The sequence below is a fragment of the Acinonyx jubatus genome, chromosome D3 (genome assembly GCF_027475565.1).
Source record: "Acinonyx jubatus isolate Ajub_Pintada_27869175 chromosome D3, VMU_Ajub_asm_v1.0, whole genome shotgun sequence".
Taxonomy (NCBI): domain Eukaryota; kingdom Metazoa; phylum Chordata; class Mammalia; order Carnivora; family Felidae; genus Acinonyx; species Acinonyx jubatus.
This window is the reverse complement of record NC_069392.1, coordinates 40,055,667-40,199,845: the sequence shown is the minus strand read 5'-3', so window position 1 is coordinate 40,199,845 and position 144,179 is coordinate 40,055,667. Positions and strand designations below refer to the sequence as shown.

The 144,179-nt window shown below is 36.9% G+C and overlaps 2 protein-coding genes across 5 annotated transcripts; one reads left to right on the top strand and one right to left on the bottom strand.

Moving 5' to 3' along the window:
• Positions 1–30,062: 30,062 nt before the first annotated feature.
• On the bottom strand, positions 30,063–82,101 carry METTL4 (methyltransferase 4, N6-adenosine). 3 transcript variants are annotated; one of them, XM_027068603.2, is made up of 9 exons: positions 81,998–82,101; positions 79,823–80,573; positions 77,981–78,043; positions 59,220–59,589; positions 56,719–56,788; positions 40,996–41,170; positions 38,129–38,235; positions 37,644–37,735; positions 30,063–32,097 (listed from the first exon to the last, which is right to left on the bottom strand). In XM_027068603.2, exons 2-9 carry the CDS (start codon positions 80,351–80,353, stop codon positions 31,952–31,954), a joined length of 1,554 nt encoding a protein of 517 aa, XP_026924404.2. In that variant the 5' UTR covers positions 80,354–80,573; positions 81,998–82,101; the 3' UTR covers positions 30,063–31,951. The 3 variants fall into 3 exon arrangements, with proteins under 3 accessions (XP_026924404.2, XP_014939754.3, XP_053062124.1); XM_015084268.3 differs by lacking the exon at positions 81,998–82,101 and adding an exon at positions 81,719–81,990; XM_053206149.1 differs by lacking the exon at positions 81,998–82,101 and adding an exon at positions 81,534–81,658.
• On the top strand, positions 82,101–143,576 carry NDC80 (NDC80 kinetochore complex component). 2 transcript variants are annotated; one of them, XM_015084267.3, is made up of 17 exons: positions 82,101–82,256; positions 83,779–83,888; positions 85,054–85,131; positions 87,468–87,591; positions 87,670–87,842; positions 88,532–88,634; positions 98,083–98,172; positions 100,988–101,081; positions 102,300–102,406; positions 103,151–103,295; positions 106,146–106,351; positions 111,764–111,916; positions 113,699–113,788; positions 127,276–127,368; positions 128,609–128,739; positions 131,002–131,104; positions 143,146–143,575. In XM_015084267.3, the coding sequence occupies exons 2-17, from the start codon at positions 83,788–83,790 to the stop codon at positions 143,281–143,283; spliced, it is 1,929 nt and encodes a 642-aa protein (XP_014939753.1). In that variant the 5' UTR covers positions 82,101–82,256; positions 83,779–83,787; the 3' UTR covers positions 143,284–143,575. The 2 variants fall into 2 exon arrangements, with proteins under 2 accessions (XP_014939753.1, XP_053062123.1); XM_053206148.1 differs by lacking the exon at positions 88,532–88,634 and having other exon boundaries at positions 87,670–87,846; positions 143,146–143,576.
• The last annotated feature ends 603 nt before the right edge of the window (positions 143,577–144,179 follow it).

The following is a 144,179-nucleotide window of genomic DNA, read 5'->3' as shown; positions in this document are numbered from 1 at the left end:
CACCTGGGTGGCTCAGTTGGTTAAGCGTCCGACTTAGGCTCAGGTCATGATCTCACAGTTCGTGAGTTCGAGCCCGCATCAGGTTCTGTGGTGACAGCCTGGAGCCTGCTTCAGATTCTGTGTCTCCCTCTCTCTCTGCCCCTCCTCCACTCATGCTCTCTCTTTCTCTCTCTCTCTCAAAAATAAATAAATATTTAAAAAAATTTTTTTAAAGTCTGGTGCTGGATGATTAGTGAATAAATATACTAAAGTCAGTACTCCAGACAAAGGCAGAACTAAAAGCAGTGCTCAGGATGATGAGCCATGTGATATTTCTAATCGACATACAGGCAAGGCAAGTTAGTCAATAACCCCAACTAGAAGGGTGTAAGGGTTGGCATAAGCCCCAAGGAGGTACAACATGAAAAGAGGAACACAAGTTTTGAAGTGGACAAAATGGATGCTGATCTCCCCTCACCTCTATCCAGATCTGTGGTTTGGAATACCAAGGAGGAGCACAATGACTTGGCCAGGATGCTAAGGGGGTGGGGACTTTAGAGGAAAGCCAGGTCTATAGTGCAGATTTCTTTCTTTTTGGCCCTTCAGTATCCGAATCTTAGGACAGAGGCAGTGCCCTGGCCCCTGCAAAGAGGGCACTCCCATGTAGCCTAGGTTCAGCTAACTCCATGTCCCGTGTTCCACCTTAAGGCAGTCATGTAAGGCATGTAAACGTGCAGCCAACTTGAGAAATTCCTCATGGCACAGGCAGCAGCTTTAATGACAAGCAGGATATGAGGCATATTGTAAACATTAAATACTCCAACATATGATATCCCCCAAGCAACAACAGGGTAGGAAAAGACTCCCAATACTCACTTTATCTTTAAAGGCACCATTTTCTGTCATGTCAATGTATTCTTTGGTCTGCTCTAATCTGGCAATTTGGGCAGCATAACAGAGGTAGGGGGGTTGTCGACCAGGGAGAAATAGACAGGTATGTCAATTTGAAAAACAGCAGCTGGTAATAATTATAAACATAAAACATCTTGGTATTATTTTAACTCTAAAATATTAATTTCCACATATACCACATGTATTTTATTATTGAACTAGAGAACATGGGTGGCTGATAGTCCATGGTAGCATGATGTAGACTGGAGCCAGTGGCAGCCCCCTAAACAAATTGACCCAATACTGCACTTGGGCTGTGATTCCAGCAGCAGCTGCCCCAGCTTCCCTTGGTTCTTGCCCATTTTCTGAGTCTGGTTCTCAAGCCTTCCAAGTACTGGGCATCTTTGCAATAAATTCCTTTTCTATTTAAGTTAGCCAAGGGTGGTTTCTGTCATTTGCAACCAAGAATTCTTCACAGCTACAAGGGACAAAGGTTTTTATAGGCAAAATGAAGGGTGTCATATGCTAGAATCCCCGGCTCTGTTAAGACCCCTAAATTGTAGTATTAGAAGTTTCAGAGTTTCTAAACATAAAAGCAAAAGTTCAAAGGAGAAAAGTGATGTGACAAACAAAAATTAAAGTGTTTCTATATCAAAATATACCATAACTAAAATTAAAAGGCAAACCAGAAGAGTATTTAAGAAAATGGCAAGGTATCCTAAGGGCTTTCCAAAATTAGTAATATATCCTATCTCTGGTCCAGACTGTGTGTTGGTTCTTTGGATCCTCACGAGAAAGAAATTATATAAAAGATAAAACTTGTCAAAAGATTTCACTCTCTTTTTCTTATTAAATGCAGGGCCCAGTAGAACTACCGGTACAACTCCTACTTCTGCCTGAAGGTGAGAGTCTACAACCAAGTAAACCATTCCTGGGTTTGAGAGATGAAACTCACTTGGCAATGAGTGTTTTGGTGACAGAAGGATGGTCCTTGAACTTAACAGAGTTAAGCCTCCATGGGTGTAACAACAGTCTTATCAAGGCAGGGCAGAGAGTAGATGCAGGGTCGGAAGAGAGTATTGTTCCCATCACATTGTTTCTCACTCAAGCAGGAAGTTATGATTCGAACTACATTGCTAGTTATAATTTTCCTTTACCTTACATGGGCTACCTAGGGAAACATGTAAGGCAAACAACCATGATTGCTAAATGAAAGGGTTTCTAGCAGGTAAGTAGACCTTCCATGTTTTCTTGTATTGATTACATAGCCCATGTCTGGGAAAGGCACTGTTAAAAAAACAACACAAAACAATTCAACTGAGTAAATCTGAAGATCTAATTGGCTTTATCAACAGTTCATGAATAGGTAATATCTCACCTACCAAACAGAAGGGAGCTCTGAGGAGTTGTACAAAATGGAAGGCTTTTATAAGCAGAAGGAAGGTGGGACATGGAAGGTAAATGAGTAGATTATGCTGATCAGGAAACTCCAGGCTGATTGATTTAAAAATCTGCTCCTGGGACAGGCTGATACTGCCTTTAGGTTAGGTATTAAGTCTTGGTGGGGCTTGGCAAAGTGACTCCATTTGGGGCCTATTGTTTCTTTATAACAGCACAAAGACTGGTTGCCTCACTTACACAAAGCAGCTCATGGTCACAGTCCAGGCATCCCATGTGCTTCCCATAAAAGGAAAAGATAACTTCCTAAGTGTCAAGTCTCATGGAGTAGACTGTCCCAACGTTCTCCCTATCTATATAAAATCACTTTTTTCTCAGCATCTTGGACTCAGCTTCAGCCCCACAGCAGTAAACTTACATATGACTGATTATGCAGATTAATGAATTGAACTCCAATGAGCTCCGTTTGTAATTGTGAAACCCTTTGCAATTATGAGCAGCCCTGTTAGTCTGGAGAATTCCAACATACAGGAGGTCCAAAAGGCACAGTGGAAAAAACTGACAGAGGGCAGTGTGGGGGATGGTTTGAAAGGAAGAGGTTGCAGCACGGAGCCAGGCTAGAATAGCCATATTGGAAAGGACAAGCCTGAATGGGCTGACATTTCAGGGATAGGGAAGATGATACAGCTAGAGGCAAAGTGAGGTTAGCTAGGCATAGTTCTGACTGGAATGCATCACAGGTTACTGTGCTGAGACAGAGTAAAGAATTGAGTGTTGTCTTGTTACTGCAGGACAGGCAGAAATCTCTACAGAGAACTGACCTGCTCTGGGCTCTGAACTGAACACTGGCTGGGAAAAAAAAAAAAAAAAGTTTTATGCCTTAGCAAATTACAGGCACCAGGGCACTGAGTTGTCAGATGAGGGTGAGGCCCATGTCAGAATGGAAGTAACCAAAATTTTGGCAACCTTTTAAAGAAGCAAAGCAAAATGACAGTAAGGAGATCTCCTCTGTCCTCATACTCAAACTCACAGGATTCCTGTTTGACTTTTACCTTAACACGTAACTTTCCAATCAGTATGCTTCCATTCTACACTCTGTAAATTCTAAGCCCAGGAGGCCAATAACGGTGTCTGTCTTGTTCCACACCACATCCCTAGCACGTAGCACGGTGCCTGATAAATAGGTGTATCATAAATATTTGTTGAATTAATGAATGCATTAGATTTTTGACCCAAGTGCCACATAATACTCTATCATCATATCTCCCACTTTATCACAATACACTGAAAAATTTAAGAGGAAACTTCTAAAATATTCTTATGTCATTTTTCAGGCCCTTTTTCTTGGGTAGGTACAAAACTATTATGTCATAGATTACGAACTTAGAGCAAACTCTAACAATTGAAATAATAAGTAAGATACTAAGGATATAATGAAAGTAAAAATAACGTATACCAACACATGAAATCTTCGACATTTCACTGAGGTGGGGATAAGCTTTTGATATTCATTCCATCCCTATGCACACTACATTTCTATCAGGTGAGTGCACACGTTGCTATATTTGGACAGAGGGGTGGTGATTGGGAGGCAGTGGTATATGACTATCAGAACAAGAGCAGCTGTATAACTTTTATTTATTTTTTTTAACTTTTTTTATTTTTTTAAAGTAGGCTTCACACACAGCACAGAGCCCAAGCAGGGCTTGACCACTTAACCAACTAAGCCACCCAAGCACCCACAGCTGTATGACTTTAAGCAGAAATGTCTTGACATTCATAGAATAAAGTTTTCTAAAATATTAATTTCCACAGATATTTCAGCAATAAACTGTGGAACACTGGAAAAAAATTACATAAAAAAACATGAGTGGCGACATACGAAATTCAGAAACATCCTAAGTACATTTTGCTTAATAACAATCTTACCTGTATATGTCTTTTAGTAAATGCTTGTTACTACCTCAGAGAAATGTGGCACAGATTTGTAGCCCTTAAAGATTTCAAAAAATAATTAATTCTAAATGAAAAAAAAAAGACTAATATTCCCCAGGTATTACAAGTTTTACCACTTTAGCAACTTTAAATTTTTCAGGGTGTGCCTGGGTGGCTCAGTCAGTTAAGTGTCCAACTTTAGCTCAGGTCAGGATCTTATATCTCATGGGTTCAAGCCCCGCATTGGGCTCTGAGCTGACAGCTCAGAGGTTACAGCCTGCTTCAGATTCTGTGTCTCCCTCTCTCTCTCTGCCCCTCCCCACTCGCACTCCATCTCTCTCTCTCACTCTCTCTTAAAAATAAATAAACATTAAAAAATAATAATTAAAAAATTATAAATTATTTGGAAACTATGCATTTACAGTTGAGCTAATATTACAGAACAGTGTGGAGTTATTCAAATCATTAACTTTCTCCAGTCATAAATATGGAAGAAAACTATTTTGCTTAGAAAAGATTTTTCCCCCATGAAGAAAATATGAGTATCTACTCTCAGTAATCTGCCCACCTATACCTGTCTTAGAATCTTTCTGCTCCACTGAATGGTTTTTTTTTTTTCTTTCAAGAAAGCCATGAATGTTATTGCAAAATTACATCTTCCTCAATATTTGTGTAGCTTTAAATCTTTGGTTAATCCTCTCCTTCTGGAAAACTCTCTCTTCCATTTGAGATAAGACAGTAAACAATCACTTAACTTCCCTGGGCCACATAAGTAAAAGAGAAATAATATCTACGCTACACAGTTATTGTGAGGAAAAATTAGACACTGTCTGTAGCAATCCTTTGTAAACTGAAAAGTTTTGTAGACCTATTAGTGTCTCTCAATATTTGGCAACTAAAATTCTGGCTCATTCCATCAAAGATCTGTCATCCCTACAAACATCTTCAACTTTAATGCAAATAATCCAATCAAATTCCAAAAAAATCTATGTTTAATATATTAAACACCTATTCAATGAGTTTTCCCATATTAATTGTGCTAGGAACTAAAGTTCCAAAAAAGGAATAGTCAAGGAGGAAGGAGAAAATCATATGGGCTCAGCTGTCCCAATGTATTTAAGAGAAGAGAACAACCTTGAGCCTTGTTGTATACAAGCATAATCAAAATGCTTGACTTTTTTTAACTGAAGGTTTTTTTTTCTCCCTTTATGTTTGTTCACTTGCTAAATTTTAAGAATGCCTAGAGAGGAAACCTAAATTTTATTTAATTAAAAGCTTTCAGAGCATTGAAGTTGCTATAGAACACTGTGCTCTCAGAGACAATAAACCATCCTTCCCATCAGTATGTTTAAAATCATAGTGCAATTAATATCAAACACATTTCTTAGTCTTAACACATGGAAAGGCTGACAATCTCTCAAGTCCTGATTCCTTTATTAACTGCCTAACTTCATCAGAAATCATTAACAGCATGTTTCTGGTCCTAAGCCCTAAGGCCTCTCTTATTTGGGTGAGCTTGGACAGATCATGTATAAATACAAAAACTAGTTTGTCAGCCAAGGCTATAGTCAGACTCTCCACGTTTCCTCTATGCCCTACTCTAGTGCCTGCTAGCACTAGACTTCCCAAGAGTGAAAGTGAAACTTAGTGGAAGTAGCCCTAAGCCCTTTTTATCAGTTATTCTGGAGAGAAGAGAGAACACTAGAAAGGAAGGGAAAAGGAAGACACCCAAAATACATTACCACTTCCAAAAAAATATCATGTGAAAAAAGTACATTTACCCTCTTTGTACCTCCGTCAAACTTTCCCCATTATGCCACATTCAACGTCACACTCCAGCTGTATACACCTGAGGACTTTACTCCAGATCTGAGTTGCTTTTCCCTAGCAGGGAGAGAGGGGCAAGCATGAGTTCCTTGAGCCCACATCGAGACCACAATCAGCCACTATAATACCAATTTAACCACTTCAATCATGTTTTCTTTTATGAAACTCAGTCCTTAATTTACCAAAATGATAAATCCATTCACAAAGGAGGAAATTTAAAAGGTTATTTTTTAAAATTTGCATGCAATTGCTATTTGGACCCACCCCTATCTGCTATATCTATTAAGCTCTTGTTTTTAGTTTCATTTTTGGTGAGCTAAGAGAACAGAGACCTCTCCCTATTGAATGCCCTGAGTACCTCTCAAACTCAACTTTAATAAGGTGAGTTGGGTCAAAATACATATAAAGACTGGCTTTTGAAGAATTATTACTTCTGAGATGATATCAATGAAAAGAAAACTTTATTCCACCTTATAGAAACCATACTTTATCAGAGCTAGAAGGAACTCTGGACTCCATCCACTCCAAAGCTTTGCACATTGGGCTCTCTACCATAGTAAAGAAGCTTGGGAGTTACTGAAAGATAAAGGGATGGCTTAATGAATAGGACTTTGCTGCCCAAAACCATCCCACCCCTTTCACCTCTGTCTTATCTGAGGTTTCTGCTCAGTTTGTTTGGCTGTTCCTAAGAAAAAAAATCCCGATGTTAAATATAAATTCAAAAACCAAATGACTCCTTGTTTTCCAGGCAAGGAAAGGTCCAGAGAGATAATATACCCAAACTGCTAAATTATGGCATAGCCAGATGAGGATGCAAGCCTTCCCACTCCACAATATACACTGCCTCCTCTCCAAAAACATCCTAACAGGGTCAATTACACAGGGACAGAGAGAACCTGTGCAAACTTAACATGTTTTTTTCTAACTCAAATTACTTTTTTTTTTGCAATTGGAATAAGAAATCAAATTGAAAGTCTAACAAATTAGCCACTAGACTACATGACTTAAGTTTTAATTAATTAAAATGAAACAAGATGAAACATTCAGTTACTCAGTCACACTAGCCATATTTCAAGCATTCAAGAGCTATTGTGACTATATTCAATAGCTACAGTGACTACTGTTTGACATCACAGATACAGAACAGTTACATCACTACAAAAAGTACTATTGGAAAGTGATGGTATAGACAGTATCCCAGCACTGTCTAAACAAAACAGCATTTGATTCACATGTCACAATGCCACCAACAGATACTAATCACCTCAATTCAGCATTATAGTCCCTTTCAAAGAAGAATAGGGCAAGATACACATTTTACTCCCCACTTTCTTCTATTTAGTTGAAAGCACAAATATGTCACACAGAAACTTTGGAATTTTTCCTGTCACACTTTTTAATACAGCTAAATCATGTTCAAGGAGAAGTACAGAAAAAAAGTATTTTTCAACTGTAACTGTTAATATTTTCCTTCACATAATCTTATGTGAAGCAAATACAAATGGAAATAGCATTGCCAAGATTTTTTTAATAGGGTTAGGTGGGGAATCTAGGAACTCTATATTGATACTTTAAGTTCATTATTACATTCTCTACAAGAATCAATCCAAGTAAAGTTGATCCAATTTTTCATAATTTAAAAGGAAATTCCTACAGTAAGATACATTTGAAGATTACATACTTTTATGATGATACTCTAAAGGACCATAAAGCATGTGAGAAAATAGTATTATCATTAAAAAGATTTCAATTTGATGTTGAACCTGGCCCCAAGGTGAGTCAAATTGCTTCAGAAATTCTTTGGCAATGTAGTAAAAGATAAATTAGCTTTTTAGAGTCAAAAGCATTTCAAAATGGAATTCAATGAAAAAGAACTACTCTAAGATAAAAATTATATTAGAGACAGAAAGAAAGGAACCTGGAAAATTTTACAGCAAGCCCTCGTTTCCTGGCATTAATCAGTTTTACATAAAGGTGAATTTAAGTTTAGTGCCTTTACTACTCTTGCCAGAACTCTTAACAAAAATCAGACACTTACCAGTCTAACAAAACAAGGAAATAACTATAATTTAACACTTTCTTAAAAACACAGTCAGATTTATGATCTGGTATTACCATATGGAAATGCCCATTTTAGGTAATCCCCTTATTAAAGTGTGTAGGGCAGGGGCACCTAAGTGGCTCAATTGGTTAAGCATCAGACTCTTGGTTTCAGCTTAGGTCATGATCTCATGGTTTCATGACTTTGAGCCCCTCGTTGGGCTCTGCTCTGACAGTGCAGAGCCTGCTTGAGCTTCCCTCTCTCTCCCTCTCTCTCTCTCTCTCTCTCTCTCTGCCCCTACCCTGCTCACACTGTCTCTGTCTCTCTCAAAATAAATAAATAAACATAAAAATAAAATTTAAAGTGTGTAGGGCATATTTCTATACACTGATTATAAAATCCTTTTATTTACACTATTTCGTTGTTTTATTCATTCAGCAAGCATTTATAATGTACATATTATGTGTGAGGCACTACAGCTAAGTGTTAGAATATAAAGACATAGCTGTTACAGTTCTTGCTCTCAAGGAGTTATAATTTGGAGAGAGAAATTTGCAAATAAACGGTAACAATAAAAACAAAGCAGTGAGCAATTATTATGTATCAACTCACACTATCTTAAGTGCTATGATAAAAGTATATAAAGGATATACAAGAGAGGGTTCCTAATCCAGACCACAGAGAGACTGGCCTTTAGGAAAAGGGAAGAGGCGAGAGAACTTGGCAGGTTCAAGGGCAAAGGAAAGGTCTTGGAAAGAGACAAGCAGATGCTTATCACTTGGAAAGGACAGGTACCCAGAGTAAGGCTAACAGTCATGGAAGGTATATTGTGATTGTCTGGAGTCCAGTTGCTTTTGTTTGGGACAAACTACAACCCTGGATGGTGTCAAAGGCTTTGTGAAGCTTCAAACTGGCAGCCTGGTCTTTGGGCTTGGAGTCTAGCCCGCAACCAAGGCCCTAAGTGGAAAGGCAGTCTAAGGACAACAGCAGTTGGCCAATCAGCAGTTTATTATAAATGCTCTAGACCCACAGGTGCTAAACCTCAGGTATGGCTGGAGCTTTCTTGACAGTGGAAGCCAGCCCTCTGTTCTGTAGCAGGCAACAGCTAGGCTGAGATTCATTCCCCAGGTAGGTCCCAAGTATGGTCTTCAGGCGCGGTCAATCTGTTTCTTCTAGCTGTAGATGGCTTGCACTAGTTCTTAACTGTTGTATTTTCAGGAATTTTGCAAGTTGTTAGGGTGGCCAACTATCCTCATTGACCTAGAACTGTCTCAGTTTTACTCCTATGTCCAGAGAAACTCCTCAGTCTCAGGTACAGCTGGCTGCCATCAGACTGGTAACCTAAAATCAGTCATGGTGGGAATACATCTGCAATGAAAACTGGCAAACACAATAAATCAGTCCCAGGCTTTCCCCTCTCCTCATCCCCACAGGTGGTTTTTAAATATTTCCTAGCATGCCACTAGATTCCTCTCTCTGCTGTAAACATTTATTTATTTTTAAAAAGTATCAAAAAAGGAATTGCTGGGGTGCCTGGGTGGCTCAGTCAGTTAAGCATCCAACTTTGGCTCAGGTCATGATCTCATAGTTCATGGGTTCAAGCCCCCCATCAGGCTCCGTGCTGACAGCTCAGAGTCTGGAGATTGCTTTGGATTCTGTGTGTGTCTCTTTCTCTGCCTCTCCCCTGCTCAAGCTCTGTCTTTCTCTCTCTCTCTCTCTCTCTCTCTCTCTCTCTCTCTCTCTCTCTCTCAAAAATTAATAAACATTTAAAAATAATAAAAAAAAAGAAATTGCCAGGGTGCTTTCTGAGATCAGATTATATTGTTATATTTGCTATGTCCACTGACAATGGAAGAGCACAGCACGCTAAGACTAGAAAGGGCCTCTGTCTGCCCCAATGAGGGGTTGCTGAGCAGGCTCTCAGACCTCTCTACTCCCAGCAACAAAGGTCATCTGCTTCAGCAGGAAGACTGAAGGCTTTGACTCCACTTCCTTCCTGCTCATTCACTACTTCTACCAACTCATTACTTAGTCACCTCACTCACATGTTGAACTGTTACATCACTTATTTAACTTTATCTCTCAATTCTTTTATTTAATCTACCATGTGCCTCAGTTTCAGCTTTCCATCTAACTTTACCTTTAACTCAGTTTTATTTTTACTTTTGTCCTTATTTCATTTTCTTCACTTTTTTTATTATTGAAATGTAATTGACATACTATGTTGTATTAGCTTCAGGAGTACAACATTGATTCAACAATTCTAAACATGACTCAATGCTCAACACAATAAGTCGAGTCACCATCTGTCACCATACAACATTATTACAACTTTATTGACTATATTCCCTTTGCTGTACCTTTCATCTCTGTGACTTATTTATTTTATAACTGGAAGTACAAACTTCTAGTTGTCCTTATTTCATGTTAAAATCATTAATGTTACTGCTGGAGTTTTAACTTGTCTTATCCTAATTCTTTTCTCTTTCCCTTTGCAGTTTTTAGCCTCTTACGCATTTCTTTTATTTCCTTTCTACTATCTTAACCCTTTCCTATTTCTCTAGGATGTAGTCTTAACTTATTCCCATGTTTAAATCATCTTTCATTGACTTATCTATATAGGAAGGAATGTGAACAAGATAATCTGGAGAGCATCCACATTAGATTCCTGGAAGTGTGGAGGCTTTCTTCTCCCTGCCCACATCACCCCTCTACTCACGTCTCTCAATTCCTTCAATAGCTTTATTTCTGCTCTCAGAAACCCATTCCCTAGCCCAGTACAAGATGGTTCTGCAAAGCACCTAAGTTCATTCCCTAACGATGCTAACCACATAGTCGATGCTAACCACATAGTCGACTTGTTATAAATGTTTCCAGTCAATCCCATTTACAACTACCAAAAACCATAAAATATCTAAGAATAAACTTAACCAAAATGTGAAAGACCTGTACTCTGAAAACTGACAAAAGAAATTCAAGAGGATGAAAAGAAATGAAAAGACATTCCATGTTCATGGGTTGGAAGAACAAGTATTGTTAAAATGTCTATAATACACATCTACAGATTTAATGCAGTCACTATCAAAATACCAACAATATTTTTCACAGAACTAGAACAAACAATCCTAAATTTGTATGGAACAACAGAAGATCTCAAGGAGGCAAGGCAATCTTTAAAAAGAAAAACAAAACTGGAGGTATCACAATGCCAGATTTCAAGTCATATGACAAAGCAGTAATAATTGAGAGAGTATGGTACTGGGATAAAAACAGACAAATAGATCAATGGATTAGAATAGAAAACCCAGAAATAAACCCACAATTATATGGACAATTAAACTTTGACAAAGGAAAGAATATCCAATGGGGAAAAGACAGTCTCTTCAACAAATAGCGTTGGGGAAACTGGACAGTCACATGCAAAAGAATGAAACTAGACCACTTTCTTTCACCATACACAAAAATAAAATTAAAATGGATTAGACTTAAACGTGAGAGGTGAAACCATAAGAATCCTTGAAGAAAGCATAGGCAATAATCTCTCTGACATCAGCTATAGCAACATTTTTCTAGATATTTCTCCTTGAAACAAGAGGCACAAAGGCAAAAATAAACTACTGGAACTACATCAAAATAAAAAGCATCTGCACAGCAAAGGAAACAGTAAACAAAATTGAAAGGTGACCTACAGAATGGGATATAAGAAACAAGGGGGTAGTATCCAAAATATATAAAGAAATAATATAACTCAATACCCAAAAAAACTTGGGCAGAACATATGAACAGACATTTCTCTAAAGAAGGCATTCAAACAGCCAACAGACACATGAAGAGATGCTCAACATCATTCATCATCAGGGAAATGTAAAGAAAAACTACAGTGACACATTGTTTCACACATGTCAAAATGGGTAAAATCAAAAACACAAGAAACAAGTGTTGGTAAGGATGTGGAGAAAAAAGTGGGAATGCAAACTGATGCAGCCGTTGTGGAAAACTGTATGGAGGTTCCTTAAAAACACTATATGTAGATTCCTTAAAGAATTAAAAATAGAACTGCCCTACAATCCAGCAATCACACTACTGGGTATTTACCCAAAAAATATAAATACATTGACTCAAAGGGATACATACACCCCTATGTTTATAGCAGCATTATTTACAATGACCAAATGATGGAAACAGCCCAAGTGTCCATCAATAGATGAATGGATAAATATGTGGTATATATACAATGGAATATTATTCAGCCATAAAAAAGAATGAAATCTTGCCATTTGCAACAACATGGATGAGCTAATAAGTCAGTAAGAGAAAGACAAACATCATATGATTTCACTCATATGTGTAATTTAAGAAACAAAACAAACAAGCAAATGAAAGAAAAAAAGAGAGAGACAAACCTAGAAACAGACTCTTAACTATAAAGAACAAACAAACGGTTACCAGAGGGGAGGTAGGTGGGGAGATGGGGGAAATAAGAGATGAGGGTTAAAGAGTACACTTATCATGATGAAAAAAAAGAAAATGATTTTAAAAAAAGGAAAAAAGTGTTGCCTGTCAAGATTTCAAACTGTCACACTCATCAGTTTCCAAATAAACAATAGATCTGGAGCAAACCAAGATAATCACAGGTCGTGAGGCAAGAGAAGATCTCGATAGGAAGGGACTGCTTACTCTTTCCATCCTAATTCTTACCAAGATGTCACATTCTTCTTGGAGGAATTTTTTTTTTTTTTTTTTGAGAGAGAGAGAGAGAGAGAGAGAGAGAGAATGCATGCAAGCAGGGGAGAGGGGCAGAGGGAGAGAGAGTGCATGCAAGCAGGGAGAGACAGGCAGAAGGAGAGAGAGAGAAAGAGAGAGGGAGGGAGAGAGACAGAGAGACAGAGAGAGAGAGAGAAAATCCCAAGCAGGCTCTATGATCAGTGTGAAGCCAGACTGAGGGCTCAATCTCACAACCATGAGATCATGACCTGAGCTGAAATCAAGAGTCAGACACTTAATTGACTGAGACACCCAGGTACCCCTTGGAGGAATTTGTTTTATTTTTTATTTATTTTATTTTTATTTTTTATTTTTTTTAATTTACATCCAAATTAGTTAGCATATAGTGCAACAATGATTTCAGGAGTAGATTCCTTAGTGCCCCTTACCCATTTAGCCCATCCCCCCTCCCACAACCCCTCCATTAACCCTCAGTTTGTTCTCCATATTTATGAGCCTCTTCTGTTTTGTCCCCCTCCCTGTTTTTATATTATTTTTGTTTCCCTTCCCTTATGTTCATCTGTTCTGACTCTTAAAGTCCTCATATGAGTGAAGTCATATGATTTTTGTCTTTCTCTGACTAATTTCACTTAGCATAATACCCTCCAGTTCCATCCACATAGTTGCAAATGGCAGGATTTCATTCTTTTTGATTGCTGAGTAATACTCCATTGTGTGTGTGTGTGTGTGTGTGTGTGTGTGTGTGTATACACAATCTGTGTATATATATATATATATATATATATATATATACTGTGTATATATATATATATATATGTACTGTGTATGTATATATATATATATATATGTACTGTGTATGTATATATATATGTACTGTGTATGTATATATATATATGTATTGTGTATGTGTATATATATATATATATATACACACATTGTGTGTGCGTGTGTGTGTATATATATATATATATATATATATATATATATATATACACACACACATTTTCTTTATCCATTCATCCATAGATGGACATTTGGGCTCTTTCCATACGTTGGCTATTGTTGATAGTGCTGCTATATACATAGGGGTGCATGTGTCCCTTCGAAACAGCACACCTGTATCCCATAGATAAATGCCTAGTAGTGCAATTGCTGGGTCATGGGGTAGTTCTATTTTTAGTTTTTTGAGGAACCTCCATACTGTTTTCCAGAGAGGCTGCACCAGCTTGCATTCCCATGGAGGAATTTGTTTTAAAAACCTCTTGAGGTCAGGCTCTTCCCCAGCTCTTTTCATCTTGGAGGGATAAAAAGCAATCTGTATCAAGGGCTACTCCACAAAGAACATAATTTAAAGCAGCATTTGTGTTTTGCCCACTGGATGGTTCTTAACCTGAGGCATGGATTCCTGTGCTTAGATGCTCAGGCCCCCCAGGAGAGGTGTCTTTGGAAATGACAGAGTAGCTCCTCTCACTTTCCTGTTCAGGATTCAGTGGATGTGAGGCTCATGACTGGAGTACAGAGGCCAAGAGGCTGTATTACTTTGATATCCTATTAGATAAGGGGAAATTAAATATTGCCTTGGTACCTCCAATTTAAGGTTTCTCTTTTTCCACATATTGAGAAATTGAAGATAACCTTAAATCAGAATTACAAAATATAATCAAAAATATAAATCTGCCCTTCCTAATACCTGTTTTTCAAGACTTTCAGGTAGCTAAAATAATTCTGTGTTCTCACAATAATAAAAAATACAAAATACAACTAACAAGCATTATGAAGTATTTCCCTAGGCATTTCTCCTTCAGACCCCCCAATAACACTATAAAGTTGGTTTTTTCTACAAATGAGGTATTCTTACAGGTAGAAGTGAGATTTGTATGCCAACCTCCTAAATGCAAGATCCCATGCCACTTTCACTGTGCCGCGTGAGGGCCCACTCTCTTTGAAAAATGAAAGACTAACTTGCATCTATTTGCCATCCAGAAACCTATTCATTTTAGCTTCAGGTCAAAGCTGAGTTTCCAGGAGACAGAAGACTGGATGGCTGACGTCCTAATAGGAAGATCTCAGTCATATCACAAACCAAAAAGAAAGGGAGAGAGTTAAGACAGAAAAATCAGAGATGGATATGAGACAAAAGGGATCCTAACCAAATGTAAGCCATTTCTATAGTAGCAAACATAAATCCAGTAATAAAAAAGGATTAAGGCTCTAATTCAAGATGGTGAGACAGGAAGACTGAACTCACCTCCTCCATGGAACACACTAAATTATACCTATTAACAGAACTCCCGAAAAACTAAGGGCTAACTGAATAGCTAGTGAACTAAAGACAGAACAAGCGAGATGGAGACACAGTAACAAAGTGAACCCCCACCCTTGATGCTATCTGGGAACTGCAGTGGGGAGGAATAATACTAAAGGACTGGGAACAGATCTTTCTGTTCTTGGGCACAGAAAAAAAAAAACAACTCACATTTTAAAAGAGCAACTAGCACATAAAAGAGACAACACTAGAACTCTGCCAAGCAGTAGAGGAGCTGCCTAGTCCAGGCAGACAGATTAGAGAACAACATAGCTTATGTTCCCACCCCAGCTAAGCCTGAATGGGAGCAAAGTCCAGGCACCATTGGTGGGCAGGTCCAATTGTCTTGGTGGGCTTGCATCTCCAGTCCACAGGCCCACACCAGCCCTAGACACACTGGGACACAGAAGAAAAGTGAAGGTTTACAGGGGCCAGGGAAGTAATGCTCTCTCCCCTTGTACCTGAAGGGCCCAGACCGAAGCAGGGTCTGGCCACCATAAGGAGTGGTTCAGATGCCATAAAAGGAGGATCAGATCATCACAGATGGCTTACAACCTCAGCAAGCACAGGGTACACAGGCCCACCTCAGCCCTACCTGCACTTGGGAAGCAGTTAAAAAACCATGATTTAGGGGGCAAGGAAACTGCAGGAACACTCTCTCTTCCACCACCTTAAAATCCCAGAAAGGAAGACACTCCAGCTCACAGTGAGCTTGCAACCTCAGTGAGCCCAGGGTCCACAAGCCCACACCTGCCACTCTGTGATGTGGGGGCACAGCAGGTAAGCCATAGTTTTATGGGGTTTGGGGGCTTTTTTATTGTTTTATTTTATCTTGTTTACCTTTTTAAAATGTGTCCTGTTTTGGTTTTATTTTATTTTTTTATTTTTGGTTTTGTTCTTCTCTTTTTTATTTTTTCTTCTTTTTTTTCTTCATTCTTTTTTCTTTTTCTTTTATTATTATTTTTTCTTTATTCTCTCTGTAACAAGCCACAGTTGAAAAGAGTAACTATCCTGAAACCAATACTACACTGTATGTTAACTAACCTGAATTTTAATAAATGAAATAGTAACTAGCATATACAGTCACAGCTCCAGCCCAGCCAGAATAAGTAACCAGACACACACAATCTGCATCAGGGTCGCCACACACAAGATCATTCTTTCAATTTTAGGAGAAGTAGCCATTTCACTTAATCCATACAAATACACACAGAAAATAAAGCAAAATGGGGATACAGAGGAATATGCTTCAAAAGACAGGGGAAAAAAACCTCAGTAAAAGAATTAAATGAAACAGAGATATGCAATATGCCCAATAAAGAATTTAAAGTAATGTTTATAAATATAATCACTGGGCCAGAGAAAAGATGGAAGAACTCAGTGAGACCTTCAATAAAGAGAAAATATTAAAAGTACCAATCAGAGCTGAAGAATACAATAACTAAAATTAAAAAACACACAAGGGAATCAACAGGAGATTAGAGGATGCAGAAGAACGTATTAGTGATCCGGAAGACAGGATAATGGAAATCAAACAAGCTGAACAGCAAAAAGAGAAAAGAATTTTTTAAAATGAGGACAGAATAAGAGATCTCTTGAATATCAAATGAAAAAACATTTGCATTACAGGAATCCCAGAAGGAGAAAGAGAAAGGTCTGGAAAACTTGTTTGAAGAGATAACTGAAAACGTCCTTAACCTAACAAGGAAAATAGATATCCAAGTCCAAGAAGCCTAGAGAGTTCCAAACAAGATGAACCCAAGGAGGTCAATACCATGACACATAATAATTAAAACGCCAAAGGTTAAAGATAAACAAACAAACAAAAAGGATCCTAAAAGCAGCAAGAGAGAACAAAAAGTTACCTAGAAGGGAAAACCCTGTAAGACTGATTTTTCAGCAGAAACTTTGCAAGCCAGGAGTGGCATGATATATTCAAAGTGTTGAAAGGAAGAAACCTACAATCAAGAATGGTTATCATTCAGACTTAAAGGAGATATAGTTTCCCAGACAAAAGAAAGATAGAGGAATTTATAACCATTAAATCAACCTTACAAGAAATGTTAAATGGATTTCTTTAAGTGGTAAACAAATGGCCATAATTACACATAAGAAAATGTGAATAAAAAGATGTAAAATATGACCACATATAAATAAAATGTGGAGAAGGGAGCACAAGGGAAGAGAAGGGGTAAACAAAGAAATTTTTTTCTGTTTGTTTTTGGGGGGGGGGGGTTTAATAATGTGTTTGAACTTAAATGATCATCAAATTAATATGGACTGCTATTTACTTAGGATGCTATATATGAACCTCATGATAATCACAAACCCAAAACCTATAATAGATATACAAAAAAATAAAGAGAAAGAAAGTAAAACAAAACACTGTAGATACTCAATGATCACAAAGAAAGAAAGCAAGAGAAGAAGAAAGGAATAAAGAAGAGCTGAAAACAGAACTTTTAAATGTCAATAAGTATATACTTATCAATAATTACTTTAAGTGTAAATATCCTAAATGCTCCAATCAAAAGACAAAGAGTGACAGAATAAACTAAAACGCATCTGTATGCTGCTTATAAGAATAAAACAAAACTCATCTGTATGCTGCCTATAAGAGACTCACCTCAAACCTAAAGATGCATACAGACTGAAAGTGAAGGGATAGAAAAACATTCACCGTGCAAATGCAAGTGAAAAAAAAAAAAAAAAGCTGGGGTCACAATACTTATATCATACAAAACAGACTTTAACACAAAGACCATAACAAGAGACAAAAGCATTACATAGTGATAAAGGAGTCAATCTAACATGAGGATATAACAATTATAAATATCTATAGACCCAACACTGCAGCACCTAAATACATAAGGCAAACATTAATGGACATAAAGGAAGAAACTGATGGTGATACAATAATAGTAGGGGACTTTAACACTCCATGTGCATCAATGGATGTATCATCCAGACAGAAAATCAATAAGGAAACAACATCTTTGAATGACGCATTAAACCAGATGATCAAAACATACAGAACATTTTATCTAAAACAACAGAATAAACATTCTTTTCAAGTGCACATGGAACATTCTCCAAAACAGATCACTTGTTAGGCAAGAAAATAAGCCTCAATAAATTTAAGAAGACTGAAATCATACCATGTATTTTTCCAAAAAAGACATACATGGCCAACAGACACATGAAAAGATGCTCAACATCACTCATCATCAGAGAAATGCAAATCAAAACCACAATGAAATACACACACACACACACACACACACACACACACACACACACACACCGTTAGAAAGCTAAAATCAAGAAGACAAGAAACAAGTGTTGGCAAGATGTGGAGAAAAAGGAACCCTTGTACACTGATGGTGGGAATGTAAATTGGTACAGCCACTTTAGAAAATAGTATGGATATTCCTCAAAAAATTAAAAATAGAACTACCATATGATCCAATAATTCCTCTACTGGGTACAGTAAAACCTTGTTCTGTGAGCGTTCCACAAACAAGGAAACATAAATTTTAACTTGATAAAACAAGCAATGTCTTGCAATACAAGCAGTACGTGATGCCAAACATCACATGATCACAACTGAGGCAATGGTTCTTTCTCTTTGCGAGATTGTGGGTGATCATCTTTCATGCTCAGACGCTCAGTCGCAGGCCGTGGTGTTTGGCAGAAATCAGTGATTTTTCAGAACTTTGGAAGTTGCCCACAACTGGCACTACTGTATTTTTTGTCACTTCAAAGAACTTATGGAAAGTCCTTTGTTTTACCATACAAGAGTAAGCTTAAGAATGTTTTGCTTCATTCTAGGTCAGGCTTCCTACAGATATAGACCCTTTCTTCTGCTGCTTTATTGCCAGTTACATTAAATACAGTATATGACAAGAGTTTATTAATACTCTACTGTAGTCAACATATATTAGTGATAGTGAGTCATCCTACACAATAACCCTCCTCTCTCTGCACCAGCCATGAAGATTTTCAAAAGTGACTGAAGGTTAATTTGTTTATTTTTGTTTATATTCTGTATTTTATTATTTTGTATTATATTACAGTATTTTAATCATTTTTGTATGAATATTTTTGGGTTGTGGAACAAATCATCTGAGTTTCCATTATTTCTTATGGGGAAATTCACTTTGATATACAAGTGCTTTAGATTACAAGCATGTTTCGGGAATAAATTACACTCTCAAACCAAGGTTTTACTGCATTTACCCAGGGAAAATGAAAACACCATTAGAAAAGATATATGCACCCCCATTTATTTAATGCAGCATTTTTTGCAACAGCCAAGACATGGAAGCAACTAAGTGTGCATCAGTAGATGAATGGGTAAGGAAAATGTGATGTATATACACAATGGAATATTACACAACCAAAAAAGGATGAGATCGTGGCACTTGAGACAATTTGGATGTTATCTAGAGGGTATTATGCTAGGTAAAATAAGTCAGACTGAGAAAGACAAATAGCATATGATTCTACTCATAAATGGGATCTAAAAAAACAAAAACAATGAATAAACAAAAATCAGAATCAGAACTGTAAATACAGAGAACTGATGGTTGCCAGAGGGGAGGGTGTGGGAGGCTAGCAAAACAGGTGAAGGGGAGTAGGAGATACAGGAGGAATATGTTCTAATACACACACAAATGCGCGCACACACACACACAATACTACTACTACTGCTACTACTATTACTACTACTACTAATAATAATAATAATAAAAAGAGGGTAGGAGGAAACTTTGGGAGGTGATGGATATGTTTATGGCCTTGATAGTGATGATGGTTTCACAGATGTATACTTTATCCCCATACTCCTATGTGGTACGCATTAAAGATGCATCAGTTTTTACATGTCAATCACACTTCAGTAAAATGTTTAAAAATAAACAAATAAAAGTGTGGGTTTTGGAGTGAAACAGACTGGGGTTCAGGTCCCAGTTTTGCCACTTATTAGCAGTGTGACTTTGACTAAATCATTTGAATTCTCTGAATCTCACTTTACTCATCTGTAGAATTAGGACACCATGGATAGAATAATATGATGTCTGGGATTGTCTTTTTAATAGTCCAGGTGGGAGGAGTGGGCAGGGGTATAAAGTAATCAAAACTGGTCACAGGTTGATAATTGTTGAAGTTGAATGATGGGTATATAAAGGTTCATTATATCATTCTCTTATTTTGTGTATGTTCTAAATTTCTATATTATAAAGCTTAGAAAAATTAATTTGAAAATATGAATGCCTCACCAGAAGATATGAATGCCTCACCAGAAGACATGGGTAATCAAAAGGAACTGTTGATAATTCATGAAAGAAATACAAATGGCCTAGTATTTTTAAATGTTTTATTTTACTAATAATTTTTTAAGTTTATTTATTTATTTTGAGAGACAGAGAGAGAGAGAGGGGGAGAATCCCAAGCAGGCTCTGCACTATCAGCACAGAGCCCAATGCAGAGCTCAAATTCATGAACCACGAGATTATGACCTGAGCTGAAATCAAAACGCAGATGCTTAACTGACTGAGCCATCCAGGTGACCCTTACTAATAATTTTTAAATGCAAATTTTACAAATAAAAATAGTACCTCTTAAGTGATGCCCCAAACCAACAACAACAACAAAGTTTGTGGACTGATCATATCTGATTTCAAGATGTTTTATAAACTATAGTAACCAAGATAGTGTGGAAGTGGCATAAATAAAGGCATAGCTTAATGGAACAAAACTGGAGTGCCTGAATGGCTCAGTCGGTTCAGCATCAGACTCAATTTCAGCTCAGGTCATAACCCCAGGGTCCTGGGATCGAGCCCTAAATGGGGCTCTGCACTGAATGTGGAGCCTGCTTAAGATTCTTTCTCTCTCTCTCTGCCCACCCCCTCAAAAATGAAAATAAAAATAAAAACAAAACAAAATGAAACAAAACTAAGAATCTCACAATAGACACGTATATCTCTGTCAATTGTTTTGACAGATGCCAAGGCAATTCAGTAGCAAAAAAGAAAGATTTATCAACAATTAGTGCCATATGAACTGGTTATACATTTGGAAAAAAATAAATGTTGACATTTACCTCACACTATACATAAAAATAACTGTAAACAGATCACAAACCAAATTGTATAAAACTTCTAGAAGAAAAAATAATAGAAAATGTTAATGATCTTGGGTTTAGTTAAGATTTTTTTAAATAGGACACAAAAATCACAAACTAAAAAAAGGAAAAAAAACACAAACAGAACTTTGTCAATATTTTCTCTTTAAAAGACACTGTTATACAACTTACAAGATATAGATCAATTCCTCAAAAACCACAAATTATCAAAAAACTACCAACACGAAATAGATAATGTGAATAATCCCATAACTATTAGATGAATTTATAATTAAAAGCTCCCTAGGGGCGACTGAGTGGCTTAGTTGATTAAGTGTCCAACTTTGGCTCAGGTCATGATCTCACGGTTTGTGAGTTCAAGCTCCACATCGCACTCTGTGCCGACAGCTCAGAGCCTGGAGCCTGCTTCAGATTCCGTGTCTCCCTCTCTCTCTGCCTCTCCCCTGCTCACACTCTGTCTGTGTCTCTCTCCCAAAAATAAATAAACATTAAAAAAATATTTAAAAAGAAAATGGAAGGGAAAGGGAGGAAAGGAAAGGCAAGGGAAGGCAAGGAAAGACAAGGGAAGAAAATGGGGAGGGAGAGAGAGACAGAGAGAGAAAGAACTGTCTAGAAGAATTCACACACAAAAAAATTCTACAACTAATAAATGGTCACAGGATACAAAATCAACACACAAAAATTAATCACATTTTATTTAGTAACAAAAACATGCAGAAACTAAAATTTAAAACACAATACCATTTACAATTGTGCCAAAGAAAATGAAATGCTTAGGTGTAAATTTGACCACAGCATGTACAGTGGGGTGGCAGTGTGGTATGGGATTGAGGAAGACAGGTTAGCAGTGATAAACATAAGTAGAACTAAAAGTGAAAAAAAAAAAAAAGACATGCAAGGATCTGTATGCTGAAAATTATAAAATACTGTTTAAAAAATTCAAAGAAGACCCAAATAAACAGAGAGCTATAGCAGGGTTTTAAAGATTCAATATAGTAAATACATCTAAATTTGTATTTAGAAAAATACAAATTTTTCCTAAATTGATATATATAGATTTAATTTATCCCTATGAAAATTCCAACAATATTTTGTAACCAGCAACAGGCAGAATAATAGCACCCCAAAGATATACATGTCCTAATTCCTGGATGTAAGAGTTGTGTATCTTGACAATGGTGATAATTACACAAGTCTGCATGTGTGATGAAACTGCACAGCCCTATACACACACTGGTCCATGTAAAACTGGTGAAGTTTAAATAAGCTCTGTGGATAGTTCCAATGTCAATTTCCTGACTTTGATATTGTACAACAGTTATTCAAGATGCAAGATGTTACCATTGGGGGAAACTAGATAAAGGGTACACAGGGCCTCCCTACATATATTTCTGCAACTTCCTGTGAACCTATAATTAAAAAAAAAAAAACTTTAAAACAAACAAAAGACGTTGCTGAGAAAATTAAAAGGCAAATCTCAGACTAGGAAAAAACATCTTAAAACCTATTAAACAGAGAACTTGTATCAAGTATATATAAAGAACACTTACAACTCAATAATATAAAAACAAACAACCAAATAAAAAACAGGCAATGATTTGAACAGATTCTTCACTGGAGATATACAGATAGCAAATAAGTACATGGATAGAGGCTAAAAATCATTTGTCACTAGGAAAATACAAATTAAAGCCACAATGAGCTATTACTTCATGTAATAGCTAAAATCTAAATGACCATACCAAGCATTGACAAGGATGTAAACAGGAATTCTCATTTGCTGCTTGTAGAGAATATAAAATAATACAATCACTTTGGAATACACTATTTCTTAAAAAGTTAAACTTATACCTACCATATGACCCAGACATTCCACCCTGAGGTATATATCCAAAAGAGATGAACACATAGATCTATACCAAAATTCACATACAAATGCTCACAGAGACTTTATTTATAATTTCCCCACACTAAAAACACCATAAAGGCCTACCAAAAAAATTAATGTAGGAAAATTTTAAGAATTTTCTTAATTGACCCCCAGTAACCCAGTAGAATCCCCTCTTCTTGGACTGTGAGTGGAACCTGTGAATAGGAAATATCACTCCCATGATTATGCTATATAATAAGGGAGATTATCCAGCTGGACCAACCTAATCACATAAGTCCTGTAAAAGCAGAGCCTTTTATCTGGCTGATAGCAGCGATCAGAAGCACAAGAAGGATTTGACACACCACTGCTGGTTCTGAAAGTGGATGGGAGTGCAGCTTCCGCAAGCTGAGAGCAACCACTGCTGTGGCCCAGCAAGGAAACAAGCAACCTGTCCTACAACCACGTGGAACTGAATTCTGCCAACTATCTGAATGAAGTTGGAAGCAGATTCTTCCTGAGAGCCTCCAGATAAGAGTCCAGCTTGACCAACCCCTTGCTTTTAGCCTTGAGACCATAGGCCAAGAATCCAGTCTAGCCCACCTAGAATTCTTACCTACAGATTTTAAAAAAAAAAAAAAGATGGTTTTAAATCCCTATGTCTGTGGTAATTTTTTACACGATAATTAAAAAAAAAAAAAAAAAGTGACACACGCTCTGGTACCTAGATGTGGGATGCTGTGGTAATACCTAAAATGTGACTTTGAAACTGGGCAGGGGGCAGAGACTGGAAGAATTTGGAGGAGCATGACTGAAGTCCTGAACAAACTATGAGTAGAAATGTGGCAGTTAAAGATGATGCTGGTGAGAGCTCAGAAGAAGTAAGGAACATGTCACTGGAAAATAGGGGAGGGAAATCCTTGTTATATAAAGGCATAATATGTAGCCAAATCATATCCTGCAGTTATGTGGAAAGCAGAATTCACAAGTCATAAACTTGAATATTTAGCTAAGATGTCCAAGCAAAGTGTTGAAGGTGCTTCCTAGTTTCTTCTTGCTGCTTATAGTAAAATGCAAGAGGAGATAAACTGAGGGGAAGCGTCTTAAGGAATCAAGATGCTGATTTAGGAAATTCTTGGCCTTTCCAGGTGGCAAAATATGCTAAAAGTAAGAGAGTGCTTCTGAAATCATGGCATAAAGAAATGGCTGGGTGGGTGACTGTCCAACCCTTTGATGAAACCTTGGAAAGATTAAAAGGCCAGAGTATTCAGGCATACAAAAAATCCTTCAGAGAGATGAAGAGTATTCCTAATAGATCTTCTCAACCAACCAAGAGGACTCAAGGAAGTTTAAGAGGATTGGCCCTCAGTCATTTCAGGAAAAGGCAAAAAAAGAGAAGGGATTATCTTTTCAAAATCTGTGGATCTGGCTCTTGTCTGATGAGTGAATCCCCTTGAATTCGAAACAAGGTCCACAAAGTTTTTGAGAATTTTAGAGCAGCAGAAATTATACCAGCTTAGGCTGAAAGGGAGAGAGTATAAAATTAAAAGAAAGCTGTCAATTATACTCCAATTATACTCCAATTATACTCCAATTATACTGCCAGGAAGCAGGCTGATAAAAGTAGTCAGCTGTAAACACATGCTACCTTTCACAGAAAAGGAAGGATGACACAAAGGATGAAAACCAAAGCCAAGAGAGATGAACCATAGCTCAGAGGGTGGAGCCAAGAGCCCTAAGTGCTAGCAGCCAGGGTTATTGCCAGGCCTTACTAAACTTATATTGAATCCTAATCAAGGAAGTCTGCCTAGAGTTCACCTGGCTAGATTTTCAGACTGATTTGGATTTAAGTAAGGCCATTTTTTCCCCATATCTTCTTTTTTAACTAGAATAGCTATAACTCTAATGCTTTAACTGTCCCGCTATTGTATGTTGGTTGTGTTAGAAGCAGGTCACTTGTTTCTTGAGTTCCACAGGTCCACAAATGGAGAGGAAATTTTCCCAGAAGCTGTACTTAATGGATTATACCAGAAGCTTCTGTTCTAACCTGATTTAGATTTTTTAAATGATGAGATTTGGGGCTTTTAAGTTGATGAAATTTAGATGAGATCATGGACTTTGAGTTCATGCTATAATGAAATGATACCCTTGCAAACCTTGGGAAGGGCTGAATGTATTTTACATGTGAGACAGACATGGAATTCTGGGGGCCAGAGGCTGGGCCCATGGTAGGCAAAATTCTAAGAAAGACTCCCAAAGAGCTCCACAACTGTAAAGTCTCCTCCCCTTTGAATTTGGTTGGAAGCTGTGAATATAATGACTTTAACACTCACAAAAGGGAGATTATTCAAGTGGGTCTAATCTAAGCATAAATGCCCTTTAAAAGCAGAGAATTTTCTCTAGATGACAGCACATGGAGAAGTTAGAGTCGAAGGCTAGTTACTGAAAGTGCTATTGTGACTTTGAAGATAGAGGGAGCCATGGGCAAGGACTGAGAGTTGATCCCTAGCTGACAGCTATCAAGGAAACAGAACTGTATTGGGCTATCAACCTGAATGACCTTAAAAATGGATTTTCCCTAAAGCCTCGATAAGAGTTCAGCCCAGCCAACACCTTGTTTTTGGTGTTCTGAGATCCTAGGCAGTAACCCAGGTGAGATTGCCAGAATTCTGACCTACAAAATTGTGAACTAATAATGAGTGTTTTTTTAAGCCATTATGATTGTGTTAATTTGTTAGGGCATCTATGTACAATTCTAGAAAATGCACACAACTCCACGGTACAGAATGCAGATCAGTGATTGCCTAGGGATAAAATGTAGAGGGGTAGTTATGGTAGATGGATTATATAGGATCTTGACAAAATCTTGGGAGATAATGATAACATGTTTATTATCTTGTTTGTGATGGTGGCTTTGCAGGTACACACATAAGTCAAAGCTCATTAAACTATCCATTATAAGTATACACAATTTGTATCAATTATACCTCAATACAGCTATAGAATCATAAAAATAATCCTACAAGAGGCACCTGGGTGGCTCAGTTGGTTGAGCTTCCAACTCTTGATTTCGGCTCAGGTCATAATCTCACAGTTCAGTTCATGAGATAGAGCCCGATGTCAAGCTCTATGCTGACAGTGTGGAGCCTGCTTGGGATTCTCTCTTTCCCTCTCTCTATCCCTCCCACTCATGCTCTCTCTCTCTCAAAATAAATAAACATTTAAAATATAATCCTGCTAGACAACTCTAGAAAAGATGCCCAAATAACATTCTCATTCAAAAGGTAGAAGATCTAGAGAAACAGGTAAAAAAAGCCTCAGTTAATTTAGCCTCTAGTTCTATTAAATTGATCAAATAAACTGCATGTACTAATATCCTCTGGATTTCTGGAGAAAAAATTTTTAAAGTTTACAATCTAGAAAGAACAGAATGCTTTCTTTGCAACTTCTCTGAACTCACACATTTTAGCTGCCTACTGTCTAGTAACATCATCACAGTTACTCCTACAGTTAGAAAATAAACCAAAATTTAATCAAGACTTGTTTCCTATTCTCTGTTTCTCATATTGCTTAGTGATCTCTAAGTGATCTGCTTCTCTAAACTTGTGCATCACTTTCCACCTATTCCATCCTTTAGTCTTTGACTGTATACTGTGGTTTATTATGTTCTAATGGTTTCTTACATGAGTCTTACCTAACTCAAAGATACTTGAGGCCAAGAGTCAGTTTATTCATTCATTAATTATTGGCAGTTCTAGGTATATTCTGGTATGAGAAACATAAATAAAAATTTTTCCTACCTCCCACAATGTATTCAAGAGGATATGAATTCATCTATATGTTTGTTTGTTTGTTTTCAGTGAGCCACCTAAAGAATAAACCACTTTCTGTTTTCATGATAAATGTGAGAAAAAACCTATCTGGATAATCCATATATGTGGAAAATGGCTCTAAGGGCAAGTATAAAAGCCTCCCTTTAGAAAGAAAAAAAAAAGTGGATCATGAAATAAAAGGTGTTGCCAGGAAGACTGTAAATACAGAGAAATAAGCATATACATTGAATAACTTCTAGGTACCAGGTCCTATGTTAGATACCTTCACATATGTTACTTCACTTCATAATAATCCTACTAGGTCTAAAGATTACCCTTCTTATTCCTCAGAAAACAGGATAGCATAGTTAAATACTTATTCAGACACTCAGAAGATAAATATCAAGACTCAATATATAGATCCAGCTGATCCCACAGCCTAGTCTTTTTTTCTGACTGAGGAAAATCCATGAGCAAAAGTAGAGAGTCCTAAATTTAAATAACAACAAACAGTCCAGTTTGACTAATAATCGGGATGTATGCGGGTGATTTTGGGAGAAGAAGCTAAAAATCAAACTGGGTGCCTTATATTTTTTGTTAAAGATAGTGACCAAAAATGATTTTAATACTACAAGTAACCATTCATTTGCCTTAGCTGTCGTCCAAACTTGTCCCATGTTGTGTCACAGTTATCTGATAATCAGGCCAAAGCCTAATTGGAAAAAGTAAATGGTGAATGAAAAAAATTTTTTCCTCATGTTCTCCACCCCTAGAGATAAATTTGTTTTTATACAGTCCCAAGGATTTGGACTGCTACTGAAAAAGTCCAAGAGGTTCTCCTCAAGTTCCCAGAAGCCCCAGAAGATTTAGGTAAACTCCTAGTAATATTTAGAGGGAAAGGTTGATTGTGGAGTTATCATGGTATTCTGACTTGCTTTCAAGCTGGAGGAGACTAGTCAATAGAACCATGAATTTAATTAAAACCATCTACAGAGTTCTGGGTTGGTCCATACATCCAAACACTGACAACAGGTCACCATGGTACATATAATAATTTGCACCTGTACTTACCTTATTTAATCTCTCCTTTCTAACCACTTGAATAGCTGCCTTCAAATCCAATTCTATATTCTGCAGAAGAGTTTCCTTAAAAATGTGAGCTTAAAATGCCTAATCTGATTGAGGGATACATGACTGCATGGTAAATGTGCTAATGGCTTATGTCAACGGGTTTAACAGCTTGTCTGCATCTGAGTGATTCTGAGTGGAACTCGGGCTATTAGTTCAACCAATGTCACTAAAATCTCTAACAAAAAATACTGTGTTAAAAACTCAAGACTGGTGATATCATATATTGAGAAAGGTTTGTTTGGATCATTATATATAAACCATTCTAAATCGCTTCAGGCCACCCAACAGATCCTCTGATTATTAGCTAATGAGCCTATTATTAAGATCTCAGGTTCATTAGCAAACATGATACAACATAAAGTGCCTTAATTTAGGAATCAGAATTCAAGTCTTAGTTATCGCTTATTAGCCATGTCAGCTAGCCTCTATGAACCTGTTCCTTCATTATAACTACAACTTCATAAAACTGCTTTGAGCGTAAAGTGACATAACTGAAGTACAAGAACTCTGATAACCAGAGAGCTATGCCAACAGCACTGTGGTGCTTCCCAGAGTGTGGTAGGCCAGTGGTGCATGATAGGAGTCAAATGAGGTGAACTGGAGAGCATCTTCAGGGAAGGGAAGCCCCTTTAATGTAATTATAATCCTCCTCTGAATCACTATCAAGAAAAAACCCAAAGTCTCACTAAAGCTGAATATATAAAAATTCACTAAAGATATGTCTCTAGGGTACCAAACCTGAAAAGGTATGTCTAGGGTTTCTGATAAGAATGAGTTTGAGTCACAGAATTGGAAGAACTAGAATAGGACAAAGTAAATAGAGCCTATAACAAGGACAGAGCAAAGGGAGCAATTAAAGCCAGGCCCAGACCTAAGTCATGGACTAAACTCTCTGTCCTCTTCCAAGAAAACAACCAGCCCACAGTAATGTTCGCCTGTCGAAAATGTTGACATCCAAGAGAAAAATCCTATTCCCCACTGGTGCCTTTCAGACCATTGGAAGAAAAAGGCCTTATTTACTTGGTCTTTACCTAATCAACTAGAAAATCCCTTTGGTGGCTGTCTCAGTCAGTTCCAGGCTGAATAAACATTTATTCTTCAGGGTTCAGGAGGGTCAAAGCTCAAGATCAGGATGCCAGCATGGTCAGGTTCTTGGTGAGAGCTCTCTTCCTGGTTCTGTCCTCACCTGGTCTCTTCTTGGTGTGTGCATGCAGAGTGAGGTTCCATAAAGCCATTAATCCTATTATGAGGGCCCTACCGTGATGACCTAATCTAACTCTAATTGCTTCCCAAAGGCCACACCCCTAAGTACCATCACTTGAGGGTTAGGGTTTCAACATATGAATTTTGGAAGGGTACAAACATTCAGTTTGTTGCACAGCGGTTGCACATAAAAACCAAGTTCCTATAAAGGGTAACAGATCATCTAGCAAAGTGTAAGAGATCTATTTTGAACCAAAATTAACATGACATGAGCCTAAAGTCTCTGAATGTAGAAAAAACATCAGAAAGGCCACCAATTAACCACCTATGGAAGTCATCAAAGAACAATGCAGAGTAACTATGAAGTTCAGAGTCAGCATGGCAGTACACAATCAAGAGCTGAAGCCCAACACTAAATATGGCCTTTGTTTTAATTTGTTTTTAGTTACTTGTTTTTAGGCAGGACCACAATGGGAATGATGGATTTCAAATCTTCCTCATGTAAGAAACCAGGTACAAGCTAGGAAATCTGATCTCAAGAAAAAGATCAAGAAAATATGATGTTCAGACAGAAAAACTCTATGGAGAGTATTCAGGTGAATCTCCTGAATTTGAGTAGAGATTGTGATAGATTGTGATAGATTGTGAGAGAAAACCTTTTTGACCTGAAACTGAAAAATATGCAAGCAGTTCAAACATTTATTGATCACTTAAAATATTCCAAGTCCAGTTCTAAGTGCCTTACGTGTATCAACTCATTTAATCCTCATAACAACTGAATGAAAATATCTTATTATCTTATTAAATAAATTTGATAATAAAGTTCATTAGGTCAGTTGGCTAAACTCTGGTAATGAAGTCAAAGGTTAATCTTAGTCTGGCCTTTTTGTTCCCACATGGCATATGACTGTTCCGTTTTCCAGAATCATCCTTTGTTCAAAAAAGAGCCCAACACTTAAACAGGAATTACAAACAAGGCCCAGAGTTTGTACACCTTAGGAGCAGAGGTAAGACTAGAACCACTGTTTCTTAAAAAAACAAAAAAAACAAAAAACCAAACTTCTGTGTTTTGAATACCAGACTCAGTGAATAAAAATTCTCTTTTTCTCTCAAGTATCAGGATTTGTGATGCAAAAATAAAAGTCCAAAAACTTGGTGAGGATAAAATGTTTCCACAAACTATATAAAATCTATAAATACTACAAGAAGCTGGAAAGAGTTTCAGATGAGGTTTGGAGAGGTTTGCTTCGAATTTAATACCTTTTTCCATTTCTGTAACAAGTTAGAGTATACCTATAAATACAAAGTTAAGCCTATATTACCATATTCACACACTCAAAGAATGAACAAACTTCAAAAATAACACTTCTCTTTGGCAAAATCAGTAAATGAATTAATTTTGTCATATAATCATTTCAATCTAACATTTTACTTAGCAGATAAATATTTATAAAAAAGCTGTAAATTGTATAAATACTTTTGTCAAAATGCTAAGGGAAAGAAGCCAGACACAAAAGATTACGTGTTCTATGATTCTGTTTACATGAAATTCTAAAAAAGCAAAACTAATGGTAGAAAACAAATCATTGTTTACCAAGGGCCAGGGGTGGGAGGAAGGGAATGACTGTAATTGGACACATGAGTTTTGGAGGTGAAGAAAATGTTCTATATTATGACTATGGTGGTAGATAGACAACTGTATATATATTTTCTAAACCCATCGAACGCTATACTAAAAACTGGAGAATTTTATGTGAAATTATATCTCAATTTGAAAAAAGATTATACATAATAAATCAGCATGCCTTTCAAAGAATCATTTCAGTAAAAATATTTTACTTAGTAAAGAAATATTTGTGGAAAATCTGTAAATAATATAAATATCTTTTAAATCATAAGCACTGTTTATTTTCTGACATTTTTATAAGAAATATTTCTTAAATATTCTTCTAGAAAACAAAGCAAAACTATGAAGCACTTGAAAAGTGACCTTGAATGCAATTTAAAACCCTCTAAAATGTTTCATAAACACAACACAATGATGACTTGGTAGGTCTTTCAGTATTTTTTCCAGAATGTAACAGTATACCGAAGGTCATAAGTTTAGGTTGCACAGGGGCCAAGTAGACAACACAAGTGAGTAGCACGGAGCAAGTGTTAACTATAGTAAACTGCAAAACACAGGTCCCTTCCCAAGTGAGCTGCTACCAGTGGTTCCCACTTACTGATGCCAGGAAAGAATACAGACCACAGTGCAGCCAGAGCTTCTGATGTTTAAAGAAAAGCAGAAATCTAGACTTTATGTGAAATTCCCTCATTTTTTAGAATGGTGGTTTAAATTTTTTTTACAACACCATAGGGCCAAACAAAACATATCCATGGGCAGAATTATGACCTCTGGTCCACAGTGCATGCTTTCTGAACTTTTTCAATAACAAAGTCTTGTCATTTTTCTAACTGCTTGCCTTTTTATTTACAGTGAATCTGGAATAATGGGGAATACTAATGCAACTGAAGTAAATTCATCTCAAAATTACATAAAGACTAGTCACTTATGGTCTTTTGCAGAAAAACCAAGTCCTGTTTACATTTCTAAGCATACTGGTTGGTAAGAAAAGGAACAATCAGTTAGAATGAAGGAAGAAGGGGTGGGGAAAAACTGAAGAAAATCACAACTTTAAGACCACAGTCAGCTTCTAGACTCCAGAGCAACAAAATAATCCATGTGTTGAAATTTGAGAACTTCATTGCCCCAACTAGTCCAACCCGGCTGTAAATTTCGAGCAAACAATTCCAAACATTCCCCATCTGGCTTGACATAGTCTTTTAGAACCTCTGTCCAAAAAAGAGAAAAAAAACATAAAAATTATTATTAAGATAGGAATCAATTTCCTTTTAGCAGTTAAAAGCAAAGAACAGGGATGTTTCCTTTTAAAAAAGGGGTGGGGAGGAGGATAGCTAATTAATTTCAAGGATTTCATCACAGGCTTTACTATTTATAGTTAGAAATCATTTGAAATGAGCACTCCTGAGATTGGGGATAATACCATCAGAACTTTGAGAAGTCCTAATTTATCAGGTTTCATTTGTAGATGAGAAATAAGGATTTTAACACCCACACAGGTGACTTTTCAATTTTCCAATACTGACACATCTCTTGAGTACTAACTTAATTTTTTAATAAATGTAATCCATGCATGAAAAATAAGTGTATAGGAACAATACAAAAACAATTCACTTAAAAAACTGAGATAAAAATATAAGTGTCTGCAAGCATATATACTAGCAAAAGAGCAGTAAATGAAAAATTAGGCATCAATAAAAATATTGAGAACACATAACTAACAAATATAACAATATCCTCTTAGCTATAACTGGATATAGTACATTCCCTCATTTCCAAATTATAGACCCTTTTTACCTAAAATTTCACCATACTATTTCCACAGATAAGTATGTTTTATTTAATGTATATATGTATTAATAACTACTGAAAACTTTATTTTTGAGAAAAAAAGTACATCATATATATGGTGACTAAATACTATGATATACAGTGACAGAAAGAATATACCATAGAAGCCTTTTTTTAAAGTACATGTTCATTTGGATGACAATATTTAAATCAATTTAACCTTGATCATGTTCTGGTTAGCTATATTAACATTACAGGAACTGGGTATGAAAATAATAATTGAGGGATGAAAAGTCACCAGAAGAGTATTTTCTAAATATAGTTCTTAACTGCTATACAAGATTGAGCTTAGAAGAAATCTATCAAATTCCTTTTAGGAATGATAAGTATTCCTTAGGAGTACTTGATATAGGTAAAATTTAAAAGAAAATGTATTTAAAGTTACAGAGAGGGAGGGAGGCAAACCATAAGAGACTCTTAAATAGTGAGAACAAACTGAGAGTTGATCGGGGTGGAGGAGAGGTGAAAGTGGGTGATGGGCATTGAGGAAGGCACTTGGGATGAACACTGGGTGTTGTATGGAAACCAATTTGACAATAAATTATATTAAAAAATTTTTTAAAGAAAGAAAGAAAATATATTTAAAAACATGTTTCATAATGTTCTCCAGTTGCTCTCACAGCAAAATAACGGTTTATTTGTTTAAAAGCATTGGTATTATTCACCAAAAATCAAGGAATTTATGAAGTATTCATTGTCTATAACCCAACTGAACTCAAATTTGGGCTTTGATAGTTTTTAGGAGATGCCAACATGAGACTTCTAGTTCTTTTTTAAGTGTATAATTATAACTAAATGTTATTAAGCCTGAAAGAAAATTTCCCCAGAGTCTTAGAGGACAATAAACCTATATCACATTTCTATTTTTTCCTCATGAATTCAATGCCTTACCAACCTCAATTCACTTTTACTGTCATCTAAGGTTATAGTGAAGGAAGATTTTGTTTTTGCTTATTTGTTCAGTTTTTCAGTTTTTAGGCACAAAGATGTTAGCAACTCTATTTTAGACCCTTAATCTGGAGTCTAAACTGGAGTCAGACAGTCAAAATTGTTTACTATTCTGAGCACTCACTATAATTAGTGCTATGGAATTTAACAAAGGAAACAGTTATCCATGTTTTCTAAGAGCACACAAGCTAGCAGAAAACGATGGCCATGTACTTGGAGTTGACAAATACAGTACATAAAACCTAAACCCATTTACTACTTCCTACTTTCCCAAGGTAACACATTTCTGCATGTGTTTTTTTTTTCTGGTTGAGAAAACTAGAAAATCAAGGAGCAATGTTTTTAAAATGTTAACCACATTTCAAAACAAAGCAAAAGAAATGAGAGCAAATTAATGAAAATGTTTTCTTTTCTAATCTTAAGTATCAATTTAAAAGTAAACTTGAGATCTTAGAAGTTCTAACCACAAGGAAAAATATTTTATAACTGTGTGTGGTAATGGATGTTAACTAGACTTGTGATCAGTGACTATTTCTCAATATATACATACACGAGCCATTGTGTTGTATATCTGAAATTAATATTATATGTCAATTATATCTCTATTTTTAAAAAGTAAATTCCAATGTATAAATTTAAGTATGAATATGATATATACACATACTTAAGATAATTACATAACATTGGACATTAGTAAAACATGCTACTAACCACAGAACAGGAAATAATCCGTACATAGCCAGTCATTCCTCTTTTGCTCTAGGAGCAAAGGGGCAGGGCGGGGGGTGGGGAGGGAGAAGCAGCTCGAACACCTGTGCACAAAACCTCATCAAACTGTGTTTTACTCTTCAGACAGAAACTGTTAGTGAATAAAGTAGTAAAAGGGAGTAGAGATTCCTCTAAGTTAAAATATGAAAACCAATTTTGATTCAAATACTTTCATAATTTTCCCACCTTAAATCTTTAAATTTAATAAACATTTATAAGGTTATGTGATAAGTTATAGCTATTTATGACTTATATATGTATCTTTTAAAACATTTTTTATAGTTAGCAGTAGAAATCAATTAAAAATTTTTAAAAATCTTAGTGTTTCTAGAAATAAAAGAACATTTCATTTTACAAATTTGCACAGAACAGTTTAAGAACCTTTACATGTAAGTTCTAAGCATATATATAGGACATGTAGTATCCCAAATCCCAGAGTTATGATTTCAGAGTAAATTACAGTCAGAAATCTGAAAGTTGTTTTTTGGTGGCTTTAGTTTGTATGGCTCTGTACTTCTGTACGTGCACTTGCTAGACATAGTAACATGAATTCAAAAATACAGAATTACAAATACTTCTTGTCTACCACTACCTAACTAAAACATAAGGATTACATATATCAAGTCATGTAGATTTTCCCCCCCAAAATCTTTCTTTTCAAAATGTTCCAAATCCTAAAAATATGTTTGTGCTGCTCTCTACTGGGAATATGGCAGAACTACACTTCATACACAGGCTATAAGACTAATTTTTATTAGCATTAATAAAAGACTAATTTTTACTTACTATTTTAAAACCTTGCTTCTTAACACTAATATTTAAACATTATTTTATTCTATGTAAAAGGAATTGATGAATATTTTAACTATAATTTTGGCATGAAAGTTTAGGTCTTAGCATTTAGATTTTTAAAAGTAAAAACATAAGCCCTGGGGCGCCTGGCTGGCTCAGTAGGAGGAGCATGCAACTCTTGATCTCAGGGTCATAAGTTCGAGCCCCATTCTGGGTGTAGAGATTACTTAAATAAATAAAAACTAAAAAAAAAAAAATCCCTAAGAAAAACACTAAATTATTCTTTGATACTTAACTGATAAAATTCAAATGAAAAGAATACAAATTAGATTTCCTCCATCAAATATAACTGGTGCCAACCATTATTTTCTTCTCAAAGAACAGTACAATCTCACTTTTCATTTAAGTCACATATTTAATGCATTAAAGAGTCTACGATAGTACACGGCTTAAAGACAATTACTCATTCAGCATTTGTCTAAGTCAAAGAATGGATCATCAGGTAAACATCTGAATATTTTTCAAATTAAGCAACACTACAACACTACAAGACTCTTCTGTATAAGCAATTTAAGATAAAAGAAATTCTAAGTGTTATCAATATAAATTACCTTGGGAATTTATATTCACTTTCCTATGTATTCTAGCTCTATCCCATATTCTACAAAATAATATGATAGGTTGGGAACCTTATAGTTTTCCTGAGCAGCATCTTGAAAGTTTTCGGTTTTTTAAGTGAGGATCACAAAATCAATACAGTAGATATTCCTAAAGAAAATTTTTAATAGATAACTCATATCAAATTTGGTGTCTCTCATGAACTTACAATTCTATTTTTTTAAACTATCACTTGAAAAATTTAGCATACACTAACCTTCCACTATATGCTACAGAATTTCAAATACATTATAATCAATCCTCACAACTCTAAAAGATTAAATACCATTAGTCTCTCTTTAAATGAGGACTTTCAGGTAGAACATGTTAGAGTAACATATAGTAGCAGAGTCAGGATTCAAACTCATGTTAGTCAATCTCCAAATCCAAACCTTTCCACTATTCCTTGGTGCTTAGTTTCGCTGAATGATGAACATTACACCAACGCATTAAGACTAGTAAGAACCATAGCCTGCAGCAATTACCTTTCCGGAGGTTCAGAATAGCAACACTACCTCAACATAAAACTGAGTCTCTACCAAGTATCAAGGGGATTCTAACCATGTCTCTGACTGCTATTCTAAGCACCTGATTTCAGAACAAGCTAGGGACAGAGCCCTCATAGTAAAATAAAGCCACTAGTAGAACTACAGTCCTCAGATGCCCCATCAGTCTATCAAGGACAGTGGGGCAGTAACAACCAAGGGGAACCTAAATAAATGGTATTAAGGGGAAAAGCAGAGGTGAAATAAAATGAACCTATGCGGCGCATCAACAGTTCATAATCTTATTCAACAGTCTTTAGATGGAACCAGTCTCTGACCATCTTCTAACTGCTTTCCAACCTTCTTACCAGGCACAACCTCTAGGACCAGCCAACACCATTTTTTGTGGTTAGCTCCTTATTGCTGACCAACAATGAGCTCCCAGATTTGTCAGAATTATTCTACTGAGGTGTCAACCACCTGATCAACCTGGATCTGTGGGCCTCCTACACCTACCTCTCAGGGCTTCTATTTTGACTGTGACAATATGACTTTGGAGGGCCTGGGCACTTCTTCCACAAGTTGGCCAAGCATCTCTTGGAAGATGCAAAACCAGTGCAGCAGCTGTGCCATCTGCTAAAGCATGAAGAAACCCTCCCAGGATGAGTGAGGCAAAGCCCTCATTGCCATGGAAGTTGTCATGGCCCTGAAGAAGAACCTGAACCAGGCCCTTCTAGATATGCATGCTCTGGGCTCTGTGTACACAAATCCCCATCTCTGTAACTTCCCAGAGAGCCACTTCCACATGAGGAGGTAAAATTCATCAAGAAGTTGGGTAACCACCTAACTAACCTCCACAGGCTGGATGGCCACCAGCTGGGCTGGGCGAGGCCAAGTATCTCTTTGAAAGGCTCACCCTCAAGCACAATTAGGAGCCTCTGGAGCCCAGCAGCCTTTGAGGGACCCCTCCACACCCCCTGATGTCAGAGCTTCTGCCTGCACTTCTCCCTGCAGCCACTAGGCAGCTCTTTAACCATCATGGAGCCCCCTCTCAAGTCATGGACCAAATGAAAACAATAAAGCTTTTGCAGCAAAATAAAAACAAAAAACACTATTCATAAATTCTTCTATAAAATTTTAGAGAACTAATAAAAATAAACATCTGATTTAATTTCCAAATGTCTACACCAAATACTAAATTTATCCTTTTCTCAATTTGACAGAAGTCATAACAATTCTATTTTATAAAAACATACCAGCAAGCGGTGGCTTATGTGAGTGAAGAGTACAGGGCACACTGACAATTAACTTGTGATCTGGAATAGGAAGCACTTTTACATCTGCATTCCTAATTAAAACAAAACAACAATGTAAATTATACTTTAAAGGACAATTTTTCATATATAAGCCACAGTTGCCTTGATTTTTTTTTTACTTTTCAAATACTATCTGAATTTAAAAATAAATTCAAGAATAGAAAAAATAATCAAAATCAACAATGTAAGTATTGAGACATTAGTGATAATTTCCTTTTCTTCAATAATGGCAGTTACACACTATATAAAACAAAGGATAATATAAAATTTCATGTGCCATACCATCCATACTTTTCTGGTCTGGGCCTTTTTCAGATTTTCAAAAATGTAAAAATTTAAGGAAAATCAATGATCATTATGCCGTTAATTTTATAAAATGTATAATTGTATACATTTATACAGTTTTGAAAAATCATCTTTCCTACCTTAATGGTACAGCAGTTTTTTCTCGAACTCTCCCCAGTACAAGACCTTCATAAGGCTTTTTGTGTGGAGAATCTAATGGGAACACAAACTCTCCTGAATTGGTGATCTGATAGGAGGAGTCAAAAAAACAAAACAAAATTAAACCATACATCTGTAAATACCCAGGAAAGAATCTGGCTTTTTATCTATCACTATACAATTTCCACCAAAGAAAAAAAATTATTAAACCTCTAGGCTAGTGTTAATAAAAATATAATGTAAACCACAAATACAAACTGCATTTGTAATTTAAATTTTCTACCAGCAACATTAAAAACGTGAGAAGTTGGGGCGCCTAGGTGGCTCAATCGGTTGTGTCCGGCTTTTGATTTCAGCTCAGGTCATGATCTCATGGTTCATGAGTTCAAGCCCCACTTCAGCTCTGAACTGACAGCGCTGAGCGTGCTTGAGATTCTCTCTCCCTCCCTCTCTTTCTGCCCCTCCCTAGTGCGCACATGCACACACTCTCTCAAAATAAATAAACATTAAAAAAAAAGTTGGAAGCATGTGGTAAAAATAATTTTAATTATATATTTAGCTTAATTTCACATATCCAAAATATTATTTTAATATGTAATCAATTCAAAAAGTTACTGAGGTATATCACATTTTTTCTTTCATACTGCCTTTGAAATCCAATGTACATTTTACACTTAGCATCAATTCAATTTTGAACAGCCGTAATTCACGTGCTGAAGAGCCACATATGGTTAGTAACTATCACATTAGACAGAGCAACTATAAGGGACTAAAATATTTTAAATATCACTTTACACATAAAAATCTACTTTTCATTAAAATTTATTCCTGGAAGCCATGTCATCATTAATTCATTTATTCACTCAAATAACATTTACTGATTACTGATAATATAAATAAGTAGATTACAATAAAGTATATTCCTTCATAGAAAATAGTGTCATAAACATTGTCAGAGCGAGAATTAGTAATAAAACAACTCAGGGATTGATAAAATAGACAATACTTAGTCTAATCCCTTGGCATTATAAATCCAGAAATTCAATTTTACCATTTCACCTGGCGTTATTATACTCTCAAAGACTCACTTAAGCTAATCAAACTGAAAACACTATTTATAATAACAATATCAATTTATTAACCATTGAAATACATATTTTCACTATCAGAATATTCATATCTATTATCTATGGAACACTTTACTCAACATCAAGATACCTAAAAAGCCAAATCGGTAAAGTCCTTTTATCACCTCTAGGACCCATAAGAGATAGATCTCTTTCACATAGTTCTGTACAAATACAGACAAGTTCTTATTCTTTGGATATCTTCTATATTCCATGCAAATTACTCCTTCTGTTATAACAGTACATATAGTTACCTAATAGTGTTTCATATCACTTACTGCATTTTTGTCTTAAACTCTAGGCTTATCATATCATCTCTCAGAACTGATTACCACTACAAATAAATAATCTTAGCTTTTATGTGCTAACATTTTATTGGTTTTGATTTCAGAAGGTACCTTTTCCCTGACTTTGGCCCCAGTTTCTGACAATAAAAAACCTGTAATAATGTACAAGGTAGAATGGGTTTTATATTCCTGTCAATGTCCACATCAACCAAATCAACCAAAGCTTAGCCCAGGGTACAACATGAAAGCACAGATACAACTATTAATGTTTTTTTCCAAGTCCATTAAAATAGGTGCAAATAAACAATATACACAGCTTTTAGAAGATATACCAGAAGAGCCTTTAGTGGCTCAGTTGGTCAAGGGTCCCAACTCTTGATCTTGGCTCAGGTCATGATCTCACGGTTCGTGGGATCAAGCCCCATGTCAGGCTCTGCACTGACAGCACAGAGCCTGCTTGGGATTCTCTTTCTCCCTCTCTGCCCCTCTCCTACTCATGCTCTCTCTCTCTCTCAAAATAAATAAATAAACTTTAAAAAATAAAAGAAGATATACCAGTAGACTACAAAATACATAGGAAGAACATAAACATAGAACTCTCCTGTCTAAAATGAATATATCAGCTATATAAATATTAAACATTCAATTGACAAGTTGGCTTATCTTTTTAAAATATAGGAGTGCTTTTGCAGGATTCATCTAAGTAGACAATAATCTTTAAAAAGATGTCCAACGGACTCTGAACTGATGCCTTATTTTTCTGTATTTTTTTATTTTTATAGCAAGCGGAGATATTAAAGACCAGTCAACCAATCCAAGAGTTGGAATCATTTCTTTCAAAAATAGGCATAGCAGCACATAGGCACTGAGGACCTATGTTAAAATTCAAAGTATGTAAGGTTCTTGGTTCTTTCCACCTCTTCCATGCTGAGTTACTTGGGTATTCTCTCTCCCATCCCCAGCAACAAAAGAAAAAAGAAAAAGAAAAAAAAAAGAAGGAAAGAAGTTGCAAACGGTGACTGAAATTGTGGATGTGAAAAGAGGAAGAAAATGAAGGGTAAGACTATTTCTATGTTTAGTGCTAAACAGATTTTCCAAAGTTTTTGTTTGTTGATTTTAAACCACAGACATCAGAGCTTTTTAAAATGTCATCCTGATATCTCCCTGAGTGACTTCCTAAGGCCAGCACGTTGGGACTCTACTATAAAAAGACACAGAACAAATAAGCAAAAAGCCTCCGAGAATAAGAAAATAAAAGTATTTAGTAAAAAAAAAAAAAAAAAAAAAAGTATCAAAGTAAAAGTTTTAATTAGACCGTGTTAAAGGAGTAGAGCAGTAACATGCTAAGCATTAAAAATTACATGCTACATTTATGTGTAAGTTATGTGACTTACATGGCACGCTATATAATAACAAGTTAATTTCTGAACTTACTTTTACCCAGTGCCATTCAGCGACTACCTCAACAGACCAAGAAGGATAAAGTTCTTCCTTTACAAAACGCAGGTGCTTCTGTCTATTGGTCACCCAAGTAATAACAAGGCAGTTTGGAGCAGCCAGTTTAGGGATAAGTATCTCCTTTATTTGCAGTGGTGATAAATAACTGTACCTACAAATAAACAGAAAAAAAATATTAGCAAAATTCACTGCAAAAAGGAAGAATAAGCAGAGAAAAGACCCATATAATACTGACTCCACAAACACAGAGCTCTTATAGCAGTTTATTTATATAACTAAATATGAGGCCACAGTGACACCCAGTGGACATACTATTACATGCAAATTGGAATTAACCCATTTTCATTTTCAACAGTGAAAAATTGCCAGGCTATATTTATCATTTTTAACTGTATTACATTTCAGTAATTTCACTAATATGCTTTTCTCCCATTCAAAATTAAACAAACATTATTGCTTGTTTTTCCTAATCCTACAATATACAGGGACCCTATCACAGTGAGTCTTGAAACCACCAACCCTCAGTCTATCATCCTGCTTCTTTTTTATTCCCAATCAATTCTACTGGGCTCTCTGAAACCTTCATACTTTCATTTTTTAAATATTCTATATAGTCTTGAACCTCTGAATCATTAACAGTACAAACTTTGATTTCTCTTGCTAAAACTACTTGCTCTATAATATCCAATTTAAAGAATGTGGCCCTTTCTCTAACACTCAATACACACCAGAAAGAGAGAAGGGTCAATATTCTCCTAGCTCTCTTATTGCTGCTTCTAGGCTATACTCCTCCATCTGCATAAAATCCACTTCTCCTTGAGGGACATGCCATCTAGCTATGCTAGACTGTAATGTTCTATCAAACCCATTTCTTCCGCACTCCCCATAACCGATGAAGCCTTAAGCTCTAAGAACCTTCTCCCTTACCAACACAAATCTTGCCATTATCCTGGGCAATTTCAAGACACAATTTATATAATGTGCACACCTTGCCTAATCTTCCCGTAAACAAATACAATTACATTCATCTTAATATTCCATTCCCAGTGACCCCAACCTGGACCTTGGCATCACTCATACTTAATTCCATCTCAAACTAAACACCAATCTCTGGCAGTAAATACCTATCTCTTACCTATTCTTTAACCTTACCAAAGCATCCCATGACCCATCCCTCTACTTTTACTGAGTCTATCATTTCTTCCTGACCACATGCTCCTCTTCTCCACAGACTAGCAATCATCAATCATTTCACTGTCCTCTCATTAGCACCCTAAATTCCCATCCCCTCTTTATCCTTCACCCCACAGCTCCTTCAAACCTCCAATCTTCAAATCAACTTCCACACAATTCACTTCTACTTCTTCATATGGGGAAAATCTGATGGTGAAAAACGCAGAAGTGAAGAATTGGCTCAATTAAACCCATTCTGAGGCTCTCAAAACTACTAAAACTACCCATCAATTCTTTTATTTATTCTTGGTCAACTACAAACCCTCAACTCTTTTCAAATCTCTTGCCCAAATTCACTATTAGCAGATGAAGTTAACTCATATTATCAGTAAAAATAAAAGCCAACAGACTCCTTCAATTTCCTAACCCTCTCTTCTTATATACCTTCACTTATTTCTATACATTTCCTCTTAAATGAAATGGTATGGCTTCACCTATTTAAAGCTTATCAGTCCAGCTGTGTTCTCTTATTCCCATTTTCTACTATCTTATAATGCTAATTATTCCTCTCCTTTGTATTTCAACCTCACTAGTAGTTCCTTACCATCAGCCTCAATATTAAAGGAAGAAAAGAGGGGAAGGAGGTAGTGGAAGAGAAAAAAGACAAGAAATTCCCTCAATTCAGTCTTCTAATGTCTACATCTAACCTAAGGACTGGTATGCATTTAGTCTTTCTACTTTCTTCTATGTTATTCCTCAATGGACTATAATAGGCTTCTACTATTATACCTGTTCTAGAAAAAGTAAATGACATCCTAAAGGCCAAATGCAATCAATATTGGAATCCAACTCTCATACACAGCAACTGTATGATATAAGGAAGTGATCAATAAGTATTTTCTTAAACAAATAAGTAAAATAATTCAGATCTCCTGCACCCAAGTTTTCTGCCATCCAGACCAGTGCTCTTCAGTAGGCTAGCATTTCATATAATCAAAGTGATAATTTAAAAAAAAAAACTAAGGGGAGCCTGGTTGGCCCAGTCATTAAGCATCTGACTTTGGCTCAGATCATGATCTCACACACAGTTTGTGAGCTTGAGCCCCGCTTTGGGTGAGCCCCACTTCTCCCTCTCTCTCTCTCTCCCTCTCTGTCTCTCTCTCTCTCTCACTCTCCCTCTACCCCTCCTGGAATTCTTTCTCTCTGCCCCTTGCTCTTTCAAAAAAAAATTTTTTTAATTAATTTAAAAAATTAAAAGCTTGGGGCTCTTGGGTGGCTCAGTCAGTTGAGCATCCGACTTCGGCTCAGGTCATGGTCTCACAGTTCATGAGTTCAGGCCCCGCATCGGGCTCTGCGCTAACAAACAGCTCAGAGCCTGGAGCCTCCTTCGGATTCTGTGTGTGTGTGTGTCTCTCTCTCCCCATCCCCTGCTCATGCTCTGCTGCTATATCTCAAAAATAAATAAATGTTAAAAAAAAATTTTTTTTAATTAAAAACTAAGTTTGCCACAGTGTGAAAAACATCAAGTCAAAAATTTGAAGTCTGATGTTCCCAATAACTACAGATTCTTTGACTGTCTTAATTTTATTTAATTGGGTTTATTTGCCAGGGGTAGTGGAGAATGAAATATTCCATTTATTAGTGTTATTCTCCTAGAAGTTATTCAACAAATTCTAAAATATGCATCTTTATCACCAAGGTAGTATTCTAGGCAAAAAATGTTTGTTTAACCTGAATCTAATAATGAAAAAATAATCAGACAAATCCAAATGGTAGGAAATCTACAGAAAAGTGGCATGGGATCTTAAAAAAGAGTCAATAACCTGAAAAAAAAAAAAAAAAGCCAGGAGATGGTTGTGCAGTAAAGGAATAAAAAAAAATAAAGACCAAACATAACGTATGATCCTCGATTAGAGCTTAAATCTGAAAACCAAAAAGAAAAATATAGCCATAAATAATAGTTTGAGAAGAGATAAAAATATATATATATATTAGTATTTAATGTATATTTGATACTATTATATTTGACAATATTAAACTTTATTGGGAGTAATACTGGTATTATAGTTATGTAGGAGAATATACTTGTTTTTAGGAGACACATGCAAAAGAATTTGTGGGTGAAAGCATGATGTCTGCAACATCAGATAAAAAAGCAGACAGATGGAGAGAGAGAAAATACACACAAATGTGGTACAATATTAATAACTGATGAATCTAGAAGAAAGGTAATTTGACATTCATATACTATTCTTTCAAATTTTCTCAAAATTTGGAATTTTTTAAATCAAAAGTTAAGAGAAAGAAGCAATACAATAAACCTTACAAAAAGATCATAAAGACACACCTATAAGCTAAATGGGAGAAAAAAAACAAAAAAATGTCAAAATATGCTGTGTAAAACCATTACAAAATATTATAAAAGGAATAAGTCTATTTTTCTGATTTATAAAAGCTGCCCCCAAAAATGCAGGACTTGTTTACTTTTTTAAAGTTTACTTTTTTAAAGTTTTACTTTTCTAAAACTTCTAAAAAGGTTAAGAATAACCTAAAAAACTATCAATTTTCATTAAAGTAAAAAGCAAATGAAATTTAGACTGAATATTTTTTTTAAATGTTAACATTTATTTATTTTTGAATGAGACAGAGACAGAGTGCAAGCTGAGGAGGGGCAGAGAGAGAGGGAGACACAGAAACTGAAGCAGGCTCCAGATGTGGGACTAGACTCACAGACTGCGAGATCATGACCTGAGCCGAAGTCAGCCGCTTAACCAACTGTGCGACCCAGATGTCCCTAAACTGAATATTTTAAAAAGTAATTCTTAGAGCATCTGACTTCAGCTCAGGTCATGATCTCACAGTTTGTAGGGTCAGCCCCGTGTCGGGCTCTGTGCTGATAGCTCAGAGCCTAGAGCCTACTTTGGATTCTGTGTCTCCCTCTCTCTCTGCCCCTCTCCTGCTCGCACTCTGTCCCTCTCTGTCTCTCAAAAATGAACAAACATTAAAAAAAAAAAATTTTTAAAGTAATTCTTAGAGAAAACTGGAATACATTACCAAAGAATATCATAAAATTGGACTCTTTGATTCTTTTCAATTTAACACTTAACTCTAATAATGAGAAGCAATTGGGAACAGTCTTTTCAACAAATGATGCTGGGACAACTGGATATCCAAATGCAAAAGAATAAAATTGTGATTTTATCTGATTTCATACATAAAATTAAACTCAAAATGGGTCAAAGCCCTAAATATGAGAGCTGTAACTCTTAGAAAAAGAGGTGTACATCATTGTGACCGTGATTAAGGCAATGGTTTCTTTTTTTTTTTTTTTTTTTTTTTGAGAGAGAGAGCAGGCACAAGTGAGTGAGGGGCAGAGAAAGAAATAGAGAAGTGGGGCTCACCCAGAGCTCGTGTTTTACCCAAAGCAGGGCTCGTGCTCTCACCAAGCAGGGCACAAGCTCACCTGAAGCAGGGCTCGATGTGGGACTCAAACTTATGAACTATGAGTCAAATGCTTAACGACTGAGCCACCCAGGTGCCCTAAAGGCAATGGTTTCTTAAACACAATACCAAATGCACAAGCAACAAAGGTTAAGTTTGACTTCCACAAAATGTAAAACTTTGTGCTTTGAAAACAGTAGAAATTAAGTGAAAAGGCAACACGGCAAATAGGAGAAAATACTTACCAATCATACAAGGTAAGGGCCTAGAATCCAGCATATATAAAAAACTCTTAGAAATCAACAAAAGACAAATAACTTTAAAATGTGCAAAGGATCTGAACAGTCAATTCTCCAAAGAATATATACAGATGATCAATAAGGACATGAAAAGATGCTCAATATCATTAGTCATTAGAGAAATGCAAATCAAAACCACAAGACATCACTTTATGGCCATCAGGATGGCTATAATTTAAAACAAACATCAACAATAAAAACAGAAAATAAGGGTCACTAAGAATGTAGAGAAACTGGAACCCTCATACACTGCTGGTAGGAATGGAAAATGGAAAATGACACATACAATGTGAAAAATAGTTCAGGGGCGCCTGGGTGGCTCAGTCGGTTGAGTGCCTGACTTCGGCTCAGGTGATGATCTCACGGCTCATGAGTTCGAGCCCTGCGTTGGGCTCTGTGCTGACAACTCAGAGCTGGAGCCTGCTTCTGATTCTGTGTCTCCCTCTCTCTCTGCCCCTAACCCACTCACATTCTGTCTCTGTCTCTCTCAAAAATCAATAAACATTAAAAAAAGAAAAGAAAAGAAAAATAGTTCAGTGGTTCCTCACGAGCTAAAGGTAGAATCACCATATGATGCAGCAACTCTATTCCTAGGTAAATACCCAAGATAATTGAAAACATGTTGCCTGGAATTAGTCAACTACAATACCTGAAGGAACAGGCCTTAAGACTGCCTCTCTTCTACAACTAACTAGTTTGGGCAGTTTCTAAAACCACTCTGAAGTTCAATAATTTGTCAAAATGACTCATAGAACTTACTGAAAGCTATTATAATCATGATTACAATTTGTTATAGAAAACGATTTACTACAGTTTTTCATGTAAAGGTTATTATGCTTTATTACAGATTAAAATCAGGCAAAGGAAGAAATTCAGAGCAGAGCGGGGTTGGGGGAGTGGGGGGGGCGCTTCCAAACACAAAGCCTCCAATGGTCCTTTCCCATGAAGTCAGAATGCATTACCCTCCTGGCATCAATGTGTGATAATGCACACAGAGTATTAATAACCAGGGAAGTTCACCCCAGCTTCAGTGTCCAGAGTTTTAACTGGAGATGCATTACATACGCATGACAGAGTGACTAACTGCCCAGGTGGTTGAACTCAGTCTCCAGGTCAACTAATACCATTGGGACTCAAAGCTCCTACCTTAAATGACACCAGACTGTCTCTAGTGTAGACAGTCCCTACCCTAAAACTGTTTATGTAACCAGTCTCCCAACTTCCCCACCCCCCAACTCAAGCACACTAAAATAAAAATAATCCTATCAGGTATAATATAGATTACCTCCCAGAAGCTGAAGACAAAGGTCAAACTTCTGTTTGGGCAAGGCCAAATTCTTTAATACACGTGTTCATGGAAAAGCTTATATACAAATGCTTATAGCACCATTACAGCCAAAAGCTGGAAATCATGCAAACATCACCAACTGCTGAACCTATAATATACTAAGGTGTGTGTGTGTGTGTGTGTGTGTGTGTGTGTGTATATATATATATATATATATATATATACACACATATACATATATCTACCTCAATATATATGGATATATATGGATGTATAGATATATCCATTCAATGGAATATTGTGCAGCCATTAAAAAGAATGAAATACTGATATATGCTAAAACATGGATGAAACATGAAAACAAATATCAAATGAAGCAAGCCAGACACAAAGGCCACATGTTATATGATTTCATTTACATGTAATGTCCCAAAAGGTAGGTTCATAGAGACAGAAGGAAGATTAATGGCTGCCAGTATATGGGCAAAAAGGGGAACTGAGAAGAACAAGGATTCTTTTGGGAGTGATGGAAATATTCCAGAATAATATAAGGTAATAGTTGGACAACACTGTAAATGAATTAAACCACTAAACTGTACACTTTAAAGTGGAGAAAATGGTTAATTTTATCTCAGTTTTTAAAAACTTATATTAGCACCCTTCTCTCAAAGAGCACACAATCTAATGTTTATAATATAATAACAAAAGAAAAAAGAGATCACTCACCCTTGTAACTAAAATACAGAACAGACTGAAAGCATTAAAATTTGCTAAGAGGGTCCAACATGGCAACATAAGACTCTGAACTCACCTCCTCCCACATGCTAAATCTAGGCCTATATAGAGACAATTCCTCTGGAAGAAGACAGGGCTGATTACACAGCTTATACACAACAAATGGTAAAGGGACCAATAGGAAAAAGTAGGAGAAATATGGATAAAACAGGAACCCCACTCCTGACTAGGTGACCTAGAGGAGAGAAGGGTATTGATGAGAGGCCAGCACACTGACTCACCTGCTCTCAGGCATAGCAGTTTAAAAGGCAAATAGACTGTAAATGAAGGAAATACATTTACTCACAACCACTGGAACTCTCACTGGGGTTAAGAGGCATTTTTACATTCTACATCCACCTTCATACCATAAATAAGACCAGGGTCCAGGTACTCTACCAACTTGCTAGGGCCACCCCAGCACACTCTAGACCTCTGGCCCACACCAGCTCCAGCTATCCCTCAAAGACAGCCCCCACACAGTACACAGGTCCCTAGCCATGTCAGCCCTAGCTCCAGCCATCCTGCCAAGTCAGCCCTGACATAACACCCTCCAGAACCCAATGGGCCTATGCCAAATCCAGCCATTCCACAAAGGCAGCCCAGCATAGCACATCCACATAGGACATACCCAGCCTACACCCACTCCAGCCCCACCATTTCCACAGAGGTAGCCACAGCACATGTCCCAGGACCTCCAAGCCATGCCCACTCCAGCTCTAGCCAGCCTGCCAAAGTCATCAGGCACACTGCCTACACAGCAGGCAGTCCTACACAAGGCCACTCCTTCAATACCAAGAAAGTTAGCTCTTTTAGCTAATTCATACAAACACACACAGAAAGTCAAACAAAATGAGACAGAGAAATACATTCCAAACACCAGAAAAAAAGAAAAACCTAAAGAAAAGAAGATAAGTAATTTACCTGATAAAGAGTTCAAAGTAATGGTCATAAAGATGCTCACCAAATACAGGAGAAAAATGGAAGAACACAGTGGGAACTTCAACAAAGAGAAAGAAAATATTAAAAAAGAACCAATCAGAGCTGAGGAATAACTGAAATGAAAAATACACTAAAAAGAACCAAAAGCAAATTACATAAGAGAGAAAGATGAATCAGCAATCTGGAAGAGAGAACAGTTGAAATTATACAGTGAGAACAACAAAGAAGATTTTTTTAAGGAGGATAGTTTTAAGGGCCCTCTGGAACAACAAGCATAAAACATTCTCATTATATGGGTCCCAGAAGGAAAAGAGAGAGGAAAACTGCCAGAAAATTTGAAGAAATAATGCCTGAAAACTTTCCTAACTTGGGAAAGGAAATACATACCAAATGCAGAAAGCATAAAGAGCCCCTAATAAAATGGGCCCAAAGAGCTCCAACAAGACATATTATAAATAATAAAATAGCAAAAGTTAATGAGAGAATGTTGAAAGCAGCAATAAAAAAACCAATAGTAATAAATGAGGAAAACTACATAAGATGATCAGCTCATTTTTACTTTAGAGAGCGAAAGAGAGAGAGAGCACACACACAAGCTGGGGAGAGGGACTGAGAGAAAGAGAGAATCTCGAGCAGGCTCCATGCTCTGTACAGAGCCTGATGCAGGGCTAGATCCCATGGCCCTGGGATCACGACCTGAGCAAAAATCAAGAATCAGACACTACACTAAACCAAATGAACCACCCAGGCACCCTGATCAGCTCATTTTTCAAGCTTTGCAAGCCAGAGGGAGTACCAGGATATATTTAAAGTGCTGAAAAGGTAAAACTTACAACCAAAAATACCCAGCAAGGCTGTCATTCAGAATTGAAAGAGAGATAAAGGGTTTCCCAGACAAGCAAAAACTAAAGGAATTCATCCTAAACCAGCCTTACAAGAAATGTTAAAAGATCTTCTTCAAGCAGAAAATAAAGTACCATGACTAAAAATAGGGAAATATATGAAAGAAAAAAATCTCACTCATAAAGGCAAAAACTATAGTAAAGGCAGCAGTAGATGAACCAATTAAAAAGCTAGTATTAGGATAAAGACAAAAAAAGTAAACTTGGGCACCTGGGTGGCTCAGTCGATTAAGCATCCGATTAAGCATCTGATTTTGGCTCAGGTCATGATCTCACAGTTCGTGAGTTTGAGCCCTGCATAGGGCTCTCTGCTGTCAGTGCAAACCCTGCTTCAGATCGTCTTTCTCCCTCTCTCTCTGCCCCTCCCCAACTTGCACATGCGCATGTATGCACACATACTCTCCTTCTCTCAAAAATAAACATTTTTTAAAAACTTAAACTCAACTATAGCTACAATAAGTAGTTAAGGGATACAAAATTTAAAAAGATGTAAAATATGATGTCAAAAACAGAAACAACAGATATACAAAACATAAAGACAAAAGAACCCAAACACAACTCTAAAGAAAACCATAAAATCACAAGGGAAGAGACCAAAGGAAGGACAAAGAAACACAGAAGAACTACAAAAACAACCAAAAAACAATTAAGATGTCAGTAAGTACATACCAATCAATAATTACTTTAAATAAAATGGACTAAAATGTTCCAGTCAAAAGACACAGGGAAGCTTAATGGCTAAAAAAAATAAGATCCATCTATATGCTGCCTGGAAGAAACTCACTTCACATCTAAAGTCACATATAGACTAAAAACATAAAGTGATGGAAAAAGGTACTCCATGCAAATAAAAACAAAATGAAGGCTGAAGTACCAATACGCATATCAGACAAAATAAACTTTACAACAAAAGATAAAGAAGAGCATTACATAATGACAAAGGAGCCAATCCAAGAAAATGATACAACAGTTACAAATATTTATGAGCCCAACATAGTAGCATCTAAATACTTAAAGCAAGTATTAAAAGACCTAAAGGGGGGCGCCTGGGTGGCACAGTCGGTTAAGCGTCCGACTTCAGCCAGGTCACGATCTCGCGGTCCGTGAGTTCGAGCCCCGCGTCGGGCTCTGGGCTGATGGCTCCGAGCCTGGAGCCTGTTTCCGATTCTGTGTCTCCCTCTCTCTCTGCCCCTCCCCCGTTCATGCTCTGTCTCTCTCTGTCCCAAAAATAAATAAAAACGTTGAAAAAAAATTAAAAAAAAAAAAGACCTAAAGGAAGAAATTGACGTTAATACAATAATAATAGGGGACTTCAATACCCCACTTACATCAATGGATACATCATCCAGATAGAAAATCAATAAGGAAATATTGCCCTTAAACAACACACTACACCAGATGGATGTAATAAATATATACAGCACAATTCACCCCAAAACTGCAGAATGCACATTTTTTTTTTAATGGCACATGGAACATTCTTTAGGACAGGTCATATGGTAGGCCACAAAACAAGTCTCAATAAGTTTAAAAAGACATGGAGCATCTTTTCCAACCATAATAGTATGAAACTAGAAATCATTTATAAGACGAAAACTAAAAAAAACCCATAAACATGTGGAGACTAAAAACTGTTACTGAACAACCAATGAGTAAACAAAGAAATCAAAGAGGAAATCAAAAAATACTTTGAGACAAATGAATATAGAAACACACAGGGTGCCTGGGTGGCTTAGTTAAGTGTCCAACTCTTGATTTCAGCTCAGGTCATGATCTCAGGGTCATGGAATTGAGCCCGTCTGCTTAAGATTCTCTTTCTCTCCCTCTGCCCCCCCCCCCCACTTGCATTCTCTCTCCAAAATTAAAAAAAGAAATAGAAAAGAAAAGAAAAGAAGGGAAGGGAAGGGAAGGGAAGGGAAGGGAAGGGAAGGGAAGGGAAGGGAAGGGAAGGGAAGGGAAGGGAAGGGAAAGGAAAGGAAAGGAAAGGAAAGGAAAGGAAAGGAAAGGAAAGGAAAGGAAAGGAAAGGAAAGGAAAGGAAAGGAAAAGAAAATGGAAACACTTTTCCGTCTTTTTGCAACTTTCCAAAATTGCAGCAAAAGCAGTTCTAAGAGAGACGTTCATAGTGATACAAACCTACCTAAGGAAACAAGAAAAATCCCTGAGGTTTGGCTGTAGGGTACTTGGGTGTTTGGGAAAGAAGAATTTTTAAGTTTACAGGTCTAATAATTAGGAAACCAAATTACTATACTTATTGATAACTGAGAATTCTGTAATTTGGAGTAAACATGTACTAAAATGAAAAGGAGCTTTCAGTTGAGGCTAGGGAGAATAAAGTGTTTTCCCAAAAGAACACTGTGACAGCTGTGTGTCAGACCTCTTGAAGCTGGCATGTGGGGGCATAAATGAGGGTTCTTGCTTTCCAGAAAGGAAGGGAAGTTGTGGATAGTCTGTATGGTTGGCCTGCTGGGTAGTGACACTCAGGGTGGTCCCAGGCCACGAGCAACAGCTGACATGAGATGTAGAAAGAAGGGGCAATAAAGCAGCTTGTAGCAGAAAAAAGAAAAAGAAGAAAGAAGAAAAATCCCAAATAAACAATATAACCTAAACTAGAAAAATAAGAACAAAGCCTAAAGTTAGTAGAAAAAAGGAAATAACAATGTTTAGAGTGGAAATTAAAAAAAAAAAAAAAAAGATTATAGTGGCATAACTGAAATAGAAACTAAAAAAGAAGAAGAACAAGAACAAGAACAAGAAGAAGAAGAAGAAGAGGAGCAGGAGGAGGAGGAGGAGGAGGAGGAAGAAATCAATGAAACTAAAATCTGGTTCTTTAAAAAGTTAAAATTGAAAAACCCTAGTCAGACTCATCAAGAAAAAAGAAAGGGCTCACATGAATAAAATCAAAAATGAAAGAGAAGTTACAACTGAAACCACAGAAATACGTAGGAGACTATGTATCACAGAAGAGTACTAAAAAGAATTATGTGCCAACAAAATGGAAAACACTGAAGAAATGCATAAGTTCCTGGAAACACACAACCTTACAAGACTGAATCACAGAGAAATAGAACATCTGAATATACCAATTACAAGTAATGAAATTGGATCAGTAATTTAAAAATTCCCAGAAAACAAAAGTCCAAGACCAGATTGCTTCATATATGATATCTACTAAACATTTAAAGAGGAATTAGTAACTATTCTTCTCAAATTATTCCAAAAAATTGAAGAGGAAGAAATTCTTCTAAACTCATTTTACAAGGCCAGCAGAACCCCAATACCAGAATCAGACAAAGATACCACTAAAAAAGAAAATTACAGGCCAATATCCCCAATAAACACAGATGCAAAAATCCTCTTCGAAATATTAGTAAATCAAAATCAACATGTTAAAAGGAACATACACAATGACCCAGTGGAATTTACCAATATAATGTACCACAATATAATGGTACAATATACCAATACAATATAATGTACCACATTAACAAAATTAAAGATAAAATATGATCACCTCAATAGATGCAAAAAAAGCATTGACATATACAACATCCATTTATGATAAAAACCCTAAAAAAGTGGATACAGAAAGAACACACCAAGTATAATAAAGGCCATATGTGATAAACCCTCAGCTAAAATCATACTGAGTGGTGAAGAGCTGAAAGCATTTCCTCCAAGATTAGGAGCAAGACAAGGATACCCATTCTCACCACTTATTCAGCATAGTACTGGAAATCCTAGCCACATCAATTAGGTAAGAAAAAAAAAAAATTAAAGGCATCCAAATTGAAAAAGAATAAGTAGAACTATCACTACTTGCAGATGACATAATAATCATCTATAGAAAACCATAAGGCTCCACTGAAAAACTATTAAAACTAAAAAAATAATTCAGGAAAATCTCACAATACCAAATGAACATACAGAAATCTAACCCATTTCATTTATATACACTAATAATGAGCTATCAGAAAGAGAAGTTAAGAAAACAATCCCATTTACAATTGCACCAAAAAGAATAAAATACCTAGGAAAAAATTTAACCAAAGAAGTGAAAGACCTGTACTCTTGAAAAGTGTAAGACATAGATGGAAAAAACTGAAGACAAGACAAATAAATGGAAATATACACTGTGCTCATGGACTCGAAGAATTAGTATCGTGAGAATGTCCACACTACACAAAGCAATCTACAGATTTAACGCAACCCCTATCAAAATACCAATGGCATTTTTCACAACTAGAACAAAGAATCCTAAAATTTGTATGGAACTACAAAAGCCCTAAATAGCAAAAGTGGTCTTAAGAACAAAGCAGGAAGATCGTGCTGATTTCAAAGTATATTAAATGTACGATAATGGTACAAAGAAACACACATACATCAACAAAACAGAATAGAGAGCCCAAAAATGAGCCCATACATGTACAATCACCATTTAGCAACTACCTTAAAAATAAGTGATTTGGGCAAGACTCATCAATGGATGCTGTATTACTTTTTTATTGCTACTTTCAAAAATGTCAATTGCCAGGATGCCTGGATAGCTCACTTGGGTTAAGCATCAAACTTCAGCTCAGGTCATGGTCTCACGGTTCATGAGCTCCAGTCTCAAATCAGGCTCTGTGCTGACAGCTCAGAGCCTGGAGCCTGCTTCAGATTCTGTGTCTCCCTCTCTTTCTGTCTCTCCCCTGCTCATGCTCTGTCTCTCTCTCAAAAATAAACATAAAAAATAAAAAAATTTTTTAAATGTCAATTTCCTGAAACACCTGAGAAAAGTTCCTGAGAAAAGACTCAGGAACTTCCAAATTAAAGGATACTAAAGAGACATGACAACTGAATATAAGGCATGATCTAGGATTTTATTTTGCCAAAAATTTCCGGGATAACTGATAACCTGAATAAGGTCTATATATGAGATACTAGTGCTATATCAATAACAGTACTATATCAATGTTAATTACCTATTTTGACAATTGCATTATGATTACATGTGAGAATTTCTTTGTTTTTAGGAAATATAGAATGAAATATTTCAGAGTAACTTTTTCTCTTAAATAATTTATTTTCAAATGGCTTAGAAAAAATTATGTATAGATATCTACATACAAACACACACATAGAGGATACAAGAATACTCTGTATGATTCTTGCAACTTTAAGAGAAAAATATCCCAGCTCATAAACAAAAAACGACAAGAAAACTGGAGATAATTGTGGAGATAAAGAAATTTCACATGAAGTTGAAGTCAAGGTAATAGGAAGTGTTCAAGTCTAGACCTGAACATTCAGAGGAAATATAACTGAAGATATTCACTAGTATAAGAGAGGAAAACTTAAAGTTTTAAAAAAAAACTATTAAAAGGAAATGTCCTCGAGGCACCTGGGTGGCTCAGTCCATTAAGCAGACTCTTCAGTTTGGCTCAGGTGGTGCCTTACAGTTTGTGAGATGGAGCTCTGCACTGGGCTCTGTGCTGACAGCATGGAGCCTGCTCGGGATTCTCTCTCTTTGTCTTTCTCTCTCTCTGCTCCTCCCCCCGCTCAAAATAAATAAAAAAAAAGAAAAAGGAGAGGCGCTTGGCTGGCTCAGTCGGTTACACGTTCAACTTCGGCTCAGGTCATGATCTCGTGGTGAGTTCAAGCCCTTCATGGGGACCTGTGCTGACCACTCAGAGCTTGGAGCCTGCTTCAGATTCTGTCTCCCTCTCTCTCTGCCCCTCCCCCCATCTCTGCCCCTCCCCCTCCCTCTCTCAAAAATAAACATAAAAAAAAAAAAGGAAATGTCCTCTTAGTAATTAAACTGATTACTCTAAGAGATGACATACAAAAAAGCTGACAAAGTAAAAAAGTTAAAGATAGGGTAGACAAATTCATTCATAGCAGCTACTGAGGAAAACTATACAAGCATACCTCAGAGATACTGCAGGTTCAGTTCCAGACCACCACAACAAAGCTAATATCACTTTAAAAAAGTGAGTCAAATTAATTTTGGGTTATGCTTATACTACACTCATCAACTAAGTATGCAACAGCAGTATTTCTTAAAAAACAACATACATATTTCATTGCTAAAAAATGTAACCATCATCTGAGTTTTCAGTGAGTTAATCACTGATCACAGATCACCATAACAAATATAATGAAGAAGTCTGAGATATGGCAAAATGTGACAGAGAGACACAAAATGAGCAAATACTATTGGAAAAATGATGCCAAAGACTTGCTGAATGCAGGGTTGCCAAAAACCTTCAATTAAAAAAAAAAAAAAGGCAATAACTGCAAAGCACAACAAAGTGAAGCACAATAAAACAAGGTATGCCCATATTTTGGTACATATTTCCAAAGTTAAAAATTTGATATCAAAGAAGGCAAAAATGTTGCCATGTGGTGTTATAGAAGAAATGTCCCTGAACTGGTTCAGTCAGTAACCTCAGTCATTAATAAGTATATCACTTGTGACACTTTTATTTTACCTATACATAGTTCTAATCCAAGAGAATTACCTATTTAGGGAAATTAAAAATTTAAGTGAAAAGGGGCACTTGGGTGGCTCAGTTGGTTAAGCATCTGACTCTTGATTTTGGCTCAAGCCCTGAGTTGAGCCACCACACTGGGCCTGGAGCCTACGTAAGATTCTCTCTCTCCCTCTCCCTCTCCCTCTGTCCCTCCCAGGCTCACGTGTGCCCTCTAAATAAATACATACAAACATATGTACATAGACACATAAATATTTTTAAAAATAAACAAAATTTAAATGAAAATATTTTAGTAGTTTCAGACAAACTTTATCTCAAAATAATGCTTTTGGCATATGTAACTAGAATTTACAAAGGACAATATCTTTTAGAAACCACATCTAATAAGTAATTTATTTATTCTTACCTGTTACTCCTTTTAACTGATTTGTTCTGCCATGGTGGATCTATCACAATTACATCATATGTTTTCCTACCTGAAAACAAACACACAATGTATTTCAGAAAATACCTTCCATAGATGATCACTTTAAAAACTAAAGTGCAATGGGGTGCCTGGGTGGCTCAGTCAGTTAAGTGTCTGACTTCAGCTCAGGTCATGATCTCACATTCTGTGAGTTCGAGCCACCCCGCGTCAGGCTCTGTGCTGACAGTTTGGAGCCTGGAACGTGCTTCAGATCCTGTGTCTCCCTCTCTCTCTGCCCCTCCCCCACTCACACTCTGTGTGTGTCTCTCTCAAAAATAAACATTCAAAAATAAATAAATAAATATTAAAAGTGCATTTACTACAGATACAAATATAATGGAATGCAACAAAAGGATTTGTAGCATTTATTCAAATAGAATAACATAGAAAAATTAAATTTCCCTTATAATTTAGTACAACTAGAATTTTAACATAATTTCACCTATTGCTATTTATTCAAAGACTACCTGAAAATAACTACAGCTCACTTAGCTAGATACCAATCATCTGTAAATGCCCTATAAATCTTTGTAGCCATGTTAATATGGTCCTTTCAAATGTAGGAGGGGTTAGTTTTTTGGGGTTTTTTGGGTTTCTTGCTTTACTTTTTTTAAACTTTCTTTTGAAATAATTTATCTTAAACCTGATATGCCCACCATAATATAACTTCCCCAATTGTCTATAATTGCCTTTTTCTGGCCCAGGATCCAAACCAGGATCATACATTGCATCTAGTTGCCATGTGTCCTCAATCTCTTCCACTCTGGAAAAGTTCGTCTTTTTTTGTCATTTATTACCGACACTTTGAAGGCTACTGGCCAGTTATCTTATAGAATGTCTCCTAATTTGGGTTTGGTACTTCCTCATGATTAAATTTAGTTATTAATTTTTGGCAAGAGTATTACCAAAGTAATCAGGAAATAAGAGATGTCAAAATGTCTCATTATTGGTGATACTAACTCTAATCACTTGGTTAAAGTGCTGTCTACCAAGTTTCTCCAGTTTTCCCTTTGTAATTAATAAATATCATGTAAGGAGATATTTTCAAACCATGCAAATATCCCATGTCTCATCTTTTCACCTACCACTTTGACATCCAATTACTATGATGTTTGCCAGATAGAAACTTTCTAGTTCTATCAGTCTACCCACATTTATTAATTGGAATTTTACTGTAAGGAAGAGCTGTCCTTTTATAAACATAGCTTTTATAAACATAGCTATATTTTGGTAAATCTAGAATTTCATACATAATCAAAACAGTGCAAATTAAAATGAGGAAGTAACAGTTTTCAAACTATTAGAGTGACAAATATCAAAAAGAATGGAAAACAGCATTCAAAATAGCATAATTTCCCATTAATTTATTATCCTGTCATCTACCCTGAAGAATCTGACATGAATAACCACTCGTATGTAACACGGCTTGATAGCAATTAAAAGAAGGTTTTCCTTAATGAACTATGTCAATTAATACCTTAAAATGTTGCTATTAAATGTCCAAATAACAATAAATAGCAAATTTAAATATTTCTTTCCTACCTCATCTCTTAGATTATAATAGTAACAATTTATTAAATACATATAAGTCCCTGACATAAGCAATTGATGCATATTAATTCACTTAATCCTCAAAATGACTTTCAGAAGTAGGTTATTATCATATCCATTTTATAAACTAGGAAACCAAGGCTCTTTTTATTAGGCAAAGACTAACAGTTAAGCTTCAGAATCTAAATCCAAATTCAGCTGTGGACTTCAATCTTTAAGTTGTGTTAACATTATACAGGAAAATATTTCAAGAAATTTTAGACAATAAATGTGAACATTAGCTTAATATGTAACCTAAAAGGTTATGGTGTAAATATTCATATCTGAAGTGTTTCTAATTTGCTATAAAGAAAAGTTAAATAAAATTGTTTAGGGGTGTCTAGGTGGCTCAGTTGGTTAAGCATCTGACTTCAGCTCTGGTCATGATCTCATGGTTTGTAGGTTCAAGCCCACGTTGGTCTCTGTGCTCACAGCTCAGAGCCTGGAGCCTGCTTTGGATTCTGTGTCTCCCTCTCTCTGTGACCCTCTCCTACCCACACTCTCTCTCCAAAAAAAATTTTTTAATTTTTTTTTTTAAATTTTAAGTAAAATTGTTTGGCCAAAACCAAATGTATCCTGAATTCCAAAGTACAGAGCAGCAACTGTGTTTGCTCTCATGGGGACTAATTACTTTTTGATGCTTTGTTCATAATTCTTATTTTTTAATTTTTTTTTTTAATTTTTTAAACCCAAACTCAGCACTTTTAAAATTTTTAAACAAAAATTACACAGAGAAAATGAAGTGTTTACCCTATCCTCATAAAATGTTGACCCTCATTCAGCATTCAGACTAGCTCTTGACTTTTAATGCCACAGAAAAATTGTATTTTTCTAATAGCATAATTACTTACAGTTCAGAAGTGGATGCATGCAAGAAATGTCAGACAAAAGAAAACTGCTTTTTGGTGGCACCAGGTATTTCTGTCCCATTAACGTAATGATTTTTGTAAAGCTAGAGTTGTTTTCAACAATCCGTGAAAATAAATCCTGTTCTGTAACAGACATATCCTCTTCCGTCAATTGTAATGCCTGCAGTTCCATTTCATTCAAAAAAGGCAAATGCTTTGCCATTGCACATAATTCTGACAAATTGCAGGTATCAAGTGGTAAAGTAATGGGCTCACTACACTTGTTCCATTTTTCAGAAAGTGGATGAAGAAAGCCACTTTTGAGGCCTTCTTGGATTAACTCCGAAGAGCCATCCAAAATCAGTCCCCTGATCTGTAAGAAAAATTTGTTACAGTACATTAAAAAGTCATTAACATTAAAACAATTACCTAAATAATGAAATTCCTACTATGTTTTGAGTATTTGAACTTATGGATGAAATCAATACTTTTAAAGCTTACACTAAAATAATTTTAACATACAATGTAAAAATAAAACTATGTGAGTATACCTTTGAAGTACTGTTTCTTAAATGTGGAATGAAACAAACCTCATAAATTCACTTACAGTTAAATAACTAAATAATGCACATTAAAAAAACACATTCTTAAAAATGTATTAAAACGAAGGGTGCCTGGGTGGCTCAGTCAAGCATCCAACTCTTGATTTCAGCTCAGGTCTTGACCTCAGGGTCATGGGATTGAGCCCCAGGTTGGGCTCTGGCTGAGCATAGAGCCGATCAAAATTATCTCTATTCCTCTGCCCTTCCCTACTCACGGCACCCCCCCCAAAAGAAAAAAAAAAAAGGTATTAAGATGAATTTGAAAAAAAACAAAACAAGGGTGAATTTGATAACATGCATGTTTCCAAAAGAAAGCAGAATTTCTAATCTGTAAAGCAAACTAAGTTTAAATCACATATAATATTGTTTCTTTAGTGATCCACTTTTAAAATAAACATACCTTTTAACTCTAATATAGTACTTAAATTGTAAAGAAAAAAGCAACTGTTGGGGCACCTGGGTGGCTCAGTCGGTTCAGTGTCTGACTTCAGCTCAGGTCATGATCTCGCAGTTTCTAAGCTCAAGGCCCGCATTGAGCTCTGTGCTGACAGCTTGGAGCCTGGAGCCTGCTTTGGATTCTGTGTCTCCTTCTCTCTCTGCCCCTCCCCCCAATCACACTCTGTCTCTCTCTCTCTCAAGAAATAAACATTAAAAAAATTTTTTTAATAAAAAAAAAAAAGAAACTGTTAAATGAACATAAAAACACAGTTCTGCGAAAATATAACTACAATAATTATAAAATTGAAATCTAAGTTCCACTTCTGGACAAGATGGAGTACCAGAAATCAGATTTCACTTTTCATCTGAAATTACTTTTTACAAATGTATAAAATGTGTAATTTATTAAAAAGGCTTTCAGACCTTAGATGGATGTCAAGTAATGAAGAACAGTGGTCCCTAAAAAAAAGGAGAAACAAAATGATTTCTCCAGCTTACTACCTTGAGAGTTTCCAGGCAGCAGCACAGAGAAGGAGACCCATTCAGAGTCCATGAGTTGACTTGGGAAGATGGGGCTGGAAAGGTCTGGAAAGGTCAAAGCAGCTAGAATTTGCCAGGCAGGATACCAAAGAGGAGACTACACAGAGAGTTCTTATAAGCTGCAGAAGGGTCCACTTAAGTCTACCCAAGGCCAGGGAAAGAAATAGATGTGAAATGACCATAGGAAACAATACACAGAGCTCATAGAGAGCTGGGAACAATGCTCCCAACAGCCAGAATGGAAAATCTCCTAATTTACAAAGCAACAGGTAGACTACTCAAAAGGGTATTGCCTCAATGTTGGGGAGAAAAATAGCTCTAAAATAAAGGCTGCTCTGGTTCTAACTAAAAAAGCTTAGAGCAAGCTTCAAAACCTTTGTTTAAGAAAATCACAGGGTGCCAAGATGGCGGAACAGCCTGGAAGTTTTTTGGGGGCCTCTCATCCCTGAAATGCAGCCAGATCAACACTAAACCATACTGTACACCTAGAAAACTGATGTGAGGGTTAACACAACAATCTGAACAACCTGAACCACAGAACTCGGCAGGTACATAGCATGGAGAGGTGAACTGGGGGAGAGAGAAACAGCGGAGGGTAGGGAGCTGTTTTTGCTTGTGGAGAGAGGATAGAGACAGGGGGAGAGCACAGGAAAGCATCCACCAACCCCCAAAAGCAGCTGGAGAGAAAAGAAAGAGTACGCAAGGGACTGAAAAAAAAAGTGGGGGAAAGGAGAAAGGAGAGGGTTTAAATTCCACTAAGACTCTATAAACAGAGGGAGCACAGAGTCTGAAACTCCACAGCTCATTACCCAGAGCTGCTGTGATAGGAACAGCGAATCCCAGGAACAGAAAACAAGATCCAAGGGGTCCTCAGGCCACACAGGGAGAGGCGGTTCCCCTGCTATGAGGACATTTGGTGGAGGATGTGTGGTCACCCCATAGGCAAAGATCCCAGTGGACCTGAGAATGACCACATTGGCTGGTGCTAGAATAAGAACTTTAAGGGGGAAGCCTGGTGCCAGATGTGTGTTGTAATTTACCATAATCCCTGAAATGCTGCTGCTATACAATCACGTGAACTTTTTCTGGGGCGGGCTGGCACCCAGCCACAGTCTTTGGGAATCAGCAGCAGCAGGGTCCCACGAATGTTCCTGGGGGCAGCCGAGCACCTGGCCATTGCTCGGTGAGATGCTCCGCCAGAGGGTCAGAATGGGTCAAAGTCACAGTCCCTCAGAAGTGAGGAGTTGGGAAATACAGCCACACCTGGGAAAAACTCAGGAGGGAGGTGCCACCTGGCAGCCTAATGGCTTGGTCATGGAATGTAAAAGTGGGGAGTAGATAGAACCGGAGACAAAGGAGGGGTGCTCAATTGCCAGTCAGGGAGAGCACAGAGTTCTGATACTAGAGTCTGGGTAGCTGGGTGACACCATACTCAGCCCTCACACACATGCGCATACACACCTACATGCACCACAACAATCCACCCCAGTAAGCTAAGCAGCGACATCTAATGGAGAATGGAGCCGTTACACTAAACCCCGCCCAACTTGGCCAACCTCGTGCTACAGGAACACAAGTCTCTCCACCTGCTTAGTTACAGACTATAAAGTGCTTCATAGCTTGACTTCTAGGGGAAACTGATGTAATTTCAATTATCTTCAGCCTGTTCCCTGGTCCATCTATTCAATTTTTTTCTTTTTCTTTTCTTATTCTTGAATACAGAAACAGAAGAAGTTTATTTTTATTTTCCATTTTTATTAAAAATATTTTTTAATTTTTTATAATATTTTTCACTTTTCTGTAAATTTTTTACATTCTATTTTACTTCCATTATTTCATTTTATTATATTTTATGTATTCACTTTTTCAAATTTTCAAACATTTTATTTTTCTGTTTTTCTTTTCTTATTTTTTCCTTTTCTTTCTTTTCATATCTTTCCCTTTTTTCTCTACTATACCAAGCTCCTTTCAACAAACGGACCAAAACACACCTAGGATCTAGCATCACTTATTCAATTTTTTTGTGCTGATTTAATTTTTTAATTTTATTTTTTTTACCGTATTAATTTCTTTTCTTCCTTCAAAATGATGAAACAAAGGAATTCACCCCAAAAGAAAGAATAGAAAGAAATGACAGCCAGGGAATTAATCAACACAGTACAAGCAAGATGTGTGAACCAGAATTTAGAATCACAATAATAAGAATACTAGCTGGGGTTGAAAATAGATTAGAATCCCTTTCTGCAGAGATAAAAGAGGTAAAAAATAGTCAGAATGAAATTAAAAATGCTATAACTGAGCTGCAATCACAGATGTATGCTGTGGCGGCAAGGATGGATGAGGCAGAACAGAGAATCAGCGAGGACAAACGTACAGAGAATAATGAAGCAGGAAAAAAAGGGAGATTAAGGCAAAAGACCACAATTTAAGAATTAGAGAAACTAGTCACTCATTAAAAAAGGAACAACATCAGAATCATAGGGGTCACAGAAGAGGAAGAGAGAAATAGGGGTAGAAGGGTTATATGAGCAAATCATAGCAGAAAACTTTCCTAACCTGGGGAAAGACACAGACATCAAAATCCAGGAAGCACAGAGGACCCCCTTTAGATTCAACAAAAACTGACCATCAACAAGGTATATCATAGTCAAATTGACAAAATACTCAGGCAAGGAGGAAATCATGAGAGCAGCAAGGGAAAAAAGTCCTAAACCTACATGGGAAGACAGATGAGGTTTGCAGCAGACCTATCCACAGAAATTTGGCAGGCCAGAAAGGAGTGGCAGGATATATTCAATGTGCTGAATCAGAAAAATATGCAGCCAAGAATTCTTTACCCAGCAAGGCTGTCATTCAAAACAGAAGGAGAGATAAAAAGTTTCCCAAACAAAAATTAAAGGAGTTCCTGACCACTAAACCAGCCCTGCAAGAAATTTTAAGGGGGACTCTCTGAGGGGAGAAAAGACCAAAAAAACAAAACAAAAACAAAACAAAACAAAACAAAAGCAGCAATGACTAGAAAGGACCAGAGAACACTATCAGAAACTCCAACTCTACAGGCAACATAATGGCAATAAATTCGTATCTTTCAGTACTCACTCTAAACGCTCCCAACAAAAGACATAGGGTAATAGAATAAGATCCATCTATATGCTGTTTACAAGAGACCCACTGTAGACCTAAAGACACCTTCAGATCGAAAGTAAGGGGATGGAGAACCATCTATCATGCTAATGGTCAAAAAACGAAAGCCAGAGTAGCCATACTTATATCTGACAATCTAGACATTAAAATAAAGATTGTATCAAGAGATGCAGAAGGGCATTATATCACAATTAAGGGGTCTATCCACCAAGAAGATCTAACAATTGTAAACATTTAAGCTCCAAATGTGGTGGCACCCAAATATATAAATCAATTAATCACAAACATAAAGAAACTCATTGATAATAATACCATAATACTAGGTGATTTCAACACCCCATTCACAGCTATGGACACATAACCTAAACAGAAAATCAACAAGGAAACAATGGCTTTGAATGAAATACTAGACCAGATGGACTTAAAAGATATATTCAGAACATTCATCCTAAAGCAGCAGAATATACGTTCTTCTCCAGTGCACATGGAACATTCTCCAGAATAGATCACATACTGGGACACATATCAGCCCTAAGTAAGTACAAAAAGATGGAGATCATACCATGCATATTTTCAGACCACAATGCTATTAAACTCTAAATCAACCACAAGAAAAAATTTGGAAAGGTAACAAACATGTGGAGACTCAAGAACATCCTACTAAAGAATGAATGGGCTAACCAAGAAGTTAAAGAGGAAATTAAAAAGTACATGGAAGCTAATGAAAATTATAATACCACAGCCAAAAACCTCTGGAATGCAGCAAAGGTGGTCATAAGAAGGAAGTATACAGCAATCCAGGCCTTCCTAAAGAAGGAAGGTCTCAGATACACAACCTAACCTTACACCTTAGGGAGCTGGAAAAGAACAGCAAATAAAACCCCAAACCAGCAGAAGACAGGAAGTAATAAAGATTAAAGCAGAAATCAATGCTATCAAACTCCCCCCCCCCACAAAAAAAACAAAACAAAACAAAAACAAACAGTAGAACAGATCAATGAAACCAGAAGCTGGTTCTGTGAAAGAATTAAAATTCATAAACCCCTAGCCAGTTTGATCAAAAAGAAAAAAGATATGGCCCAAAAAAATAAAATCAAGAATGAAAGAGGAGAGATCAAAATCAACACAGAAGAAATACAAACAATAACAAGAGAATATTATGAGCACTTATATGCCAATAAAATGGGCAATCTGGAAGAAATAGACAATTCCTAGAAATATATAAACTATTAAAGCTGAAATAGGAAGAAATAGAAAATTTGAACAGACCCATAACCAGTAAAGAAATCTAATTAGTAATCAAAAATCTCCCAAAAAACAAGAGTCCAGGCCCAGATGGCTTTCCATGGGAATTCTACCCAACATTTAAAGAAGAGTTAACACCTATTCTAGCTGTTCCAAAAAACAGAAATGGAAGGAAAACTTCCAAACTCTTTCTATGAAGCCAGCATTACCTTGATTCCAAAGCCAGACAAAGACCCCACTAAAAAGGAGAACTACAGACCACTTTCCCACATGAACATGGATGCAAAAATCCTCAACAAGATACTAGCCAACCGGATACAACAATACATTAAAAGAATTATTCACCACGACCAAGTGGGATTTATACCTACGATACAGGACTGGTTCAATATCCACAAAGCCATTAATGTGGTACATTACATCAATAAAAGAAAAGAACCACACGATCATCCCAATAGATGCAGAGAAAGCATTTGACAAAATCCAGTATCCTTTGTTGATGAAAAACCCTCAAGAAAGTAGGAATAGAAGGATCAAACCTCAAGATCATAAAAGCTATATATGAAAGACCCACTGCTAATATCATCCTCAATGGGGAAAAACTGAGAGCTTAGCCCCTAAGGTCAGGAAGAACACAGGGATGTCCACTCTCACCATTGTTAATTCAACATAGAATTGGAAGTCTTAGCCTCTGCAATCAGACAACACAAAGAGATAAAAGGCATCCAAATCGGCCAGGAGGAGGTCAAACTTTCATTCTTCAAACATAACATGATGCTAAACCCAAAATATTCCATCAAAAACTGCTAGAACTGATTCATGAATACAGCAAAGTTGCAGGATATAAAATCAATGCACAGAAATCGGTTGCGTTCCTATACACCAATAATGAAGCAACAGAAGGAGAAATCAAGGAATAGATCCCATTTACAATTGCACCGAAAACCATAAAATACCTAGGAATAAATCTAACCAAAGAGGGAAAAATCTAGACACTGAAAACTATACAAAGCTTATGAAAGAAATTGAAGAAGACACAAAAAAATGGAAAAAGATTCCATGCTCCTGGATAGGAAGAACAAATATTGTTAAAATGTCAATACTACCCAAAGCAATCTACATATTCAATGCAATCCCTGTCAAAATAACACCAGCACTCCTTAAAGAGCTAGAATAAACAATCCTAAAATTTGTATGTAACCAGAAAAGACCCTGAATAGCCAAAGCAATCCTGAAAAAGAAAACCAAAGCTGGAGGCATCACAATCCCGGACTTCAAGATGTACTACAAAGCTATAATCATCAAGACAGTATGGTACTGGCACAAAAACAGACACTCAAATCAATGGAATGGAATAGAGAACCCAGAAATAGACCCACAAACATATGGCCAACTAATCTTTGACAAAGCAGGAAAGAATATCCAACAGAATAAAGACACTCTCTTCAGCAAATGGTGCTGGGAAAACTGGAGAGCAACATGCAGAAAAATGAACCTGGACCATTTTCTTACACCACACACAAAAACAAACTCAAAATGGATTAAAGACCTAAATGTAAGACAGGAAGCCATCAAAATCCTAGAGGAAAAAGCAGGCAAAAACCTCTTTGACCTTGGCCACAGCAACTTCTTACTCAACATGTCTGCAGAAGCAAGGGAAACAAAAGCAAAAATGAACTATTGGGACCTCATCAAAATAAAAAGCTTCTGCACAGCAAGGAAACAATCAACAAAACTGAAAGGCAGCCGATGGAATGGGAGAACATATTTGCAAATGACATATCAGATAAAGGGTTAGGATCCAAAATCTATAAAGAACTCATCAAACTCAACACCCAAGAAACAAATAATCCAGTGAAGAAACGGGCAAAAGACATGGATGGGCAAAAGACTTCTCCAAAGAAGACATCAAGATGGCCAACTGACACATGAAAAAAAATGCTCAACATCACTCGTCATCAGGGAAATACAAATCAAAACCACAATGAGATACCAACTCACACCTGTCAGAATGGCTAACATTAACAACTCAACTCAGGCAACAACAGATGTTAGCAAGGATGTGGAGAAAGAGGGTCTTTTTGCACAGCTGGTGGGAATGCAAACTGGTGCAGCCACTCTGGAAAACAGTATGGAGGTTCCCCCAAAAATTAAAAGTAGAACTACCCTATAACCCAGCAATTGCACTACTAGGTATCTATCCAAGGGATACACATGTGCTGTTTTGAAGGAGCACATGCACCCCAATGTTTATAGCAGCACTATCAACAATAGCCAAAGAATGGAAAGAGCCCAAATGTCCATCAATGGATGAATGGATAAAGATGATGTGGTATATATATACAATGGTGTATTACTCAGCAATCCAAAAGAATGAAATCTTGCCATTTGTAACTATGTGGATGAAACTGAGGATATTATGCTAAGTGAAATTAGTCACTCATAGAAAGATAAGTATCATATGACTTTACTCCTATGAAGAATTTAAGATACAAACCAGATGACCATATGGGAAGCGAAATGAAAACGAATATAAAAAGAAGGAGGGGGACAAGACATAAGAGACTCTTAAATATGGAGAACAAACAGAGGGTTGCTAGAGGAGTTGTGGGAGGGGGCATGGGCTAAATGGGTAATGGGCATTAAGGAATCTGCTCCTGAAATTATTGTTGCACTATATGCTAACTAACTTGGGTGTAAATTAAAAAATAAATAAATTTTTTAAAAAGAGAAAAAAAAAACAGAAAAAGGAAAATCACAAAAGGATCAGCCAGTTTCAAAGTAACTTTGTCCAAGACAAAGTTCAGGAATATTTATAGGAATATGATGGGGTGCCCAGGTGGCTCAGTCGTTAAGCGTGTGACTTCAGCTCAGGTCATGATCTCTCAGTTCAAGAGTTTGAGCCCCACACTGGGCTCTCTGCTTCAGCACAGAGCCTGCTTCAGATCCTCTGTCTCCCTCTCTCTCTACCCCTACCCTGCTCATGAGCTCTCTTTCTCTCTCTCAATAATAAACATTTTGAAATTTTTTTAAAAAATGATTATTTATAGGAAAATGAAAATATTTAGTACCCAATAAGCTATAATTGAAACATCCTACAATAAAATTTAAAATTACCAGGTATAGGGGTGCCTGGGTGGCTCAGTCAGTTTAGCATCTGACTCTTGTTTTCAGCTCAGGTTATGATCTCACAGCTTGTAAGTTGGGAGTTCCATGTCAGGCTCTGTGCTGGTAGTGGGGAGCCTGCTTGGGATTCTCTGTCTCTTTCTCTTTGCCCCTCCCCCACTCTGTCTCTCTCAAAAAACACAAATGAAAAAAAAAACTTAAAAAAATTATCAGGTATATAAAGAAGGAAAACACAACATAATGTTGGAATAATCACACATAGGAATAATACAGATGATACAAACAGTAGAAATGTATGAATAGATTTACTTGTAGCCCATTTAAAAGATTGAGAACAAGAGCAAAAAAAAGGATAATAAGGCACTTATCATAACCATATTCATATGTCCTAAAATGTAAAGCAAAAAATGAGAATGTTCAGAGACATAAAACTACTAAAAAAAAATTGAGCTTCCAGAGAAGAAAACTACAGCATACCACAGAAATATTGTGGGTTGGGTTCTAGACCACCAGAATAAAGCAAGTTATCTTTATAATAAAGGGAATTATTTGAAGGCAAGGGCTGTAAACTATATTTTGTAAACCGGACATAGTCTATTAAGTGCTCAAGAGCATTACGTCTTTAAAAATAATGTACGTATCTTAATTAAAAAACACCTTATTGCTAAAACATGCTAACTATTATCTCAACTTTCAGCAAGTCATATTCTTTTTGCAGACGAAGGGTCTGGCCTCCATATTGACGGGTGTTGACTCATAAGGGTGGTGGTTGCTAAAGGTTGAAGCAGCTATGGCAATTTCTTAAAATAAGACAACAATGAAGTTTGCCACATCAATGGATTCTTCCTTTCATGGACATCAATTTCTCTGTAGCATGAATGCTATTTGATAGCATTTTACCCACAGTAGAACTTCTTTCCAAATTGGAGTCAATCCTCTCAAACTCTGCTGCTGCTTTACCAAGTTTATGGAATATTCTGGGGTCTTTGTTGTCACTTCAACAATTCACAGCATCTTCACCAAGAGTAGCTTCCACCTGAAGGAACTACTTTCTTTGCTCATCCTTCAGAAGCACCCCTCATTCACCATAAGCAAACCCTCACCCTTTAAAGTTCTGTTATGAGATTGCAACAACTGGGTCACATCTTCAGGATCCACTTTTAGTTCTCTTGCTATTTCCATCACATCTGCAGTTACTTCCTCCACTGAAGTCTGGAACCCCTCGAAGTCATCTTTCAGAGTTGGAATCAACTTCTTCCAAACTCCCAGTAATGTTGACATTTTGACCTCTTTCCATGAATCACAAATGTTCTTAGAGACATCTAGAATAGTCAATCTTTTCCAGAAGATTTTCCATTGACTTTGTGCCCAGATCCATCAGAGGCATCACTGTCTGTGGAAGCAATAACCCTAAGAAATGTATTTCTTCAATAATAAGACTTGAAAGTCAAAATTACTCCTTGATCCATAAGCTTCCAAATGGATTTTGTGTTAGCAGGCATGAAAACAACATTCATCTGACTGTACATCTCCATCAGAGCTCTTGGGCAACAAGGTGCATTATTTATAAGCCCTATTTTGAAAGGAATCTTTTCTTCCGGTGAGTAAATCTCAAGAGTGGGTTGAAGAGATTCAGTAAGCCATGTTGTAAACAGATGTGCTGTCATCCAGACTTTGTTGCTCCACTTAGAGAGCACATGCAGAGTAAATTTAGCATAATTCTTAAGGGCCCTAGTATTTTCAGAAGGGTAAATGAGCACTGGCTTCAACTTAAAGTCACCAGCTACAGTAGTCCCTAAAAAGAGAGTCAGCCTGTCTTTTGCACTGAAAGTCCTAGATGACATCTTCTTCCAATAGAAGGCTGTTTCATCTACATTGAAAATTTGTTAGTGTAGCCACCTTCAGTAATGACCTTAGCTAGATCTTCTGGATACAGCTTCTACTTCATCACTTGCTATTTCACCATGCACTTTGATGTTACGGAGATGGCTTCTTAAACCTCATGAACCAACTTTTGCTGGCTTCAAACTTTTCTTCTACAGTTTCCTCACCTCTCGGCCTTCATAGAATTGAAGAGAGTTAGGGCCTTGCTCTGGACTAGGATTTGACTTAAGGGAATGTTGTGGCTGGTTTGATCGCCTATCCGTACAACTCAAACTTCCTCTATATCACCAATAAGGCTGAATGTATCATTCCTATGTTCATTGGGTTAACACTTTAAATTTCCTTCAAGAACTTTTGCTTTGCATTCACAACTTGGCTACCAGTTTGGTGCAAGAGGCCAACATTTCAGCATACCTCAGCTTTTGACATGCCCTCCTCACTAAACTTAATCATTTCCAGTTTTTGATTTAATGTATGAGACATGCAACTCTTTTTTTCAGTAGAGCACTTAGAGAAAATTGCAGGGCTATCAATTAACCTAATTTCAAGGCCGTTGTGTCTCAGGGAATAAGGAGACCCAAAGAGAGAGAGACAAACGGGAGCAGCTGATGGCTGGAGGAGTCAGAGTACATAATATTTATCAATTAAGTTTGCTATCTTATATGTGCACAGTTTGTGGTGCCCCAAAACAATTGCAATAGTAACATCAAAAATCACTCATCACAGATGACCATAACAAATATAACATAATAACAAAATTTGAATTACCTCAATGTGACACAAAGTGAGCAAATGCTGTTGGAAAAAAAATGGCGCTGACAGACTCGTTTGATGCAGGGATCCCACAAACTTGCAAAGTGTATAATAAAACAAAGCACAATAAACAAGGTATGCCTGTTCACTATAAAAATGAAATATACACTAGGTTGTACTCATAGCAGGCACTGAAGAAGAAAAGATTAGTGCACTTGAAAACAACACACTACACAAGTGTCTAAATGAAAAGGACAGAAAAAATATTTGAAGAGGTAATGGCCAAAAATTTCCACACTTGCTAAAGACTATTATTCACAGATTCAAGCTTAACAAACAAAGGAGGGGAAAACTGCCTAAAGGAACATCATAATCAAATTGCTAAAACTCAATAATAAAGAAAAAATGTTCAAAACAGCCAAAGACTTCTACTTTCAACCAAGATGGAGTAACAGGAACAATAACTTTCAAGATACAGAACATCAAGTAATAAAGGACAGTGAAAGAAATCATAGGTAAGGACTACTGACTGCCCCAGCTAAGACAACAAGAAGGAAGAATCTGGACAGAGGCTGGGAGAAATCCAGAGCTGAGCAGACAAAGCAGAGAATATGGGGAGATCATGACAAGATTTCACAGGACAGAGCACCAGAGAGGAAAGAGCCACCCAAAGGGAGAACTCTGTAGATGTATAGGTAGTCACCCTGGAAAAATTCCCCTAAGTACTCATGTGCTTCAGTGTGTGAGAGAACTATCCAAGGCCAAGAAAAGAACCACCCAAAGGACAGAAGAAAAAGTTCCAGTTCCCACAGAGCCAACAATATTGCCTGTTTACAATATTCAGACTGAAAAACCTCATGATTCACAGGACAAATGGGAGACAATTCACCATGAGTCTCTGTGAGAGGAGAGGCACTGACAGTTTTCGTTCCAGAATAAATCCTCAAGGTTATGTGCACAGCATGGAAGATAGATACTGCATCTCCCTCCAAGGTAGAGGGCAGATTTATTTCCTGTCCAAGTTAATAAAAAGGCTCTTTAGGCTAAACGGTTAGACAGATGTGCCTGCAACCCATTTAAAAGACTAGGGTTTCCATTCTATTGAGGATAGAAAGCAAATGGAATTCTCATGCATTGCTGGTGTGAAATGCAAAACAGTACAGTCACTGTGGAAAACAATTTGGCATTTTTTTAATAGAGCTTAATAAACATTTACCATCAATCCAACAATACTACCCCAACATGGAAACTTAAAAATTTACTAACAACTCTTTAAAAAATAATAATAAAATAATATAAATAAATAAAATAAAAATTTACTCTTAGGCAAATCTCTAGAAAACCATAATATTTAAATGAGACTTTGTATCACAGTGCTTAAAATACAACATATCACAGTATGAGATGTTTCAGTGCCCAGAGAAAAATTTGTAACGCCGAATACTCCCATAAACAAAAAAGAAGTAAAAATGTGAATTAAGAAAACTCAAAAAGTCAGGAAAAAATTAACGGAAGGATTAAATAAATACAGATTAAAGCATAAGTTAGAAAATAAAAATGATAAAGTTAAGAAACAACTAATAAATTAGGTAAGCCATTCGCTACTCTATCAAGAAAGAGACTAAACATACAATATGAATAATGAAGGTGAAATAACTATAGACACAGAGTATGCATAAATTTTAAAAACTTAATGAAACAAATAATGTTCTAAGATAACATACTTTACAAGACTGACTACAAAAGAAAATGAAATTTTTTTAATCTAAAACTTATTTCCAAAGAAGAAAAAGGTTAAATTGTCAAAGGAAGTATGTCCAGAAAAGATAACATGCTGAAATACTTGCAAAGAAGAGCTCTACCAAACTTAAAAAAAAAAAATTTTTTTAATATTTATTTATATTTGAGAGAGAGAATCAGCACAGGCAGGGAAGGGGCAGACAGAGAGGGAGACACAGAATCCAAAGCAGGTTCCAGGCTCTGAGCTGTCAGCACAGAGCCTGACGTGGGGCTTGAACCCACAAACCGTCAGATCATGAGCTGAGCCAAAGTCAGATGCTTAAACGACTGAGCCACCCAGGTGTCCCTCTACCAAACTTTAAAAAAAAGATTACACCAAGGACTTGGGGAGGGGGGAAAAAAAGAAAAATTTCCAACTTCCAATATTGATGTATACAAATATGTGTATATAATTATGCATAAACAAGAAATATATATCAGATTAATCTCACTTATCATTATCTCAAATAAAATGTTAACAAATAAAATTTAGCAGAACATTTGGAAAATAATACATCATGGTCATTTGGAATACATACTTCAAATACAAGGATGGTTGCACATGAGGAAAAAAGTCAAAGGAAAATATTAGGGGAAAAATCAGCTATTCAATCTCCACAGATGCCTAAAAAAACATTTCATAAAATTCAATAAGCATGTTTGATAATAACAATAAATAAGAAGAGATGAAAATTTCTTTAACATGCTATTTGCAGCTCAGCCCAAAAGCCAGTATTATGCTTAGTGAGGAAATCATGCCTACGGATTCAGGAACAAGACAATGATAAATACTCTATTAAATATGATTTAACATTGTATTTTATTTTCCACCCTGTAGAATTACAGAACACAAATTAACTAGAGATACAATAATTGGAAAGCTGTAAGTAAAAGTATTACTATTTTCAGGAGTTTTAAGTATTACTTAGAAAACACAAGAGATTAAAAGAAAAAAAAAACTATAGCAACTTAAGAAATTGACAAGACTTTTATAAAGAAAATCTTATAAAAAGACAACAGAAACTGAAACAAATGGGAAGACATATTCATGTTTGGGGGCAGAATCATCAATATCTTAAAGACCTCAGTAAGCCTAATTTAAAATTTTAAGTTTAACTTGATGCAATAAGAATTCCAATTGCTTCTTTTTTCTAACCAAGTTAAAATTGATCCTAAAATTGATACAGAGGGATGCCTGGGTGGCTCAGTCCGTTGAGCCTCCAACTTTGGGTCAGGTCATGATCTCGCAGTCTCGTGAGTTCAAGCCCCACATCCAGCTTTGTGCTGTCAGCTCAAAGCTTGGAGCCCGCTTTGGATTCTGTGTCTCCCTCTTTCTCTGCCCCTCCCCTGTTCACACTCTCTCCCTCTCTCTCAAAAATAAACATTAAAAAAAAAAAAGAAGGAAATGCTCTAAAATTCATATGGAAAAATAAACAAAATAGAAAAACCATGTAGAACAAAAGCAATAAGGATGGGGGGGAGGTGAACACATCAAATAGTAAAACATATTATAAAACCTGAAAAGAGACTCGAAAATAAATGAATTAAATAAAATCATAAAGTGCAGAAATAAACTCAAATACATATGTGAATTTAGTATACCTAGTTAGGTATACTAAAACTCAAAACAGCAGAGAAAAAACTCAACAGATGATGATGGCTGGACAAATGGGCAGTCATCCAGAAAAAACAAAGTTAGACCCTTAACTCTTGCTTTACACCATAATGAAATCTAAATGAATCAAAGATACAAATGTGAAATGAAATCATAAATATTCTAGAAGAAAAAATGGGGAAATTCTTTTAAATTCTTGAAGAAGAAATACCTTTTCAACTATGACTCAAAAATCCGGAACTCATAAAAGAAAAAATAATAATAAATTCAACTAAATAAAAATACAATACTTATGAGGTAAAAAAAAAATCGTAACTAAAATTAAAATGACAAACTGGTAAAAATATATTTGCAATTTATATCATAGACAAAGAACTAATTTCCCTAACATATAGAGAGAGCCTATAAATTAAGGACACAATTTTTTTAACATACAAAAGAAACAGTTCACATAAAAAAATACAAATGGTTTTTAAACGAATGTGAAAATACTTAACTACACTCCTAATAAGAGAATGCAAATTAAAATCACACTGAAATATTATTTTTTACCTATCAGATTGGAAAAGATCAAAAACAATACATCACATACTGTAATGGTAAGGATGTGGGAAAATACGCAGAATTACACATTTCTGGTTTGCTAATAAGAGGATAAAACCTCTACAGTAGCAATTTGACAGTATCTACCAAAAAGTTCAAACCTCTGACCCAGAAACTTAATTTCTTGAACTGTATCCTGCAAGATATACATGTGGAAAATGGCATGTGTATAATATACCTAAATGTTAGCAGCTAAAGACTAATTAAAGTATGAAAAAAAAATGAGACATAAAGCAGTTTGTAAAGTATGTTCAACTGAGGGGAAAAAAGCAAGGTGAAAAACTGGGTCAAGTATGCTACCATCTAAATAAAAAAGAAGGGGAATATATGTATTTATCATCTTTCACATATGAACACCACCACTCTACGAATGCACTGGGAGGAGGAAGCGGGTGACTGAAGGATGGGGATTAAAGAAAGACTTTTTACTGCATACTCTTTGTACATTCTGAAGTTTACCAAATGAATGCATTATCATCCAAAAATAAATAAATATTAAATAAATAAAATAAAATGCAAGTCTGGTCATGTCATCTGCTTTCAACAGCTTCCCACCACCCTTAATATTAAGTCTAAATGTCTTAAGCTGGGCTTGTAAAACCTTACATGATCTGCAACTTATCTCCCCAGTTTCACCTCTAACCATTCTCTCTACATTCCACAGCCCAGCCACACTGAACCTTTTACAGTTCCTTAAATAAACTTTATTCCATCTTGCTTCTGAACTTTAGCAAATCCTATTCTTCTCAAAGACTAGAATATTCTTCATCACCCTCTTCATATGACTAATGCCTACTGCAAAGACTCAAACAAAATCACTGCTTCCATAAAGCTTTTCTTGATACCCCGTCCTCAAGTCTCAGTTGGACACCCACCCTCTGTGCCCTCCTAGCATCCTAGAGTTCTATGATAGTGCTTTTTAATATATATAACAGTTTAGTTTAATTGTGTCCCTCAAGAACATAAGTTCTGGGATGGAAACATTGTATCTATCTCTACTTCTACTAAAGTCCCAGGGCTAACAATGTCTGGTATACAGTTGGCATTTAATGAATATTTATAAGTAAACTGAATTAATTTAATTAGTGAATAAATGTATAAATAAGTAAATGAATTAGACAGGAAGGAAGGGAGGGGCACAGATAGATTCAGTAAAGAAAATAATAAGACAAGCTCTACTACAGGCTTTTCCTTAATATATGTTCCTTAAAGTCATCTACATATCTTGTCTATTAACAGTCCTCGTACCAACCTTGAAAATTCTATTATAGCCAACAGATTTTAATTTCTATAAAATCGTTAATTGATAACAAAATGGCCATATATTATCTTTATTCAAATTTACTACTGAAACTAAGAGTTGTAAATTAGATTTTGTAAATATTCTGTTCTATGACTTAAGAGTTTGATTGCACTCTGTAGCACATAAATGTTTCACAATTTATAGTTATCATTAACAGTCACAAGTATTTAGCAATCCGAATGCACATGAATTTAAGAAATTCTATTCTCTAATTTCATTTAACATCTTAAAATTATTAATCTTTCTTATATCAGACCCTGGATTTTTGCATACTTCTGCAGTTTAATCTTGCAAGTAGCATTTCCAGGCAATAGAAAGAGTTCTAAAATTAACAAACTAGAGAAGACTTTTGGTATTGAAAGATTTAGCATTTGTATATTCAACTATCTTCAATACATGTAAAATCCAATGTATTAGTGGAAACCACAATGAGATACCATTCCATTCTTACTAGGATGGCTTTTATGAAAGAAAGAAAGAAAGAAAGAAAGAAAGAAAGAAAGAAAGAAAGAAAGAAAGAAAGAAAGAATGAATTACAAGTATTAGTGAGAGTGTAAAGAAACTAGAATACTTGTGCCCTGGTGATAATGTAAAAAGGGTGCAGCTGCTGTGAAAAAGTATGACAGTTCCTCAAAAAGTTAAACATAAAGTTACTATATGGTCCAGCAATTCACATTTGGGTACATACCAAAAAGAATTGAAAGGAGAGACTGAAATAGATACTTATACACCAAATATTCATAGCAGCATTATTCTCAATAGCCAAAAGGTAGAAAGAACCTAAATGTCCATCAACAAATGATTGCATAAAAGAAAATGAAGTATAGACATACAGTGAAATACTACTCAAACTTAAAAAGGAATGAAATTCTGACAAAATGGATCTTGAGGACATTATGTTAAGTGAAATAAATCAGATACAAAAGGATAAATATATGATTCCACTTATATACCTATAATAGGCAAATTCAAAATATAGAAGGTAGAACAGAGGTTACCAGGGGCTATGGGAAAAGGAAAATGAGGAGTTACTTAACCAGTGTAGACTCTATTTGGGATGATGAAAAAGTTCTGGAGATGGATGATGGTGATTAGGGCACAATATTGTGAGTGTACTTAATGCCATTGAATTATACACCTAAAAAATATAGTTAAAATGGCAAATTTTGTTATGTATATTCTCCCACAAAAAAAATTAAAAAACCATAATGTCCTATCATCATATTAATACATGCCCAAGACTGTACTTATTATCATCCCTCCTAAGCCAAATTCCAAACCCAATTTTTCCATTTCAGTCAAAGGGTTCCTTAGGGAGTTAAAGCTTAAAATACTTGCATACCCTCTGTTTCCCCTCATTTCTTTAACTACTAGATCCCTTTACTGCTATGTTCTAAAAATGTATCTTTTACATTGTTCATGCTTTCTTCTGCATCTTAATAAGTTGTTTTAGCTACGGACAACAGACTTTAAAACTTATCAAATTTCTAAACTTAACCAATATAGCATAAGTTCACTTATGTTAAACAGTAAACTAATAGAAGTATATAAAGTTTTAATAAAAACTGGTTTGAACTGTTTATTACTGCTAAAGTAACAATAGATCACTCCACTATTAAATTCTAACCTTGATCAAAATAATTAATCTTTAAGAATATCCATATTTATTTTGTACATTTATACAACTTCACATTAATCTTCCAATGTCATCAATGAATATTTTATACCTTACCTTTGTATGGTATTCCATAGCGTCCAATTCACCTTGATTGAAAACAACACATCTTTTACGCTTCTAAAGAGTAAATTACAGGGAAAAAATTATGTTGCCATCTATCACAATATTGGTAATTTGAAATATATTAGTATTTCTTTTTCATCATTTTTCCATAGCATGTATCTCAGTCTTTAAGAGGTGATAATTGACAACTAAGGTCAAAATCAGTGAAAAGGGCATGGACTAAATAAAAAATTCTATTTTTATTTATTATTATTATTATTATTATTAGCTTAATGAGTGATACAAGGTCACCTTAGCTTTATCTGCCATTAATAAGAACTAGTACCAATGATAAAATGTAGCACAGACATCCAGGTAACACAAGAAAGCTGATGCTGTATAAAGTTACAAGTGTTATCTATCAGTTAATATATATGGTATAGTTACTCCCAACTTCTTCGTTTCTGAGGAGAGGATCTATCCATGTTCCATCTTTAAAAAAAAATCCAATGTATTTTCAATAGCTCTTTATGATTGATTTGAGGGCTAGGTACAAATCAAACATACTAACACAGTTCTATCTGTAACAACTCCATAGAAAAGAACATGTAAGACAGTACAAAATAGAGCAGGAACTTCCTACTTCTTACTGCTGAAACAGCAGTGCTTGCCATAGTCGCAAATTCCCAGTAGGCTAATAATAAATGTTTGCTGGCTGAATAAATAAAAGGTCTTAAGATTAAGCTAATTGTACAATTTGCTTTGGCATATCAGAAATAAGGTAAGTTTTGTCAAGATAATTCATTAAATAAGTTTATCTATATTTTTCCATACTGAAGTGAGAAACTTATCCAACATAACAGTATACACATTAAAAGATGTCCATACTTGGTAAACTGCAAATGCTGGTTATTATTTGTCTGAATTAGTAACAGTAATGATAAATCTATATAGTATTTTACTGAAATCTCCATTCTATGGAGATTCTATGGAGATTTTCCATTCTATGCCTGACACACAGCAAATGGTCAATAAATATTTGTTGACAGAAAAAAATTATAAGAATATTAAAAGTTCTACTTTGGGAAACTAGAACAATGTAATAAATTATCTCTATTACTTTCTTTATTCTAATTCTTAACATGCTTTCTCATTTAATATATTTCTTAAGGACCTCAATTATAAGATCCATGAGGGCAGGACTTGTGTTGGTCTTGTTTCATCCCTGTATGTACAACAGCACACAGAAAGATCCAAAACAAAACAAAACAAAATGAACAAATAAAAAAGATCTCAAACATTTGTGGATGAGTAATAAATGTTATTCCTATCTTAATATAATCTGATATGGACTTTATATAATCACCTCTGAATTCTTCAGAAACATAAGAAGTATTAAAATATAATTTGATCCTGTATGGTACTCTTGAAACTTCACCAAAAGACTGCACCAGTGTATATAAATGGACAGGTCTCTAAAAACCTCCCAAAGTCCATATACTGCTTTAGAATTTTGCAGAGAAAGCAGCATGTTGTTGAAAAAAACAAATGTAAAAAATGCAATTAATACAAATGACTAAGCAGAAAGAGTTTTGTTTGTTTAGTTCGGTTGGTTTAATTTACACAGCATTCACTTTTGAGCAAACATTGCTTGCTTTTGAAATATGCAAATTTGGTCTTCTAAGAATGCCAGAACGTTAGTAAAGAGTTCAAAATTACATTGGATACACTAAAGCCTTCCTACACTTTATTGATTATTTAGACATAGTAAATTACAAGATATTTGAGATACTGGAATAACAAACTTCTTTTGTGTGTTCTGTAGAAAAATCAAAATTTATTAAAACTTTCTACCTTTCCAATAATAGAATTGAAGTTTTCTTCTTTAACACCACTCATTGGATCCTCCTTTTCATTCCTTTGTTGGCATTCTTTGTGAACAGCTGGAGTTATGTAAGGTTTGGTGACATTAAATAGCTCAGATCGAAAAACATATTTCTGTATGAAGACTTCACTATTTCCTCTGTCATTATAATCTGGCTTAGAGGCAGAGTCAAAAGCAATAAACGTAGTAGAGGTTCCAAAAGAGGTCAAACGAGGCTCGTGATACTGGTGAAGTTGATAGTTTATGTTGTTAATGAAAGAAAGATGATCTAGTAACCATCCTGGTGACAGCTGATGCACCACAGACATTTTCTTCTTTAAAAAAAAAAAAAAAAAAAACCTCTGGAAATTAAGGTCTAGATATAAAACCCAACTTTCCAGATAAGTTCTTAAATGTCCTGCATTTCCATAAAAATACACTTCATATACACAGGTAGATTTCACGTATAAGAATATAAACTTGACATTTAAACAAAAGAGAATTTGACATTCATGATACATTAAGGAAAAATGTAATGTTTTAATATAAACTTTTAATTTCAGGGTTAATTCAAAATTTTCAGCCAATTTACCAAAAGAGAATTAAAACTTGATCTTATTTCTGGAATCTCAATTGAATCCTCCCATCTTCCTGGGCCCTCCACACAACTTTCTGTTTGCTCCTTGAATCTGGCCACTAGGTCCACATCCTCCAAGTCAGGGAGTCATTCAAGATAGTGTCCTGTCAAAGCAAAGAATACTACATTACCTATGTGAATCCACCCTTTTTAACGAGATAAACCTAGAGAGGTCACAGAATTTCAAGAGGAGTTATTAGCTGATCAGCCCTTTTTTTTTTCAAAGCACATTTTCTGTAAGTCAGCCCATTCTCCAGTAATAATACTACCCTGTTTAACCAATGCTACCAACAGAGTGCAAAAAGGGTAAAATGAAAGACTGGTCTAGGCAGAGCACAATTTTAACATATCATAAGTATCAAACCCTAGCAAAATTCAAAATTGCAAGGTTATGGTTAAGGTAATTGGTTCTGAGCAGTCCTCCTCCAGCAACTAGGTTTTTCAAAACTTCCTTATCTTTTTATAAAAGATGGTAAAGTTCTCAACATTGCTTACTAAATCCAGTGTAATGGAGAACTTAAGAGAGGGACAGAATAAAATACGTATAAGGGGTTAATAGCACAGTTAGTAATACTAGTACTTAGATCCAACCTTCCAACTCCAGGTAGCAGTACGGCCATGGGCAAGTTATTTGATCTCACTGAGCCCCAAATTCATCATTTTCTAAGACATCTCAGATGGCAGTTTAGAGAATTAAATGACATAATCTACATGAAGTGCTGTGCAGTACCTGACACATCGCAATTGTTCAAATACTACTAGTAACGATAATGCTGGTGCTGGCCCTGCCTTCAGAGTCACCACTAATGTAGTATCTAGGGAGAGCCAAAAATGTAGTCGAGAAGACTGAAACTCAGAAAAGGCGACGTGCCCCAAATTTCAATTCTAGTTAACCGCACAATTGCTCCAACAATCAGGTATCCGGACTTTGGCTCAAAGGTTTCCTTCCACCCCCACCACTCTCCAGGTACTGGGCAGTACTCGTCTCTGACTTCAAACTCAGCGAAGCGGAAAGTCTTATTTTAGCAAAGTAAACTATTGTGCTTAAACTCTATTTCACCTACCTCTCTGCTTCACACCGAACCCCACCCCCCAGCCCCGTGGGTTCCTCCTAGCTTCACTCGCGGGCCACCGCTAGAGGACCATGAAACCCTAGCGAGCAAATTGCCAACCCGAACCCTAGCGGTGACCACTAGGGTTCGATCCTCGAAGCCAACTACACCCTACCTCAGCATTAACTGTCTCCTACCTCACTGCTTCCTCTGTCAGAAAATTGCACGACGCCTCCCAGACTTGCATTATGAAAACAGCACCCTTCTAAAGAGTGGTCATGAAAGACGCCACTTGCACAGCAAAGCAATTTCTCCTTTCCTACGAGCCGACGGGCGCGGCCATGTTGCTGTACGGAAAACGTGTTTCCAGGGCGAATTGGAGCGCTCTGCCCGCTACTTAGCGACGCAGAGCGCCCGCGTCTTCAGCGCTAACTTTAGGAATCCGACCAGACGTTGGAGCGGACGTTTGCACTGACCAGAGACACCAGTGTGCTGAGTGAGACGATGGGACGCGCTCAATACGCACAGTTCCAGAGACTGGGAGCGGCGCGTAAGATTTGCGTAGCCGCGCGACGTACGTGATGACGTAAGCGCCGGCGGAGATTTTAAAATTCGAACCGCGCTGGCGGGTGGAAGAAAGAATTGGTGTTTTGGCGGCTGCTGTCCTGTCCCTCAGATAGTTGCACAGGTTACAGAAATTCGGTCCCTGGGTCGTGTCACGAAACTGGAAGAAAGGTAACTTTGGGTTAATTTCGTGCAGGCAGAAGTGTTCTGAAGGGAGAAAGTGATGGCGCCAACAACTTAGATTTAGAGGTCCTGAGGGACGTTTTAGTGTCTACTGTTGTGAGAGGCCTCCGGGGCGGAGTCTGTGCGAGGCGCGTTTCCCGGAGTCTATCAATAAATTTCTACTGACAGTGATTTACCGAGGGAGAAGAGGAGGGACTAGGAGCATAGTGGTGGGGAGATGACAGGCTGGAGGAAAGGGGAAGAATTGATACGCGCAGGGAGTGGAAGGACAAGATGAACTGTTTCAGATGTTGCGTGAGATACTCCTAGTGGGCGTGTAAGGAAGTCTTAATCTTAAATTACGTTTTAAGTAGAGATTTGGAGTGCACATATAGGTGAGTGGGAAAGTTGAATGGATAGTAGAAATGTATAAAGGAGAAGAAATTGGTGGCCTATCGAAGATGGAAAGTGTAATCAGTTTGAAAAAAATGTCTTTAATGTCTGTTTATTTTTGAGAGAGAGAGGGAGCGAGCGAGCGAGTAGGGGAGGAGCAGAGAGAGAGGGAGACACAAAATCTGAAGCAGGTTCCAGGCTCCAAGCTATCAGCACAGAGCCCAATGCGGGCCTCGAACTCACAAATTGTGAGATCATGACTTACCTGAGCCCAAGTCGGTCGCTTAACGGACTGACTGAGCCACCCAGGGGCCCCGGAAAATGTAATCAGTTCAAAAGACAAATGACAGCCCAGAAAAGAGAAGGGATAACAGCAAATGTCCACTTCCCAGGAAGCCAGGCCAGGACCTGAGAAATCTTAAGTGTATAGTGTCGAATGCCACACAGAGATGAGAAAGGATCGAAAGTTTTGTCAATCATGAGTATCCTAGGAGGCAACAGTTTCAGTAGATATGCAGGAAATGAAGTGTTAATTTTCTCAGAAATGAGAATCAGTAGACCATTTTGTGGACAGATAATTAGTCTTTGTTAGAAGAGGGATTGAAGTAAGTGGGGCAGTGATTGAGTATAAATGGGAAACAGTGGGTTAAGGACAGAACAAGAGAGATGGAGGTTAGGAAAAGAGAATAGTTGTATTCTCTAAGACCAAAGAAAAGGAAACATGTTGAGGTAGTTCTTGTCAGGCCGTCTCTGACTTTTTCCCGGTGAAGTCAGTACAGCCAACAGCAGTAATGTGGTCTAGGTGAGGATTCAAGGCTTTAACTACCATAGATACCCTTGCAAAGGCAGGAATTATACCTTATTTATCAGTGTATCGTTTCAGTTGCCTTGCACACCCCCAGTGTACACGGTAGGCAGTAAGTAAATATTCGTGTGTGTTGAATAGTTTTAAATGAAGTTAGATAGATTTCCCTGCAAATGAGGGCTTCACCTACCTGAACATGAGGGCCCAGGAAACATTATCTTGAAGAAACAACGGAACTTGGCTGCCTTCTGTTTGAGGATGAAGATAACAGTTGGTGCTTAATGCACCATCTATATCTGAAAAGATTTTTTAATACTGAATTCGTGAATGCAGGTAATAAGCATGAAGCGCAGTTCAGTTTCCACCGGTGGTGCTGGCCGCCTCTCTATGCAGGATTTAAGGTCTCAGGATTTCAATAAACAAAGCCTCCATACCCCTCAAACGTAAGTACCTCACACCTTACTATCTTGGACAAAGAAATCTGTAAAGACGGTTAATACAAAAATGTACTATGAGTGATGTTCTGATGAATCTTGTTTGTTCACGGTGGTACCCAATTTGGGGTCAGTGAAGGGTAAAAACTGGCATGTATTACGTGTGTTTTATCTAATTTGTTCCTTAAATTTCCAAAGCTACACCCTTTGCCAGGCAACCTCTAAAAAAGACTGAGTTCCCTGCCAGCACTCTTTTCCTTATTTTCCTCCTTTTTTCTAGACCTGCTTATGTGAGTGGGCTCATTGCTACAACTTTGAATTTACTAAAGTATATCCAACCAGCAAAATTCTTAATCAGAGTTATTCAATGATAAGCTGGTTTAGAATAACCTACAGAACCACTTCTTCAAACTGTTTTCTCATTATTCACTGGAAAAAGGGGTGTATAGTTTACTATCATAAACTAGTTTTTCTCTGTGAGTTTCTTCTAATTAAGAGAAGACTATTTGTGAGCCACTGTAGAGCTATATCAGTCCTTCCCTAATACCAAGGTACAAGGTACTTGCTAACTGTACTTAGGCCACTTATGTTTATGTAGTATAAGCCCCTGCTACTTTTAGAAATTTGAAATATTTGTATCTTTTCCTTCTGAATCAGATAAATTTGTACTATTACACATTACATACACTGAAAGATTAAATTTATGCCTCAAATTGTATTGGAAGCCAGAAGGCTGCTATTGTCAATGTTTTGATTCTTTTGTTTAAATAATATGTGTTTTTAAGTGTAGCTGCAATCCGACAGAGTAGGCCTTAAAAGAAAAATGTTAAATGTAGCTATCATCCTCTGACTGGAGATACTTACTTTTAAGCTTTTTCCTGTTACCCATAAATGTACATACTTTAAGATAATTGAAATCAGAATGTAGATATGTTTTTTTTTCTGCTTTCTTCTTAACACTTTAGTATTCCTGCTTATACATGTTGTTAGGTTAGCCTATCCCATTTATAACAAGCTATGATTGCTACTAAAAATTTTCATGATTCTGAGTTATTTTTATAGGTAATGGGGAAAAGGTTTTAGTTCCAATGTATTTCTAAAAGTTTCTTAAACTAATATTTTTTGTATTTATTTTTTAAAGTTTTTGTTTGTTTGTTTTTCCATTTTGCTAAAGCAAAGAGAAACCAGGCTTTGGAAAGTTGAGTATAAACAAACCCACATCTGAAAGAAAAGTCTCTGTATTTGGTAAAAGGTAATGATGTTTTTTTATTAGTTCTAATGAAGGTGTTCTCAAAAAATTAGATGGCATGGTCCCTTACAAGAGAAAGTTATAAACTAGCTTTCTTCTGTTTTAAATAGTTATATGGTTATATCTGCTTTAGATAGAGCTAAGAAATATATCAGCACTTCAGACCACTGTTTCATATTATAAGTGAATAGTTGATTGAAAATCCTGTATCTAGCTTTCAAATAGTATGGAGTCATAGCATTTTAAAATTAAAAGGAACCATCATCTAGTTTGACATTTTAGTCCCCAACTTTTTTTATACTCTTAAATATTAAGGCTCTTTAGAGATGAAATGTTTGTTACCTTATGAAAAGTTTTTGCCTTGAAATCAAATTAAGGTATTTCTGGTAGTCATTCCAGTTGCTGAAAAATCGTAAGGCTTTTTTTTTTTTTTTTTTTTTTTTTTTTTTAATTTATTTTAAGAGAGAGGGAGAAAGTGTGCACCCACCGGCAGGAGGAGGAGCAGAGAGAAAGGGAGAGAGAGAGAATCCCAAGCAAGCTTATGCTGTTAGTGCAGAGCCTGAGGCATGACTCAAACTAACCAACCATGAGATCATGACCTGAGCTGAAATTAAGACGCTTAACGGACTTAGCTACCCAGGTGCCCCTTAAGGCATTTTTGTAATGGAACTTTTCTCTTGGTGGTGAACTTAAGAGATAATGATGATTATTATAAAATTTAACATTTACTGAACATTTTTATAAGCCAGATGTTGTTTTAAATGCTTTATCTATGTTAACTCTTTTAATCCTCAGAAGCACCCTATGAATAGATATTGTCATTGTATCCATTTTATAGATGAGGAACTTGAAGCACAGAGAGCTTATTTACTCAAGGTCATAGAACTAGCAACAGAGACAGAATTTGAAACCACAGACTCTGGTTCTAGACACTATGTTCTTGAGCTATAAATTGAATGATACAGTATTTGGATTGGTTGAGGATCCAAATACTGTATCATTCTCTTAAAATTTAAAAAAATATCTAAGGGTGCTGTTTTGTGTAGAATACAAGCTATGTCTGGGGTACCTGGGTGGCTCAGTCTGTTAAGCATCCAACTCTTGATCTCATCTCAGGTCTTGATCTCAGGGTCATGAGTTCAAGCCCTGTATTGGGCTTCACACTGGGCATGGAACCTACTTAAAAAAAAAAAAAGGGGGGGGCGCCTGGGTGGCACAGTCGGTTAAGCGTCCGACTTCAGCCAGGTCACCATCTCGCGGTCCGTGAGTTCGAGCCCCGCGTCAGGCTCTGGGCTGATGGCTCGGAGCCTGGAGCCTGTTTCCGATTCTGTGTCTCCCTCTCTCTCTGCCCCTCCCCCGTTCATGCTCTGTCTCTCTCTGTCCCAAAAATAAATAAAAACGTGGAGAAAAAAAAAAGAAAGAAAAAGAGCCAAGTCTATACACATATTCCTTTTATGGTAAAAAAAAAAAAAAATTAAAGATTAAGTAATAGCAGTATGTAGAAAAGTGGTTTTCAAATTAGCAAATTGTCAGGAGAAAAATAGCTAATTAATCCAGGCCCAAGCTAAAGAACTTTTAGAGCCTTGGCAGGAGAGAACTTGCAAGCAACAAGCAAATTTGGAGGGAGAAATAAAGCTCTGATGAACGGAGTTCAGGTGTTAGAGCAATGTTCATTGCAACTTAGTTTTGTGGCACTTGTTCAATAAGAAAAATTATTATTCTCAGGATACTTAATAAACTACAGTTGTTAGCTAAATTGGGCCCCAAAGTCAGGCAAAAGGAACCATTATAAAGATATAAACAAAGTTTTGTTTGGGGGGGAAAGGGCTTAAAATGGAGCATATACGTTGTATCCATTAATAACTAAAAAGTAGAACCCTGTATATTTATGGTAAATAAAAATCAGATAAATAATATTGCATGACACAAAATATTCATGAAAAAAAAGCATGCACAACCTATTTTAACATCTCAAAAGCAATTTTCCCACAAGAAATGATGGCAAATGAAGGGGTTGAGAGTGAAGAAGCGATGATGAAAAGCTAAAGAGGATGGTGAAAGGATTTAGATTATTGAATAGACTTGGAGAATGGTTGATACAGAAGATCTAGTAGACTCAAAGTTTAGATGATAGTATAAGTGTTAATAATGCAAAGCACCACAAGTGCATTTTTCTTTCCACCTCACTTTATACTTCTCATTGTTTGCTCTTTTTCTTTCCTTTGAATAAGAGAAAAGAATTGAACTTTAATGTTTGATGCTATTAAAATATAAAATCACCTTGAAATAATTTACACCTGACCACAGAAGGAAATAGTGTTGACTATTTATGTTTCCAGAACAAGTGGACATGGATCCCGGAATAGTCAATTTGGTATATTTTCCAGTTCTGAAAAAATCAAGGACCCAAGGCCACTTAATGACAAAGCATTCATTCAGCAGTGTATTCGACAACTCTGTGAGGTATTTAATGTTCTCTTAAGTATTTTCCACTAGTTTTTCTATTATCAAATGTTTGACATTTCATAAAAATTATTGTAGTTTCTTACAGAAAACGGATATGCGTATAGCGTATCCATGAAATCTCTACAAGCTCCTTCTGTTAAAGACTTCCTAAAGATCTTCACTTTTCTTTATGGTTTCCTGTGCCCATCATATGAACTTCCTGACACAAAGTTTGAAGAAGAGGTTCCAAGAATCTTTAAAGATCTTGGGTTTGTATGTTATATTTCTTATTAGCCTAAAGAGATTGTTGGAACACAGAGAAGAACCAAACTCAATTGATTTGTGAAGATTTTGAGTCAGAGAAATCATATCTTTTAAGTTGGTCACTGTGGGCAGCATATGTTAGGATAAATTTAAAAGGAGAGAAAAACCACTGTTTGGAGGTTATTCCTGGACTATTGAAGATGATAGATCATAAGGCCTTCCAACTACTGACGTGAAAAATAAATAGGATGGGCTGGGTTCGACAGATTCTATAGAAGCAAAAAAGACAGGATTGAAGCGCTGGAGAAAGTGGGATGGGATGAAGTCAAGAAGGGCTGTGTAGAATAAACACAAAGAGGATGGATTTGAGGATGAGGAGTACACTCATTGGAATACATTGAATTTGAGGGAACAAACAATCTTTTACAAGTCCAATATACTGGTTGTAAATCAAGCTCTGCAGCTTTAGGGATATATGTACAAAGTAATCTGCAGAGAAGAAACCAAAAAATACACAAAATCATTTGAGAATAAGATAACCAAGGACAGAATCTTGATAAATATGTTACTTCTAAACAAGTCAAGACTGTTGATATATATGTGGAATTTTTCTAATGTAACTTCGTGCTTAATTTAGGCCTTATTTTCACAAAATGAACATTGTTAGCTTATTTTTTTTCCCAATTTTTCATAGGTATCCTTTTGCATTATCCAAAAGCTCCATGTATACAGTGGGGGCCCCTCATACATGGCCGCACATTGTGGCAGCTTTGGTTTGGCTAATAGACTGCATCAAGGTATTTGATTTTTCATTTTAAAATGTATATGTAGAAAAGATTCTTTTTTCCCCTCAAGGTAGTGTTATTTCTCTTTCAGTCTTTCTTTTGCTAGTTATGTCACAGTCTGCATCGGTTTTAATTTTTCAAAGCACATTTGATTTTAAGTTCTTCAAACTGTTAATAAATTGCTTCCAGAGGTGAGAGGAAGTAAGTAACACATTGGCAAGAAGATCATTTTCACAAGGTTTTAAAGCTTTTTAAAAAAAGTTAGTAGGAAATTATTTCTTCCATTATATACATAATTTGCTTTTCTCTTTTTTTAACTGAAATCCATATTCACTGCAAAAATTTTGGAAAATACAGAAAAGCATACACAGAAAGTAATGTACCCATAATCCCCACAACTCAGAGACAACAATTTAAAAATGTTGCTGGACTGTAGTTTTAAAGATGGATTTTTGCTGCACAATTTAATGTTTTTTTTTTTAACTTTGGATATATACTGACAAATTCCCCTTCAGAAAACTTGCACCAGTTAAAAGCTCCTCAACAATGTGTGAGCATATGCATTTTCCCACTCTGTACACATCATTATTTTAAAATCTTTACCATTTGAGAGGTGAAAAAAAAAAGCTTGTTTAATATATATATTATTAAAGCAATTATGTTTTTGTATGGTTTGTCATTGATATTTTGTGTGTGTGCTTTTTTAGCCTATTTTATATTTCATTTTTTTGCTTCTGCTATTAATTTGAGCCTTTATATATTAAATGCTTTATATGTTAGCTTATCAATATTTTTAATGAACACATGACAAGCAAAAACATCATCTTTCCGTATTTGCAATTTTTGTTTTCAACTTGAACATTTTTCACATTTATTACAACTGCCTGTCTTTTGCCATTTTTCTATTTTCTTACTGATTTGTAGGAGCACCATTTTGTACATCAAAAACAATCAAATTGGGGAAATTAACTCTTATGGATATGGTGCAATTATTTTTTTCCTTTTTTTTCTTTTGATTTATTTACTGTATTTTGACTGTTGAGAAATATAAAATTTTATCTAGTCTAATTCAGTCTCTTCTTTTATAGTTTCCGAGTTTCCTGTCCTTCTTAGTGCTTGGAATCCTTAAAACTAATACTGTCCCCCTGGCATTCTCTTGGCTATTGGCAATCCCTTAACAAAATACAGGCAGGCACTACATGGATGGATTTTGACCCAGAAGACATCTCAAGTACTTGCAGCACCACCATTGTCAAGATAGGAGTAGAAATCCAATACTATAGCCCATTAATACAACTCACATTTTACTGAACTTTATATATAACATTTGTGCATTCAGTTTGTCTCTTCTCAGTGATATCCATGGGCAGTGGATAGCTACCTCTCTGTTCCCACCACCAAATCCTTGTATTGTCAGAAGAACACTTTACCCTTGTTTGACTAAGCAGCTTATGTCATTCTTATGTGATTGGGAGATAGCATTTCCACAGTGATGCAGGAGCTCATGGAGTACCTGTATTGGCTTCTGTTGGAGAGAGACCCCTTGAAATGCCTCCAAGTGTGTTATATAGGTTGAAATCCCCTCCTTCCTATCTTGGTTTGCTTGAGGTGGTAGAATTGAACACTATAACAGTGTTAGAATCAATGAGAAATCATAGGCCTCTTGTTCTAATTATCTTTCCCAGTTAAGAATCCTAGAAATTTAGCCAGACTTAGGATGGCTCCTTTAATCTCTGATTTGAAAAAAAAAAAAAATTCTACTTTTTTCTCTACTGTGTTTTTAATTTCATTGTATTGTAAATATCTTTATAAGATAGCTTGAAATTGAAAGAGTGTAATGTCTCCCACATTGTTCTTTCTCAGGATTGCTCTGGGTATTTGTGGTCTTCTGTGCTTCTATATAAATTTTAGAATTATTTCTCTACCCCAGTAAAAAAAAAAAAAAAAAATGTCATCGGAATTTTGAAAGGGATTGCATTGGTCTGTAGACTATAGATGGCTTTGGGTAGTATGGACATTTTAACAGTATTAATTTTTCCAGTCCATGAACACAGGATTATCTTTGCATTTATTTGTGTCTTCAATTTCTTTCATCAATGTCCTATAGTTTTCAACATAGAGATCTTTCACGTTGTTATTTAAATTCAGTCCTAATTATTTCATTGCTCTGATGGTATTGTCAGTGGTGTAGTTTTCTTTCTTTTTCAGATAATTTGCCATTAGTATTTGGAACTGCTACTGAGTTTTATATTTTAATACTATGTCCTGCAACACTACTGAATTCATTGATTAGGTCTAACAGTTCTTTATGGAGTCTTTAGGATTTTCTATATATAAAATCATGTCATCTATAAATAGCCATGATTTTACTTATTCCTTTTCAATTCTAATGCCTTTTATTTCTTGTTTTATTTTCTTGGCTAGAACTTCCAGTACTAAGTTGAATAGGCATGGTTGAGAGTGGTCACCTTTGTCTTGTTTCTGACCTTAGAGGAAAAACTTTCAACCTTTTACCATTGAGTATGATGTTAGCTGTGGGCTTTTCATATATGCCCTTTATTATGTTGAGGTACAATTCTTCTATAACTAATTTGCTGAGTTTTTATCATGAACAGATGTTAAATTTTGTCAAATGCTGCCTCTCCATTTGCTGAAATTATGATTTTTTCATTCATTCTATTAATGAGTTATATCACATTTATTGATTCATGCGTGTTGAACCATCCTTGCATGCTGCAGTAAATCATACTTGATGATGGTGAGATCCTTTTAATGTACTGCCAAATTTGGTTTGTTAATGTTTTATGGAGAATTTTGCATCTATATTCAGCAGGGATATTGGCCTGTTTTCTTATAGTGTCCTCATCTGTCTTTGGTATCAGGGTTATGCTGACCTTATAGAATAAGTTTGGGATTATTCCCTATCATTCGAAGGATTCTAAGGATTTGCATTAATTCTTTAAATGTTTGGTAAATTTCACCAGTGAATTCATCTGGACTTGGACTTTTCTTCACTGGGAGATTTTAGATTCCTGATTCAATCTAATAATTGATCTGTTTTCCTGTTCAGATATTCTCCTTCCTGATTCAGTCTTGGTAGGTTGTAAGATTCTGAGAATTTATCTGTCTTCTATGTTGTTAATTTTTTTGCCATACGTTGTTCACAGTGGCCTTTTATGATCCATTGTATTTCTGTGGTACCAGTATTAGTGTCTCCTCTTTTATTTATAATTTTGTTGGTTTAGGTATTCATCTCTTTTTTCTTTGGTTAGTCTAGCTTAAAGGTTTGTTGATTTTGTTTATCTTTTCAAAGAACCAACTCAGTATTAGTAATCTTTTCTATTGTTTTCTTGTTCTCAATTTTCTTTGTTTCTACTCTATTGATTCTTTTCTTCTAACTTTGAATTTATTTTGTTCTGCTCTTTCTACTTCCTTGAGGTGTATAAAGTTAGGTTCTTTATTTGCGATCTTTCTGTTTTCTTGATATATGCTTATATAGCTGTAAACTTCCCTCTAAAAATTGCTTTTGCTACATCCCATAAGTTTGGTATGCTGTGTTTCCATTTTCATTTGTCTCAGGATACTTTTTCATTTCCCCTTTAATTTCTTCTTTGATAGATTGGTTGTTCAGGAGAGTGACGTTTAACTTCCATGTATTCATGACTTTTCCAGTTTTCCTCCTGTTGTTGATTTCTAGTTTCATATTTAGAGAAGATACTTGGTATGATACTTGATCATACTAAGACTTGTTTTGTAACGTAACATATTCTCTCCTAGAAAATTTTCCTTGTACTCATGGGAAGAATGTATATTTTCCTATTGTTGGATAGAATGTTCTGTAAGTGTCTGTTGAGTCCCATTTGGTCTGTAGGGTTTTCAAACTGCTATTTATTTATTCTGTCTGGATTATCTCTCCATTGTTAAGAGTGTAGTATTAAAGTCTCCAACTATTGTGTTGCTGTTATTTCTCCTTTTAGTTCTGACAGAATTTGCTTTATATATTTAGGTGCTCCAATGTTGTTTGCATAAATATTTACAAATGTTTTATCTTTTTTATAATGTTTATTTATTTATTTTGAGAGAGACAGAGAGGGAGTGCACCAGTTGGGGTGGGGGCAGAGAGGGAGGGAGGGTGAGAATCCCAAGCAGGTTCCACACTGTCAGCACAGAGCCTACCAGGGGCCAATGTTTTATCTCCTTAGTGAATTGACCTTTTTGTCATTATATAATGACTTTCACTGTCTTTTCTTACCATTTTTACTTTAAAGTCTATTTTGTCTGGTATATCTTTTTTCATCCCTTCACTCTCAGTCTGTGTCTTTAAAACTAAATTGAGTCTCTTGTAGGCAGCATATTTTTGAATCTTATTTTTTGTCCATTCAGTCATTCTGTGTATTTTGGTTGGAAAGTTTAATCCATTTACATTTAAAGTAATTATTGGTGAAGGGTGCCTGGGTGGCTCACTCAATTGAGAGTCCAACTTCGGCTCAGGTCATGATCTCATGGTTCGTGAGTTCAAGTCCCACATCAGGCTCTGTGCTGACAGCTCAGAGCCTAAAGCCTGCTTCAGATTCTGTGTCCCCTCTCTCTTTGACCCTCCCCTGCTCACACTATGTCTGTCTGTCTCTCTCTCTCTATCAAAAATATTAAAAATGAAATAAAATAAAATAAACAAATATTAAAGTAATTATTGGTGGGTAAGGACCTATTGCCATTTTTTTAAATTGTTTTCTGACTGTTTTGTAGGTCTGTTGTTCTGCTTGGTCTTTATTCTACTATCTTCTTTTGCAGTTTGATGATCTTTGGTATCAGCATGCTTTGACTTTATCATTTTTTATGTATCTACTTTGTGTTGTTTCCTTGTGGTTATCATAAGGCTTACATAAAACATCTTTAAAACTATACCATTCTATTTTAAAGTGATAATTTCAATAACTTCATAAACTTTACACTTTCACTTCTCTTTTTACATTTTAGGTTATTGATGTTACAGTTTACATACTTTTAATATTGTGTTTCCGATAACCGATTATTTTAGTTATGGTTCTTTTTAACACATTTGTTTTTTAACTATTAAACTAGAGTTGTAAATTAATTACACAGTACCATATTAGAAAACCAGACTTTGTATGTTTATCATTACCAGTGAGTTTTACACTACCTTCATATGTTTTTACAATGTTGATTAGCATTTTGTTGCTTCCACTTGAAGAACTCCCTTTAGCATTTCTTGTAAGGCAGATCTGGTGGTGGTGAACTCCCTTAGCTTTTGTTTTGGAAAGCCTATATCTCTCCTTCATTTCTGAAGGACAGTTTTGCCAGATAATGAATTTGGGGTTAACCTTTTTTTTCCTTTCAATATATGTTTCAACATAGCCCAGTTTGGGTTCAACCTATTTGGGGTCTTTTGAACTTCATGGATCTGGATGTCCATTTCTCTTCCCAGGTTTGGAAAGTTTTCACCTCTTATTGCTTTAAATATATTTTTTGATGGGGCATCTGGGTGGCTTAGTTAGTTAAGCATCTGACTTTTGATTTCGTCTTTGGTATGATCTCACAGTTCTTGAGTTCAAGCCCCACATTGGGCTCTGTGCTGACAGTGCAGAGCCTGCTTGAGATTCTCTCTCTTTCTCCCTCTGTCTCTCTGCCCCTCTCCCACTCACATTGTCCCACCTCTCTGAAAATAAAGTTTAAAAAAATGTTTTTTAATAAAAATAAATATACTTTCTGTCCCTTTCTCTTTCTCTTCTCCTTTTGAGATTCCCATAATGCAGATACTGTATCATTTGATGATGACCCATAAGTCCCATAGTCTTTCTTCACTGTTTTTTCATTCTTTTTCCTTTCTGCTTCTCTTACTGGATAATTTCAAATGTCCTGTCTTCTAGCCCACTGATTCTTCTGCATGGTCAACTGTGATTTTGAAACTCTATTTAATTCTTTAGATAAGTTGTTTTTTTTTTCAGCTATCATTTGTTTAATTTTTTTTTATAGTTTTGTTTCTTTGTTGAATTTTTTGTTTTGTTCTTGAATGTTTTTCTTTTATTTATTTATTTATTTTTTTAATGTTTGTTTATCCTTGAGACAGAGCACGAGCAGGGTAGGGACAGAGAGAGAGAGAGAGAGAGGGAGACACAGAATCTGAAGCGGGCTCCAAGCTCTGAGCTGTCAGCACAGGGCCTCATGCAGGGCTCGAACTCACGGACTGTGAGATCATGACCTGAGCTGAAGTCGCATGCTGAACCGACTGAGCCACCCAGGCGCCCCACATGTTTTTCATTTAAAAAAAAAAAAAATGTTTATTTATTTTGAGAGAGAGTGCAGGGGAGAGACAGAAAGAAGGAGAGAGAGAATCCCAATCAGGCTCCATGCTGTCAATGTAGAGCCCAACACGGAGTTCAAACCCATGAACCACAAGATCATGACCCAAGGCAAAACCAAGATTTGGACACTTAACTGACTGAGTCACCCAGGCGCCCCTCTTATATCATTTTTCTAATTTTGTTTAGTTAGCTCTGTGTTCTTATAGTTTACTAATCCACTTTGAGAGGATTATTCTGAATTAGTTCATAGATCTCCATTTCTTTAGGGTCAGTTATTGGAGTTTTATTCATTTCCTTTGGTAGTGCTATGTTTACCTTATTTTTCATGATCCTTGATTCCTTGTGATGGTACTTGCACATTTGAGTAAGTGGTCTCTTCTTCCACACTTGAGAGGATCTCTTTGGCAGAGACAGTTCTTTACCAGTCAGCTCAGATTGGGTTTTTAGATGTGTCCTTATAAACGCGGGGTTTATATCAAGGTCTGTTTTTGGGAAAGGTCACTGTCCATGCTCTGAGGATAGGGGAGAGAGGGAAGTGCTGCTGTCTGAGAACAGTTAGAGAGGACTGCTGGCTTGGTTCCCTGTCCAAGTAAAGCTATAGGGTAGGCTCCACAATTTCCTGGTCAGGCTTCCTAGATAGTTGGGACCAGCTACTGTACTCAGCTGTAGGCAGTGCTAAAAATTAGCTTCCCTGCTTTGGTGGGGCAGGAGAATAGCCCCAAAGCCTCCATGGCTTGTTTGGGATCCGAAACCAATGGTATAAGTATGTGCTGAAATCCCTGGTCAGAAGAGGCTACCACTGATTTTTGTCTACATACAAGGAAGGCCATGAGCTATGCTCTCTCTTTAAGTGTCACTGTCAGTAGGGCTGTAGGATGGGCCACACAGCCTCACATATCCTCTTATTAGGTTCCCTGGTCAGGTGGGCTGAAGAGTGTAAAGAGCACTGGACAAGACAGCAACTTAGATTCCATGCCTAGGAAGGGGGGGAGGGGGGCATATACATGCCCCAGGATTGGAAAGACTCTTGTTTGGGGATCAAACTAGGCAGGACTATGCTCTAAGTTCCCTGGCCTAACAGGCCACCATCCCAGCCCTGCATATGGTATGGCAACCAGTCAGATTCTCTACTCCAGTGCCACTGTAATCAGAGTTACAGGGTGAGCTAAATATACTCCTAGGTGCTCTGGTTAGGTTTTCTGGTTAGGTGGGACCAGAGGCTGTATTTGGCTTTGTGGGCTACTGAGATTTCCATGAGCTCTGGTTAGGAGGGTTGGAGGCTGTAGTCATCAGTGGGCAGGGCTGTGGATTAGATTCCCTACCAGAGTAGAAGAAGGAGGCAGAACAGACCCCAAGACCAGCAGGATTCTTCTTGGGTAGCTAATCAGGCAAACCTTTGGCCAGACTAGGTTTGCTGGCTTGGCTCTGCAAATGAACAAAGCCCCAGCCAAGCTCTCTTCACATGCTCCTGAGCTAGGCAGTTATTATCTAGGTGCTCCAGCTAGGCTTTCAGGTTGGCCAGGGCCAGAAGCTACACTAGCAACGGGTGGGGTCGTGAATAAGTTCCCCTGCCTGAGCAGAGCAGAAGAACAGACCCGAAAGGCTCTTTGTGGTCTTCACTTAAGCCAACCCATGCCCCAAGTTTTCTGTCCAAATGAGGTCACCAGCTTTCTCTGTGGATGATCAGTTCTGCCTTCCAGGCTCTTAATTCTAAGTGTTTGTGAGCCAAACAGCTTTTCAGGTGTCCCAGCTAGGCTTTCTGGTCAGATGGGGCTAGGAGCTACAACCGAGCAGTGATTAACTCCCCTGCCTGGGCAGAGTCATTTGTCCCTGTATAAGGGTCTTTTTGAACTTTGCAGAGTATCAACAATATTCACGTGGACTTTTGACATGACAGCACTTTCTTTATCTGCCCCAATGACAAGGTAGAAGATTCTGTTCTTAATCTTGGGCTCTGCTATACATGTCTTTCAGATTTAGTTAAATCTGATTGTCACTTGAGACCTTGTCAAAGGAAGAAGTAAAGGATGAGTTGATAGAGCTCACCTACATCCACCTTAGATATACAAAAAAGTCTTATGACTGCCTTTGGAATAGGAAAGGTGTAGATAGGGCAAGCAGCTCTGGGCTAAGAACAATATTCTCGCTCAGGAATCTGGTGTGTAAGTCCTAGGATAAGAAAAGTTAATGAAACATTTTTAGCAGAAACCACATTCTTTTACATTCCTAATGCATAGTCCTTTTCTTAGAAGCTTAGTGTGCATTATACTAGATACACATTTATATATTTATATTTTATAGCAAATTCACTTATGTTTTCTAGAGTATTTTTCATGTTTGGAAGGTTATATTTTTAAAACAACTTATAGGGGAACCTGGATGTCTCAGTTGGTTAAGCATCTGACTCTATTTTAGCTCAGGTAATAATCTCAGGGTCGTGGTATCCAGCCCCACAATTGGCTGTGCACTGGGCGTGGAGCCTGCTTAAGATTCTCTCTCTCCCTTTGCCATTTCCCACTCGTTTGCTCTCTCTTTCTCTCTCTCTCAGAAAACAAAAAATATAAAAACACGTGTTCCAAAATGGAATTTCTTTGCCTTAAAAACTTTTAGCCATTTTCTTTTTAGCTTATCAATTATAAATATCTGAATATTTTGCTATAATGTATTCTCTGTTTTTCATTTTCAAGCTTAAACAATTGTGTTTCTAAAGATTTTCTATTATAATCAATCTGAAGTTCATATTTATACATACCAAAGGAGTCTGTTGTTGATGTGTAAGCACCAAACTTGAATTCATAATCTTTCTGGTTCACCTGTGGCAAGTTTTTTTTAGATTCTCAGAGTTGCATTAAAATGTATATATATGCTTTCAATGGATTAATAGCAGCATAAAGATCAGCATATTTTATAGAACTAAATATGGAATCCATCCTTTTTTAATCCTAGTGGATTTAGTTACTGAAATATCAAAAGGATATTTTAAGCCTCAATAAAATAACGTCTCAAGAGACTTTCATTCATGCAGTAATTTAAATCCTTCTAAAAATGACACTAAAACAAATTTGTCAAAACATGAAAACTATGTGTTTTTCTCCTAACCTTTATCAACTTAAATATGTTGCTTGTGTACTTATCAGTTACATACCGCCATGAAAGAAAGCTCACCATTATTTGATGATGGACAGCCTTGGGGAGAAGAAACTGAAGATGGAATTATGCATAATAAGGTACCACAAACATGAGAGTTATCTTGGTATTATTAACTGTGTCACTATTGAAATTAGTCTTTTGTATAAGTTGTCTTTTTGCTTCCTGAAAAACTTCTAAAACTGATTTTTTTTTTTTATGTTAATAGAGGGGTGCCTGGGTGGCTCAGGCGGTTAAGCATTCAACTTAGGCTTAGGTTATGATCTCATGGTTCATGAGTTTGAGCCCCACATTGGATCTCCACAGAACCCACTTTGGATCCTGTCTCCTTCTCCCTCTCTCTGCCCCTCAGTTTCTTATGTGCTCTCTCTCTCTCAAAAATAAACAAACATTTATAAATAAATAAATAATAAGCAAACAAATATTAATAGATTTACTCTTGGAATCACATTGTAATTTCTTAAAACTAAGTAGGCATAGAAATTTCAAATGTTGGGGCTCTTGGGTGGCTGAGTTAGTAAAGCATCAGACTTCGGCTCAGGTCATGATCTCATGGTTCGTGAGTTCAAGCACTGCATCGGGGCTTCAGCGCTGAGCCTGCTTCGGATCCTCTGTCTCCCTCTCTTTGCCTCTTCCCGGCTCATGCTCGAGTGCACACTCACTCTCTTTCTCTCTCTCTCTCTCTCTCTCTCTCTCTCTCTCTCTCAAAAATAAATATTAAAAAAAAAAAAGGAAATTGAAATGTTAACTAAGTTAAAAATGCAATGAAATTAGAAGTAAATCATAACATTATTTTATGTATAGATGTAATATTTCTTTATGTTTTAGAATGAAGATATCAATACTGATAACATAAGTCTAATATAATTCTTTGCCAATACAAAGCATAATCTTTGAGTCTTAAAATATTACATTGTAGGTTTTTTGTTTTGTTTTGGCCTTTTTAGTTAAGCATATTGCCACTTAGATCTGAGTTATCACTTCAAAAAGGGGTTGAGATAAAAGTAAACAGGTGGTCAAAATTGGTTCCCAAACCATACTTTATTGGAACTGAAACTATGTAACTAACCCCACCCTGTTTCCTAAAATGAGCAAATTTACGTGTGTAAATGGAGCAAATACCAACTCCAAGGAATAGTTTATAATGTTGAAATTAAACATTAATGTGCCCTAGTACATGTAAAAGATCACCATGCAGGTCCCTAAGAAGAAAAACTATTTTCTGTTTCTAATTCTAACCTACGCTCTTTGAGCATCTGACTTGAAAGTGGCAAGAACTTCAGTTTCATCTTTTATTTCTACCTGGGAGATAGTTCAAAGAGGTATCTGAGTTTTTTTGTTTTGGGGTTTTTTTAAACAGAGAGTAACCCTACCTTTTACTGCTTCAGCAATGACCCCTGCTGGTGAAATAGTTAGAAAGCCTTTGATTCTACTTGAGAGAATTTTCCTCCCATGTTGCAATATGTGTACTGGACTAGATTTAGTTGTACCTCAGTTTTCAAGCCAAATATAATTACAGCATTTATTAAATATTAATTTTTTTATATTTATCCTAAAGGTTAAACCAGTAAAAGGTATTTTCACTCTTTTAGCTATTATTTCAGATGAAAATATACAAAGCAGCACTTTGGAAATTATAAAGTGCTATTTTTTAATTAAAGAGGGTTATCAAAATATCCAGTTTCACCAGATTCTTTGCCTCAGCTTTGTAGATCCAGAAACTCAGTTTGTTACTGGCAGAGCATTTGACTGCAGAAATTCAATTTGTTTTTTTAATCTGCAAAATCAAAATTGACCAAACTTAAAGAAACTGATTCATTGTCACCAAATTCATAAGAGACTGATCTGAAAGAGAATGAAAATGTATTAATTTATCATTAGTGGTATACCTTTCCAGTTAGAAGAATGCTATTCAGGGTATCCTTTCCATATCAACCAAATAATATGAAGGTTGCTTAATTAGAGAATCCGCGCAAAGGGAATTGGTTTGTCTTGAGGGATATTTCTTTCATCTAGGCTTTGGAAAATTCTGATCAGCCATCCTCACCTCCTAACAAAGTATGCATCTTCAAAGTGACCAAAGCACCACATAACTACAAACTGTAGTGTTACTTTCTTTTGGATAAATATTAAGGATTCTAGTACTCTACTGTTTAGATCTCTACTAACCATGCCACTTTTGAGACTGAAGTAACAATGTATTTATAGCCTTCATTCTGATTTTCACAGCTAGACATTGTCAGTTTGATTGTACCTAGGTGATCATCAATTCATTTACCTTTTTCATAAGGTTCATTCATAGGGATGATCTATCCCTAAAGGTAAATGTGCATTTTATGTTGAATTTGTTTATTTTTTGTTAATGTTTATTTATTTTTTTTTTTTTTTTTTTGAGAGAGAGAGACAGAGCAAGAAGGGGGGGAGGGGCAGAGAGAGAGGGAGGCACAGAATCCAAAGCAGACTCCATTCCAGGCTCTGAGCTGTCAGCACAGAACCTTACGTGGACCTCTAACCCACAAACCATGAGATCATGACCTGAGCCGAACTCGGAGGCTTATCCAACTGAGTCACCCAGGCACCCCTGAATTATGTTTATTAATAAGCTTCCTTATTTGACCTCAAAATTCTGAAGGTGGGGTTTCTTTACTAAAAATCACCATTATCCAAATTTAAGTGTTCTTTTCATTCTCATTCACATTAGAAACAGCAGACTAAGCAAGTCTGTGTAACATAATTATATATCCTAGGTTTGTGTCTCATTTATAGGAGTTCATATAACTACTTAGTAGTCTTGACCTTTCTTTTTTTAATTCAAATTTAAATTCCCACTTAGAAAAATGGAACACACTAAATAGAGAATAATGGCTTTTTCTAAAATCTGCTTAACCCAATCAGTTGTTTTTGGACTACACCATAAAATGCTATGAGAGTTTCATGACTGGTGCCGACAGCTTTGAAGAGATGAACACAGAGTTGCAGTCAAAGCTGAGTAAGTGTTCTCATTCCTAGTGTGCATGCTTTTAGTCATGTATTAAACTCTATTCATGGAGCTATAGCTTATTTAACCACACCCAGTGTTTAGATGAGTTATTCTAAATTTGTTTGGATGCCTACTGATTTTTGTCTTCATTGTTTCTTTGATGGAGAAAAGTTAGTTAAGCTGAAAGAATGCTGATGTTAGAGTCAGACCTGAGGCAAAACCCCTTCCTGCCTATGTGACCTTAACAAATTAATTAACCTCTCTAACAAAGTTTTGCAAGATTAGGTAGCTGTGTACATAAAGTATCAAACACACTACCAGGAACACAGAAGATAATCACCAAATGTTATTCCTGTGATATCCCTATAATATTCTTGCTTTACTGTTTGAGTAATTAAAATTAATGGGCCATTATATTTCCAAAGAAAAAAATTCTTTATTTTTCCACTCAGTGATAATCTAGTGACATTCAGTATATACTAGCTAACTCTAAAATGTTCCAGAGGTATTCTTTTACATTTCTTTCCTTTTATTGACATAGTCTTGTATATAAAATAGTAGAACTGTGGGTAAAATAGATAAATTTCATGGAATCAGTGGAATCCAATGGAATCAATCCAAACAGGAGAATATCACCTTGCCACTACTGGCAGAAAAGTTGAAAGCATTTCCCTTATGTTGCCATGGGATGTATCTTGCTGAAGTAACAGGACAACTTCAACTTGTCCAACATAAGAAAGGGACCAAGGTAAATGATGTTTCATTTTAAAAGAGGAAAATTCACAGTGATCTAATATAAAAAGCATCTAGTGAAGTTTTTGGTTTTTTTTTTTTTATAATTAGTTAAGCCAATTAATAGTATTCATTTATTCAAACAGTAATTTATTATATGCCTACATTGGGCAAGCCACCATTTAGGCACTGAGAATACAGTCATTAATAAGAGATAGAAAATCCCTGCTCTATGAGGCTACCTCTAACAGAGATGATAATCAAATAACTGTAAACCAAAGGGTGGCAAGTACTATGAAGAAAAATAAAGCAAGGTAAGAGAATAGACAGTGTAGTAAAGGGAAAGGTTTGCTATTTTAGAGGGTAGTATATCCTTCACTGGTAGTATTTTGACCAGTCTAGAAGGAAGTGAGGGAGAAACCAGTGGTGAAACCTGGGGGGAAATGTTTCTAGACAGAATTGAGATCTCACTAAGTTTTGGGGTTTTCTCTCCAGAGGATTTATTTAATGTAGATGCTTCCAAGCTGGAATCATTAGCAGCAAAAAACAAAGCGTTGAATGAACAGATTGCAAGATTGGAACAAGAAAGAGAAAAAGAACCGGTTAGTAAACATGCTTATTATCAGTAGGCTCATATACTTAGCTCTTTTGGATTTTTGGATTTCCTTAGAGAACGCCAGCTATTTCTTTCCCTAAGATATAAATAAATAGCAAAATAAGCTTCTTAAAAGTTAATTTTTTTTTTACATTGGACAGAACTCCCCATGAAAACATGTTTGGTGTCTCTAGAGCTTTGTTTTCCCTTGTGATTGATCAGTCTTGTGCTAATGGTGTTCACAATATGATGAAAGAGTCTAACCTACTTACATAAGACCAAAAAGATCTTTTGAACAAGGTCCCCATGTTACACACCTCTAGGGAACACTATTTACAAGAAGCCCTGAGTTATGTAGTTAATGAAAAGGGAATGGTGTTAAGTGGGTTTATATAATATATTATATTCTTAGGGTTTTCTAAAAGCTAAGTGATAATATCCAGATATCTAATTTTATTTTGTGTATTATACTATTGAACTATCTAGAGTGTTCTGTAAAATATCAGATTTTAAATGTTTTTGCTCCTTCATCCTGGCCCTTGACTTTTTGTATCCCAAACTGACTTCCTGAAAAGTACATCTTAATTAGGTAGTAATGCCAAAGTTTCCTTTTAGTTCTTTTGACTTCCTCTAAAAGTGAAAGGAAAATGTAATATACTTTTCTCTAAGATGAATTTAAATAATATTGTGTCACTTTTAAGTAAGTATGGAATGGTTATCAATAAGAATAATATGTTCTTTTCTTTTAAAGAATCGTCTAGAGTCATTGAGAAAACTGAAAACTTCCTTACAAGCAGATGTTCAAAAATATCAGGCATACATGAGCAATTTGGAGTCTCATTCAGCCATTCTTGACCAGAAATTGAATGGTCTTGATGAAGAAATTTCTAGAGTAGGTAAGTACAACCAATGAATGCTAAAAGAAGACATTCAGACTGGAATGTGGACTTTCCTGGGGTTTATCACATGCAGAGAGAGCTTTGTCATCCATATCTTTTTTCCTTTAATGGTGAGTGGCTATAGCAGGCTACCAAGTTTTCAGTGCCTTCTACATATATTAGTTTTCTGAGGCTGCTATAAAAAAAAAAAAAAAAAAACACAAATTTGGTGGACTAGAACAATGGAAATTTTTTGGCTCACTGTTCTAAAGGCTAGAAGTCCAAAATTTAGCATGGCTAAGCTTCCTCCAAGGACTCTAGGGGAGAATTCATTCCTCATCTCTTCCAGCTTCTGTTCTTGGCATTCCTAAACTTTTGGCCATGTCACTCCAGTCTCTTCTTCATCCTCACATTGCCTCTTCTGTGTATCTGTCTCTCCTCTTTATGTTAATTTCTCTCAGCCTCTATCTTTTAAGGACATTTGTGATGGCATTTAGGACCCACTAGATAATCCAGGGTAATCTCATCTCAAAATACTTAATGTAATTATACCTGCAAAGCCCCTTTTCCAAATAAGGAAATGTTTATAAATTCCAGGGATTTGGACTACGTAACTTTGGGTGGCCATTAATTAGTCAACCTACTGTACCTTCTAACGTGTTTTCAGGTGTCTGATTTTTTTGAAGCAAAGAGGGACCTAACTTAAGAACATATACTACCTGATATAAATATTTATTCTATTTCACCTTGTAATTAGTAAACCAGATTCTTTAATCTTTGCTGGCTTCAGTCTACTACAATTATCTTATGATCCATCACTGCCTCCTAAGCTACTTGTCAGCTTAAGCTGATTGGAAAGTAAGATGAAAAGATGGAACTACTATAATTCTCTGTAAGGAAGAGCCCAACTAAAGAACGTTTGTTTATATCCTTGTGTGTTCCTAACTTTGTTTTCATAAGCACGTATCAGTCATAAAACTCTAATAATACTGTGACACATGAATTAATTGATAGTTCTGTAGTGCCAGAAGGAGAGCAAAGAAAGGTATCCATAAAAGGCAGAGCCATTGGATGGCACTTTACCAAATGAATAACTCTGTGGACCTACTGTGCTATTTTTTCCAGGTGTTTGCCTGCTTCAGTTTTATTCTTGTAGGATTTTACAGGCTGTGTCTTTCCCACATAGGATTTGTGTAGATAGTCCTTAGGATATTTGATTTATTTCTTAGTCTATGGAATATTGACCATCTGTCAAGTCAAGGATAATATTTGTCTGGGGTATTTGTTTAATCAGTTTATTTTTTTTCCAAACTCTAATTACATATATTAGATTTACTCTAAACCAACTCTAAATAATTTACACTTGGTCCCTAATGTTTGTTCTCCGTGATGACCAGAAGCCATAGACTAATTTTTTATTACAGCAATATTTGTAATTAAATCAATAATTTATAATATTAATACTCTGTCTTCCTCATTGGTATTTAATTAAGACAATTTTCATACTTTCTACTTGTGAGAATTTTTTTCCAATAATTACAAGCTGAAGAGGTGAAAGAGATACTTTAGCAATCATTTACCATTCCAGATTGACTTAGTTTGAGATAATTTGATAACTTAATCTAAAATGTTTTTATTCTGAGTATTTTAACTTTATTGATTATTTAAAGTCATTTGTGGCCAAGAATGAAAGAGACCTATTTAAACTGTATGGATAATGTACATTGTGGATTTTTTGTGCAGATTTCTGTGATAAATATAAGAAATTTTACTTAAACCAACTATTAATTTATTTTGAGCTCAGATTGGAGCTTTCCAAGTATAGTGCTACAACTGAGTTATAACAAAGCCAAGATCTTGATCCTGTCAGCCTTTGGGGTGATTCTCATGGCCCCTTTGGTCATGAACTTCCTCGTCCACCTATCCCAGACTGCTTAAAAGTACTATCATATTCTTTATAAGCTATGAATAACAAAAGGTTAGAAAACACTATTCTGTATAACCCCAAATATTTTAAGTTTGAAAACTTCTTTCTCTTTGCATGATCATTTCCTGTTTGTAAGTACCATTTTGTCTTAGTACAATATAGTCATTTTTTGGTACAAATTTTGGTAAATAGACAAAGCAAGAACTTAACTATTATAGTTACTTAATATCTGATAAAACTACTGAAAATGTCAGTGAAACAAGATGTATTTAAATACAAATTTTTTGTTTGTTTGTTTGTGAAAAACTTGTGGGTTTTCTGACTTACTGAAGAGAATCATACTGGAGTATTAAAAGCATTTGAATTGAATACCAGCAGACTATCCCTCTTTTTTTTTTTTTTTTTTTTAATTTTTTTTTTTTAACATTTATTTTTTGAGACAGAGAGAGACAGAGCATGAACAGGGGATGGGCAGAGAGAGAGGGAGACACAGAATCTGAAACAGGCTCCAGGCTCTGAGCAGTCAGCACAGAGCCCGACACGGGGCTCGAACTCACAATACCGCGAGATTGTGACCTGAGCCGAAGTCGGACGCTCAACCGACTGAGCCACCCAGGCGCCCCCAGACTATCCCTCTTAAGTGTAGTAATTCTCAGTCCTAATCATTATGTGTGGGGCCATATTTTTTTCATATAGCACTTTCTGAAAATCATAGCAAGCCAATGGGGAAATATGTTCCTAACATAAAACTTTAATTGTACCATCTTTCAGGAATGTTATTAACAAAGTGAGATCAAATAGAATTATCCCCCCCCAAAAAAGAAGAGAAAATATATATATACATAACTTGGAAATTTAGAAATCTTAATCAACTCTATTAAATAATGGCATCAATTTCTTTGTATGAATTGAAAGAACTTAACAAATTTTTTTCAATGCAGAACTAGAATATGAGACAATGAAACAGGAGAATACTCGCCTACAGAATATTGTTGATAACCAGAAGTACTCAGTTGCAGACATTGAGAGAATAAATCATGAAAGGAATGAACTGCAGCAGACTATTAATAAATTAACCAAAGACCTGGAGGCTGAGCAACAGCAATTGTGGAATGAAGAGCTAAAATATGCCAGAGGCAAAGAGGCGGTATGTCACACCATTTTCAGAGTGGCAACTCAGAGCTGACAGTTTGTAAAGACCTATCCCTGTTAAGAAAAACTGAGTGGGTAGAATAGATTGGCTAAAAAGGTAAAACTTTTTGCATTGACATTTTACTAAAATCCACTCATCCTTTTATGTCAAATCAGTAATACCCCAATTTCTTTCAGTCAGATTTAAGTTAACTATGTTTTTTAGCAGTGAACCAAGAAATAAAAAAGTCTCTAAAGCCGTGAAAATAATTTTCATAAACCTTGTGCCTTTCATTCAATGTGAGTCCATTCTTCCTTTACTTATTTACTATTCAAACATTTATTTAACACCTGTTGTGTGCCACTTAGAAGAAGCTGGGCTTAGAAGAAGCCAGACTCCACTCTCCCCTTGAGTAACTTCCAATCTAGTCAATATTTTTCTACCATGAGATCAGACCCCGTTTGCATGGGGTACTGAGGAAGCATATAGTATACCTAACCCAGATGTAGTGTGTGTGGTATGGGGAAATGTATGAGGTGATTTTTAGAAAGGCTTCCTTGAGGGTGCCTGAGTGGCTCATTCAGTTAAGTATCTGACTTCAACTCAGGTCATGATCTCACAGTTCATGAGTTCAAGCCTATGTTGGGCTCTCTGCTGGAGATAACACCTGAACTGAATTGGGAAGTATAAGGAAGAGTTATCTTGGCAAGTTTAGGGGAGTCAGCAAACAGCATTATGCCCTCTGGCATCAGAATCTTTTCATATGGCTGCAGGTTAATAGCAAGGGATAGGGACACATAGCAACAGATAAAGACTTAAGAGAAAAAGTATAGACTAGATGATAAAGATTCTTTCCTTATTTAAAAGTTTGGACTGTATCCTAGAAGTTCCAAAAAGCCCTTAAGATTTTTAAACAGATAACTATATTTCAGAAAGATCTTGTTTTTGGTCATGTGAAAAATGGATTGGAAGGGAGCAAAACAGATAAGCATCTTTGGCAGCAATGTGGTGAGAAGTTATGAGCTGAATTTAGAGTGTATTAGTGGAAATTCAAAGAAGTAGGTGGATTCTGACTACTTAGGTAGAGTAAATAAGACTTGATGAAAGAAAAGGGATACATTCACAGTGTCTGGCTTGAGCAATGGGACAAGCAATAGTAAAACTCACTCTGAAATAGAAGTTGCCAGTCAGGAATGGAAATGGTATGCTGACCTGTTGTGTCCATGGGGTGTGCAAGTGAAAATATCTACTAATATGTATCTGAACCTCAGGATAAAATAATGTAGGTTTGCAATGTAGATTAAGTAAAACTCAGTATGTATTATGATTGAAGACATAAGGGTAGATGAATTCACCAAGGAAAAATACATAGGAGGAAGGGAGCACCAGCATCTTGAAGGACGAAGGTCCCTTAAGAGAAGCATAAAAGAGACTGAGGACTAGCCAGAGAGGTCAAGAAGATAGAAGCTGAGAAAGGAAGAGTCAGGAAGGAATTAACAGTGTCAAATGCAATAACAGGATTTAAACATTTCTGTCAGATTCAGTAACGGCAGTCACTCTCGAACTTTACCACAACCAAATTATTTGACTTTATTTCAATTTTGTAGGTGGTACATTATCCTTTTAGCCAACATTGTTGAAAAAGTGGGCTCATTGACCATATGAATTTCTAGATAATTAAAGTCTGTCCTTATTTTTGTTGGCAGTCCCTTATAAATGTTCCATACTTCTGCCTTGCTTAGAGCTATGCACTATTTTTCTTACTTTTTTTTAATGTTTTTTTTATTATTGAGAGTAAGAGAGATAGAATGTGAGCAGGGGAGGGGCAGAGAGAGAGGGAGACCCAGAATCTGAAGCAGGCTCCAGGCTCTGAACTATCAGCACAGAGCCCGATGTGGGGCTTGAACCCATGGACTCCGAGATCATGACCTGAGCTGAAGTCGGATGCTTAACTGACTGAGCCACCCAGGTGCCCCTCTCTTACTTTTTAATGTAGCTCTCAATAGACGTGAACTTTTTCTTAATGGTTCAGCATAATTTATGGACATGACACCAATGTATTCTAAAACAATAAATTAACAAGTTGTCTAGGGACCAAATGTTTTCCTATCAAATAATTCCAAAGTGATCTTTTTCGCAATATACACTATTACATTCCTAAGAAAAAAAAATGTAAGGTAAGACTCTTTTTTAAGAAAAGGTAGTAAAACATGTCTTTCTAAGGGCGCTCTCTCTCTCTCTCTCTCTCTCTCTCTCTCTCTAAGTTTATTTATTTTGGGAGAGAGAAAGCACGAGCCAGGGAGGAGCACGGAGAGAGGGAGAGAGAGAATCCTAAGCAGGCTCTGCACTGTCAGCACAGAGCCCAACACAGAGCTCAAACTCATGAACCTCGAGATCATGACCTGAGCCAGAATTAAGAGTCAGACACTTAACTGACCTAGCCACCCAGGCGCCCCTCTCTCTCTCTCTCTCTTTTTTTTTTAATGGAAAAAAACCAGACTACAGAGTTTCAAAATTAAATTTTGGTTTGAAGTTGTCTACCCTAATATTTGTTTATCTATACAGTAGGTATAGTACTAAAATTTATATTTCACTGAGAAAAACTTAATCTGTTTTGTTCCAAAAGTAATGAGGTTTTCTCTTCTACTACTTCAAACACTTTCCTTAGTACATTATTTCTTACATATATTTACCACTATTGTTAAAATAAAAAAATGTAGTTCAAAGAAAGCAGCTGTTTTTGCCCAATAAGACAATACTGGTTTTTAATCCTGGTCACCTTATAAAGTATGTTATCATTATAGGCATAATACAATAGTTTCTTTGTCAGGTTTTAACTATTTTACATTTTTAAAAATCTGTATTTTACACACCTACATATGTAATTTTTAATGTGGAATGGACAGTTCAGCATGAACAGTAAACATTGTCTCCTTTTTTAGCCCTATTTCACCATATTTTTGCTTTGCCTTGCCTATCTGTACTCTCTCATCCTCCTTATCTTCTACAGAATCTCTGCCCTGTGTATCAAGGAGAAACATAGACATTTATAAGAAGTAGACTATAGTGGTGATCCCAGAAGTCTTTCAACCTAGAATTTGGTAAACCTATATTTTAACCCTGGATTTGCCATTGCGTACCTGTGTGACCTCAACCTGTTATCTAACCTCTCATAGCCTCAGTTTCCTTATTAATAAAGTGAGGTGTTGTTGGACTACATCAGTGAATCTGAAATGAGTTCCTTCAACATACATTAACGAATATATTTTTTCTCTCAAGCACTATGTGGGAAAGGGGAGGTTATGAATCTCTGGACCAGGTGAACTCTTAAGTTTAGCTAGCTAAAATTAGCTGTATAAATACTGTTTATTTGGAAGATCAGGATAAAAGAAGAATTTTTTTTTTTTAAAGAAGAATATTATTTAGGAAATAGGTAAGCAGTGATCTAATGAGGGCCAGAGTAGGCCATAGACCAGAAAACCTTAGGGTACTAAGAGAGAGAGAGATTAAAGAATGATAGCAGAATGTAACAGCTCAATGTAAACATTTATCCATCATCTTTTTTCTGAACTTATTTTTATTCCGCATGCCACCTCTGGCTGGTAGTAGCCTTCTGGATCTATGTTGAGATAGACACTGAGCCTGCATCTGCTCATGAGGAAAAGGTGTGATCAGTTTTCACTGTCTTAATTGGCTGTAGAAAGAATAAATGTGCCACACATTTACTCTCCCTGCAATAAGACGTGATGAAGTGCATGGGCTTGTGAAAGCTGTTTTCATTTAGATAAATAAAATGTTAGTGAAGAACAGAAGCAACTACCTCTAAAACCATTTAGTATAAAGACAAATAGAGCTACTTATCTTAGTACTCCCTAGAGAGCTACCGTATTACAAATTGGAGTAGTTGAAATTATTTCCTGATTCATTAGTAAGAAATCTTAAATGTAATATATATCTACTAAATGCCAAGTACTCTTCTAGGTCCTGAGGGGATGCAGCTGCTTTCATTGAGCTTGCAATGAAAGTAAATAAACATGTCAGGTAGTAATAAGTGCCATGAATAGGGGCGCCTGGGTGGCTCAGTCAGTGAAGCATCTGACTTTGGCTGAGGTCATGATCTCACAGTCCGTGAGTTCAAGCCCCACATCGAGCTCTGTGCTGACAGCTCAGAGCCTGGAGCCTGCTTCAGATTCTGTGTGTCTCTCTCTGCCCTTGCCCCACTCATGCTCTGTCTCTGTCTCTCTCTCTGTCAAAAATGATAAACAAATATTAAAAAATAAAAATAAGTGCTGTGAATAAAAATAAAGTAAGAGGATTAAGAAATTTGGGGGGCTACATTTGAGCAAAAGCCTTTCTGATGATGTAATTTGAACAGAGCCCTGAAGGAAGGGATAGAGACCAGGTAATATGGAACTGTTCTACGAAAATATTTTTGTTAAGGGGTACGAGCCTGCTTGGGATTCTCTCTCTCCCTCTCTCTTTGCCCCTACCCCTCTCATTCTCTCTCTCTCTCTCTTTCAAATAAACATTTTTTTAAAAATAAAATATTTCTGTTAAAATAACATTTGAGACTTAAATGATTACATTTCACTTATTTTAGATAAATGAAATGTTTTATTTTTTAGCGGCTCCTGGGTGGCTCAGTCAGTTGGTTAAGCATCCGACTTTGGCTCAGGCCATCTCATGGTTCATGGGTTCAAGCCCCACCTCAAGCTCTGTGCTGACAGCTCAGAGCCTGGAGCCTGCTTCGCATCCTGTTTTTCCCTCTCTCTCCACCCCTCCCCGGCTCGTGCCCTCTCTCTGTCTCTCAAAAATAAATTTAAAAAAAGAAGAAATGTTTTACTTTTTAAATTGATAAATCCAGGGGCGCCTGGGTGGCTTAGTCAGTTGAGCATCCGACTTTGGCTCAGGTCATGATCTCATGGTTTGTGAGTTCAAGCCCCATGTCAGGCTCTGTGCTGACAGCTCAGAGCTTGGAGCCTGCTTCGGATTCTGTGTCTCCTTCTGTCTCTGACCATCCCCCGCTTGTGCTCTGTCTCTGTCTCTCAAAAATAAATAAATAAATGTAAAAAAAATTTTTTTTGAAAGATAAATCTAAAGTTTGTGTTGTTTTCATGATTTCTCTGCCTGGCACTTTAAAAAGTAAATTTTAGTTTATACCTAGATATGGATTCTTGTTCCGAGCTATTTGGAAATGAGAAGAACATTAGGAAGAACAGATAAGAAAGAACAGTGGGATATTGCTTACTAATTATAGTTTTTAAATTACCCTACAGATTGTGAATAATATCTTTCATTCTTATATACCAAATTACAAAACTAAAAAAAATACGTATAATTTTTGTGTAAAATTGCAGATGCCAGTTGAAAACCATATGGAATAGGGCTATTTGGTTTACTTTAACATTTATTTTGGTGTTCTTACAGATTGAAACACAATTATCTGAGTATCACAAGTTGGCCAGAAAATTAAAACTTATTCCTAAGGGTGCTGAAAATTCCAAAGGTTATGACTTTGAAATTAAGTTTAATCCTGAAGCTGGTGCCAACTGCCTTGTCAAATACAGAGCTCAAGTTTATGTAAGTAATCATGAGATTAATTAATCTTCAAAAGATTTTTAAATGCTATGATTGATGTTTATTTATTTATAACTAAGAGTTTAAACATCAGCCTGTTCATGACTGAGGTCAGAGCATGGAAATAAAACACTAAAACCTTTTATCTTCCATCTTTTTGATAATTAGAAATCTATTATACTTTTTGAATTACAAAGCCTTTTCTTCCTCTCTACCTACTTTATCAACTCAACTATCCAATAGAAACTTTGATTACATTTAAAATACACACCAGGATTATAAAGAGAAAAATTACCTGACTCTTAATCATAAATTGCTACTTGTCCCAATAGAGACAGATATAAATAAATAATTGCTATATATGTACTTTATTAGAAATGTTTACAAGATATGGTATTGATCAATTCTTGCCAGAATTAAAGAGAAAGAAAAGTTTCTACAGAAATGGTGAACCTGGAATGAAGTCTTAAAAGATGAGGTATTTATTGGGATGGTCTGTGGGAAAGAGTTTCAGGTACAAGGACACACATGAAGGCATGAAATATAACAGGACATTAAGTAACACCAGTAGTCAATAATGAAAAGTGTGCACCTAATTTTTAAATATGTCCAAGGATGTAATTTGGAGAAGAAAAATTTTAAATCGTTCTATTGCAACTTCTTAGTTATTCACAGATATTAGTATTTTAGTAGCCCCCACAGAAATGTCAACTTTCAAAATACTTAGTTTTTGAATAAAGAATATCAGAGTATAAAGCTATGCATTTTTCCCTTGAGAATCATTCATTCAATACAGTATTTATTGAGTACATATTAAGTTCCATACCAGCTAGAGATGAAACACCCAGAAAGATACAGTTCCTACTTTCCCAATGATCACAGTTTATTTGGTGAACAGACTGTGATGAAATAAAGTCAGACTCATTTTCAATAGAAAAAAATCCACCCAGTAAACATTTAATCTTTTACTGAATTGTTTCTCAAGCAATAGCTGGGTAGGCAGGTAGACAGATTATGAGCTTCAAGCAGATTATGAGCTTCAAGACTGGTGAACATGTGGAGAAGTAGGGAGAGTAGCACACCCAGAGGGCATGGAAGCTCTGCATCCCTTTCCAAGTACCTTACGCTCTGCATCTCTCCCATCTGGCTGTTCCCGACTTTTATCATTACTTAAATAAACTGGTAAACATCTGCTTATTCTGGACACCCATCTTGCTTTTTTTCACGGAACAACCTCCCCTGGTTATCTCTCCGCAGTTGTATTTCAAGATCTTCCCAGTTCTTTTTGCAGCCTCAGACTCCTCCATGTGTAACTTATTCAGCCATTCCCTGCTGGTGGATATTTGCTGTGTTTGAAGTCTTTTCTATTATAGTGGAGTTCCAATGAATAGCAAAAAGAAGAAATACAAGCAGATAATTGTGAAACTAAGCAGTTGAAAAGGATTAAGAGAAAAATACAAATTGTTTTCAAGAAAGATACTGCATTAAAATAAGTATACTTATAAAATGTTTAAATAATAGCAGTGAATCTCCAGAATGGATAAAGCAAATCTAAAATTTTCCAGGTATTGAGAAGCAAAAGCAAGTTGCATTCTACAGTTAGAAAAATTACATTGAAAATTAGTTTTATTGTCTTATTTCTGATGTATTAATTTAGTTTAAAAATATCATAGCTTTTTTTTTTCCTCCAAAATTGGCTCCTTCTATTGCAATGTGTAGATGCCTCATGAGAAATTTTGTAATTTCATATATCGTATGGATCTCCTAATCCTATGTCTTTTGTAGGTGCCACTTAAGGAACTGTTGAACCAAACTGAAGAAGAAATTAATAAAGCTCTAAATAAAAAAATGAGCTTAGAGGATACTTTAGAACAAGTAAGTAACAAAACAGTTATTAAAAGCAAAAGTAAGGGGCGCCTGGGTGGCTCAGTCAGTTAAGCAATGACTTCGGCTCAGGACATGATCTCATGGTCTGTGGGTTCGAGCCCCACGTTGGGTTCTGTACTGACAGCTCAGAGCCTGGAGCCTGCTTCGGATTCTGCGTCTTCCTCTCTCTGTTCCTCCCCTGCTCATTCTCTGTCTCTCTCTGTCTCAAAAATAAATGTTAAAAAAAATTGTTTTAAGTAAAAAAATAAAAGCAAGAGTAAGATATTTAACACTTAAATGTGATTTGTAATTTTTAATTGTTAAGGAATGAACTTTTAATAAGATATTATGGAAAATGAGAGTTGGGTATACCCTTGACTTAGAAACATTTGAAGTAATTTTTTAAATAACTTAAACATTCTAGGCTTTACATATCATTGATGAAGTGATACAAAACTGAATAAATTTCCCTTGACTTTAAATGGAGAATTTCCTCCTTCAACTTGAAATAATTTAATATCCTTTTTTTTTTTAAGTTTTATTTTTATTTAAGTAATCTCATACCCAGTGTAGAGCTCAAACTCACAACCCCAAGATCAAGAGTCGCATGCTCTTCCAACTAAGCCGGACGGGCACCCCTTAATATCCCTTTTTGTGCTTAAAGGAATTTGACATGGCTCCCTTAAAAGTAGATATATATCATTTGGGGCTAGAGGCTAAGTAGCTATGATAAATTAAGAGATTTTTATTTATCAAATTTTTCACTCCGCACCATGAAATTCAGGGGAACTCAAATGCCTATAAAAGTCTATTTCCAAAAGTAAGTTTCAGAAAGTTCCTCTTCTAAGATACTTGAAACATGATATGACCAATATCTCTCAGAGAGAACAGTACTATTGATTTGATAATCTTTAAATATTGTTATACTTGATTAAGAAAAGTTAAGAAGCTACTTCTCAACTGCAAACAAAAGGTATTGTTTATGTGACACCAAATAATTGAAGGAAAACCCCAGTTAATTCATATCTTCAAGAACTATTGTGGCATTTCAAGATACAAAATCCTATCTTTACCTGGAATAGAAATTTTTTTTCTCATCTGGAAATAAAACCTATGCATTAAACGATTAATTATGCAAGTAACCCACGTTTTTTACATGTTAACAAATTGTATCAAGATTTACTTTGTATTAGAAAGAATTTCCAATCAAAAAAATAGTAAACTTTGTAACATTAGATAAGTGGGCAGTTTCATGATACTACTGTTATTATAATTTGGGGTTTCTGTAACATCACACATTGGAAAGAAGGAATTGGGACTGCTTTAACAGGTACTCCACAGATGTGACTGTTATTCAAGATGAAGTCTTCCCTTAGCTTCCTTCAGTTTGATTTCTCTCTTCTGTTGGAATGGGCACTAAACCTATAGATTTTCAAAGTGAATTGAAACTTTTTAAAACTTTTTTTAATGTTTATTTATTTTGAGAGAGAGAGATAGAACAGGGGAGGTGCAAAGAGAGAGCATTCCAAGCAGGCTGTCAGCACAGAGCCCAGCACAGGACTCGAACCCACAAACCACAAGATCATGACCCAAGCTGAACCAAGAGTTGGACGCTTAACTGACTGAGCCACCTAGGCACCCCAGACTTGAAACTTTTTAAGGGCTATAAGCAGGAAATTTAGGGGGGTGAACAAAATGGGGATTATAAGATGCGTACTATAGGCTAGGCCCAATATTAATATTCCCAAGGTAAATATAACAAGTTTATATGAAATATAAACTCCCATTTGGAGAAAAAGACTGACCTGCAGTTATGCTAATCAGATTTGCATTTTTGCAAAACCCCTTTGGGCATAGAAAAAAATGACTTGTGGGGAAGCAACTAAAATTGTTAAGAGGTTAAACCAAAGTACAAATGGAAGTGGACAGGTTTAGGAAATGTTGAGGTAGAACCCAAGCATTTTTGATGGACTTTTAAAGCTAAGAGAGAAAGAAGCACTGACAGTGACTTCCATTTTCCCGGTGCGGGTAACCCTGCAGAGAAAAAAATGAGTGCATGTGACCAGGAGAGTACTAGAGATGTTGAGCTTACTGTTTACAGAACATAGACCTCCAAAAGGAAGCTGAAACAATAGATTCAGAACATAGGGGAGAGATCAAGTCTAAAAATATACATTTCAGGGTCTTTACCATATACATGATACTTTGAAGCCAGATGTGAGTGATATTTCTTAGGATATGTAGAGGAAAGTGGCAGAGGATTAAATCTTGAGAAATAGCACCACTTAAGCAATTCAAGGAAGGAGATTATGGGGAAATTATGGGGAAAACTCTTAGAAGTGGACAAAATAATTGGAGATCACTGGAAGAGAAAATGCTATAAAAGCCAAAAGCCAAAGTAGGGAAGATTTTCAAGAAAGTCCTGATTTTAACTCAACTACTTATTGTAGTGTTAGTTCTCTCTCTCTCTCTCTCTCTCTCTCTCTCTCCCTCTCCCCCCCTCCCCCTCCCTCTTCCCTCCTCCCTTTCCCCCCCTTATATCATATATACCTTACACCTATACAGTGGTATATATACATTATATCAAAACTAGGGGAAAAAAGAAATGATTGGTAATATCATATGCTTCAGAGACTGAAGATTAAACTATTTCTTAAATTTGACAATTTAACCAAATTAAGATGGCATAAGATAAAATAGCTATTTGACATAGTAATGACTAAACGTAAATTAATGAATTAAAATAATTAAACAAATGCTAAAATTTCAACTGGGTAAATTTGAAGATCTAATTGACTTTACTCAGCAATTCATGAATTGGGCAGTATTTCATTTAACAATTAGAAACTCTAAAGGACTACAGAAAGGAAAACAATTTTTAATACAGGACAAGGAAGTCACACACATACACACAAAAGGATCATTTCAGGCAAGATTTCACCTCCCTTTGAAAAACAAAAGGGTCTTATGAGGTGGATTACCTCAGTGGTGCTAACCAGAAACTCCAGACTGACCTGTTAAGATTATATTCCTGGGGAAGGTTGAAATTGCAGTTAGGTTGAATATTAAACTCTGGTTTGGTGACATAGGCCCAGCACAAGTAACTCCATTTTGAACTGGTAGTTTCCTTTAGTTTTCCCCTTTTGATCACGCTATCACCTTGATTGAGAGATACGATCACAATTTAAGGCATCAGCACCACTTGCAGCTTTTGTTGTTCCTTTGTGTGATATCCATGACCTAAGTCATGACATTTGTGCTTAATCTCTGTGACAGTCACAGGTCTCAGTTCTAGGTTTATATTCCTTAAGTCTGTCATTCTTTTCACTTTTCTGATGTTCTAGTCCTAGGGAGATCATTTGCTTGATAGTTCAAGGCTGCAAACATACACTTAAAGTTTTTGAGAGAATACAACATAGTAGGAGATTTTTATGATTATAACAAATAAGTCCAATGTTTGGACTGTACTTTCCAACCATGGTCCCCAAGACCCAAACCAATCAAAATCAAGTAAGTCAAAGAAAGACCCCACTAAAGGAGTCATCTTTTTAAACCAAGTGGCTTACTCAGTGATCTTATATAACTGAGTTTCAGTTTCCCCAGAAATGTTAGTCCAGGTGCAACAGGTAGTGTTGGCCATAGCACAAACACCTCCCTGGTCAGTTAAAAGATAATCAAGGGCTGTCCTGTTACCAAGAACAACTTTGGCCAGAGTCAAAGGAAGCTAATTTTGAGTCATGAATGCCTCCTACGAAATCCCTCTGACTTGACAGTTTAAATTTAGGGAGTTGACCAGTGAGGTATCTCAGTATGGGCAGTTAGAGGCACAGTTAAATAACCTAAGAGGCATTATCCAATTATATGTTAGCCATTTAGGCCTTCATAGTCCCAGGGGGGATGATAACCACCACAGACAAAGAAAAACCCTGTTGGGGCACAAATCATTCCCATTAAGGAAGTCCTGTTAATGGATTAAATCACAAGGATTGCTGCATTTACCTATACATACCAAGGGTCAGTTAGGTTTTGTCCTAGCCTGAAATAAAAAGTTGTTCCAAACACCCCATTAGCAATGGTCTGGGAGATACAGATGATGGCTTTATCTTTCCAGAACAGTGCCAAAGTAAAGGAAGAGAATAGAAGATGTCATGTTTAGTTAAAGTATGAAGTCTTGATCCAGTGTCTTGAGAAGAAGCCGTCTACCTTGCTGTCAGCTATTTCTCTTCTTGGTCAATTTGATTGGGAAGTCTCCATCATTTGCACAGGACTAGATGTCAGGCAGAGCCTTCTTCAGCTGTGAGATATGTATTTAGGGTTCAAGTCCCTGAAATCTTGCTGCCATCTGGGTAGTAAGGAAGTAGTAATAGTCCCTTTCAAGGAGATTCAAGGCAGTCTTGGTTCTTAATGTTCCAAATCAGAAGTCGGGGGAGAAAAATGGAAACATTAATTTGGACAGTTATAGCCAGATATTTGAAGAAATTAGAAGAATCCAGGACCTACTCCAATCTATAGGTATGTAACAGAACCTCAGAGACAACAGGATTAGAATTTAATATCTACACAGGTTCAAACATAATTTTTCTCTCTATAATTACCCCCATTTTACCAAAGATAACCACAATAAAACTAATTTATATGCATTAGACTTGGCCTGATTAATTACATAAGAATAGCAAGAAAAGTGATTGACCATATAAGCTCTTTTTAAAATTACTTTGCTGGAAACTTGTAAGCAAGGTGTACCAGATTGATTTTTGCAAGGGGCTTTATTGACTCCCTTAAAGTCAACCTTAGTTCCTTAAGAGTGTCCAGTCATATATGAGTCTATGCAAACCTCTCTCAAATATGAAAATCCAATCAAAGCCTTGATAATATACCCAATATTTCCAAGTGTGTGTCTTATTACAAGGAGACAGATTGTTAATGAACTTATACAAATAACTAACTGTATTATCATGAAAAGAATACTCAAAAGAGTTTCCAAAATCTGGACCAGGTAGAAAAAGTAAATGTTTCATCATTGCTTATAAAGATATACTTTAGGAGTGTCGGGGTGGCTCAGTCTTGGTTAAACCTCTGACTCTTGATCTTGGCTCAAGTCATGATCTCATGGTTTGTGGGATGGAGCCCTGCATTGGGCTCTGTGCTGACAAGCACAGAGCCTACTTGGGATTCTCTCTCCCTCTCTCTCTCTGCCTCTGCCCCACCCAGATACATAAACTTTAAACATATATATATATATACACACACACACATACATACATATATACACACACACACACACACACACACACACACACATAACCAAATTGTTGTAAATCCTACATATCTTAAGACAAAGGTATCCTTAAATCTGGAAAAGCAAAACATTAGACAGCATTTCAAACAACAAATCATAAAAAGTTATCATCCTCCTCAATTCATTCAGTTCCATGTTACTAATTCTTATTATACTTGAATACAGTTTACTGTTAGTTTTGGAAATTCTTACCCAGTTCAGTTTTATGATCATAAAGTTATCAGAAATCTGTACTTGTCAAAAGCCCTTTCCTTACATCTCCTTGAAGATGAAGTATTTTTGCAGGAAACTATTGCAGAGTATCAGGGTAAAACAATAACAGTCTGTGAATGACAAAAGACTTGTAAAAATGTCCATTGTTGAAATCTGATTAAAGTTCACTGTAATGGAATTGACAAGGAAAGTTGGTTATTTCAGTAACATGGAATATTTTAAGATAATAAGTGAAATTATGACTGATAACACTATATCAAGATATATTAGACTTTGGGAATTTAGTACAATTTCTAGAAAACATATATTTACATAAATACAATAGAAAGAAAGCTTAGTCTTCTTACTTGACAATACTTCCTACATAATTTAACATATCAAATAAGCCTAATTAGTTTAGCATCTCTTCTTTTTCTGGAGAGATAACAAGTCTTTTGGGAGGTTCTAGAAGCCCTCCAGAAAATCTCAAAGTTAGTTTGAGGTTGAAAAGTTAGTTCGCTTTGGAGAAGTTTGTAGGAATATCAAGAGGTTTTAAGATACTTTGTCAAATAAGATCATAGGTCACTGTGAAATAATACTTAGTTATCCATTTAACTATGGTGACAAAGACTTCACAGACAAATACAGAAAGTAAAATAGTTATAAGTAAAACTTAGCTCTTCTAGTAGAGAATGCTCAGCTTTCTTAAGTAATCAAAGACCTGATAAAAACAACACAGGAAATTATTTTAAGAAAACAAAATCTTTGCTTTCTAGGCAGATTACTTTAAAAGTTAAGAAAAAAGTTTGCTTAAATTTCTAAATAAGAGTGGACGAGTAATCTAAGAAAACTTTGCTCTATTAACAGAAAGAAAACCACATTCTAAGTTTGTACTAGCTTATTTTTTATATTAAAACTGTCTTACTTCATTAAATTTATTCTTTTTTTTTTTTAAATGTTTATTTGAGAGAGAGAGAGAGAGAACAGGGGAGGGGCAGAGAGGGGGGGGAAGAGAATCCCAAGTCCCTGATCCGGGGCTCAGACTCACAAACCGATCATGAGCTGAGCCAAAATCAAGATTTGGACACTTAACCGACTGAGCCACACAACAGCCCCTAAATTCATTCTAATCAGCCAACCCTGACCACACATAGAATGTGTTTCCCTTATTATTTCTAGCAATTTCAGTTACACATAGTAGAATTTTTAACCCTTGGAAACTTAATTTCTAGTGAAATCTAAGTAAGAAATTATAAATTGTCTTTTCCATTACCATTATATGAATTAGCAGACTAATAAATACTTTTTTATGACTTTAAGAAACATGTGCTTTCTCACAGAAGATTTGTCAGAGCAGCATAACACATGTTTACTAGTAGACCCACATAGCTTTATAGTTCCTCTGTAAAAGGAAGTAAAAAGTGGATAAACCGATATTCAGTAATTAATGTTTCAGTATTTTATCTTATTTGGAAATAATATGAATAGTGAATGAATTTAACGCAACTCACCGTTTAACTTAACCTAGCAAAACTTTAAAGTTCCAGGTTAAAAAAAAAGATTTGGGAAAACTATTTAAAAATTCACCTAAAAACTTTTTATCTAATTTACATCCATTTAATATACTTGTTCTTTACTGTGTTTTTTTTTTTTAACATTTTTAAAGTTTATTTATTTATTTGGAGAGAGAGAGAGAGATGCAGAATGCCAAGCAGGCTCTGTGCTGAGGCTCTAACTCACAAACCAAATGATTATGACCTGATTGAGATCAAGAGTCAGATGCTTAACTGACTGAGCCACCCAGGTGCCCCTTTACTATGTTTAGTTTACCCTCCAAAAGTTTATTAAACAAAGTCACCCATCAGCCCAAGCAAATTTTTCTTGCTGACAAATTTTGTAACAGATAACATTAACTCATTTGATTGATAAGCCCAGGTGGAATAAGACTTGTATGTAAGTATTTTATTCAATGTTGATAACTCTTAAGGAAGGTTTATTTTAATTAAATCAACAAAGTTAAGGTAACTTAAGCACTTAGGTGATATGCATTCAGAAAGCATTTGGGTTAGGGGTGCCTGGGTGGCCCAGTCGGTTAAGCATCTGACTCTTGGGTTTTGCTCAGGTTACAATCTCACAGTTCATGAGTTCCAGCCCTGCATCAGGCTCTGTGCTGACAGTGTGGAACCTGCCTGGGATTCTCTCTCTCCCTCTCTCTTTGCCCCTCCTCTGCTCTATCAAAATAAAAAACTTAAAAAAAAAAAAAAAGAAAGAAAGAAAGCATTTGGGTTAGTTTCTATTATATTTTAACAATTTTTATGAATACTTTAAGCACTTATTTAAGTCCAGTTAAATAGAGCTTTTTTACAGACTAATTTTAGTAAGACCGTCCAGAGGCAGAAAATACCACACATCTATAACACACATATAATAGACACACATAAACATGTAAACAGAGACCTTATAACTTGTGTTTTTCATTTTTTTCTTGATAAAAATTACCTTCCTGAAGTTGTACTTTAACAGGTACATCTCAAAGGCACCAGGAAAGAATACAAGTTACAAGTCATTTAAGATAAATAGAGGAGGTTTGGGGATTGTTTAAAATAAAAATAGATGAATTTTGTATTGTCTCTAGGGCTGCATTTCTGGTTTTGTAAAGAAGTGAGTAAATTTAAAGATCTAATTGGCTTTGTTCAACAGTTCATGAATCAGGCAGCATCCCATTTAACAAACAGAAAAGAGCTTCAAAGGACTATAGAAAGGAAAGTTTTTAAAGGCAGGACAAGGAAGTCATAAACCAAAAAAGAGGATTATTTCAGGCAAAGTCACCTCCCCTTGAGGAACAAAATGGTCTTATTAGGCAGATTATTACCTCATTGGTGCTAACAAATTCTAGACTTGACCTGTTAAGATTACATCCCTGGGGAAGGTTGAAACTGCAATTAGATCTGGAGAAACAAAAACATAGTTATGAAGGAACTTGTCTATTCTTTTTTTTTTTTTTTCTTTTTTAAGTTTATTTATTTTGAGAGAGGGAGAGCATACAAGCAGGGAGGGACAGACAGAGAGAATCCCACTCAGGCTCTGTTCTCACAGCAGGACTCAATCTCATGAACCTTGAGATCATGATCTAAGCCAAAACCAAGAGTTGAACATTTAACCTACTTAGCCACTCAGGTACCCTGGAGCTTGCTGTTCTTGATTACTGGTTGCATTCTTATTCTATAGGCACCAGATACCATTGAAGATTTTTAAGAGAAAGCAGAACACCTGTGTATTTTTTTTTTAATGTTTCTTTTATTTTTGAGAGAGAGGGAGGGAGACACAGAATCGGAAGCAGGCTCCAGGTTCTGAGCTGTCAGCACAGAGCCCAATGCGGGGCTCAAATGCATCAACCATAAGATCATGACCTGAGCCAAAGTCAGACACTTAACCAACTGAGCCACCCAAGTGCCCCAACACCTGTGTATTTTAGTAAGCCCACGATGTTGGCATTTTGAAGACTAAGTTAGAGGTACATGAAACTAGAGACACACAGTTAAGAGACCTAACAGTATCCTGAGTGATAAGTAAAGCCTCAAACCAAGGCTATTGCAGTGACAATGGAAAAAAGAAATATAAAGATTGAGACTATGTAATTTAGTGGTCTATTTGGATGTGAAGGTTAAGGAAGAAAGAAATTAAGAATGCAGGTGTCCACCTTTGGTATATGCTGTTAAAGGAAAAGAAAAATTAGCCATGACACTTAATGGTGGTAAGGTAGACTTTATTCAAGGGGGAGCTATTACAAAGAAGTTTTATAGTAGGTGAGAAACATTGGGCTTATCTCCAAGTACAACTGAAAGAAAAACTGGGAATTAATAACCAAGGAGTAGTGTGCAGATCAGTGGATAAAAATTTACTGAGGGAAATGCTAGGGGTAAGGGAGGATTCTGTCTAAACCGACCTAATAGGGTTTATACTGAAGGCAGGTCAAGGTGATCAGATATCAACTGGGAGATGTTGGAGAATGAGGAACCTGATTAGATATTGAGGTTAGGGATTCTGATTAAATTGTGTTAGCATGGTTCTTGCTAAATCTGAACAATATAGAGGACAAACACAAGCCAGAAAGAGAGGTCAGGGGCACCTGGGTGGCACAGTCATTTAGGTGTCTGACTTTAGCTCAGGTCATGATCTTGCAGTTTGTGAGTTCAAGCCCCTGTCGAGCTTTGTGCTGACAGCTCAGAACCCGAAGCCTGCTTCAGATTCTGTATCTCCCTCTCTCTCTCTCTCTCTCTCTGCCCATCCCCACTCATGCTCTGTGTCTCTCAAAAATAAGTAAATATTTAAAAAAAGAAAGAAGAGTTCAGGAGAGCATGAATGGTTTGGTCAAGAAGAGGATCTTTCAGTGGTGATATTCTAGAACGTTGATAAAGAATACAAGAGAAGGGTATAGAAGAATTTCAGGCTGGGGTATGCTGAGTTTCAGGTCTCTAGGACATCAAAGTGGAGAATGCCCTGTAGGAAGTTGAAGTTTGGGCATAGTTGTAAATAAGTATCTCTTAGCATGTAGTAATTAAAGCCAGGAGATCTTTCAAGTGTGAAAATGAGAGAGAGACAGAAAGAGAGAGAAAGAGAGCTCTCACAAGTGAATAGATAAGAATACAGCAAAGATCAGAATCCTGGGAGAACATCCACTACCAAAGTACAAGCAGAGAAAGAGAAATCTGTAAGGAAGAATTAGAAGGACCTCTCAAAACTTAAAAGAGAAAACTAGGAGCTTCCATGGTCATAGAAACCAAGGAAGGGAATTTCAGGAGGGAGTGATCAGCAACTACAAATGTTAGATAGATATCTAATAAGATTAAGTCTGAAAGGTGTTCATTGACTTTAGTAATTGAGATGTTACTGGTGATATCTGCAAAAGCAACTTCGTGAAGCAGAGGAACCAGAAAGCATATTATTATAGACTGAAGTTTAATGGTAGTAGAGGAAGATGCTGTAGAATATGAATAGTTTACTCTCTATGAACTACTACAAATTAGACTATCACAAAAGTTTGAGTCTGAGGAAAGAAAATGGAATAATAGGAAGTGGTGTATGGAAAAGGTTTTCATTTTTGTGCAGTGGGGTTTTTTGGTGGGGGAGGGAGTTGTTTGGTTTTAAAGATGAGTGCGTTCAGGGGCGCCTGGGTGGCTCAGTCGGCTGGGCATCCAACTTGGGCCCAGGTCATGATCTTGCAGTTGGTGGGTTCGAGCCCTGCGTCAGGCTCTGTGCTGACAACTCAGAGCCTGGAGTCTGCTTCAAATTCTCTGTCTCCTCCTCTCTCTGCCCCTCCCATGCTCATGCTCTGTCTTGCTCTGTCTTTCAATAATAAATAAACATTAAAAAAATTGTTTTTAAGATGAGTGCATTCAAGGGAAAGATAGTAAAGTTTAAGAAATTATGATCAAAAAGGATTGATGGATTTGAATATGGTTCATGAAGAAATATGAAGGCTTGGGGTCCAGAAAAGAGCTAAATGTGTTGCTTATCTTCATGAGTAAAATGGGTGTCCTGCATCCTGAAACTGACTGGAAGGAAGAAGGAAAGGTCTCAAACAAATATTTTGGTTGGGTTGACTGAAGGCAAGAAGTGATGGAATTCTACTATAGTGGCTTCTGTCTTCTCAATGACAGAAGAAAAAAAAAATCATCTAATTAAAGTAACTAATGATATCTTCTTTGCTTATAAACTGCTGGACACTTGCTTATTGAATGAATGAGTGAATGAATGAATGAATGAATGAATGAAAAATACTAGAAGAAGTATGCCAAATATTAATAGTGGTTCTTTGGGATTGTAGTATTATTGGTAATTGTTATTTTCTTTAAGCTTTTCCTTATTTGCCACCATGGAAATGTATATTTTTGTAACTGGAGAGGGGAATATTCAATTGATGAAACTTTGATAAAGCTTACATGGAAGGTAGAAGCTGCTCAGAGATAAGTAAACATGATTTTGACCAAACATGACAGCCTAGTGGAAGTCTGGTTATTTGGGTGTCCATTGGTCTTATTGCAGGTAAACTTAATGCAACAACTTGTTTAATTTGGTAGTTATTTCAGAAATAATATGTCTTTAGACTGGAAGTTTATAGTGTCAAGGCCAAGGGCACATTGTCCCAAGATGTGCCATTTGGCATGCAGCTTATTTAGAGCTGAAAACATTCAAGGCCCAAAAGACTCAGAAACTTTGATCTCCATCCCCTAACTGCCTAAAAGAATTTAAAGGATCTGCTCCCAGAAGACAGCTATCACCACAGATAACTATAGTATAATACAAACTGGGGGTGGTAGACAGGGAGGAACTTAGCAAAGTCCCTTTGTTAAAATTCCTTTCTGTGTCCCATTGTGTCTGTGTGGCCCAGCAAACATTTGTTCAACAAACACTTACTCTTTTCATCTTCCCATGAATTGCTGTCCTTTTCTTGAAGTCCCAGGCCCCTACCCTTATCCTTAGTTCAGGATAACACTCATACTTCATTTTGCCTGTCTTTAGAATCTCATATCTTTGTGGATTCCCCATACATACGAAATTAAATTTGATTCTCTCCTGTTAATCGGTCTCATGTCAGTTTAATTCTTAGATCAGCCAAAAGAATTTTAATGGCAGAGAAAATTTTTTCCTGCCCAACAGTAGCTTCAGTAACTCCATCCTTTAAAATAACTTGAAAGTCAGGTGGTATAGAAAAGTCCTGGGAGTTAGTAGAACATGTAGTTTGGAGTTCGGGGCATATGCTGGTTGCATGATCCTAAGCGAATAGCATTTATTGTAGCCAACTCTTCTCATTTGTAAAATAGGAAAAGAATATTCCTTACTAACGGACTTTGATAATTGAATGTGAAGTATATGCAAGTTTTTTTAATAAATATGTAGTCATTTTACCATCCTATCTTTTACCAAATAACAATTGCTTCATTAAATTTTTCCCAAATATATATATAAACATAATTTTTTTATAACTTCATATATGTGTTGAATCGTTCTTTTAAGGAAGGATCCAGCAGGGCGCCTGGGTGGCGCAGTCAGTTGAGGGTCCAACTCTTGGTTTTGACTCAGGTCATGATCTCATAGTTCGTGAGTTCGAGCCTCACATCAGGCTCTGCGCTGATGGCTTGTAGCCTGCTTTGGATTCTGTCTCTCCTCTCTGCCCCTCCCCAGCTTGTGCTCACTCGCTCTCTCACTCTCTCTCAAAAATAAATAAACTTAAAAAAAATATATCCAGCTTATTTATACATTTTGCTATATTCTGTTTCATGCAAGAAATACCTTCTTGGTCTAGCTGGAAAACGTTCCGTATTAATTACTGGTATCACCTGGTATTAGCACTTGTTGACAGGAATTGAACTTTGGAAACACTTTTTTTTCTTTAGTTTTGGTTTCAACAGATCTTAAAGCTCAAAGTTTAATAAGACTAAATGTGGTTACTTTATTACTTTTTGGAAGGAAGCACTGACTAATAACCAGTTAGCAGACATCCAATGAAATCACTATTCATACTTCTCTTTTCTTCTAGAAAGTAAACAAATGGGAAACTAGATAGCTAACAAAATAGATCAAGTCTAAGTAAAGCTAGACTTCAACACTAGAGGGCAAAACAACTTATATGTACTAATAAATTAATATTAAAATGTTAAGAGTATATGTAATATGTATAATATTGTTACAGTATAGAGCTTAAAGACACTCCCACAGCTACTATTGGAAGAAGTTATTGGTATCATTATTTTACTGAGAATTAAGCCACATTTTTTATTCCTAACCAATGCCACTCTGCATTTAAGTATTATATGTTAAAAAACATAAGTTTTTTTGTTGTTGCTTGAAATTCCTCTTTGGGGAATAATAAATTTGGGGTATAAATGATAGGTGAGAATAACGTGGTTCAGTTAGTAGACTTGATAATATGAAAGTTCTATAACTTATTAAGATGTTTTTGATGTATGGTTGTGATTTCTCAACCAAACTTTTTTTCCCCAAGTTAAATACAATGATAACAGAAAGCAGGAGAGGTGTAAGAACTCTGAAAGAAGAAGTTCAAAAGCTGGATGATCTTTACCAACAAAAAGTTAAGGTAAGAACTTTGTCATAGTCTATATAGGTGAGCCAAACTATGTCATAATATTTACATGTTCCGACATCTAACTGAATCTCTAAGCCATATCCTATAACTTGTGTTTTAGTCTCATCTTCCAAAGTTTATTTTAAAGAGTTATTTTGTTCTTTTAAAGGATTTTTTTCTGGAATTGGGCTGTTATATCCTAGAACATGTTTACTGTCTAATTAATATTTTAGACTTGCTTATAAGATTCTGCATGCTTGTAAGACCAAAACATGTTTTAAAAATAATCTCTTCTACCTTTTATAGAGATTTAGTGTTAAGTACTCCTAAAGCATAAACCTCCAGTAAGGCCTGTGTATATGGGATAGCCTGTAAAGAGTCATTGCAAACTGACTATCTTGACCAAATTTCAAAGACCATTTGTATGAAATCTAGAATGTGGGTTCATTTCCCACCACCTCTAATTCATCCCCTTTCTGGCCAGCATTTTACTTAGGGAAGCACTCATGTGACTGTTCATTACCACCTATCCAATTTAGGTGAAAATTTTAGTCATACCAATATTATTTACTTGGTTACACCAAAAAAGTAGCAGGAATTGAAAACTTATCTCTTGGCCGTGTACTGTATTATGTTTAGGGACTATACATTTTGTTAGGCAGGGTAAAATTTTTAGAAAATATGCCACGGTAATGTGATCTACATGTGAAATATGAGGCAATTGGTAATCATTTGTATTTTTTCATATGTTCTCCATGACAGTACCTCAGTTTATTCTCTTAAAGCACTGCAGTGAAAGGCTCTCATATTTCATTTTAAGAAACCTAAGAATTGATGACCCTGAGCTCCTTTGCCTGTGCATAATTAATACACTTGTGAAATAAAAGTAGTATGAAAGTGACCCACATTTTTGCCTATATAAAAGGCCTTTTTGATGATCATAGGAAAAATTCAAATCAGTATCATAAGATTTCCTATAGTACATACTTGAAAATACTGCTGAGTGAATTCTATACAGGCCTGTTGAGAAGGTCACATTTAGATTGCATTTAAGTTGACACTATAAAATTCCCAACGGAGCATTTTAAAGTCTCTTACATGTAAAATAGTACACATTCTGAGAATACAAATGGTGATGCAACCTGATTTTTTTCCAATGCTTCACATATATATGGTACGTGGAGTATACATAGTATATGCAGTATATAGAACTTGAGTATCACACACCACAAGGGTGGCTTTATCTTGATAGGAAGCTGAAGAAGAGGACAAAAAATGTGCCAATGAGCTGGAGTCCTTGGAGAAGCACAAGCACCTGCTGGAGAGCGCTGTTAACGAGGGCCTCAGTGAAGCTATGAATGAATTAGATGCTATTCAGCGAGAGTAAGTTTGTGTCACCAAGATTTATAATGTGTATTTTCAGGTTAATTATTTAACTTTTTACTAGATCTTCATTTATTTGCTTTGATTTATATTATAGAGCTATTTGGGGGAGAAGGAGTAATGAACAGTACTTACATGAAAGCAGCTTATAACTTGAGATACTGTCCCTAAACAAATATATTCTGCAACTATTATAAAAAATCATTCCTTTTTAAATGTTTTTATTTATTTATTTTGAGAGAACACATGCGTGCAAGCAGGGGAGGGGCAAAGAGAGAGGGGGAGAGAATCCCAAGCAGGCTGCATGCTGTCAGCGCAGAGCCTAATGCAGGACTCCATCCCATGAATAGATCATGACCTGAGCCGAAACCAGGAGTCAGATGCATAACAAGACTGAGCCACCCAGGTGCCCCAGGAATCATTTATTTTTAGATCTAATTAATAAATAACTTTTAAACCCTGAAAACAACATAAAATTTTAAATCAATTTAAATACTTTGGCTATTTGTTAGTATTTTTAAGATATGTATACTTTCTAGAGATCACATGTATTATATAGTAAACTATATACTATAAATCATACAATCGTTCTATAACACAACTTGTGTCCTCATAATAGGCACCACAAAATCATGCAATAAAAAATCAGGACTTATAGGAAAATTGAGATTAGGGCACAACACTCAAAATCTCTGTCAGTGACACAGAAACAAAAGATAGGAACCGAACAAAAATGTTAGCACAATTGTACACATTGTAAATGGTTAAGAAATACATAAATGCTATGATAAATATGACACTTTATCTTAAAAAGACTTGAAGTTTGCCTATGGGAATGAGCATTCAAAAGGTTGCAACTTGTAAATTATTGAGATGGGGTGGAAGGAGGATTACCTAAAATCAGATGGAAAGGTTTTTTTTTAATGTTTTTATTTATTTTTGAGAGAGAGAGAGAGAGTGAGTACAAGCTGGGGATGGATAGAGAGGCGGACAAAGGATCCGAAGCAGGCTCTGCACTGACAGACCCAGTGTGGGGCTTGAACTCACAAACCATGACCTGAGCTAAAGTCAGACACTTAACCAACTGATCTACCCAGGTGCCCCTCAGATGGAAAGATTTAACACCAGATGTGGATGCATGTGGCTCATCACACAATGCAATGAACTGACAGAGCTGGTACACACACACATTTGTGGGCTAATGTGTTTTGTGTATTCCTTTGCATCTGGATTCAGCTGAGTACAGCTTTCTACATTCACTTAGTGTTTTCTCAAGAAGGCAAAGGCATATAGGAATGCCTGGCTGCCTCCATTGGAAGAGCATGCAACTCTTAATCTCAGGACTGTGCGTTTGAGCCCCACGTTGGGTGTAGAGAGTACAAAAATAAATAAATAAACTTTAAAAAAAAAGGGAAGGAAGGAAATGGCATAAGCAAATACAAATTTTGCATTATGCTCAAATTGCTACATAATATATCAGTCCAGTTGGAACAAATACATATTTCCAAACAAGCAGCTTAACTGTATATATTATGTTACATTTCTTAGAAGTTCTTCATTATCAAATTACACACTGTCAAGTTTTCTCTCTTGGTTTCCCTTATTTTAAACCTTACATAGGAAAAGTTTTAGCCACATTGTTTATTAACAGTAACTAAAATAGCGACATCCCTTTTTGAAAGAATATTCTGCCTTTTTGTATATAATTCTCTCATGCAACCTATGTAAAATCAACATACCGAATAGGTAATCCATATGCTCTTTTTTCTAAAGTTTCAATAAAGGGGCCCTCAACTAAAAAAATTTCACTTTTAGGTTAGAAGTACAACCCTTCAGAAAATCATACCTCTTCATTTGCTTATTTGTAGTTTAGGGATAAAAAACTCAGCTGAAGGGTTTTTTGGCTTGCAGTTTTTGTTTTTAATTTGAATTTGCATGCCTAAAGGTAAGACTCCCACTCCCCCATTCAAATGTATTTAATGCCTTGCCCCTGAAAGCATTTAAGTTTACAGTCTTTTTGGAGATTCAATTAAGACCATTTGCTCCCAGATGTTATATGTTAAAGCATGAGGCTTTGGTGCTGTATTGTTTTGTTGCTTGCAAAGGATCTTTGAAAATGTTTTTTGGTTTCAATGGTTGAGAAGCAAACAGCACATATACAATCACAACGTGGTCTTATTGAATATGAAAAGAAGTGAGCTAACTAGAACTGATACATTAAGTTTTTCCTAAGCAACACAAATAAGACTGTTTATTCTACAGATACCAACTAGTTGTGCAGACCACAACCGAAGAAAGACGAAAAGTGGGAAATAACTTGCAGCGTCTTTTAGAGATGGTTGCTACACATGTAGGGTCTGTAGAGGTAAGTGTATGAAGGTCTCCCCTACATGCTAAGAAAGCTTTTTAAAAACGATATTTCCGTTTTGCTTCTACAGATACAAATGATAAATTGCATTTCTATGGAAAATATGTTCTAGTGAAAATTTATCAGAAGAATCTTGTTTAGTGGTATGGTAAGGGGACATCTGTGCATTTCATAAAGTAATCTGTTTTTTTCACATAAACAGCATATAATGATATTTATTATATCATGTGCCAAGCCACATTCTGCATACTGAAAACATATCAACACACTTTAGAATCCACTAAAATGAAAGAACATGTGTTATGACAAATATTTTTCCTCTTTGTTAATTTCATGTAGAGTACTTATAAAATATTGAATAGAGTACTTAGGAAACATGAAGCATAGCTTGAAAGTTCAACAATAACACTATTCCTCCAATCTGCTGTACGGAGTCTAAAAGCCAAGGCAAATGCTAAACTTTAAAATTCCTGGGTAGTTTTTTAGATGGCAATATATTTCCAATTGTGAATGGATTAAGAGGAAAAAAACTCATTATATCACATTGACAGTCTTCCATTTATTGAAAACGGAACATATGGTATTGTTACAGCAAATACGTGACACCCAGAAAGAGACAAGTGACACGCACTCGGAAAATCAGAAAAGACTGTTTATTTTGCACCAGTGCTAGCCCTGCGGAGTCACCTGCAAAGGCTGAGCCCTGAGCCCTGGTGCTGGCCTTCTTTCATGCCTGGCTAGCTTCTAGGCACTTGGAAACATTCTATTGGCTGCACCATGGGGTGGGGTACTATCGGTTGTACTACATGGGCAGCTGGCTGATGCAACTGAGGCAAGCAAGATTACAGAAGCGAAAAGCATGCAAGGGGAGTATCCAGCCTCAGACATCTGGCTGGCCCCTTTTTTATCTGCTCTTGCCCGCATTCCCTCTCATTACCCCCTCTTGATTCTCAGGCTTCTGTAGCCTTAGAGAAAATCAGTTTGTGGGGGGCAGAGAACCCCTTGCTGTCACAGGAGGAGGGGCAAAAACCATTCTGGCTTCTTCCTGCTGAACAGGGGCATCAAAGGGAGGGGTGTGATAGGTAGGGTTCTTCATCCAATGGGGAGTAGTGACAGCTATAATGGTCCAACTGGAGCATCATCTGGAGTTTATGGCTTCTAGGCCAGAGGAAACAAACCTGGTTAGCATGTTCAGAATATAAGGACCAAACAGGAGGGCTATGAAAAGCATTAGGAGAAGACCGGCTCAAGGGAGGATCCAGGATGCCCAGTTCCATATGTTGCTCCAAGAGTTCCATGAGTCTGCTAATTCTTGCCTCCGTTTGATGATCCACTCCCTTAGTTGTTGGGCCATATCTCTAACTATCCCTGATTGGTTAACATAGAAGCAGCATTCCTCATTTAGGAAGAGACACTGTCCTCCTTTTTCAGGAGTTAACAGGTCTAGCCCTCTCCTGTCTTATAAGACTACTGCTGCTAAGGAGTCTACTTGATCCTGTAAAACCACGAGACATTTGGCCACTCATTCTATGTCATCCATTAGGTCCTTGGATAATTTATGATAATAAGTGGTTGAGGAGTTAATAGGGTAACATTTACAGTTGCCTGTGTGATTGGAGTAGCTGCTTAAAGGGGCGGGGGGGCCTGTGGAAAGCAGAGCCATCAGGCTCTGGCCAGACTGGGATTGGTATCATGGAGGAGGCGATGAGTTGTACTCAACACCTGGTGCAGACAGGGATCTAAATCAAGCGGTCTGCCCAATTCAAGTCTAGGCAAAGGCCAATAGGTTGGGTTAGCAGTGACCCAACAGGCATGGAGAACATCAGGGCAGGTTGGATCAGGCAGCCCCCAATAGCGTCTTATTTTTATTTTTCCCATCCAGTAAGTTCTCCCATTCCTGTTAAGGTAGTGATCCTCCTGGCATTATAACATCTGTCTGGCATGTGGGGATAAACAATGGCACAAAGGCATGGTATTATCTCATCTTTTATGGCCAGAGGAGCAAGAGAAGGAATGGGAATAGGGAAGGGAATATGAGCAGAGGAAGAGATAGTGGAGTAATAGGGCAACCTGGGCCTGTAATATAGGGCTTTCCCTCATGGAGGCAAAAGACAGCAGAAGATCCTTGACACATCCCTCCAGTCAGGGAGGAAGGTTCCAAGAGTGGCAGTGGTAAGTGGAACAAGTACACGGTTGGTAAGTGGAGAAGATTCCTTTTGAGCATGTTAGAAACAGGTATATGTGCAACAGGGATAGGAGACAAGGCTGATTCAGCATTGGAGAGAATGATTCCATCCTGAGGTAGGAGACAGTTATAAAGGCAGAGAACAAACATGCAGAGAAAGATATCAATCACAACTCAGATCATCTACAGCTAAGGAGAATAAGGCATCCTGACACTAATAAGTAGAAGAAGGCTAACAAGGTTTTGTGACTGAGGTGCCAATCTGCAGGAATAACTTGTGTCGGCCCCTACAGCAAAGAGTATAGCAACAAGTATGGAAAGAGAAATAGGGATGACAATGAAATTTGAGAGAACGAGTTGCTGTAATTCATTTAGGTCACTTCATGATTTCCTTAAGCTTCTGGTTATAGAGTGTTCTCAGGTGTTGGCTGCAGGCTGCTTATCGTCTGCCATCTTCTTAAGGGTGATCTGTAGAGGACTTTTCTGGTTGGCAGTTACTTTCCATTCCAAGTGGTTATCAGGTGACAGATGGGCTGCCTCTACTCGTGAACGGTGGATCCAGGCAGTTAGTCCTGCAACCTTGAGGGCTATGGGCATGGTTAGCACAACTAAATAGGGTCCCTTCCAGGTAGGTTTCATTGGTTCCCTTTGCCGATCTTTTATCCAAACCTGATCCCCAGGTTTTTGAGGGTGTACAGTTGTTCCTAGGGAAATGGGTATCTTGTCTGTCACCCATCTATGTATCTCAAATATAGTTTTCCCTAATCCTTTTAGTTGTTTTTGTATTTCCAAATTCCCTAGCTCTGTCAAGTCTCCCCTGAATTTGACTAGTAGGTGGGGTCTTCTGTATAGGATCTCAAATGGGGAGAATCCTATTTTTGTCTGTGGTGTACAGCATATTCAGAGAACTAGGGATAGTATATCTGGCCGGGGCAAGTTAGTTTCCTGACATAGTGTGGCCATGGCTAATTAAGGGTCTGGTTCACACATTCCACTTTCCCTGAACTCTGGGGCCGGTAGGCTGCATGTAAGTTCCATTGGATACCTAGGGTTTTGGACTTGTTGCAGCACCTCGGGCACAAAGGTTGGGCCGTTGTCTGAGCCTATGGTTAACGACATTCCATGTCTGGGAATGATACCCCTTAGCAGAGCATTAGTTGCTTCTCTTGCTTTTTCGGTGCATGTAGGGTAGGCCTCAACCCAACCTGAAAATGTGCAGATGAATACCAGAAGAAATTTATATCCTCCAATGGGTCTTATTTTGGTAAAGTTCACCTCCAAATCTTCAAAGGATGCTTGACCACAGCATTAGATTCCCATGAGCCCATTAGGGCCTTATTTAGCGTTATTTTGAGCACAGGGGCAGTGTTGAGAGATCGAGGTACAGAGGGATGGGAGTCGAGCAATTACATAGTAACAGCTCAGTAAGATTTCACGGGCGGTTTTTCCTAGGCGGGTGAGCTCATGCTTTTGGGAGAGCCACCTGGTGGGCTAGCTGTTCCCATATATATACTCTTTGGTCTAGAAGTACCCACCATCTTTCTTTTGTCTGGCTTCCCTTTTCCTGTTGTGCCCATTTTGTTTCTTGGATTGTGTACCTTGGGGAAGTTGGCAGTTCCAGGACCAGCATGATTTTCGAAGGTGTTGTTTGTTCTCCTGCTGCTTGTTTAGCTGCAACGTCTGCCCATCAGTTACCTTCTGCCACTGAGTCTTTTTCTCTTTCGTGTCCCTTGCAGTGAATGACTGCTACTTCCCTTAGTTCCCAGACTGCACTTAATATTTTCAGGATTTCTTCCTGATTTTTTATTTCTTTTCCTCCTGCAGTCAAAAGTCCTCTCCTTGTAGAGAGCCCCATGTATATGTAAAGTGGCAAAGGCATAGCGCAAGTCAGTGTGTATGTTGACCCATTTGTCTTTACTGAGTTCTAGTGTTCTTATTGGGGCCCACAGCTGCTCTTTGGGCTGACCACCCTTGTGGAAGGGCCTTTGCTTCTATGACCTCAAAATCAGAGATTACTGCATAACCGGCATGTCTTTTGCCTTCATTCATGAAGCTGCTGCCATCGGTGTACAGGATGAGGTCAGGATTTTGTAAGGGCCTGTCTGATAGTTCGGGTCAGCTAGAATATACTTCATCAAGTACCTCTAAACAATCATGCTCTGGGGGCCCCACCGCTGCCAGCAGGAAAGTGACAGGGTTTAGAGTTTTTACGGCTTCCAGTCTTATTCATGGGTCTTCCTATAGTAGTCCCTGATATTGTGTCATCCCAGCATGAGTTAGCAAGTGTTGCCCTCTGGCATTCATCATGGTAATAACAGAATGGGGAACCTTAATATTTAGGTTTTGTCCCAACATGAGTTTATCTGCTGCCTTGATTAAAAGTGTGGTGGCTGCCAGGGCCCTCAAACAGGGTGGCCATCCTACTGCAACTGAGTCAGTCTGCTCTGAAAGGTATGCCACTGGTCTTTGCCAAGGTGCAACGAAATTCCTGGGTGAGAACCCCCAGGGCTACCCCATTGCTTTCATGTACGAACAGGTTGAAATCTCGTGGTACCTCTGGGAGTCCCAAGGCTGGTGCCTCTGTAAGTTTTGTTTTTATGGTCTTGAATACCTCTTCTTGATTAGGGCCCCAAAAAAGGGGTGCCCTTTCTTCCCCCCTTTAGTGCTTCGTATAGAGGTCTAGCCAACTCCGAGAACCCTGGGGTCTATATTCAACAGAATCCTGCTGCTCCCAGGAACTCTCGGATCTGCCCACGGGTAGTGGGAACTGGAATGGCACAGACTGCCTGTTTCCTTTTGGCTCCCACCATCCATTTACCTTGGGTAATTTTGAAGCCCAAATACTTAACTTCCTGTTGACAGATCCGTGCCTTTTTCTTTGATACCCGGTATCCCGCCTCTGATAGTAGCCTGAGTAGGGCCCTGGTTCCTCCCAGCTTTTGGTTTGCATGCAACTGGCTAGCAGGAGATTGTCCATTTATTTATTGGAGGAGTCCCATCCCGGAAACCTGGCTAAGTCAGATGGCAGCGCCCCACAAGTTTGGTGAATTTTTGAATCCTTGTGGCAGCCTAGTCCAAATGAATTGTTCCTGTGCCCCTGTGGTAGGGTTTTCCCATTCAAAGGCAAATAGGGGTTGACAATTAGGCCTTAGCTAGAGACAGAAGAAGATGTCCTTTGAATCCAGACATGTGAGCCATCCTGCCTCAGAGGGTATGAGTCCTAGTAGAGTGTATGGGTTAGGCAACCCTGAATGCAGTGTGATGACTGCTTCATTAATTGCTCTTAGGTCCTGTACAGGGTGGTAATCATTTGTCCCAGGCTTTTTCACAGGCAGCAGGGGAGTATTCCATGGGGACTGACATCATTTTAGAAGTCCCCATTTGAGTAAACTGTCCAAGTGTGTCTTGATCCCCAGGTGTGCCACCCGTGGGACCATATATTGGTGTATTTTGACTGGTTGAGTCCCTGGCTTTAGGTCAGTTAATATTAGGGGGTGGTTTTTTTGCCAGACCAGGGTGGTTTCCTTCTGCCCAAACTGAAGGGAATTCAGCTTCTAGCTTGGGGGCCACAGTTGGCTCACCAGGAGGGGAAGTGTATAATCTCTGTTCCTCTTCTCGTGGAATCATCAGGGACAAAATCATGGGCTGGGTCTTTTCATTTAGGCACAATTGTATCTCTCTATCCAAGGTGAAGGCTATTCCTGCACCCAACTTGTCAAGGAGGTCTCTACATAACAGTGAGACCAGGCAGTCAGGTAGATACAGGAATTCATGAACTGCTTGGTGACCACCCAGCTGGCATTGTTGGGGACCACAAAATGTCCTTTGGGTTTGCATCTCAGTGACTCCTATGATGGTGACTTCTCGACCAGACAGAGGTGCCACCTTCTGTGTCACACAGAGTGTTCAGCCCCAGTGTCGACCATGAAGTCTATTGTCTAGCCTTGGGCTTCATTTTGACCATGGGCTCATGGGGGTCCAGTTGGATAAAGCCAGTTTTTCCTAATCAGAGTCCACTCCTGCCAGTCCAATCAGGTCAGCCTTGTGTGGTTCTGGTTAGTAGTGGCAGGCTGGAGCAGAAGTTTTTGGTTTTCCCTTTTGGCATTTGGGGCATTCATTTTTCCAGTGTCCAGATTCCTTGCAGTAGGCACATTGATCCTGTTCCCGTGGTGCCCTTCATTTTTGTTCTTGAATCCCTTGTGGTTTCTGTGGGGCCCCTTCTAGAGGGGATGGTCGCCCCAAGGCTGTGACCAGCAGAGCTGCCTTTTGTTTCATTCTTTGGTCTGCCTCCTTTCTAGCAACTCAATCCCAATTTACAAAAACCTTGTTGGCAATTTTCAGTAGTTCAGTGGGATTCTTTCTAGAGAATCCTTCCAATTTTTGGAACTTCTCTCTAATGTCACTTTGGGCCTATCCCATGAAGGTAGTATTGACCATGTGATGGTTTTGGGGGGCTTCTGAGTCGAATGGAGTGTAAAATCTGAAGGCTTCACGTAATCTTTTATAGAAGTCAGCTGGACTCTCTTCTGCTTTTTAGGACCTCAGATACCTTTGCCATGTTGGTGGGCTTTTGGCCCCTGCTTTTACCCCTTGGAGGGAGGCAAGTCAGTATCTTTCTAATCTGGCCCTTCCCACTTCTGTGTTGGGGTCCCAGCAGGGTTCTCTTCGGGCATAGCCTCCCATGCCCAAGCCTCAAAGTCTAGTTGTCCATCTGGTGCCTGAGTCTGGAGCCTTTTTCTGGCTTCGGTGACTATTCATTGGTGCTCTTCTGTGTTGAAAAGGGTGAGCAGAAGCTGCTTACAGTCAACCCAAGCAGGGAAGTGAGACTGAAATATGAATTCTAGGAGATCTATCATCACCTGCGGCTTCTCAGAGTAGGGCAGTATGTGCTGTTTCCAGTTGAGGAGGTCAGTAGTGAAGAATGGTTGGTAGTAGAAAATTGATCCCCCCTCTCATAGGATCCCGACAGTGGCATCCTAGTCTCCCCTAGTCTCCCACAGTGGCATCTGAATTGCCATTAGGGACCTTGGACCTTGAGCTGTAGACCTAAGGCATCTTCCTACCGGTTCAGGTGTCTCTGGTTGGGGTGGACTGGCTGCCGGCGGAGACGAGACTGACGGAAGTAGACTGTCAGGCAGGCAAGGTTTCCCTCCCTCAATTGATGGGGTGCTGGGGGCATGTGGTGGTAGAAATGGAAGAATTTCTGAATTTTCCTGGAAGATGGGGGGCAATTTTTTCTGCTGTGAGGTCTTCTCGCCCCGTGGCACTAAGACCCTTCATTGTCCCTTACTATTAACGCAGAACCGGACTCAAGGAAGCTTGACTGGGGCTATTTCCAGCCATTGATCAATGTATGGGAATGGGTTCTGGTGGCCCGGGTCTCCAGTAACTACTTTATAAACAGCTCGGACTGTGGGGACATCTAGGGTGCCCTCAGGGGGCCAGCATATACGGAAGGTAGGCCATTCTAATTCACAGAGGGTGTGTAACTTCCCGGGGGTCAATTTGACCCCATAGTCACCTGAAAATCCCTTTTTAAAATTCTTAATCATATACTCCAAAACCATTGGTTTTGAGGAATTTCCCCCCAATCCTAGTATCCTAGATGGGTCCCTCCCAATGTACGGTGTCACAAGACAAACACAAGAGAAGAGGTTGTTTTATCTGCCTGGCCACTCCCCTCATGGGGATTAGACATCTCTTAGCATTGGCAGGTCAGTATAAAACCCCTGACTTGGATCCTGCCTTGAGCCATATGAGGTCATCGGAATTTCAGGGTGGGACCCACTCAAGCTCTGTAGCCAAAACCGTGGAGCACAGGCATTCAACACACACATTCAGACAGATTACAGACTTCCACCCAAGACTTCCCTGTTCTGTGTCGTACCTCTGTCGCCTGGGAGGTGATCAAGCTCCCCTTTCACCTCTAGAGTGAGCCTGAACTCACTCTGATGTCCCCGGGACACTTACCGATCTGACATCCTGAAACAGGCCTTTTCTATTCCCCTGGAGTCTGTTCAAGCACATTGGTGGCCGGCTGTTGTCAGGCCCGGCAAGGGTCGGGGTCCAGTGAAATCACCGGTGGATACGCCTTCCTTTCCGTCACACGGGCTGGTGATAAGTGGCCTCTCCGCTGGCCTCCAACAGTGGTGGCTCAACAGGCCAGCGTGGCTGTCGACTTCCTGGCCAACGCACCAAAAATGTTACAGCAAATACTTGGCACCCAGGAAGAGGGAAGCAACATGCACTCAGGGAATCAGAAAAGACAGATTATTTTGTACCAGTGCCAGCCCAGCAGAGTCCTCTCCAAAGGCTAACACCTGAGCCCTGGTGCTGGCCTTCTTTTATGCCTGACTAGCTTCTGGGTACTTGGAAACATCTTATTGGCTGCATGGGGGGGGTCACTATTGGTTGTGTTATGCAGACAGTTGGCTGATGCAAGAGGCAAGCAAGATTACAGAAGCCAAAAGCATGCAAGGGGAGTGTCTGCTTCAACATCTGGCTGGCCCCTTTTTTATCCTCTCTTGCCGGCTTTCCTTCTCAATATCCTACCTCCCCTCCTTTCTGCTAAAAGACATTGATCTGCATTTTCTTGTTTGCCAGTGCTCTTCACTTTCCTAAGAACTAGGAAAAACATGCTGGATCCTACATCACAAAACCTGGATTCTACCTACTTCTTCCTAATTCAGCCACTTAATGGTTCTATAGCCTTCCATGGATTCTTTTTCAACCAGTTAATTTGTTAAATTTTAACCAGAGACCAGAAAACTATTTGAGTAATTACTTTCTCATTCTCCAAAGGATGATGTATAATAGATGCCTAAAAGAAAAATTCATTCACAACATATAATGGTTGGCACATAATTGGCAAGTATGGAAGGAGCACATAAGTCTACCAATCATCTTTAAAACCTAATATGGGGAAATTTTACAATTGGTGAAGTTTGAAGAAAACGGGAGTTTGTATCTAATGGTATCTTTAGAAGGAATATTTTTCCTCTGGGGCAAAGCATTTCTTTGAGCAGTTGCTGGTTGGAGCCTCATGTAGGTCCTCATATGGCTTGGTATTCTAGACTAGGAGACAGCAAACTACATATAGTCCACAAGCCAAATTATTTGGCCCTTTTCGGGAAGAGGTTTCTGACTCCTGTTCTAGACTCCTTCCTTCTTGAGGGGCACAAAATCTTTTTTGTCTGTTTAGATGCTCAAAAATTGTTGTTAAGCTATAATAACTAATCCATTGTAGTATTGATGCATATAAACCAATCTCTCTGATTCAGAGTACAGAAATAGATGATGAGCAAAGACAAACTGATTTATGAGAGAGGTACTATTGCAAACCAGTGGGGTGAAATGAATTTTTCAATTAACGGAGTTGGGATTCCTACCTTAAACCCTAGAAACAAATCACTTCAAGATGGATTAAGAAATTAATGTGAGGCTAAATTTTTAACTTTTAGAAGAATTACGGGCACTATATATACACCTCAGGAGTTGTAAAGAAGTTCTTAAATTAGACACAAGGAGTACAAACCACAAAAGAAATTATTTATAAATTCAGCTTTGTTAAAATTAAGATCTCTATATCAAAACATGAAGAGTGGAAAGGTAAGCCACAAAACAGTAGATGATATTTTTTAAACAACTTAATAAAGGGAGGCACCTGGGTGGCTCAGTAGGTTGTATCCTGACTCTTGATTTCAGCTCTGGCTCGTGGATTCAAGCCCTGTGTTGGGCTCTGCGCTGACAGTGTGGAGCCTGCTTGGGATCCTCTCTCTGTCTCCCTCTCTTTCTGCCTCTCCCCTGCTCATGCAGTCTTGCTCTTGCTCTCGCTCTCGCTGTCAGATAAATAAAGGGAAGGGGCACCTGGGTGGCTCAGTCAGTAGAACGTCTGACTTCAGCTCAGGTCATGATCTCGCAGCTTGTGAGCCCGACATCTGGCTCTGTGCTGACAGCTTGGAGCCTGGAGCCTGCTTCAGATTCTGTGTCTCCCCCTCTCTCTGCCCCTTCTTTGCTTGTGCGCGCTCTCTCTCTCTCTCTCTCTCTCTCTCTCTCAAAAATAAACATTAAAAAAAAATTTTAATAAATAAAGGGAAAAAAAACAACTAATAAAGAATTAACATCCAGATACATAATGACCTCTGGAAAATAAGTGCAGAAAGTGGGCAAAAGACTTGAATGGGAATTTCACAGAAAGCTAATATGGCCAATAAACATATGAAACGATACACCACTTCCCACCCTTAAGAAATTGGCAAAAAAAAAAAGTTTGAGAATACTAAATGCCAGCAAGAATATGGAGAATCGCAAGTTTTTATTTATACTGCTCAGGTTTTAAATTGATGTTAACAATTTTAGACAACAATTTGGCAATAAAATGGTACAGTTCCATTCTAGGTATTTAATTAAATTTTTACACTGTGTGCTGGGGTACTGTACTACGTTGGCTAGTATTCCCCCCAAAATTCATGTCTATCCAGAATCTCATAACATGACATTATTTGAAAATAAAGTCTTTGCGGATGTAGTAGTTAAGACGAGGTCATACTAGATTAGAGTAGGCCCTCAATCTAGGGACTAATGTCCTTATAATAGTCCATGCGAACATGGAGGCAGAAATTAGAGTGACACACCTGCAAGGTAAGTATTACCCAGAACTGCTAGAAGCTGGTAAGAGGCAAAGGATTCTTCCCTAGAGCCTTGAGATAGAGTGGCCCTGTCAGCATCTTGATTTTGGACTTTAATCCTCCAAAACTATGAGAGAATAAATTCTTGTTGTTTCAAGCCATCTAGTATATTGTAATTTGTTACAGTATAATTGAAATAGTAAGAAAACAACCCGTTTATTGGCAAGTGCACACACCATATCAAAAGCATTAAACCATCATTCACATGAGAAAACACCCTATATTAGTTTCCTGTTGCTGCTATAACAAATTACCCCAATTTAATGGCTTAAAGCAACACAGATCTATTTCCTTATATTTCTGGAAGTCAGGAGTATAAAATGGGCCTCCCAGGCTACAATCTTTCTAGAGACTCTAGAGGGGAATCTGTTTGTTTTTTTCCATTTTCTAGAGCCAACTACACTCCTTGGCTTGTGCCCTCTTCATCTCCAAAGCCAACAGCACAGCATCTTCTATCCCCTCTGACCTCTCTTCTGTCTTTATATTTTCTCTCTGACTCTCACACTGCTGATTACCTCTTACCAGGACCCTTGTGATTATATTGGACCCACCAGGACAATGCAGAATAGTCTCCTTTTCTTAACATCCTTAACATAATCACATCTGTAAAATTCCTTTGCTGTGTAAAGATAACATATTCACAGGCTCTGGGGATTAGGCCATGGACATCTTTGAATAGGCTGCTATTCAGCCTACCATACCTGGGAACAAATAAAAATTCGTTTGTAGTAAAATGGATAAGTAAATGTTGATATATTCATGAGTAGAAACTATATAGCAGTACATAAATAAACTGAAACTATCTGCATTAACATCAGTGAATCAAAGTACTGGGTGGAAAAAAGTCAAAGAATATTATATTTAATATCATTCAGTAAATATGAAGGTTAAAACCAGGTACCACTAAACTAGTATACTGTTTAGAGTTACATACATACATATCTGTGTGAGGTGGAGGGTAAAGTATAAAGAATAGCAAAGCACTGTTCAGGAGAGTGTTTGGCTCTGGGGAAATGATTAGGAAAGGGCATAAAAGGAGATTCAAGAGCATCCCTTTTACTCCTGCCCTTAACAGTTGTTACATGCTTGTTTGTACACTTCACAATTAAATTCTTTGAAAGAAATTAATGTTTTTTATATTAACAATTGTTTATTGTTTCTACTAGAAACATCTTGAAGAGCAGATTGCTAAAGTTGATAGAGAATACGAAGAATACATGTCTGAAGATCTCTTGGAAAATATTAGAGAGATTGGAGACAAGTATAAAAAGAAAGCTGCTCTACTTAAGGCTTCTGATGAATGAAGATAAAATTAAGCAAGAACTTTATTAACAAGTGTAAATTTTTAAATGTCCTTTGTAGGTTCGAAAAATCTCTTAACATATCCTATACCCCTCCTTACAATGAAGTCTCATGACCATATCTTCCCAAGCCTGTGAAATATTTTTGTATCTTTTATAAACCTAGTTTATTAATTTAAAGTATGTATAACCTGAAATTATGATAACTTGTTGGATTGTTGTCTTTAGGTGTGAAAGACTACTTGTATTATGTACCCAGAGTTAATAAAATTACATCAATAAAGTGTGTTTTTCCCTGATTTCTCAACTGAACTTCAGATGGTCAGAAGATAGTTATTCTCATCTAAACCAGGAGTCAACAAACTGGACCACATGCAATCATACCCATTCATTGACATATCTGACTGTTTTCATACTACAATGGCAATGTTTATTATAGGAGACAGAGACCATATGGCCTGCAGAGCCAAAAATGTGTTCTATCTGCCCCTTTACACAAAGTTTGCCAGTCCCTGGTATAAACTATACAAATGTCAGGACTCTTTAACTAAAAACATGGTCCAACTCACTCCTTATTCAGAGCCAAGAATCTTTCTGGTTTCATGCTACCATTACTCTGAAATAAGCAGAAGAATATGGAATGTGAGAATCAGAAGAAATAAAATAATCTTCTTCAATCCCCTTATTTAGAGATGAGAATTCATTTCTAGAGAAGTTCTCATTTACTTCTGATGACACCTCTTCATAACAGTAGAAGCCACACAGGAACTTACACATTACGCAACTCTGACTACAGCCAGCCACAGGAGCTGTGAAATACGTATGTTTTGGATAGTGAGGAAGTGGTAAGATTTTTGGAGGTCTAAATTGTTAGGAAGCTCCTTAAATTGAACTGACAT

What these genes read in the sequence shown, in the direction of transcription:
- NDC80 (XM_015084267.3), top strand. Translation starts at nt 83,788, where the DNA reads ATGAAGCGCAGTTCAGTTTCCACCGGTGGTGCTGGCCGCCTCTCTATG. An exon ending in GTATTCGACAACTCTGTGAG is followed by an intron (nt 87,592 to 87,669) that starts GTATTTAATGTT and finishes AAATTATTGTAG; the next exon opens with TTTCTTACAGAAAACGGATA. An exon ending in AGAGTTGCAGTCAAAGCTGA is followed by an intron (nt 101,082 to 102,299) that starts GTAAGTGTTCTC and finishes TTTTCTCTCCAG; the next exon opens with AGGATTTATTTAATGTAGAT.
- METTL4 (XM_027068603.2), bottom strand. Translation starts at nt 80,353, where the DNA reads ATGTATCATGAATGTCAAATTCTCTTTTGTTTAAATGTCAAGTTTATA. An exon ending in TCAGTTAAAAGGAGTAACAG is followed by an intron (nt 41,171 to 56,718) that starts GTAAGAATAAAT and finishes GTTTATTTGTAG; the next exon opens with GTACAGTTATTTATCACCAC. An exon ending in CTGAATGGCACTGGGTAAAA is followed by an intron (nt 38,236 to 40,995) that starts GTAAGTTCAGAA and finishes TCCTCCTATCAG; the next exon opens with ATCACCAATTCAGGAGAGTT.